Source organism: Cetorhinus maximus, chromosome 17 (genome assembly GCF_964194155.1).
Source record: "Cetorhinus maximus chromosome 17, sCetMax3.hap1.1, whole genome shotgun sequence".
NCBI lineage: Eukaryota > Metazoa > Chordata > Chondrichthyes > Lamniformes > Cetorhinidae > Cetorhinus > Cetorhinus maximus.
Window position 1 is genome coordinate 71020669 of NC_135895.1, and position 144179 is coordinate 71164847.

Sequence of the window (144179 nt, forward strand, 5' to 3'; positions counted from 1 at the left end):
AAATACCAGCTATGTTTTCTGATTGGCTCAAAATTCACAGGAATCAATCAAAAGAACACTTATAACCATCTGCTTACACCACTGCCTCATACCACAAATTTTCTAAACAATGGGAGATTGATTAATGTATTAAAACTATGTGCTGAAGGCCTGACTGTAGGTGTCATATCAGTCACATGTAACTAGACATTTTCACTGTTTAACCTTCAGAAGACCCGAAGTGTTGCTAACTAGCTCTAAGCAGCTTTCTCCCATCTGTCCTTGTTAAGTATTGTTTTCATTCTGCTTGCAGTCCTAAGACTGCCTTAACAAAATCACAAATTATATTTCTTGTAACTGAAATTGTGGTGCACAAACTTTCCTTGTCATCCATGACTTCCTTATGGTGTTCAACAAGGTTACCTTTCAATCATCCAGTGTTTCTCCTTTTCCACAGCTCACTGTGCTGTCTGACTACTTACTCATGGGATGAGCAGGAAGTTCCTTCAAATTAATATAAGTAAAACTGAATCTTCTCAGCAAAAACTCAACACCCTAACTCTGATTCCATTTTGCTTATTAGTTGTTAGTTCAGATTGAACCCAATGGTGCATGTGGTGTGTTTGACTCTGAGCTAAGCACCATCAAGCATGCACTTTCTATCTCCCCAACATTGGCTGCTTCTGCCTCTAACACATATAACACAGGAACACAAGAAATAGGAGCAGGAGTATACCATACATCTTGTCAAGCCTGTTCCGTCATTCAGTACTACCATGGCTAATCTTGGGCTTCAAATCCACTTCCCTGCACATTCCCTGAGAGACCAAAGACCTGACTATCCCAACCTTAAATGTCTTAAATGATGGAACAATCACAACCCTCTGGCAAAGAGAATTTCAAAAATTCACAACCCTTTCAGTCCCAGGACAACTCTCTCCTCTCAGGGAACAACCTATTGAACCTTTATTGTGCTACATCCAATGCCAGCATATCCTTCCTTAAGTTTTGAGACCCAAACTGCAGTTTTCCAGGTGTTGTCCCACCAAAGGTACAGTTGTATCAAGACTCCTTCAGTCCTGTACTCCAATCTCCTTGCAATAAAAGCCAACTTGGCATTTGCTTTCCTAATTGCTTGCTGTACCTGCAAGCTAACTTTCCAAGTTCCTTGTATGAGCATACCCAAATCTCTCTAAACATCAACATTTAGAAATTTCACACCTTTTAAAATTATTCTGCTTTTCTATTCTTACAAACAAAGTGGCTAACCTCACACTTGTCCACATTATACTGCATCTGCCATCTTGTTCCCCAATCACTTCACCTGTCTATATATCTTTGCAGTCTCTCTGTGTCCTCCTCACAACTTACATTTCCACCTTGATTTGTATCATCATCAAGCTACATTGCTTTCTGTCATTTTATCTAAGTCATTAACATTGATTGTAAATAGCTGAAGCCCCAGCGCTGTTTACTCCACTGTTTACAACTTGCCAACTTGAAAATTATGTATTTATGCTTACTCTTTGCTTCCTGTTCATTAACCAACTCTCCATTCATGCTAATATAATACTCCCAAATCCATGTGCCCTTATCTTGCCTACTAACCTTTTGTTTGGCACCTTATCGAATGCCTTTTGGAAATCCAGGTACACTACATCTGCTGGTTCCCATTTACCTATCCTATCATTTACAACCTCAAAAAATCTCTAATACATTTTTTAAATATGATTTCCCTTCTGTAATACCATGTCGACTTTGTTTGATCACACGATGATTTTCTAAGTGCATTTTAAGACTTCCTTACTCATAGATCCAAGCACTTCCCAATGTCAGATGTCAGGCTAACTGGTCTGTAGTTGCTTGTTTTTTTTCTCTCTCTCTCTCTCTTTTCTTGAATAGCTGTGTTACATTTGCCAACTTCCAATTTGCTGGGGCTGTTCCAGAATCTAGGGAATTTTTGGAAAATCATAAAAAGCACATCCACTATCTCTGCAGCTGTCTCTTTTAGAACCTTGGGTATAAGGCATCAGGTTCTGGGGATTTGTTGGATTTTAGTCCCTTACGTTTCTCCAGTGCTGTTCTCTCTGCTGATATTAATGTCCTCAGCACTGCTGGCACCATTATTTGAATGTCTCTTGTCTTTCCAAGCTCAAACACTCTCCTTGCTGACTTTCTAGGTTTTACATTACATTATCTTCAACTCTATCACCACATCTTATCCTGCATTTAGTCCTATTCTAACACTTCCTCCTTATCCTCACCAATTTTGATTTGTTCTCCATCCCCTGATAAGTTGAATTCAAAATCTTGTTCTCATCTACAAGTCCATCCATGCTGTTCCCATCTCTGTAACTTCCTCTATCTCTCTGTCAACATGTGCCCTCCTCTCCAACAACCTCGGTCTTCTTCAACTCCATCTTCATCTCATTAAAAATACTGTATTAAATATGGATTGTTGTCATTAATGCTCATTTGTGCTGTAGTAAGGCTCCATTGTTAATAAGTGCCATATAGGAAATCATCCTGTCAACCCTACACAATGTGCATCACCAGATAAGCACTGATGTATTTCCTTCTTAGATTATTATTCTTTTAACAAATTACAGCAGCACCCTGGGTATCTTTCAAATGACAGCCTGCTGTAGAAAATGTCATAATCATGCTTGTGTTTATTTCTTAGATTATTTCAGTATAGTTTATTTGTACCAGACGGCTGGTTGATGCTTTACAAAAGGGCCCAAAGGCTCTTTGTCTTTTGCTCGCAGGCCAGGAGGAGGAGCTTCTTTTGGTTCCACAAAAGTCCTGTAGCTTGCTGCTGGCCCGTGGCCCTCCCCAATCCTGGACCTGAACAAGAGCAGGCAGCAAGCAGTTGAAGGCTGAAGCCAAGCAAGTTTATTTTTCTCTACAGTTAACAGCATATTGTATTCAGGGCTGGAAACAATTGCCTGGTATCTTTGATCAGCAGCCATGTGACTCACAACCAGCCACCATGACTGCTGTTGCATGACTCAGCCTGATGCAACGGTTAACTTTCCTCCCCCATTTTTGGGCACAGGGCATTACTAAAGGGACTGCATGCAGCTGGATAACATCTGCCCTTTTACAATGGCCTTAAAAGAGGAATTTAGGTGGAATTTTAATGCTTGCCCTTCTAAGTTTCTGTTTTCAGTCACCCAAGAACGGCTGCCTGCTGAGCCACAGCAGCCCCAAGAGAAAGGGGGAGAGCAGTGATGAAGAAGCCCATTACTTGATTTGACACTCACAGCAACAGCTCAGACATTAGCACTGCACTTGAAGGCAAGTGGGATTGGCACATGGTGAGTCAGCGGGCACAATTGCACTTCAAGCAGACGAGGGGTGAAGGGTGGTTCATTTGCCAGATCATCAGAGGAGCATGCAGGAGAGTGTAGATGGACATGCACACCAAGCTGCTGGGTGCATTGGCTGGCCTGGCAGACAGTTTCATGTCACGGTCCAGGGGCATGGAGGATTCTGTCTCTAACTCAGCAGAAGGCATGGTGCAGTGCTTGCTCTCTCTGCAGCCTCTGCTCTGTCTCCCTATTGTGCTGAAGACCCAGAGGTGTTGGCACTGCTGCCCCAATAACTGTTGCAGCCTTTGCGAGGATAGGCCACCTGCTCCTTGTGAGGCTGCTGTAACACTTTCTGGTAAGTTCACCAAAACATCTCCAAAAACATTCCAGAGTACTTTCAGATACTTTCCGATAGAAAAGGTTCCAATAATTTAACTTACCTACAATTTGGATGCCTATTCATTTAAATAACCTGACTGTAGGGCCCAATTTGCTGTTTCACACTTCCTTTCTCAAGAGTGGATGATGCAGGCATTGCCAGGACATGTGTTGACCAAGTATGGAACCCTGGCATCATAGCATCAGGTTGTTCTGTGTCCCAAGAGGAATAGCACCAATTCAGTGTGTTTGGGCACACAGGGGACTCAGCTGCATGCACCCATAACAATGGAGCCACATGGGCTGTACAGTAGCACTGCTTGCCCCAGGAAAGCAATATAGGCCTGTGTAGTACTGACGTAAATTAATCTTGCTGCCTATAGATTCAGCAAATTCATGATTATATCTAAAGGCATAGAGCTAAAGTTTTCTTTAATCTACATGATATTTGATTTTATGTCGATGTTTAAAAAAGGGGGTGTAGTCAGTCCTTAAGTAAATTTCAATGGACTTTACCTTGAGCCTAGATTAAAAGAAAGATAGCCTTGCATTTAAATAGTACTTGTTGTCACCTCAGCACATCCCAAAGCACATTACAGTCAACGATATATTTGGAGTAAGACAGTGGCTGCAGCATGACAGATGGTGGCTGCTATCAGTGGAGAGACTTCAGATGGCTTTGCAGGATGATCTCGTTGTGGGCCTGGTTTCAGACTACACTGCCTCAGCATGGGTGGTACCACTCTGCACAGCCAGTGCTGAGAGGCAACGGCAAAGTCACTGGCAGAGTGACAGTGGTGGGAGCAAGAATGCTATCGCTCTGCAAGAGGACAGCAGGTTTATACAGAACCACTGTGATTCCCCGGGGCGCACCACAGCAATTTTAGGATTCCTTCTTCAGTGGTGTGCCCTTCCTTTGGGATTTCACCACTAGGCACCACTGGCAAGGCAGGTAGCAGTTATTGGGTATCTCCAAACATTAAATGCACAAGGTGGGATTGGGATAAGGGAAGTAGGTCTGGTGAGCAGAAAGCAAAAGGTAGATGGCTAGACAATCTGCAGTTTGAAAATCATCCTAGATTATGGGATGAGGTTGCAATAGGATTTGAGAAGTAAATAGGGCAGTAACATACATCTATCTTGGATAGCATTACAACATCACTGGCTATGGACTCAAAGATGGCCTTGCCAATAATGCTGAACACCATCCCCTTCTAGGGGTTGAGGATATGCAGCTGTGCCTGGATCCCACCAATTGTTTGCTGCCGCCTCCTGTTAGGTATCAACTTCTCCTGCAAAGGAGAGGACAGAGTGTCAGTCAGTGCATTGTAATGTGGATGATGTGCCTGATAGAGTTGAATAGCTGGAAATAGGCGGAAACTGTAAGCCATGGGTGTGAGGCTTGCAAGTATGGTTAAGTCTGTGAGGGTAAGGTGGAGCATATGAATGTTAGGCATGAGTCCTGATTGCTTGAGATTATTGATAGATGTGTGATAGGGGTGGAGTGCATTGAGCAGTGTGTGAGGTTGGTGGTGTAATTGCTCGGAGATGGTTTTTGAAGATGTATTCACAAACCTTGATTAATCATGTGAGGCCATTGAACTCCTGGACTTTATCTAGGCCCTTGGGGCCAGACTCCTAGCATTAACCTCTGCTTCTGTTGTGAGTGGTGGCTGAGTTGGTACTATTGATAGACTTGATCAGCAGACACTTCTTAGATGGAAACGTTAAGTTTATTTACAAAGATACTCAGCAGCAACTACATGTGTGCTTTCAACTCAAACACTATCTCTACACTACTAACTACTGACTATTCCGTGCTATTCTCCTATTGGATACTAAAGATAATCTTCCTTAACAAGCATCATTATTAAAGGTATGTTACGTACTAAATAAAACCATAATTACCACATCCCTCCCTCTTTACTCAGATATACATCTTATATTTACAAGTACAAATTTCTCAAGACAACAAAATATTTACGCTGGGTAGGAAATTTACAAATTCAGTCTTTCTGGTTATTTCCTGATGGGTATAGAATGTCTCAGCTCTACTACTTCAGATGCTTTGTCAGGAACCTCCTTTTCTGTAGGTGCCTAAACATCAGGTGCTTTGGTGGGCACTTGCAGTTCTGTATCCTCAACTCTTACAGGAACATCAGACATGTCTGTACTGGGCTGAGTATTCTCAACAGGAAACGCAGACCCAGGCATGAACACTGGTGGAACCAATTCTTGGTAATCTGTTTCTCTCTTCCTTAAATGATCCACATGTCTCCATGTGACTCGGCCTCCCACCTCCATGTGGTAAGATAGAAGTCCAGTCACTGCACTTATTTCACCCGATAACCATCTTGGTCCTTCTCCAAAGTTCTTCACGTATATTGTCTCTCCCACGGTAAATTTCCTCTCACGACTGTGCCAGTCATGTCTGGTTTTCTGGCTTCCCTCACTCCTTTCCACCTTCGCCTCTAAATTCGGCAATATTAAGCTCAATCTCGTCCTGAGATGGAGTTTCAACAATAATTCCACGGGTGTGACACCTGTTGTTGTGTGAGGGGTGGCACTATAATGGAAAAGAAAGTGTGCTAGTTTGGTTGCCAAGGAATCACCAGTTAGTTTCTTCATGCCTGCTTTGAATGTTTGAACTGCCCTTTCGGCCAGTCCGTTTGAGGAAGGGTGGTACGGTGAAGTTTTTACATGAGTGATACCGTTGAGGCTGATAAAATGTTGAAACTTAGCACTCGTAAATGCCGTGCTGTTATCGGAAACAACTACTTCTGATAGTCTGTTAATGGCAAAACTTTGACATAGCTTCTCAATTGTAACGGTGGACATTGGTGATTTCACCTCATATATGTCCATCCATTTTGAGTGCGCATCGACAATGAGCAGAAACATTGTTTCCATGAGAGGTGTCACATAGTCAATGTGTAACCTCACCCATGGTCTTCCTGGCCACTCCCAAGGGTGTGATGGAACTGTCAATGGTAACTTTTGCAGTTGCTGAAATTGCACCCAATTCTTCACTAAACTCTCTATTTCACCATTCATCCCAGGCCACCATAGGTAGCTGTGTGCTATGGTCTTCATTCAGGATATTCCTGGATGGGCACTGTCTAGTTCAATTAACAGTAGCTCCCTTCCCTTTGGACGTACAATCACTCGTGCTCCCCACAATAAGATGCCATCCTGGCTGATTATTTCATTTCTTCTGTTTAAAGTAGTTTCATTTTGTCAGATACGGGCTCTTATGACTAACCATGAAGCATTTGCATTTGTTCTCATACTTGAGATAGGACTGGGTCCCAACTTGTGCAGTCTCTGATCTGTCGAGCGCGACGAATCTAAGAAATTTAACAGTAAAACAAGTTCCTGTGGAACTGGGATGTGCTCATCATTTTCTTGTAAAGGCAAATGACCAAGTGCATCAGCGTTTATGATTTGATTGCCAGGCCTACATACGGAAGTGTACTCGTATGCTGCCAGAATTAAAATCCCGTTAGTTTTTCTGTGTCTTCTTTCTATGTGCCTTCTTCTTTCTAGCGTAGACTTTAATCTTGGTCTTCTTTTCGACTTCACCATTGACCAGACTTCTCTCAGATGCAAGCTCAATTTGTCTGAGCTCAGTGGTTGAGTCTCCCAAAATTTCTTCATATGCCTGCTTCTTAGAAAACTGCGGCTTTTGCCTCTAAAGCCTCTTTTGCTTCATGTAGCTGATTCTTCAGCTCTTCCATCTCTTTTTTGTATTTGTTTGCTGCCTCCTGGAAAATTGAGCATTGTTGTGTCTTCTCTGCCAACTCATTCTTCAGTTTGTTCAGAGAGGTGCTAAATTCTTTCTGCTTCTCTTCACACTTTTCCAGAGATACAAACCTGGACCTGAGGGAATCATGTAGTGTGTGAAGGTCTTTCAGCAGGTTTCTTTTTCCTTTCGGAGGTTGCTCGCCTTGTTTTGAACTCTGTCATCAAGCACGGTCTCTTTGAGTTCCTTCTGCTGTCTTACCATGTTTTGACTTAAAACAGCCTACATTTCTTCAGGTTGTTGAGTCCTTACACACTCCTTTTCCAAAACAGGAACACTTCTAGCTTCCTTTTTGAACCTGAGTGGCCAATCAATGTTAATTTCCCTTAGCCAGTTTTGCCCTAGAAGTCTTGGTGCTCTGCCTCTCAATACCAACACTGGTAGCTTTGCCGATTGGCTTCCATAATGGACAGTTACTCTACTTATGTCTTTGGCTTGAATGTCTTCACCCATGTAATTTATTAGTTTAGCATCTGTTTCTTCTAAATCTAATTGATATACCCCATTATTCAGATATCTGAAGGCATGTTCCCCAATTACTGTAGTGGAAGCTCCTGTCACCACTTCCATTCTAACAGGCCTGCCATTTACTTTCACTGTTACAAATATTGGTTCTGTCTTTCCAACTTTCAGCTTAAGCAATGAGTAAATGTCTTAATTTGTTGTTTCAGGCTTTTCTACATTGTAGATCTCACTGCGTTTTTTCTTTTGTTTACAAGCCTGCTTGAATCTTTCCATTCACTGTCATTAAAAGACTGCATGTTTCCACCTCTATTGAAATTATTCTTTGATTTCACTGCTAAGTCATTTTTCCTTACTTTTCGTCCAGCTGTTTCCCGCTTCTCGGCAGAGTCTTGCATTTCGCGCCCTTTTCGGCTGGGGTTTCCTGCCTGATGTGGAAGGCGGCACCATTTTGTGCAGCTGTATGGCTTTTGAATCTCTTACTGTGCTCTCCATGGCCAGTGCTATCTCTAGCACCTTTGTGAAATCTAAATTCACTTCAGAAAATAACCTCTTCTGAATCGTGTCTTCAAACATACCACACACTAAACGATCCCTGAGCATATCATTTAGAGATGTACCAAACTCATTAACTGCTTCAGATTTGCCACAAAGCATGCAATTGTCTCACCCGAGGCTCTATTTCTCAAATTAAACTTAAACCTTTGCATTGTTACTGAGGGCTTTGGTTGATAATGCCCCTTCATGAGGACCCTTCATGGGTGCCATCAAACTTTGAATCAAGCTGTAGATTTTATTCCAACATGTACTTAAGAGGATCCCTCGCCTCTTCTCTTCCCCCGTAATCTCATTTGCTTGTAAAGAGAACGTGAGGCGTTTAATGTAATGAGATCAATTGTCCGTGGCTAGATTGAAAGGAACAATTCTTCTGAATTGCGGCATTTTGAGAGGGAATTACTTCATCGATTCAAATGGAACTTCTACTTACAATTACTGGGCATGGTATGGTACCAATTTCTTTTCACTTGATTTCTTCTATTAAACTTGTTTTATCCTCATCGCCAGTTTGTTGTGAGTGGTGGCCAAGTTGGTACTATTAATAGACTGGATCAGCAGACACTTCTTAGGTGGAAACGTTAAGTTTATTTATAAAGGTACTCAGCAGCAACTACATGTGTGTTTTCAACTCAAACACTATGTCTACACTACTAACTACTGACTACTGGGCCAGGATTTTTCCCTTGCCAGGCAGGCTCAGCAGGGGCGGGCGGGAGTGATTGGGAAGCCGACCCCCTCCAGTGATCAGGGTCAGACCACGATTTCACGCTGGCGGGCCAATTAAGTCCCACCCAGCGTGAAACAATCGCGGCAGCGCTCAGCGCTGCCTGTGTGTGGGGGAGGAGGGCGAGTGCGCAAGTTTGTGCATCTGCATGGATGCACGCTGGAAAAGTTCCCTGAGGCACAGAGTCAGTCATCAGTAGTTAGTAGTGTAGAGATAGAGTTTGAGTTGAAAGCACACGTGAAGTTGCTGCTGAGTACCTTTGTAAACAAACGTAAAGTTTCCACCTTAGAAGTGTCAGCTCCACCTAAGAAGTGCCTGCTGATCAACACATCTCCCTCAGGGAGATGAACAGTTTTGAAAATAAAAAATAAACAATTTTAAATGGTTAAAAAACATGTCCCGTCTTGTGACTCTGTCACATGAGCAGGGACATGTTCTCAATTAAATGTTAAAATTTATATTTTATTTTTAATTGGTGTTAGAAACTTTGTCCCGCCCACGGATGAGGTTTCCTAAAAATTGCAAAGGCCGGTTGACCTTATCACCCTGCCCGCCAACCATAAGGTTGGACGGGTAATGAAAAATAACATTTAATTAAATCTTTAATGGCCTTAATAGGCCTTTTAATTGTTGGCAGGCACACCTCCAACTCCCACGTGCGTCTGCCGAGTGGAATGTCGCGTGTCATTTTACGCTTGAGTGGGTCGGGTGCAGGCTCACTCAGCAAAAAATCCTGCCCCTGAGGTAGCCTGCGCTACTCTCCTATTGGGTACTAAAGATCATGTGATCTTCCTTAGCATGCATTATTCTTAAAGGTATATTACACACTAAATAAAACCATAATTACCACAGTTTCCACTCCTTCATAGTGTTTGTCTGGATGGCTTCTTGGCTCCTGCAGAAACATGAGCTCTCTCTTCCTTTCCACCTCATGCACTGAGGCCTCCATCCCTGCATCTGAGAACCTGGGAGCACTCTTTTTTTTGCAAAAATATAGTTCATTCAGAAAATATCTGAAAGAACATTACAAAACATTTCAAAATGGCCATCACAAAAAGTACAATAATCTTCAAGTTTTCTACATAGATCATGTCACACCCTGAGGTGCTTCAGTAAAATCAAAAGAACATTACAGACATTTCATAATGACCATAACAGACAATCAGACAATGCAATGGTATTTACGTTGTCTACATCAATTATGTTGCACTCTGAGATGCTTCAATACAATTGTGATACATGTAATATTCACTGCATACTTTCAATGTGAATCATACAGCCTGAGGGGGTCTATGCAACTCCCAGCCCCTTGGTGCACTATGGTTGAAAGGTCTTGGACAGAGAGCTTTCCCCATTGCGCCTTTGCAGTGGCTGCCCCAAGCTTTAGTGCATCTCTCAGCACGTAGTCCTGGACCTTGGAATGTGCTGGTCTGCAACACTCAGTCAGGGACAACTCTTTGCGCTGGAAGACCAACAAATTTCGGGCAGAGCAGTCACCTTTCACCCAGTTGATGATCCTCCAGCTGGGGTTGATGTTTGTCTCGGTGTGTGTCCCTGGGAACAGCCTGTAGAGCACAAGAGTTCTGTGACACAGAACTGCCTCGGTATGAACCTTGACAAAAACCACAGCATCTCTCTCCGGACCTTCTTTGCAAAGGCACATTCCATAAGGAGGTGAACAACGGTCTCTTCTCCACCACAGCCACCTCTAGCGGGGTGAGACTCCTGGCATGTTGGAAGGATCTGACGAGGGGGGGCCTTTCTCACCCAGCCAAGCTGCATCTTGGTGCTTGTTGGAAAGTTCTGGCGATGAGGCATCCTGCCAAATTACTTTGACAGTCTGCTCGGGGAATCATCCGACAGGATCCACCATCTTCTTTTCCCTCAGGGCCTCTAGGACGTTACGTGCAGACCACTGCCTGATGGACTTGTGGTCAAAGTTGTTTCTCTGCATAAATTTTTCCACGAGGGACAGGTGGTATGGCACAGTCCAACTACTTGAAGCTTCGGAGCACTCTGATCTGCTGCTCCATTGCTTAAGTTCAGAGACTCTCCCCAGCCATTTCCAGCACCTGCTGCAGCTAGCCTCACCTTTAAGAGGTGCAGGCTAATTTTAAGAAGGGCTGGCTAGCTTTAATTGGTGCTAGCTTTGCATGAAGATAGGCACCCTGCTGAGCCTGCAGCCACATAGCAGTGTGTTTAGCAGTGTGGACTTTGAGCCAGAATCATGGAGATGAACAGGTAGCACAATATTTGCATGCTGCTTGCACCTCTTCAGTCAAGCACAGGGTAATCCTAAACCTTGATCCCTGTACCCACTAACTGGCTTATTTTAATTTTTAGCCCAATGTCTCCAATACATACACTGTAGTTTAGTCTGAAATATAGAATTTGTCAGTGTAGTGTTATTCCACTGATTGTGCAATCAGCAGAGCACTGTGTACATCCCAATTCTTTCTGGTGTAATTTGAGATAAGGGTCATTATGACTGCTGTTGCATTCTAACCCATTCAATCCACTCACAAGTTTTATAAGATTTGTATCATTAGCAGTCAGGGGTCTGCCCATGGACATTGCCTAAACTGAGGGGATTGCATCCATCTCTCAATTTACATTCCACCAATTTTCTTTTACATTGAGGTCAACTGAAGATCTAATCCCAAGAGTTTCCTGCTGGTGGGTTAGATTAAAATAATGTTCCATTCTTGGTATCTTGATCTAATAGTTTCACTTTAAAAGAAAATACCTGATAGGACAAAATGAACAATACATTTCTTTTGAAAAATACCATACAGCTAATGTTAATAATTATTAGGACTAGGGCCTAATTTTAAACAAAGTAGTGCAGTGTGCTAATGGAACAGGTCAAGAGTCAATAGCTATTTCCCATAAAGTATGTGTTCAGTTCATGTTTACAGATTAAATTCAGAGAGGAAGTGTGATTGCAGTGACAGTAATTTCATCAACATTGATGTAATATTAATCAATATAGAACATAGTCATAAAATCTTGCCAAATAGGCTTGTACAATGCAATTTCACTACTGCAAATGATGTACAGAATTTAACAGATGTATCCTGTGTGCTAAGGGACTGTATCATAATAGAAATAAATTAAACCTAGCAGATGCAACACAGATCTGGACAAATGGAGGATAGCATGTTCCTGTATTAAACACTGCACGGTGATGAGGGAGAATGGGCAAAGTACTATGATCAGTCACAGAGGATGTTTTTTGTGATACAACAGATTTAATAGGGCATGTACCTTTATGTGAAACTTCATACATTAACAATAATGGAGCCCACATTTAGCACCCTGAAAATGAGCTTTCAATCCTTAGATTTACTGCGTGGCACATCACAATGCACCTAAGAAATTGTGTGAATACTTAGTTCTTGTTGTGTCCTCTAGAATGTGAACTTTTTGCAGAGTACTGGGAGAGATGTCTGATGAGGATTGACTTCCATACATTATTGTTACCACTTTCTGTGAAATTGGGAGCAGTTTGCTTTGCGTTAAGTGAGTTCAGCTTCTCCCTCTCAAATTATTTTCATGTTGGATTATTGCAGTCAAGAGAAATAAGTGATCTTAATCACGTATGTCCAGAATGAATTGAGAGAAAAGGACATGGATTAACCCACTGCAGGGCTCATGCAATCGCTCTCCCTAAGCTGTTGCAAAATGCTTACAAATAACATAATATTGACGAAGAAGAGAGAGTTTCTGAGAACCTTAATAGGACAAAGGATATCCGTGACCACTTCCTTCTCCCCTGCCCATCCACTCCAAGCTTTCAAAAAACATCAGTAAAACATTGATCTTATCTGTACATGACTTGTTTATCAGCTGAATAAAAACATGACTGTACAATGCTAACATTATATAAAACATTCTGAGGCAAAGCGCATTCTGCACTGCATTTTAATCATTAATTTGAAAAGTGATATTCACTATTAGTGAAAGAAAATGTCTTTACAAGTTATTGAATTTAAGATTAAAGAGAAAATAGTTTTTAATCTGTGCTGTAAATGACTGTAATGCTATATAAGAAAAAGAATATGAAATTTTGAACAAAAATAATGGTGATTAGGAGCAATTTGGGGGTGGAACTAGGGTTGTGTTTTTAATGCAAGAGATGGAGACGCATGTGCAAACTGTTAGATTGGAATCTGTCATTCCAGTGTAATTTGGTGAACATCTGGCCTCCAACAGACTGTCTGCCTGAGAATTTTAGCTTCTTGGATGGGTTGGAGATATATGATAGAGAGTGTTGGTATCTGATGGCACTTCTGGATGTGCCCCAAAGTGACAGGTTTTGAAAAATCTGTGGATGGATTTTTTTATCCCAGGTCAATTATGTAGCAGGAAGTAGCACCTCCTCAGATTGGACCACATAGTGATAGACTCCTCTGCTCTTCCTAGACAGCAACAAATCTCTTCTTTCCACACATGCACAACCTGTGAATGAGAGTGGACATGGCCTGCAAAATTGGGCTCCATAATACTAGCAGTGATGGTGCCATGGGAGCCACTTCAAAATGAAGGGTCAATTCCTTGGCATTGTTCACTCCAAAATCAATGTTTTGAAGGACAAAGGAGTGGGCACCCGCAGTTCGCTCCTGTTATGTGCCACCTGGTCTTGCAAGAGTAGAGGGAAGAGTGTCAGTGAGTGTGTTGCATTGCATTTGGGTGATGTGTCTGGCAGATCTGAATAGCTGGAAGTATGTGGAAGCTGCAAGCTGTGAGGCTAACAGCAGTGGTAAGTGTGTGCGCATGAGATGAAGCAAATGAATGTTAGGCACAAGTCCTGCTTTCTGGAGATTGCTGATGGGTGAGCGATGTGGGTATGATTCACTGAGTCATGTGTGAGGCATTTGAAGATACATTCACTGATCTTGACAACTCAGGTCAGATCATTAAACTTTTTACGGTCCTGTATCCAGGCTCCTGACAACCTCTGTGGCTATCTGCTCCCACTGCCTTTGCTGTGTGTGTTTGGAGGGCTTTCTGCAGAAAGATGATGTCTCTTCTTTCCACCTTCTGCACAAAGGCCTCCAGATCTGCAAAAAGGAGCCCTTTCTCTGGTCTGCTGTTCCAATGCTCCAGTTTCTTTCTAGTCAGTGATTCTTTCCAGCTTCTGGCAGTACTTGCTGCAGCTGGAATGTACCTCCCCTCTAAGAGGTGCAGACTAGCTTGAAGACATGCACGCTAGCTTTAATTGATGCTAGCCTTGCACAGAGTTGGGCACTTTGCTGAGCCTGCAGCGACTGGGTTGCATGCCAATAAGCAGGCAGCATGAAGTTTGCATGTTACCCACATCACTTTCATTGGACGTGGAGTAATCATGCATCATCTTCCCACACCTGCTGATGGGCTTTACCAAACTTTTCTCACACAATGACTACAATGTGTATATTGTCCCATGCTGATTAGTTTCTGGTTTACGTTGTTGCCTTTTTACAAAAGTATGGGCGGAATCATCCCAGATTTACACTAAGTGCAGTAGCGGGCGTAAAAAAATGACATTTTTGCCAGCCACAATGATGGGTTTTCACGCCATATCATCCGCTTCCCACCTCATTAATTATGCAGCCACAGGAAACACACTGGCTTGCTGGCGGGCGGCCGCTGTGCTGATACCTCACCATTTCCTCATGCTGGGTGGCCTATATTCCGCCCTATAAGTGAGTCAAACTTGAATCATTCAGTAGCTCAACGAGTAAATTCCTGAAAAATGCAAATATGCAGTAAAGGTTAGAATTGAAACTTTGCAACCACGGGATGTATATGATTGGGTCCTGAGCAGATTGCACCATCCTACAGTTATTTGCATGTGGCCAGGAGAGAATTGTAGGGGGTGGTGATGTGTGTCAGCTTCACCTCTGACTTCTGAGCAGTCCGAATCGCTCCCACTCCCTGGGTTCTAGACCTTGGCCTTATTTGGGGGTCGTGACAAAGTGTAGCAGACAACTGGTTTTGGTGCAAGAAAAAAAAACTGGGTTTATTGAAGTCACAAATAAATTTATAACATTAGGATTACACTGAGATTATACAGACCTACAATGTACACTTAGTTAAGATTGGGGGACACAGGGCATAACGAGGGAAAATTACACTACTAATCCCCTTACCCTTGTCCCAGCCCCAAAACCTAACTAAATTGAACTAGGAGAGGTCAGGGATCATGCTCACCAACCAGGATTCCCTGACAGTTCGAAATCCAGCCAGGTAAGCTAGTTGCAGTTTTGGGGTACGCTCTTTATGTCCTCTGGGGCCTCCGTGGTCCTGGTCTGTGGAATCTGCGAAGGTTCTTCAGTTGGGTGGAGGGCGCGGTTGTGGGTGGTCGATCTTCGTGGAGGGCTGCGGTTGCGGCCTTGTTGTCTTCGGTTGAGCCTGCCACCCCATGCCCCTCGCTGTGATGTTGCCTGCGGGCCCTCAAACCTCCAGATCTCCTCCCTCCGCTTGGCTCAGCTACCCCTTGCTTAAACTCTGCTTCAACCGCTCCAAAACTGCTCACCCTCCTGCTTAAACTCTGCTTCATAACTGGTGGCCCAATTTTACTGTTTTTTTCGAATTTCTTATCTCAATCCAAATCAAGGTTAGTTCTTTGTCTGATTTTGGTGGGCTTCCCCAGGTGATTGTTGTCTCGTTATTTTTAATGGGCTCGCATGATATTTATCATTGTCTTCCTGTCCCTGTAACTAGTCTTGAATTGAAAGCCATTGTATATGTGGAGTATTGATAGGTTCGCATAATTGCATTGATTGCTGTCTTCTTGCCTTAGTAGTTAGTAGCAATTATTTTTGCAAGATTTTGATGGGCTTTAGTTTTGTGTAAGATGAAGTCTTTCTCTGGGTTGATTGTTTTAAAGGGAAGAATGTGTATTCTGTCTCCTCTCGTTATCTGGTTACGGGCAACAATTCACACTGCACTACAAGCCCGGGCATGTCCAGTCCCAGGCCTTCATGAGCCTAGCCTCCTGTCTGCAGGGTTCTACACTTAACTCAGCAGTTAGGTCCTCTGCCATAAAAGTCCAAAAGTCATATCCTTGTTGATGATATGAAAAATGTGGGAATTTTGAGAACCCTTCAGAATGCAGTGGCAAGGGAGTACACCATATCAGGAGTGGAAGACTGTCTCTCAGGCAGCATTTTAGGGTAAGAATCTGGCTCCATGAAAAATTAAGGACATTCTATGCTGATGTTAAGAACTGGGACTGCCTAAATGATGGGCCCTCTCTCTACCAGGATCTAATGCTGGCAGTCAAGCACTAAGGCATTACACAGCTGCAGATAAACTGGTTGGATATCATCTCACCATTTTCTCAGGGTCCCAATTACTTTTTCCTCCCTCTCAGGGGCTGCAGAATAGATATTGAGGTCTATTTGTGACAGGGTCACTTCACAAGAAAGAATAAACCTGGAGTAATCTGCAGTTAAGTTTATTGCTTGCCTCAGGGTCATCACTTCAATCCTGTCCTCCTTTGCCATTCACACACATGCATTTCCAGTGGGAATTATTGACTATTAGTCAGATGTGGGAACTCTGGCTGCTTTTTATTTGTCTCCCTCTCAAGCCTAGCAAAGATATTTGTAGCAATCCAACAACTGAAGAGACTGAAACTAATTAAGTCAGCAAAAGTCAGGAATTGAACATGGAATGTTCTTGGTCTAAATGCCTTTATATAGTATAGTTTATGCACTAATCCACCTATGTTCAAATTTATTAAGTTTGCAAATTATTTTACAAAGCATTGGTCAATAGATATTTTTGCTCACACACAACACAATCTGCATTTGAGAAGACATTGTTGCTGACAGCAAAACCTTGGTGAATTGGGGCAATATGATGTTGTCTGCTCTCTCTTCCCCTGCTTTTTTTTGGCCAGGATCATGAAAAAAACAACTTAGATAAGACATTGGGTAGAATTTTCCATTCCCGTTGGCAGCAGGTGTGTTTGGCAGTATGAGCGAACAATATGGCGAGAAGGCCAAAAATCAGTTTTACATTGTCATGAAACTAGTTTGCGATTGTCCGCTTCACCAGCCAATGGTGGGCCGTGTTTTCGCCGCTGCATGTTGGAAACCTAATTTCAATACTTTAGCCTCTCATTGTAAGCCCCACTCGTCGGAATCGTCCCTCCGCACTGGATCATCCAAGCATGATTGCATGCCGACGTTTTTCACAACTGTACATAAGTGACATGCACCTGGCGAGATGCACTTTGCTCAGGACTTCAAGGTTTGTTTGCCTGCTTTGCTTCGGGCAGCACTCGTAGTCATCAGCGCCAGGCTTCTCAGGCAGCACCACATCACACTCAGGGGAACTCATAGGCAGATCTCCACCTACCAGACCAGCTGTAAGGCGGGGGTGGCTTTTCAACAGCTGCAGAGCTAGGGCTTACTTGGGGAAGTGGGAGAAGTGGCCTCAGGCAAAGGAAGAATCTGCAGGGCGAAGGTTGTACTGGGGAAGGGGGGTATCCTAAGTTGTGTGAGGGGGCACAAGTTGATCTGCGTAAGTGGCCTTAAGATGGTAAGGGCTGAGGAGGCAGTCTCCAGAGGAGATGAGGCCAGATGGAGACATGAGAGATTGAGTGGTGGTGTCCCTTGAGCTGGGAGTGATTGAGATGCCAACGAATGTGTGATGGCCTTGTGAGTGTGTGAGTTTAGAGCAATAAGATGGTTTCTTACCCTGGAGGCAAGGATGTGATCATTCATCCTCTTTCTGCAGTGTATGTCCAACCTCTTCTGTGGAGCGTTGGCACTGACCACCACTGTCTCCCAAGCTGGATTGGTGAGATTGCTGGACTTCCTGCAGCCAGAGTGGGGGTGGAGGTACATCACAGCGGGCCTCCAAAAGGCATTTCAGTGATAAGTTACTGAACTCTTCTTGGCTTTTAGGGCCATGTTTTCACTGGAGCGCTCTTGGGCTGCAAGCATTGAGAACAGTGTGTGCGGCTGCAGTTTAAATATGGTATCCGGAGTGAGGATATCGTGAGGACATGGTGAGGTAAAGGCATGGTGGGCGACTCAGAGGCTGCCCACCAGTGAGATGGCATGTTTCTTGATGATGATGTTTCTTGTGGCTGCACAGATAATGAGGCGAGCAGTGGACGATATGGCGTGAAAACCTGCCATTGCGGCTGGTGATAAAATGTCATTTCTCACGCCCATTACTGCACTTAGTACAAATCTGGGATGATTCTGTCCATTTCCTTTGATGCGTAATAAAGGCAATCAACAATTCGTAGAAATGGAAACAGCTCTTTGAATATTCCACACTCTATTTGTATGCAGTCAACTCCAGTAAGCCTTGGGAATTCGTCACACAAGAAGCAGAAGTGAGCGAGTTCCTAATCAGCTCTTCAGGAAATGCGCACAGCAGTTTCTATTTAATGCTCTTGCTGCCATGCATGAAAGTTTGCTAACACCAACACTGAGAGCAGTTCCAAAGCATTAAGTTGAAGGATTCTCTCACACAGTAAAGATGGTGAGTGAAGTTTTCTGGCTCTTCTTACACGAGAGAGAAACGCATGCAACAATTGCCTAGTGCAGGGTAGTGCAGTTCTGCTGCGTTTAAAAGAGAGAGACTGAAGTGAAGAAAATAGTAAAAACACTGGTAGCTCATGAATTTGTTAAAGGAAATGAACTGTACCTGCTTAAACATTGATAAAACGTCAAAAACCAAAAACCCTAGCATCGGATGGTCTCAGTGCTACATTAATATTACATATGATATGGATGAACTATTTACCATATTATTAACTTTTTCCTTTTGAAAAGTTGTTGTACATTTGATAATGTAGCTGCATTAATTTGTCAATTGCAAAGGTATTTGGCTATCAATACCACTGATCGAAGTATTTACGTTATATTTGGATAATAGTTTTAGTGTAAGTCTGTGATCTGTATAAACTGTGATTAATGAGTAAGGTTCTTTAAAAAATCATATAAATATTTTTGAAAGCTGTTTATAGGCTGATTACCAGACAAAGTAGCAGTGAAGCATGTTGGACCAACAATAATTTGTGTTTGCGTAGATCATCACATTTCCATAGGGACGAAAGATGGAAACTAGAGTTTCCAGGAATGCAAAGATGTTAAAATAAAGGAAACAAAGGAAGTTTTATGACAAATTTCAGGTACAGATTGCAGTAAGCCAGGCAGAATACAAAGAGCGCAGTGATAGGGGAGGTGGGATTGAAAGAGTTTATAAGAAGGGCAGACAGAGAGAGAGAGTTTGAGGAAAGATTAACTGGTAACAAGAAGAAAATCCCAAAATCTTTTTTTAACATATATAAAGTCAAAGGATAGTTAAAGGAAAGGTAGGGTTAATTAGGGGGATAAAAAAGAAATCTTCTTGAGGAGATAGACAGCATGATTGGCATACTGAGTGATTACTTCACTGAAGAAAAGATAGTTAATGCTGCCTTCAAGGAGGGGGGAGTAGAAATATTGGATAGCACAAAATAGATAGAAAGTGCTAACTAGGTTTGCATCACTCGGTCCCGACGGGATGTATCCTAAGTTGCAGAAGTGAGAAAGCAGAAGTTCTGACTACAATATTTCAAAACTCTTTGGATATGGAGGTGGTGCCAGAGGACTGCAGAAATGCAAACGTTACAGCCCTGTTCACAAAAGGGAAGAGGGATAAACCTGGGGCAGAATTTTTCACTCGGCAGGTGGGCATGTGCCCATCCTGCTCAAGCATGAAATAACGTGCATTGATGTCGGCAGAGCGTGCCAACACCAATGTGCACTCTTGCGGTATTTCGCTCAGCGGGCGCACGAGGGAGGAGGAGATGTGCCCGCCATTAAATAAGAGGCCAGTTAAAGCCCTCAACACACCAATTGTCCCTGAATTTACGTAGCCCGTGCAAATCTTTGGCCATCGCACGGGCAAAACGGGCAGGGGGCAGGCCACAATTTGCAAAAGCTCATCCACAGGTGGGATAAGAAGGGTCAGCAGCATTTTCAATGTGAGTAGTGAGGAGTTTTGGAGATCGTGTGCTGCTGGTTGCTTTTGTGAACTGGACAGCTTCATCTCGGTTCAGAGCTGCATTCTGAGCATTTCTAGGCTTTATTCCAGGACGCATTGTTGTCTTCCAGGTGCCCTGAGGACTCTGACAGTGTGGGCCCTTCCAGGTATCAGACAGCCTTCCATGACCCTGGTAAAGGGGATAGTGGCCTCCCCTGGTGGCACCTCCTCCTCTGAGGAAGAGAGGGGCAGAAGGGAGAGGAGACCAGGTGTCCCAATGCAGCTTCCAGGGGACTGACCTGTGGGAGGACAGGCGCAGGCACAAGGGGCGCAGGGCCAGCTGGCAGTGGAAGGGGCCACAGAAGATGGCACTATCCCGCTGCCAGGTTTTACAGGTGGCGCTGCAACTACCTCAATATATCTGAGGTGCAATGCCGAAGGAAGCTCCATCTCTCAAGGGAGACAGTGATCTCCATTTGTCAAAGGATCGGGTCTGAGATCAGCTCCAACTGTATGGGTGGACACCCCATGCCAGTGGCTCTGAAGGTCACAGTGGCCCTCAACTTCTATACCTCTGGCTCTTTCCAGAGCTCAGGGGGGGAATCTGTGTGGAGTCTCCCAATCAGCAGTCCATAGTTGTGTCAAACTGGTGACTGAAGCTCTGTTCAGGTGTACATTGACTTTCATTCATTACCGTATGGATGAGGCCAGCCAGACACAGCGAGCCAGAGGCTTTGTAGCGATTGCTGGCTTCCCCCGCGTCCAGGGTGCAATAGGCTGCACACATGTGGCCATCAAGGCGCCAGCAGGTAAGCCCGGTGCCTTCGTCCACAGGAAGAGCTTCCACTCCATGAACGTGCAGATAGTGTGTGATCACAGGATGCTGATTCTACAAGTCTGTGCAAGGTACCCAGGCAGCTCCCACAATGCCTACATCCTCAGACACTCCCAGGTGACGGGGCTCTTCAGTGCTCCAGCCTGACTGGATGGATGGCTGCTGGGTGACAAGGGCTACCCCATGAAACGGTGGCTTATGACGCCTCTCTGCCACCCAAGAACAGAGGCCAAGCAGTGGTACAACAGGAGCCAAGCCTCCACAAGGGCGGTGATAGAGAGAACCATAGGTCTTCTCAAGATGCGCTTTTGATGCCTGGACCGTTCAGGGGTGCACTACAATACCCCCCAGAGCGGGTGTCACTGATAATGGGTGTATGCTGTGCTCTTCAAAATCTGGCACTGGCAAGGGGGGAGCCACTGGAGGAAGAGGATGTTGACGCAGCTGCGCAGGCAACAGACGATGAGTCCAGTAGTGAGTTTGAGGATGAGCATGGTCAGGAGAATGCTGAGAGCATAGACGCTGACCTGGGCAACCTCCAGGGAGGCAGGGACACCCGGGATGCTTTGATCCAACGCTCCTCCAGCTAGCCCACCAAATAAGAACCACCACCACATGCCAGGGCTGCAGGCTCCATACTTAATCTCAGAGTGGACCATTTCCTCGACCAGCAACATACACTCTGTGCCTTTGCAATAAAGTTTCATGAGACACGTGACCATCATGAAGCATTTAGAGGCCAATAGCACAAAATAAAATCTCACTTAATTGTGCATATGAAACGTAGCTGAAATAAGCATTAACCGGTGTTGTTTATCACACCATTAAAAAAGTTAAAGCAAAATGGGGAAACAAAATATCACCCGTGATAAGGCCGTCTTGTGCTTAAGGTGCTTTATGTTTACGTTTCCGGGTGCTACATCTAGGTGCTCCCCCCTCGCTGGCACAGGCATTGGAGATGGCCTGCCGACTCTGTTGTCTTGTTGGCCTTGATGACCTTGGCGGTAGTCCTCTGGCCCATGGAGCCTGGGAGGGAACAGCCAGTTCTATGGCTGGCATCATCAGGTGCCACGGTCACTGGCAGAGGGGCAGAGGAGCTACTGGTGTCATCCGGAGCGCCCTGAGAAGAGCCCAGAGACGACAAGCAGCTCCTGTGCCAACGTCAGGTCGCTTTGGACTTCCTTGCTCACCATTTATGGACGGGCATCTAGCTGGGATACTGGATGCCCAATGCCCAGATTGGGAAACTGACCAGCTGAGGTCATTGCCGGTGTGAGGGCTTGCAGGTCCGAGCGCATCCCTGGGGTCCCCTGATAGTGTCCCTGGAACAGCCTCTCCATGAGAGTCGCCACTCTCTCTATGGAGGAGGCATTGCGTTCAGCCATGAGGGTCAACGCAGTGCTTATGCTCTGCAGGGACTCCTCCCAAAAGGACATCATGGCAAGCATTCCCTCATGTATCTCCGCCAGATCCTTTCACCCATCTCACTGGACTTCCAGCATCTGCTGCCTCATGGATGAGTCCAGAGGCCCATCATCAGCCATTGACTGAGTATTGTCCTGGTCTCCAGCAGTCCTCCGACTGCCAGGACCCTGGGCAGTCTCTGCCCCCGCCTGCACCTCAAGCAAGTGTGAAGTGCCCTCACCAATGTGCACCAAGATACTAGACGGTGATCTTATTCCCACCGAGGTGCTGGTATCTGCGCTGGTGCCTGCTTGACAGAGAGGGTGTGACGCAGGTGCGTGCTGAGCATGGTGGTCCTCCAGGGTCAGGGGTGGGCCTTCAGGCTCCTCATAGTGACCGCCAGCTGGTGACCCTAAAAGGGACAAGAAGGACATGTCATTAGTTTAAGTCATGAAACTGTCACTGTGCATGCCAGGCACCCTGGTGAGACAACAGATATCTGCATCATGGTGCCCTCATCTTTCAATTATTAATCGGGACTCCAGTTTCAAGGCTCACATTAACATAGAGGCTACACTAGAATGGTTGCAATAACCGACATTCTCACGTCAGTACACTGCCCTCTTACCTTCCTCTGGAACCTCAACCTCACCGCGGCCGGTTGACCGAGGTACATGCTGCCTCTCGTGCTCCAGGGCTTCCTGCTCATAGCGTGTCAGGATTAGGAGGTGTGGGGGTCCCCCACCAGTCTGCGACCACTCAATATTGTTATGGGATGTCATCTCCTGAAAGAATAGAGGAGCATTGATTAGTCCACTCTCTACCTGCATCCCCATTGCAGCCTGGCCAACCCCAGCTGAGGAACACCCCGCAGGGCTCAGCCGATTCATGGCCCTGGTCAGTCCAAGCAGCCAGGGCTCACCCTCTTGGCCAGTTCCTACCTCATTGACATTTGGCACTCACACTCTAACACCCCTGAGGTCCATGGGGGGGATCGCCAGCTCTTAACTGTTCTGCACACTGACCCATGCCAACCCTTCCCAATTGCAGCAGATTGTTGAAGTGCTTCTGGCACTGAACCCATGTGCACCTCACCATGTCGTGGCTGCTGAGCCTGAATGCCACCTCCTCCCATGTCTTTTTGGTGAGGTGCGGGGGCCTCCTCCTCCCACCTCTGGGAGCAAGGGTTTCCCTCCTGGCTGCCACTTCCTCCAGGAGGGCAGCGAGGCTCTCATCGGAGAAACGCAGGGCCAATGGCCCCGCCAACCTGCCCTCCCGCCTGCCATGTCCAACCGCACTGGAACCCATCGAGACTTCAGCGTCCTTCCATGGCAGCCTTCCAGGGGCTGTCTGGGCCGCTTTTGAATCAGCCACCGGATCGCCATTGGACCCGGCGGACATCATGCCCCCTCCCCCATCCGCACTTTCTCGGAGCATGCCCAGTCACCTTTCCCGCTGGCAGGCCTTAATTGGCCCGCCAGCATGAAATTGTGGTCTGTTCCCGATTGTGGGTGGTGGTGGCCTTCCCTACCGCCCCACCCACTCCCACTGAGCCCGCCTGCCAAGGACAAAATTCTGCCCCTGATAACTGCAGCCAATCAGTCTAACATCAGTAATGGGTAAAATACCAGGGACATTGACAAAATTAATTCTCACTTGGAAAAGTTTGGATTAATGAGAACAGCAAGTGTGGTTTTTGTTAAAAGTAAATCATGTTGGTTCTTTGATGAAGTAACAGAGAGTGTTAATGAAGCTAGTGTCGTAAATGTGAACTTTCAAAAACATTTGATAAAGTACCTCATAATAGACTTGTTTACATAGTAGAAGCACATGGTATTAAAGAGACAGTGGTAACTTGGCTAAGAGATAGGAAGCAAAGTTAGTAATGAATGATTTTCTGAACGGAGAGGCATATACAGTGGGGACCCCAGCAGTTGGTATTAGGACCATTCCTCCTCTTGTCATATATAAATAACTTGGACTTGAATATAGGGAGTATAATTTTGAAGTTTATCAATATAACAAAACTTGGCAGCGTAGTAAATAGTGAGCCTGATTGTAGTGGATTTCAGAAGGACATATGCGAACTGGTGCATTTTGGCAACCATCGGCAACATAGAGGGACCCTATAATCAAAAGATACTATTTTGAGGAGTTGCAAGAACAGAGCGACCAGGGTGCAAATTGAAAAAATCTTGAAGTTTTCAAGGCTAGCTGATTAGAGGGTTAAGACATCATTTAGGACAATTGGCTTTGTAAATGGTGACATTGAATGCAAAAACAAGGAAGTCATGCTAAATCTTTACAAATCACTGGTTATGTCTGAGCCAGAGTATTGTCTACGGTTCTGGGTATCATATCCTGATACCTAATATTCTAATATTTTCCATCAGAAATGGCATTGCCACTAGATGCAAATTACAGGAAAGACATTGGAACTTTTCTGAGAAAAGCTAATTATAAAAGTCTCTAAGACCGTTTTCCACTCCCTGCAAAATATGTGCTGGGAATGGGTTAACAATGCACTACAAGTTGACAACATGCAATTTTACAAAGTCAGGTTACTTTGAATAATTCTCACAAGCTCTCAGCATATCTTTATCTTTAAGCTGTCAGTGAGTTTAATGGTACATGCAGAAAATCTCTAACAGTGCATGTTTAAAGAGATGTTCCCACTTAATGGTAAATGATTATAAATAAGGGAAAATCATGTTCCAACTTCTATATTGGCTCAAAATATATTTGAAATATTTGGCAATCTCTGTCCAGGCTGTGACCGGGAAGAGGTGTTCAACAAAAATAAATTAAGGTGGGGACCCCAAGAAGCACAGTCTGTATGCGATTGATGGAGCAGTGTACAACCTGACCACATGGTTGATAAGATAAAAACATTAGAGCATAAGAAACAGAAGCAGAAAGTGAGTAGTTTAACGTAGTCACTGGGGGCAGAAGATGGAATAATGGAGATGGAAATTAAGCAACGGACTAGTTCTGGTTGGAGTCATTGGAGGAATTGCAGTGGAGTATTATACGATAGAAAAATATTGCTGAAACTGAAAGGAAGAATCTGCAAGAGAGCAGTGAGACTGGTCTTGTTACATAGTGCAGAAATTTGGGCAACTCAAGGGAGGAACAGCAACTGGATACTAATGAGATGCAGATACTGAGATGGATGTGTGGAGTTACGAAAAGGACAAAATCAGGAACCAGCACATCAGGGCGTGAGTGAAGATTGTAGGAGCATTGAAGAAAGTAGCTGAGAAGAGATTGAAACAGCATTTTGGTCATCTTTTGCGGAGATAGAGAGGAAATGTGGTGAGGTGAGTGATAGAGATGGGACTGCCAGGAGAAGGAGAAGAGGAAGACCTGTGATCAGATGGAAAGATCCAGTGGTGAGAGACTTAAACACTGTGGAATTGGAAGAAGGATGGGTGACTAACAGGAGGAAATTAAGAAGGGTGGTCAACTAGCATTGTGGTGACTAAACAAAATGCAAGAAGGAAGGAAAAGGAGGAGAAGAAGAAAAAAAATAGGAGCAGAATTTTATATATTTCAATGAGATCGGCTCTCATTCTTTTCACAAAAACCCAAGACTTCCTTACTCTTATACTCCAACCTCCTTGCAATAGAGTCCCACGTACCATTTACTTTGCTAATTGCTAACTGTACCTACATGTTAACTTTCTGCAATTCATGTACAAGGATACCCAAATCCCTCCAAGTCTCAACAATGACTAAACTATCATGTTTTTCAAAAATATTCTGTTTTTTTAATTCTTCCTACCAAAGTGGATAATTTCACATTTCTCCATTATTCCATCTGTTACCTTCTTGCCAGTCACTTGACATATTTTCTTGGGGACCTCGAGTGAGAGTCCTCTATTCTGCCAAATGATACTTCCTTTCAATGGGCAAAATAATAAATGGCCCAAATCTTCTGTGGAGTTGCAATCAGAGTCAGATTACCATTCAGCTCCTAGTTACTTACCTGGAAATGAAGCCGCTCCTTTCTTGCCCGACTTTCCAATTTGAGCAGCTGAGAAAGGTACAGCGCAGTGGGTTCCCAAGACCTTCTGTCGAGTGTCGAAAGTAAGGAAGACATGCCCTCCTTTTTTATGGCACAAGCGAGGTTTAAAGGTCCAGGCACTTTGGGTAGCCAGGGAGAAAGGAAATGTGTAAGGTAAGTGGGCAGGATTGAAGGGTGGGGAAATTGAGTGGGTCGGGTGATCAGGGGGGTTGGGTGGTCAGTGGGTGGTGGAGGGGTCAGGTGGCCAGGGGGGTGGTCATTGGAAGGAGTGGTCAGTGGCAGAGGTCAGGTAGTCTGTGAGGGGTCAGGTAGTCTGTGAGGGGCCAGGTAGTCAGTAGGGGGGTGGTCAGTGGGGGGTCAGGTGGTCAGATGGGGGGTTGCTGGGAGGGGAAGGGTAGTCAGGGGCTTGTGTAGTCGAAGGGTGGGGAGGGTAGTCGGGGGGTGGGTGTATTTGGGGGTGGAGAGGGTAGTCAAGGAGTAAGGGTTGTCAGGGAGTGGGGGGGGCAGTTGAGGGGTGGGTGGGGTAATCAGGGGGGTGTAGTTGGGGGTGTAGGGTAGTTGGGGGAGTGTAGTTGGAGGGTGGGTAGGGTAGTTGGGGGATGTAGTCGGGGGTTGTAGTTGGGGGATGTGGAGTAGTCAGTGGGCTGAGTTGGTTGTCAGGGGCGGAGTGGGCAGTCGGGCATAGTCAGCAGGGTGTAGTCGGTGGTTGGTGGGTAATTGGGGGATGTAGTTGGGTGGGTAGTCAGGAGTTGGGGTGGGGTTGTTGGGGGATGGGGAGGGCAGTCGGGGTGTCCTGTGAGGGGTCAGAGGAGTAGTTGGGGGCATCTTGGGTGGGTCGTTGGGGATGTGGGGGGTTAGTCGGGAGGGTGGGAGGTCAGTGGGGCGGGGGGAGTGCCATTGCAGGTCTGAGGGGGTCAGCACTATAGTTACCCAGGAGTTAGAAGTGGTTTTAATTCTTCTAACTTCTTCTGGGTAACTATTGCTGTAAGACAGTCGGAACCATCTGAAGTTTGCGATTTATGTCTTAGTCTTAGATGGTTCCCATTTCAGGGTAATTGCCCAACGGAAGTTTGAACTTCCCAGGCAATTGCTGTGCAATCCTCGCGTTGGGACTTCCGGAAGTGTGGGGGCTTGGGGGTGGGGTGGGGAGCGGGGGTGGTGGGGGGAGGGCTGGGGGGAGCGTTCCCCATCACATCTTTGGAATACCCCCCTGGTTACGAACCCCCAGAGCTCGGAAGTTATGGGCCAATTTTCCTTTGCTAATGTTACAAATAGGAGAGAGACAGGCAAACTGTACTTCTTTCCTCTTACCAACTGTCCATACACAGAAGGTGTTTTGAATTATTTTAAAAGTATGCTGTGGCCTGTTTTCCCAAACTCTCGGTTTGGGTGATCTGATTTACTAATAACTCACAGCAAACTCAGGAGTAAGATTATGATTAACTCAAGTTTAGTTTATTTCACATTCAAAACCCAGGGAAGGAACGCTCAGAACTTCCCGCTCCACCACACAGAGAGACGCACAGACACGGACACAGACACAGACTCACACTCACTCAGCGGGGAATAGGAAAAAGAGTTTTAAAACTATGATAGTAACAGTACAAGAAGCTTAGAAATGAATATTAGTTCATGTAATTCCCAGAGTCCAGAGTCAGAGTCCAATGTGGAGTTCTTTTACATAGGAACTGAGTTCAGCTGGCTGAAATCCGGTGTTGTAGAGTTCTTTTTACCGCTGGTGCTGATACTGTGAGATGAAGTTGGTACACAGAGACTGGGTCAGTTCTGCAGGCGATTGAAGGGAATCTTCCAGCAGAGACAGGCTTCAAGGAGCAGGCTGTTGTTCATTCTGGACCTCTGCTTCTTTGATGTTAAACAGCAGATTGCCTTTGAGGCTTGGGTTTTGTGATATGGCCCATTAATGGGTTAATTACAGCTTAACAATCAGTTTCTGTGCTTCTGGCTAGAACCCATTGTTCCTGCTTAGAAGATAGATGAGGTGGTAATGAACATCTCTTCTGGTATAACGAGTTTCAATCTCTTTCTTATGTGAAAGTATAGGTTGGGAAGTCAGTATTTCCTCAACTTTCATTGATTGCACGGGGACTGTACAATGAGGTGTGAGATTCCAAAGGCTGAGCGACGAATTCTTTTATTCTTCCAACTGCTGTTGGTAGCTTCCAGAATGAAGGGCCAATCCTGTAGTCATGTGACTCGTAGCAGCCATTTTTTTGGTTCAGCAGAAAGTCAATTTTTAAAAAAATGACAAATGATTTATTTTCATGCCATAGGGACCCCAACACTAATAAGAGCTGCTACACAATGCACCTGTGAGCAGCTGACATGACTGGTGGCTTGGAAGGATCTGGCGACATAAACGTTTAATAGAACATATTAATAGAACAAGGAGTGTGCCTGAAATGCTTACTATATTTCTCAGTTAAAGGATTAACACCCTGGGGAGAATTATCCCCAGTCGGGCGGGCCGGTCGGGAGCAGGCGTGGGTGGGTGCGGACACAATCGCCGCCTGCAATCGGATCCGCGCCACCATTTTACGCAGGCAGGCCAATTAAGACCCGTCTAGTGTAGTTCACGACTCCCGTGCATAGTGGGAGTGGGCGGGCAGCAGTAGGCGCGCTCAGACTGCTGGGTCCAATGGCGACCTGGCGGCCTGTATAAATGAAGGTCTGGCAGCCTTGGAAAGGCTGCTGCAATGGCTGGGAGAAGGGCTCTACAGAGGGGCAATGTTGGTGACACAAGTCCGGAGGGTAGGTCATTGGGGCAGTGTGCCCCTTGTTTTTCAGACGAGTGCCTAGCTGCACTCCTGGAGGAGGTGGAAGCGCGATGGGAGGTCCTACTTCCGAGGGACGGGAGGCGGAGGCTCCCCCACCTGACCAAACGTACCAGAGGTGGCCGAGAGTGTGAGCTCCAATGATTTGGTGCGGCGCTCATGGCTCCAGTGCTGCAAAAGGTTCAATGATCTCCTGCACTCAGGAAGGGTGAGTACCATGTTGCCTCAAGTCATTTAATGCAGCCGTCACCCTTTCCCCCAACCCCCCCACCAACTCCCATCAACTCTGAGTATAGTAACGTCACTGAATCTCTCATGGCATGGATCCCTCGCTGGGTGTGACAGCAGATATTACCCATGCCCAGTTCACCCTGAGAGGGTTGAGCTAGGACGTGTTCTGCATCCGCAGCATGTGTGACACTGACACCCAGAGTATAGAATGGGGGGAGAAACTCAAGGATCTGCACTTAGGCAGAGTGCTGGAACTGGGAAGCATGTCGAAGTCAGGGTGTTAACATGCTGGGAGGGGAGCTTCCAATTGGCGGGGCACCAATCTGTCTTCTGGTGTTTGTGCTCCATATGCTTGTGTCTCCTTGCTTAGCAAAGTGACTCCTTGTGGTGCCACATGTGAAGGAGGCAGCATTTGGGCAATGGGGGGTGGGGGGGTCAGCCCTAGCTTGTTTGGGTGATTGTGTGGCAGCTGCTGGGTGATGAAGAACTGGAGTCCTGCAATGTCCCACTCTGGCTGGGTTGGCAGGGATGCGATGGGAATTCAGGTGCAGGCTGGACTAATCAATGCTCCTCTCTCCTTTTCAGGAAAAGACTGCACACAATGCCTCTGAACGAATGCGGACTGGCGGAGGGCAGGCCCAGTTGGCCATCCTAACGGCTTTCAAGCAGCAGGCCATGGATCTTGAGAGGCGCCATGTCCCCAGGTCCACCGGTGGTGGTGAGGCTGGGGTATCACGGGGAAGTATGTTTGGTGAGCACTCAGGTCACCATGTGTGTCACAGAAGCCATGGTACTGTTGAATGCTCAGCCATTGAAGTTTGCAACATGGGTTATTTTGGAAGGATGAGAGCATAATGATCTGGGGGACTGACATGCAAGTTGACATTGTCTGCACTGTAACTAATCAAATGTCTTTTCTCTTCCTTTCAGCATCATTGGAGCAGGGCCGGGAGGAGGAGACTGAGGGCCCACCTCTCACCCCTGAAGCCCCCGAGCAAATGCACTCACCAGCATCACACCATCTCAGCCAGGCAGGCACCAGCGCAGATACTAGCACCTCGGTGAGAATTAGATCTTCGGCTAGTGTCCCGGGGCACGGTGGTGAGGGCACTTCACACTCACTTGAGGTGCGGGCAGAGACAAAGAGTGCCCCGGGCTCCAGCATTCAGAGGACTGCTGGGGACCAGGTACTTACTCGGTCGGTGGCTGATGATGTGCCTCTGGAGTCGTCCGTGAGGCAGCGAACGCTGGAAGTGCAGCAGGCTGTGCGGGACGATCTGGCGGAGATACATGAGGCTATATGTGGCATGGTGCCCATGCTGGGGGAGTCCACGCGGAGCATCACCGATGTAATGAGCCTTATGGCTGAACACCATGCTTCCTCCATGGAGAGAGTGGCAAATCTCGTGGCGAGGCTCCTTCAGGAGAACAATCAGGTCCTCCTGGGGTTGCGCTTTGACCTGCAAGCCCTCACAGTGGGATTGACCACAGATGGTCAGTGCTAGTGTGGGAGATGGTCTGGGCTACAAGTATCCATGCTCGGTGCCCATCCATCAATAGTGAGCAGGGAGGTCCAAAGCGACCTCACGTCAGCACAGGAGCTGCCTGTCATCTCTGCGGGCTCCTCTCAGGGCACTCCGGATGAGGACAGCAGCTCCTCCACCCCTCTGCCAGTGACCGTGGCATCCATTGAGGCTGTGGCAACTGGGGAGATGCCAGCTGTGGAACTGGCTGCTTCCTCCCAGGCAGGGCCAGCAAATGCACTACTGGTCAGAGGACATCTGCCAAGGTCATCGAGGCCAACAGGACAACACAGTGAGAAGGCTGTCTCAGATGCCAGCGAGGGGACAGCACCTAGACGTGGCACCCGTAAGCATAATTTAAGGCACCTTAGGCACACCACCGGTTTCTCACTGTTGCTTTTATGTTGGCTCATAGTACTTAATCGAAGACTTGGTGTGATGTGTAACACTGTTTTTGTTTTGCTTTATGAATTTACTTTTGTTTACTCAATAAATTTTGACATGTTGCCATGCCTCAGGGTGATTCCTTACTTCTGCATGTGCACAGGAAGCTATTATGTTATGAATGAGTTGCTTGACATTGAGCTTTAATGACAAGGGCCTTAGTTAATGTTATTATCCAGGCTGATTTAGCTCTTAGGTATCGAGCGTGGGGCTTGCAGCGCTAGCGTATGTTGAAGGTCCATCTGTGGTGTACTAGCTGAAGGTTCTTTGGATTAAAGCCTCCCGGGTGTCCCTGCCTCCCTGGAGTATGCCCGGGTCAGCGTCTACCCCCTCAGTGTTCTCCTGTGCGTGCTCATTCTCTAACTCACTGCTGGACTCATCACATGCATCTGGAGCAACTGCGTCCACATCTTCCTCATCCACTGCGTCCCCCCTTTCCAGCGCCAGATTATGGAGAGTGCAACATGCAACCATTATCAGCAACACACGATCTGGGGGGTATTGTAGTGCGCCCCCTGAGCAGTTCAGGCAACGGAAGCTCATCTTGAGAAGACCGATGGTTCTCTCCACCTCAGCCCTTATGGAGGGGTGGCTCCTATTATACCGCTCATCAATCTCTGTTCTTGGATAGTGGAGAGGCGTCATGAGTCACCTTCTGAGGGGATAGTCCTTGACACCCAGCGGCCATCCATCCAGTCAGGTTGAAGCATTGAAGAGCCTCGGCATCTGGGAGTGTCTGAGGATGTAAGCGTCGTGGGAGCTGCCTGGGTACCTTGCACAGACTTGCAGAATCTGCACCCTGCGGTCACACACTATCTGCACGTTCATGGAGTGGAAGCCCTTCCTGTTGACGAAGGCACCGGCCTCCCATGCTGGCGCCATGAAGGTCACATGTGTGCAGTCTATTGCACCCTGGACACGGGGGAACCCAGCAATCACTGTGAAGCCTCTGGCTCACTGTGTCTGATTGGCATCGTCTCAGCGGAAGTGGATAAAAGTCAATGCACGCCCAAACAGAGCATCTGTCACCTGCTTGGCACAAGTGTGGACAGCTGATTGGGAGACTCTGCAGAGATCACTCACTGACCCCTGGAAAGAGCTGGAGGCATAGAAGTTGAGGGCAGCTGTGACCTTTTAGAACCACTGGCATGGGCTGCCCACCCATACAGTTTGCGGAGATCTCAGAGCCTATCATCTGACAGATGGAGGTGACTGTCTCCCTTAAGAGATGGAGTCTCCTTCGGCACTGCACCTCAGACATATTGAGGTAGCTGCTTAGCTGCCTGTATATCCTGGCAGCATGATATTGACATCTTCTGCAACCCCTTCCGCCTTGCACTTCCTGTTGGCTCTGTACCCCATGTGCCTGCGCCTCTCCTCCCAAAGGTGGCTCCCCTGGAGTCTGAATGTGGACTCCTGGCCTCTTCCCCCTTCTGGCCCTCACTTCCCCTTCAGAGGAGGTGCCTCCAGTGGAGAGCACAATTCCCATTCCCAAGGTAAGGGAAGGCTTCCTGAAAGCAGCAGGCCCCAGAAATGATTTCTACTGTAGAGTCCTGACCAAGGCTTTTACTCCTGTCCTAGCAGCTGGTATGAGTTTTGAAGTATTCCTGCTCACTCAGGCAAATATAAATTACTTTCACACTTAAATCCCTCAAACATCACATTCGTGACCCCACTCACCGTTCTTACCCTGCCCATGGATGAGTTTTATACAAATGTCTCCTACCTGACTGCCTGTTGCGCCCGTACAATGTCCTGAAGATCGCACGGGCTGTGAAGAATCGAGATCAGTTGCTGCCTCAAGGGCCTTAACTGGCCTATTAATTGATGGCAGGCACACATCTGAACTTATAGCGCCTTCCCAAATATCGAGATGGTGTGTGGTGACGTCAGGATGTTCGTGTGACATCACCACGCGTCATTTACACGCAGGCATGTGGGGCCCACTCCCGCATGCCAACGGGAAAATTTTGGCCCCTATTGCATTTGTTTAAGGTTTAAATTATAGGGGTAATTCCATAATCCAGTGTTCACAACAATGACCAGAGCTCACAGGAAGTGCATCTTGGGTAATTGTGCCCAAATAACATTCATAATGGGTGGTAAACTGAAAGATAACCGCATGTGATTTCCTGAGATGCACTGTTTGCCAGTGAAGGCTCTCACTGGAACTGTTGGATGACAGAATCTCTCCTTAAAATAAGGCAAAAATACCTCTAATTAAGAAATGCAAAGGAAACAAATTAAGTACATAATAGACTGAAGATTCCCAATTTGATATTTGAATTGTAGAAACTATAATAACGTATATTAAGCATTAAATTAATTAGAGGCATGTAAAGTAATAGTACAAAAATGTAAATATTAGGCAATTTGAATATTCATGAAGCAAGATGCTGTTCCTGATTTTCACATTTGCCAGTTGAAGTATGGATGCTGGATGATAACAGAGTCAAATTATGCTCTGAGAATCTCTACTTCCTTTCTCTCCTCCTCAGATAGTTTGCTAGGTCTCATCTAAGAGGAATGATGACTTGGGAATGGTGGTGACAGGCTGTTGACACATCAATACTCTGCTCTGGTATGAGCCTTTGATCATGGAGAGGAGAAAATAAGTGAAAAATGTGATAGAACATTAAATCACCAGCTAAACAATATCATGTTCACAATAACGAAGTATTCTTAAGGCCAACTGCTGGTCTATCTTACCTGTATAATTTTATTTAGCAACCTGGACACAACTATCATTAGTACTTTTGCAATAAAAGATCTTTTTCAATTGGTGCTATTTGATCTTTCCTGTCACATACAGGTATCTCATGGTGACATGATCTGCCCATGGCCACAAGTACAAGGCAACATATTCAGGTTTTTGGTGTTAGTCGGAGTGACCTATGGTGAGATTTCATTTCTATATCTTTTATTTGACTGTTTAGCTACTCTGTGATGCTGTGAGGAATATTTTCTACTCTAACAACATGATTTAAAATGAAAGCATTTCATTTTGATACAGAGTTCTGATTTTGTAAAGCCATCAGTTAGAGCTCCAGCACAAAGTTTTCTTTTCTTCTCTTTAATTTTGATCCCCCACCATTGTTTCTCAATTCCCACCCCTTAACAGGATCTTTTTCACTACTTCGACAGTTGCTCTTTTCCTGTCCCCCACATTAACAAGATCTCAACCTCTCCCTCACTTAACAAGGTCTCCTTCTCTTTCCTAAATAGTGTTGCTTTCTCTCTCTCTCTCTATCTCCTCACCCCAAATTTCCAAAGCAAATGTATTTCACGTGTTGGAAATGTAAATCTATACAATTCACCATTAGATTTTGAATTTGAAAGCAAAAGTTGATAATGAAACCGAATCCTACATTTTCACAAAATTTTATAAAGAAGCAAATTATATGATGTAAGTAGACCTATGTAACTTGAGCTCCCCTATGTCCATTTGCATGCATATTTTGGCTGCTGCTTCGGACCCGAGCTCATCAATCTATTTCCGCTTTTGTTCTTTTTAATTTCCTTTCTCTTTACCCGTCCTAGACTCTCTTCTACACTTCTTAAAACCTTCCTCTTTGACCAAACATTTGGTCATCTGACCTAATATCTCCTTGTATGCTCAGTGTCATAATGCTCCTGTGAAGCCTTGGGATGTTTCATCAAATTAAAGGTGCTACATAAATATAACCTGTTGTTGTTGAATATAATTCTGCAATTCAAATGAATTGGTACATTATAAATCACAGATTTTTTTTAACCATGAACGTGAAGCTATTTATTTTGATTGTTTCAGAACCTTGGATAAGGTCAATTAATTGGAACCAACTAGGACTACGGTTATTTTAGGTTTAGTATTGTGTAATGAAGCAGGGTTAATTCATAATTTCAGAATAAAAGACCTGATGAGAAACAGTGATCATAACACAACTGAATTCACATTAAGGGTAAGAGTGACATATTTGAGTCCCAAACAACAATCTTAAACTTAAACAAAGCCAATTATATGGGAGGCAACTGGCTAAGGTTGATTGGGTAAATAGATTAAAAAGTAATGGCGGCAAATACACAATGGGAAACATTTAAATAAACAGATGTTCAGCAAAAATACATTCCATGGCAAACAAAAATTCAATGGAAATGTTCATCGTGGCTTACTTTCGATTTAAGGATAGTATTACATTAAAAGAAGAGTCTTATAATCTGGCAAATGATAATAATAAGTCTGAGGAATGGAAGTGTTTTAGAAACCGGCAGAAGGCCACCAAAAATTTAATAAAAAGGGGAAAAAAAATAATAGATTACTAGCCAGGAGTATAAAAACAGATTGTAAGAGCTGTTGCAAGCTTATGAAAAGGAAGAGAGTAGCTAAAATAAATATTCACCCCTTAAATCCAGAGGAGGATTTAACATGGGGAATAAGGAAAAGGCAGGAATATTGAACAAATATTTTGATTCTGCCTTCACAGTAGAATACACCGTAGCATACCAGCAATAGAGGATAATCTAGGGGCTAAACAGAGCCAGGAAATTAAGGTAATTAAGATCAGCAGAGAAAATTTTGAGAAGCTTGAGTGACTAAAATCTGACAATTCCTCGAGACATGATAGCCTACATGCTAGGGATCTAAAAGAGATAGCTGCAGAGATAATGTTTACGCTGGTTATGATTTTCCGAAATTCTCTAGATTTTGGAACAATCCCAACATGTTGAAAATTAACAAATGTAACACTGCTTTTTGAGAAAGGAGAGGGAGAGAGCGAGAGAAAACAGGAAACTACAGGCCAATTAACTTGACATCAGTCATCGGGAAAGTGCTGGAATATCTTATTAAGCGAGTCTTAATGCACTTAGAAAATCATAGTATAATAAGCTAAAGGAAATTAGGTTTGACAAATTTATTAGAGGATTTTAAGGATGTAACTAGTTAAAGGGGAACCTGGATTTCCAAAAGACATTTGATAAGGTGCTACACAAAAGGTTAACATGCTCACGGAGTTGGGGGTAATACTGTAGAGGATTGGTTAACAGACAAAGACTAGGGATAAATGGGGCATTTTCAAATAAGCAGGCTGAGACAAGTGGAGTGTTGCAAGGGTCATTGCTGGGGCCTTTGCAATCTTTATTAATGACTTAGACAAAGGGACAAAGAGTAATGTTTTTGAGTTTGCTGATGATACAAAGCTAGGTGGAAAATGTAAGCTGTGAGGAGGGCTCAAAGAGACTGCAAAGAAATATAAGCAGGTTGAATATGTGGACAACAAGGTGGCAGATGGAGTGTAATATAGGGAACGGTGACTGTAAGAATGGAAAAGCAGATTTTTTTTTAAAGCTGTGAAACTTGTAAATGTTGAGGTTCAGAGGGACTTGGGTGTACTTGTACAAGGAACACATAAAGTTAGCATGCAGGTACAGCAAGCAATTAGGAAGGCAAATGGTATGTCAGCCTTTATTGCAAGGGGTTTGGAATACAAAAATAAAGAAGTATTTCTACAATTGTACAGTACTTTGGTGAGACCCAACCTGAAATATTGTGTGCAGCTTTGGTCTCTAAGAAAGGATATACTTGCATTGGAGGAGGTAGAGTGAAGGTTCACTAGATTGGTCCCTGGGATGAGAGGGTTGTCCTACGATGAAAGGTTGAGTAATTTGGGCTTATACCCTCTAGAGTTTAGAAGAATGAGAGGTGGTCTCATTGGAATATACAAGATTTTGAAGTGGCATGGATAGACACAGAGAGAATGTTTCCCCTAGCTGGGGAATCTAGGACACAGGGCACAGTCTCAGGATAATGCTGATCATTTAGGACTGTGATGAACAGAAATTCCTTCATTCAAGAGCTGTGAATCTTTGAAATTTTATAACCCAGAGAGCTGTAGATACTCCATCGTTGAATATATTTACGACTGAGATAGACAGACTTTTGGTGTCTCAGGGAATCAAGGGATATGATGAGCTGGTGGGAAAGTGGAGTTGAAGCCAAAGAGCAGCCATAATCGCATCAAATGGCTCGACAGGCCATAATGGTCTATTCCTGCCCCTGTTTCTTATATTCATATATTCTATATTGCTTTGCAAAAAAGAGTGCAAGGCACAGATTAGACTTATGACCATAGTTAGGTGACCCTGAGGGAGGCAATGTCAGGGACAGCAGGAATACCAAGTGAGCTGGTATCTTCACACATGGCCAGGTTCAGAATCGAAGACATGCCAGTTGAGCTGAGTGGAGCAAAGGAGTTGAGTGCAAGAAGGGCAGGACCTTAATGGTGGAGGTGATATGTATTGGGGCAAAGCATGGGAATTGAGGTGAACAGGTTTTAATTTAGTCTTTTACCATATATTTTGTTGGTGAATTTAATTGTGGAGAATTTGTTGAGGAGCATCTATTGAGATGGAGTCAAATTCAGCAGATTTATGGCTGACTGATTAATATTTTAAACATGAGCACAAGCCCAGAAACCAAGAGTCTTTCCTTTCATATCATTGTTTCTGCTGAGATATCTTACTGTGTGCAGGAACAAAGGAGACTGAATGGTAAGGCATGTGTTTATCAGAATTCTGCACCCCTTATTGTAATTGTTTGGCTGGGATAGTTTCTGTAGGGTTAAGTACTGTTATATTTGTGTAATGTGAATAAAGATTAAAACATGGTGTGCTGAGTCTCAAAGAACAAAGGCTATGATCCAGTTTGGGTGGTATGCAGTTGCAGGCCAAAACTTTGTTAGCACCATCCTTAATGGCCCGAGGCCCATCTGACATTGGATCTTGCACCTCATTATCACTGAATCGATGAGCTGATTCCATCATCTAATGGGTTTTCCCATATAGATTGCCAAAGAAGAGACCTTGGACATTGGGCTACAAATCAGTCGAGTATTTTTAACAAATTTCTCTTTTTTAGTGCTGATTTACAGCAGGCCTTTCAAGGACCTCTAGTTATGAAACATGTAGACCTGGTATTCTTGACAGCAAACCAAAATTGCACAATGGCCCTGATACCTCCATTAATTCCTTTATTTGAATATGCTAATATCTGTGCCGGTGCTTTTTTGTCTGTACAATTATGGCAAGTGATGTCCTCCAGCTAAGATTGGAGATGCAGGCATCCGATTAATGCTAGAAAATTGGATGCAGCACCATCCGGTTTCTAGGCCGAAGAGTTATAGTGGCCTAAATTTATGTTCCAAAGATCTCTTGCATTGGAGTCAATTCAAGATCTGTTGTTGGATTTACTTAATGCTGATCGGTCCCTGTTGTCCTCTGCAATGTGATTGATCCTTTAAGTAACACAAGCCATTCAAATTGCTTATAACAGCAATATTGGGGGATGGGGGTCCATTTTTACATTGTGGATTGATTAAAGAGGTATTCTCATTCCAGCAGAGAGAATCTCAAATGGCAAGAAAATCAGTAGAAGTCTGCCTCGTTCTTACTGCGGTGGTTGTTTCCAGCATCCCAATTCATAACTGCTGGTGCCTTGGGCTCAGTGGGGGAGGACACTAAGCTGCTGATCAAATTAAACCTTTATAAATTTTCTGACGGGGTGATTCATTTGTCCAATGCCTAATGTTGTGACTCCAATGGTAACCAACCCTTAAGGTTGGTGGGCAGGTGAAGAGCCCAAGCGGCCTTCACGTTTTTCAGGAAACTTCATCCACGGGCGGGGTGAGGTTTCCTGAAGGTTTTATAAAATTAATAAATAAATTTTCCTAAATTCACAAACATGTCCCAGCTCATATGACACTGTCACATGAGGGGACATGTTTAAATAATTTTTTACTTATAAAAAAGTTTTATTGTCAACTTAATCTCCTTGAGGCCTCAGGGAGATTGCTGCACTCTTGTGTGTGCATGTGCGAAAAAGTGCAGGCTGCGACTCTCCCTCCTCACCCCGCCCGCACAGGTAATGCTGAGCGCTACCAGCCGCGCATTACACTGGGCGGGCCTTAATTGGCCCACCTGCAAAAAATGGCGGCATGCAGCCGATCACGGGCGGCGATCGGCTCTGTGCCCGCTCCCGCCCACCATAGGAAAAATTCACCCCTGTGTTGTAATAGTGATTGCATTGTCTTGGCAACCCAGCATGGTGATGAAATCCAACTCTGACACCAAGCACTGAATATTTGCTTTCGGGGGCAAGCAACAGGAGCCCCTGGGGGAAACAGTCACTCATTGGAATTTTGACCTAGGCACCTCAATTTGCATGGAGATGGGTTCCCTGGAGTGGCGGTGGGATCTCAAAATTGGAGGGCCAGTCAGAGATCTTACAGCTTCAGAGCAGCACAAGGCTGCAATGATTGGTACGTAAATGAAAGCGCATAAAAACAAGAAGATGCTTTTTCAGCCACTTTTTTAAAGATTTAATTAAAAAATAGAGAAAGCAGCCAGGCTAGTACTGTGGGGTTTGAGGGGATGGTGGGGGGTGGAGGCTTGGGTGGAGGTGTGGAAATTCCTCTACAAGGTGGCTTTTGGCTGCACCCCCACCCAGTCAGGGAGGGAGGGTCTTCCAGGAATACTGCTGACACCCCAGCCTACCTTTGGGTACCTGCCTCCAACCAGTTGGCTACCCCCCATTGTGTCAGGAAACTGGAAGCTGACTGGAAAATCCCATTTGGCCTCCTTAAACTACCTTTGACAATGCTTTTAATGTGCCAAATTGGCTGTCCACCTCAGCGGGGCCCTAAAATCCTGCCCCAGATTTTTGTTTTTGTATTTCAGGCTCGTGTAAAGGTCACAGCAGACTCCTTGTTATAGAACCAGGTTCTCCAGACAAAAATGTCTGTGTTTTTCAAATTACCTAATATTGGTGATCTTACCAACATTTGTTCCATGCTGAGTTGTGAATAAGTAGGCAGACGAAGAGATGGCAAGTTCTCTCAGAGACTTTGACAATGGACAATTTGTGGCCATGTTTGGTTATTCAGAAAGACATTTCACACCTTGGTTTTGGAAACATTTTTAATAACAGTGAGGGGCTGAGAAAGAGGTTTTTAAATATTAAAACTGAACACAAAGAGCCAAAGGAGCACTAAAGGCTGAGAAGAAAGCAAAGCCTTTTCCTGGGTAGTAGAGCAGGGTACAGAGAACTTGTGCTTTCAAGTTATATCAGATGACCAAACAAAATGGGCTAGCACTCACACTTTCTTTATTACTGTAACCTGGATATCCTGCCATTTTTTTTTCATCCACTGGGTTTTAGTTTGCCTTTGGCTTAATGGTAAGGGGGCTTTCCCTTCACCCCAGACCACTTCATGAAATACATAAGATAATAAATAGCCACAAATCTGTGAATATTTATTGACATATAGGGCCAAATTTTTGCTACCAAGATGGAAATTTCCCAACTTGGTAGACCCACCTTGGTAGAAAGTGCCCCATCAGACCCAATTTTTGCTCTGGGGGGTTTTGGGGGGGCATTGAAGATAGAGTCGGGCCTGCCACCCCTGGAAGCAGATAAGAGGTGGCCATAGGGCAGCTGGGTGCCCAGGTAAGCTGTTTAAAAGGCCCAATTTGGTTCTCTGGAACTTTGTCCCAATTGGAGTCCAAAGAAAATTGACAGCGCAAGGAGATGCTTACTCACGCAATGGAGCCAGGCAGATCTGAAGTACAAGGTGTGGGATTACTACCCACACCATTATCTTGCACCATTGAAAATTGGGGGGTGCCAGGAATGGGGTTGGGAATCCTGGAATTGTGTCCTGCCTGCTATTTTTAAATGGTTCCGGAGTCCTTATGACTCCGTGAATATCTGGCCCATAAAATCACAGCCTTTCTTCTTTTACAGAATTTCTGATGTTAGAAGGAGTGCATGGCTGGATATACCATTATTCCAATGTAACCATGAAATGGAATGTGGCGAGGAGATACTGTAAAATGCATTACACTGACATGGTGGCGATACAGAATATGGAGGAAAACAAGTACCTCAATGAATACTTGCCAAAAGCAAGCACCCACGTATGGATTGGTTTGAGGAAGATACAAAATACCTGGACCTGGATTGGAACAAATCGGGTATTGGAAGATTTTGCTAAAAACTGGGCTCCTGGTGAACCCAACAATGGAAAGAACACTGAAGACTGTGTGGAGATGTATATAAAGAGAATTTCACATGCAGGACAATGGAATGATGAACCCTGCCGTAAAAAAAAAAGACCACTGTGTTATCAAGGTAACTTTAAAAATTATTAGGAGATAAGAAAGAACTTGCATTTATAGGTTTACCGGTAGGTCCACATCAATTTCTTAGGACATTCCAAAGGCATTTATTATCGATGGATTATTTTTGAATTGTAGATATTATTGCAGTATTTTTATACATATAAATTATATTACTAAGGAGCAAAAGGGCACGGTAGAAAAATGGGTATCTTACTGGACTAGTAATCCAGAAGCCTAGAATAATGGTCTGGAGCATTGGAGTTCAAATCCCACCATGGCAGCGGGGGCATTTAAATTTGGTTAATTAAATAAACCTGGAATTAAAAGCCTGTATCAGTAAGGGTGACCATGAAGCTACTAGGTTGTTGTTAAAAACCCACCTGGTTCACTCATACCAATGAGGGAAATCTGCTGTCCTTCCCCAGCCAATAAGTGACAGCAGACCCACAGCAATGTAGTTGACCTTTAACTTTGCTCTTCAGTTGTATCTAAAGGGCAGTTAGAGATGAGAAATAAATACTGACCCACATCCCACAAATGAATAAAAAAGTTGTTATGCAGGAAAATCATTTGCACACAGCAAAGTCCCATAACCAGCAAGTACATGAAGATTCAAGATGCCATCTTGGAGATTTGAAGGGAATGTTGGTTAAAGAGGAATGATTCCTAGAATGCCAGCCCACATCCCTGCTCTTCTTAATTAATGCCATGGGGTCTTTTGCATGCACCCAATTAGGTAGACAGGAGCTATTTCTGAAAAAGAGCCATTCTGGCACTGCAGCAGTCTTTCAGAACTGCACAAATGTTTTTGGCCTCGATTACATGCTCAGGCCTGCAGTGTGAGTTAACCTCATAACTTCAGACTCAGGGGCAACAGTGCTACCAATCCAGCCAAACTTGATGAGGTGGAAGGAAAAAGGATAAACTGAAAGTCTGAAATTAAAACGGAAACACTGCACAACAGGTCAGTTAATTTCTGAAAAAAGATAGGTGAAAGTGTAAGTGCAATGCTTTGTCAAAAATTGTAAAATAATAATTTATAACCAGCAATTGGATAATATGAGACCTTGGTTTTTCTTACTTGCATTTTGTAAGTTGAGTCATGTGAAAATCCAGCAGACATTGTCAGTTGACAGAAGCACTGGATATTCATGGTACTCTAACATACATAGGCCCTGTAAGACATTATTCACCTGATTAATTGTGCGAGTAGCTGGCTCTGTGACAACACTCACTGTTTGAATTTAAAACAAAAATATCCCTTCCTAATTAAATGTTCTATTGAGGGACCCCACCGCCTTCAAAATATTTTATGTCTTTCTTTAACTTGATGTGCATTTCCAAAATTTTTTCTAATTCCTGCACCATTTTCCTTTATTTTTATCTCTTAGTCATTAGCAATACTTCTTGTAGCAAAGATTTTATTATAAAGGAGTTATTTAAACATTGGAGGCAATGCAGAGAAAGCAAGAAGGCTGATCCCTGGTGTTAGTGATCCAAATGTGGGGGAAGAATGGAGAAATCTGGGCCTGGATTTTCCGTGCCCGTTGGTGTCGGGCATGTTCGGTGGCATGAGCGGACAATATGGCGCAATCGGTTTCACGGCAGCATGAAACCAGTTTGTGATCGTCCGCTCAGCCTGCCAATGGCAGATCACGTTTCCCGCCATCAGATGTCGGGAATCTCATTGTAATACATCTGCATATCATTATAAGGCTAGCCCACCGGAATCACCACCCCCTTCCCCGCCCCCGCGCTGAATCATCCACCCACATCGGTGGGAAGACACGCTGATGTGTTTCACAACAGTATATATAAGGCATGTACTTGGCAGGCTGCACTTTGCTCGGGACTTCAAGGTTTGTTTGCCTACCTTGCTTCAGTCAGCACTCGCAGTCATCAGCGCCAGGCTTTGCAACAGCACCACATCACTTTTAGGGGGGCTCACGGATAGGTCTCTACCTACCAGATCAGCCATATGTAGGTGGTTTGTCAATGGCTGTAGGACAAGGTCTTGCTTGGGGAAGGGGGAGAAGTGGCCTTAGGTAAGGGACGAGGCTGCAGGATGAGATCTGTACTGGGGAAGGAGGGTATCCCAGGGTGTGTGTGTGGGGGCACATGTTGATCTGTGCAAATGGCCTCAAGATGATGAGGGCTGAGGAGACAATCTCCAGAGGAGATGAGCCCAGGTGGACATGTGAGGGTGTTTGTGTGAGAATGGGTGCTGATGTCCCTTCAGCTGACAGTGAGTGAGATGCCAGTGAATGTGTGATGGGCTTGAGTGTGCGAGTTTAGAGCGATGAGATGGTTGCCATACCCTAGATGCATGGATGAGATTATTCATCCCCTCTCTGCATTGGATGGCCAACCTCTTCTGTGCAGCATTGGCACTGACCACCACTGCCATTGCCTACCAAGCCGGAGTGGTAATCTTACTGCCGCTCCTGTGGCTAGAGCTGGAGTAGAGGTCATCACAGCGGGCCTCCATGGCGTCCAAAAGGTGCTTGAGGGCTGCAGTCTTCTTGCCTTTTGGGGCCATTTCTTTGCTGCAGTCCTGGGCTGGAAGCACTGAACGCGGCTGTATTTTAAATGTGGTGGCTGGCATGATGAAGCGGTGACGGCATGGCAGGTGAATTGGAGCTCGTCCGGCATCGAAAGAACATGTATCCCGGGAATCCATAATTAATGCGGTGGGTTTGGGACAATACGGTGTGAAATGCCACCATTGCAGCCGACGGGTAAAACAGCGATTTTCCCACCCGCTACCACACTTAGTACAAATCTGGGACAATTCCATCCCTGGTCTTTTCATTCTAGAAAGGAGGCAGCTGAGATGATCTTATGGAGATATATGAGATGATGAATGGTATGATTAAGGTAAATTCAAAAATAAACTTAAAATTAATTTGCAAGAATACTACAAAGCAGGGACAAACATTAAAAGGCAAATTTAGAACTAATATCAGGTTGTTCTTTCTCACAAAGGATGATCAACACGTGGAATGGAATTTTGGATAGAGCAATGGGAACATAACCCCTGGAATCATTTAAGATTCAATTTAATGCTACAATGGGGGGAATTTAGGGTTATTTGGATGGATGAGCCCAGTTGGACAAATAGTCCTCCTCGACTGTGATTTTGTGATAAACTGAGCACAAGTCTTAACATTTAATAATGTTTATTGCATAAGGTAAATGTAAAAAATGTTTGTGTAATCTTTTGACAGCTTCATGCCATCCTGATTCTTGCAGCGGCCATGGAGAATGTGTGGAAACTATTGGTAATTATAAGTGTAGGTGCGATGAAGGATTCTATAGAGACAATTGTGAAAATGGTGAGCTCTTTGTGCAATGTTTAAGCATGTAAGGAGACATAAACTAGTTTTAAAAAATGAACATAAAACACACACAATCAGGCTAAGGACAGAATGTGCAAATGTAGAATTGCAATAACCTGAGATAATAGCACAGCTGATAGAAATTGAAAAATTAAACTGTTGAACATCAGTTGGGTTTGCATGTGATGCACAATGAAATGATCTGGATTTTTACGAAACTGGAAGCCCTCGCCAGATTGAGGTCAGATGCATGTAAATAAGCACATAATTACATAATAAAGTTATTGGTATGTTTTAGCATCATTCCACCACTTTAATGTTATTTCTTTTACCTGCCCTTATAAATTGAGGATTTAGGAGTGCCAATTTTGAGCTGCGTCACTTGAAAGAGATCAGTAATAGGGTTGTCAACTTGATTAGCCCTGGCTGAAGCTTTCCTCTTTGTCCCAATGGCTAGGACAGCTTTTGAAAAAAAAGGAAGACTTGCATTTACATGGTGGCATTCACAACCTCAGGATGCCCCAAAGCACTTTACATGAAATACAATGAAGAGCCTCTGTGCTTATTGCTGTGGTACATTCATAATGCCACAATGGCCTTTCCAATGGAGATTCTGTATATTCCATCCATTTGGCAGAAAAAGGGGGCTATCAAAGAAGCAATACCAGGCAGGTTAGGAAGCACAAGACATGATTTGTTTCTGTACAGTGCATGACATATGGGGCAGAATTTTACGAGTTTGCGAGCGGGGGCGGAGCCAGCTCGCCAACGCGTAAAATGACGCGCGGTGATGTCGGGGGGAACTCTCGACGACACCGCACCCGATTTAAATTTTCAGGAAGGTGGGGGCGCAGCAAAATCAGCTGCCCGCCCGCCGACCTGTCAATGGCCATTTGAGGCCATTGACAGGGTCAATTAAATAATTAAAGGACCGTAAGGTTGGCGGGCGGGCCAGGAGCCCCGGCGGGAACTAGAAAAAACATGAAACCTCATCCACAGACGGTTTTAAACAATTTTAATAAAGATTTTGTAAAAATTATGGACATGTCCCAACTCATGTGAGGAGACGTAAGGGAAATTTTATTTTTCTATTTTTAATAATTTTTACAGTAGAGACGATCTCCCTGAGGCTGCACTTAGCCTCAGGAAGATAAGTGCACTCTAATTGGCCCGCCCCCGTAAAATGGCACCGCAGCTCCAATCAGGGGCGTTGATCGGAAGCGCGCCTGCCCATTAACTTCCCCCCCGACGGGGGGAAATTCAGCCCATGAAGTGGGATTTTACCGCCTTCTGCTGGACATATTTTTGGCAGAGATGCATATAAAATATGATGGGTCAGTAGTCCATTACTTTCTTGCCCACCCCAACTCAGTCCCTATAATATAGGGAATTGTAAGGCACCCACTAGCCCACCTACCCTTAGGCTAATTGAGTCCTTTAAGCGGCCAATTAATACCACAGTTAAGGACCTGAATCCATCTCCACTGCCATAATATGCCGGGATATGGAAGGTGGATAAGAGTGGGAAGGCCGCTTAAAAAGCTGGAAGGGGGGCATACATCCTTTCGAGCTGTGCCTGTGCACCTCAGGGGCAGCCCTTCCCCCCGAACCCCACTAAGATCATACCTCACTTTGTGCCTCCCTACCTGGCCTCCAAAATCCCAACCTCCACTCCTTGAAGGCCGATCTCTCCCCGTCCAAGAAGCCCGGGATTACCTGCAGTCGGTCGCCAAGATCTTCTTTGTGGGAGTTTTGGCACTGCTGGGACAGCAAGAGCTGCCGGTCAACCAGATTGCCCGCAGCTTTCAAGGGCGAGAGTGGCTTCCACTGAGCAGCAGAAGTCCCACTCTCCTTGTTAAGGCCACCCCCAGTGTGTTATCGCTGTGGGCAGCTTTATTTAAAAGCGGTTGGTTTGCATGCGACTTTTCTAATGGGGGGGCAAGCAATATGGCCCCTCATAAAATTGAGCTCATGGTGCAAGTTTTGGATTACATATAGCTATAGGGACCATAGTGTTCTTTCCTTTTTTGTAGCTCCACCTTTTCTTTCTCTTTTGATTGATATATTTTGGGGATTGAAGTTATTTTTCCCATGAGTTATTTTTAATTCTGCAAACAATTTCCTGTACAAAAAAAAATTTAAAAATGTAGATGCTGGAAATCTGAAATAATAGCAAAACATATTGGAACTGTGCAGCAGGTCAGCCAGTATCTGTTAAGAGAAAATGCATTAATATTTCAGGTTTAAGAACACCCAAAATATTAAGCTGTCTTTTATCTTTTCAGATGTTGACTGTCCTGCTGTGTATTTCCAACATTTTCTGTTTTACTTTAATGCTAATTTAAGAGATGGCTGTATGAAATAGCTAGTCCATCTTTTAGAAGACAAATACATCTTTGGTGTACATTTAATATACATATTGCACTTCATAACTTTCTCTAATCCCTTCTTTCTCAAATAATGTTGATATTATTATTTTTAGTTATTAAGTGCCATGCACTGGTACCACCTGATCGAAGCCTTATGAACTGTTCCCATCCTTATGGAAATTTCAGTTACGACTCAGTGTGCGACTTTAGCTGTGTAGAAGGATATGAAATACGTAAAACAAAGAGGCTTCAATGTACAGCTTCAGCAGATTGGACTGCACTTCTTCCAGAGTGCAAAGGTACAATACACAGGTTCATGTTCCAAATATGGTTTACTCTGGGACAGTCTTTACTAAGCTGTAACATCATTAGACACTGCTGCCTTGAAATAGCAGATGGGCATGAAATATGCCAACACCGTAGCCCAGTCATTTTCTTCTTGGATTAATGTGGATTATTTTCTGTGTTAAAGCACACACAAAGCAGGGAGAAATTTGCCTCACAACAAAGCTGCGCTCACCTGGCCTGGGCATTCCTAATGCTGATTTGAAAACTTGGAAGTGTCCCATTCCCCACTATTGATATTTCTCGCTAGAAGCCTAAAGGGATCTCAATTCCTTCTTTAATAAGAACTCTTAGGCCTAAATTTTACCCTTGGTGGGCGCACGCGATCGGCAGGCCCAGGAGTGGCCGGGAAACGGACTGCCAACTGTGATCGACCCCCGACCGCAATTTCACATTGGCTGGCCAATTAACGGCCAACCAGCGTGAAACACGCACTGAAAACTCAGCGCTGCTGGGGTGGGGGGCAGAAAGAGGATGGGCGATGACGTCACCAATGGCGCGGGTGAGCACTGCGAGATTGCTCCCTGAAGATAGACAGCTGCCTCAGGGAGCTGCAGACCTTCAAATGATTAAAGAAAGGTTTAGAAAACTGCCAAAAAATGTCCATGCATCATAATCAAGCACCTGAAAATATACTTCATAAAAATGTTGTTCTCACATATTTCTTTTTTATTTTATTTCATAACAGAGATTTCATCCTGCCCTTGGATGAGGTTTGATGAAAAATGTAAAGGCCACGCCAATATGCCTGTTCGCCAACCATAAGGTTGAATGGGCCACGAAAAATCAGAGACAATTGTACTGTTGATGGGCTTAATTGCCTGCTTAATTGTTGGCGGGCACGCTTACGACTTTTGTGCCCGCCCGCTGAGCAAAATATCACACGAGTGTGCAATGACGTTGGGATGCTCGCCTGATGTCATCTCACGCAATTTTACGCCCAATCAGGTTGGGCACATGCCCGCCTGCGCAACATAAAATTCTGCCCTTAGAATAATAGCAAGTGCCTACATTCAATTGCTGGATTTTGTGTACCAACACCACTTGATATTTGCATATAACTTTCAGTCAAGAAATGCATATGGTTGGAGGTTCCTCGTAAGGATGTTATGACCTGCTCCCATCCACTTGGACATTTCGGTTATAACTCAACCTGCACATTTGGCTGTAGAGAAGGGTATGCACTGCATGGACCAGACAAAGTCCAGTGTCTTGCTTCTGGTCAATGGACAGAGAGGACTCCCACCTGCAAAGGTATCCCTTTATTTTTAAATACAGCCATTTTACTCTTCCTAAAATGGGAATTAATTGTTACTTTGTCATTTTTCAAGGAAAGATCTTCCTTAACATCTTTCACTTTTTGTTTTGCAGTCCAGGTATGTGAAACTTTGACAGTGCCTGACTATGGCAACATGAGTTGCTTGCACCCTATAGCAGAATTCCATTACAACTCAACGTGTGACTTTAGCTGTAACAAAGGATTTGCATTAAGTGGACTGAATAGGATCCAGTGTAAAGTTTCTGGTCAATGGACACCAGAAAAACCAACGTGTGAAGGTACTGTGTGAGTGGAACTGTTTTATCAATGTTCTGTCTGAAGTTTTGTACAGACAATGATAGATACCTATGAATGGTTACAAGACAGCAATCTAACTGAAGGACAATATGAAACGATGTTAATATTGGCAATCTGAAATAAAAAAAAAAGTAGAAGCGATGGAAATGCACAACATGTCTCCATTTTTGGTCTTTAATTTTCTCACCAGCAACATTCAGTTATCTTGCCCAAGTGATTGTTCTTCATGTTTTAACTCAGATATTGAGCATTGGCAAGGTGCTTCACTCCATGGGATTCAAAGCCCATTTCTGGTACTTATATCTGCCCGAGCCCTGAAATCACATCTTTTCCTAGTTCTCCAAGATCATCTCGTCTGTGAGATGTACTTCCTGCTTCCTTGAACCTATGCCCATTAATCTACTGACCACCCACCTTTCTTTCCTGCCTGCCATGTTAACAGTTCTCTCTCTTCAGGTACTGTCCTCTCTCCTTCAAATCTATTGTCATCAGCTCTCTCTCATGACTGTCTTTCCAAACGACCACTCCATCTCCAAATTCTTTTTCCTTTCCAAAGCCCTTAAGTGTGTTGTCACCTCACATATCCATGCTCACCTTTCCCAGTGCTTCATGTTTAAATCCCTCCAATCAGATTTCTGTTCCTGCCACAATATCGAAACTTCTCTAATCAAAGTCACAAATGACATCCTTTGTGACTGTGATGAAGATAAATTAACCCTTCTTGTCAATCATGACCTGTCTGCAGTCTTTGACATGGTTGACCACATCATCATCCTCCAACATTGACCAGCTGGGTAAACTGCAAACACTTGCTTTTTCATATTCGTTCATGGGATATGAGTGTTGCTGGCAAGGCCAACATTTGTTGCTTATCCCAAATTGCCCTTGAGAAAGTGGTGACGATTCACTTGCATGAGCTGCTGCAGTTCATGTGGTGTAAGTACTCACACAGTGCTGTTAATATGAAATTACGTACATATGAAATAGGAGCAGAATTAGGCCATTCGGCCACTCAAGACTGCTCCACCATTCAATGAGATCATGGCTAATCTGTTTGTGTTTCGAGTTCTACATTCCCACCTACCCCCGATAACCTTAGATTCTTGTTAGGCAAGGGAATCAATCTACTTCTGCCTTAAAAATATTCAGTGACACTGCTTCCACTGCCTTCTGAGGCAGAGATTTCCAAAGTCACACAACCTTCTGAGAGAAAAAATTTCTCCCCATCTCCGTCCTATAAGGGTGATCCCTAATTTTAAAACAGTGCCCCTTAGTTCTGGACTCACCCACAAGAGGAAACATCTTTTCCATTTCCACTTTGTCAAAGTCATTCAGGATCTTACATACTTCAATCAAGTCACCCCTCACTCTTCTAAACCCCAGTAGAAAGAGCTCAGTCTGTTCAACCAATTCTCATAAGACAACCCACTCATTCTAGGTATCAATCTAGTAAACTCCCTCTGAACTGCCTCCAACGCATTTACATCCTTCCTTAAATAAGGAGACCAAAACTGCACACAGTATTAGAGATGTGGTCTCACCAATGCCCTGTATAACTGAAGCATAGCATCCATACTTTTACTTTCAATTCCTTTCGTAATAAAGGATAACATTCCATTAGCCTTCTTGATTACATGCTGTACCTGCATACTAACTTTTTGTGACTCATGCATCAGAACACCTAGATCCCTCTGCAGTTGTTCTCCATTTGAATAATACTGTTTTTTTTATTCTTCCTGCCAAAGTGAACAACTTCACATTTTTCTGCATTATATTCCATCTGCCAGACTTTTGCCCACTCACGCAACTTATCTCTATATGTCTGCAAACTCCTTATATCTTCTTCACAACATACTTTCCTACCTATCTTTATGTCATCTGCAAATTTGGCTACCATGTCTTCACTCCCCTCATCTAAGTCATTGATGTACATTGTAAAAAGTTGAGGCCCCAACACAGATCCCTTGCAGGACCCCACTAGTCATATCCTGCCATTCAGGCAAAGACCCATTTATGCATACTCTCTGTTTTCTGCCAGCTAGCCAATCTTCTAACTAGGCTAATATGCTACCCCATAGACCATGAGCTTTTACTTTCTGAGAATTCCAGGTTTTTGACCCAGTGACAGTGAAGGAATGGCAATATAGTTCCAAGTCAGGATGGTGTGTGGCTTGGAGAGGAACTTGAAGGTGATAGTGTTCCCATGCGCTTGCTGCCCTTCTCCTTCTAGGTGGTAGAGGTTCATTAATTTGGAAGGTGCTGCCAAAGAATGCAGATGGGGTGTTGATCAAGTTGAATGATATAAAACTTCTTGAATAAAGTTAGAACTGGACTCAACCAGGCAAGTGGAGAGTATTCCACCACACTCCAAACTTGCGCCTTGTAGATGGTGTGCAGGCTTTGGGGATTCAGGAGGTGAGATACTCGCTGCAGAATACCCAGCCTCTGACATGTTCCTAAAGCAACAGTATTAATATAGCTAATCCAGTTAAATCCCTGGTTAGTGATAACCACCAGAATGTTGATGGTGGAGACTTGGTAATGGTATTGCTGTTGAATGTCAATGGGAAGATGGTTAGACTTCTCTTCCCTCCTTTCATAATCTATCCTGTCATAGCCAGAGCATCATTTGCAATGATTTCTCTTCCTGTTTCCTTGCTGTTAACACTAGTGTTTACCAAGGATCTGGTTCTTCTGTTTCTTATCTACACGCTGCCCCTTTATGACATCATCTGAAAACACAGCATCAGTTTTCACATGTACACTGATGATATCCATCTGGACCTCACCGCCATCTCTCTTGGCCCATTCCACTGTCTCTAACTTATCAGACTTCTTGCTGACATCCAGAATTGGGAGAGCAGAAATTTCCACCAACTAAATATTGGGAAAGCAGAAGCCATTGTTTCAGTCCCTGACACGAAATCCATTGCCAAGCCACTGATCCCTCCCATCCCCCAGCAATTACCTGAGGCTAAACCAAACAATTGCACCTTGTTGTCATATTTGAAGCTGAGATGAGCTTCTGACCAATTATCAGCACAGTCACTAAGACAGTCTATTTTTACCTCCATAATATTCCCTGACTTCGCCCCTGCCTCAGCTCATCTGTTGCTGAAACCCTCATGATGTCTTGTTACCTCTATAGACTTATTACAACACATACCCGGTCAGCCTCCCACCTTTCACCCTGTGTAAATGTGAGGTCATCTAAAACTCTGCTGCCTGTGTCTTACCTTGTACTAAGTCACATTCGCCCTTCACCCTGGCTACATTGACCTACTGACCTACATTGGCTCCCAGTTAAACAACGCCTTGATTTTAAAATTCTCATCCTTGTTTTCAAATCCCTTCATGGCCTTAGCCCTCCCTACTTTTGTAATCTCCTCCAGCCTTACAACCATCTAAGATATCTATGCTCCTTCAATTCTTGAGCATCCCCAAATTTGAACTTTCCACCATTGATGGCTGTGCCTTCAGCTGCCAAGGCCCTAATCTCTAACGTTCCATTCCTAAATCCCTCTTCCTCTCTACTTCTTTTGCATCCTTTAAGATGCCCCTACCACTATGACCAAGCTTTTGGGTATATGTCCTAATACCTCATTATGTGGATTAGTGATAAATCATTTCTTATAATGCTCACTTGAAGCACCCTGGGATACTTTACTACATTAAGCGTGCTATATAAATACAAATTGCTATTGTTGTTGATGATGACACCGAATGTTACCTCTCCACCATTTCTCTCAACCCTATGATCACTCTGTGTTATCTGGCTGCATTACATTAAGCTAAGAATGAGCTAGAATGTTTTTCAACCAAAAATCAGAAAGACTAAAGCCATCATTTTTGGACTCCACCATAAACTATGCTGTCTTGACATCGATTCTACCCCACTCCCCTGATTACTTTGTCATGTTAAAACAGAAAGTGGGAAACTTCAATATCCTGTTAAACCCAGATCAGCTTCAAACTCCATGTGCTATCCATTATCAACACCATTTACTATCATCTCTATAACATTAACCAGATCTGGCCTTCATCAATCCTACCACAAGGGAAAGCCTTATGTCAGCCCTAGACTCAATTTTCAAATGTCTACCTTACTGACCTACCACCCTTCACCCCCACCCCATCTCCAAAATTCAACCATTTGTATCCCATCCCTCACCAAGCTCTGCTCAGCCATACCCCCAGTTAATGACTAACCCATACAGTTTACCAGCACATTGAATTTAAATGGACTGAATGGCCTCCTTCTGTGGTGTAACCATTCTATGATTTTATGATCCTTGATTTCCAGTCTGTTAGAAAATTCTCTGCAATAACTTTTGAGAAATGTTTGACTTACTTACATGGCACATAATAATTCCTGAAAACTTCTCATTGCAGCTGTGAAATGCGGTGAACTGAAGATTCCTCACAGCCTCCTCATGAACTGTTCTGACCCCTTTAGGCCTTTTAGTTACAGCTCAAGATGTAATTTTGTCTGCAGGGCTGGGTTTGATTTACAGGGATCAGACAGCCTCCAGTGTGAAGCTTCTGGGCAGTGGACATCAAAGATACCCATTTGCAAAGGTACAGTGAATAACTGTATGGTTGTGTTTATTAGTTTGTCTTAAAAACAAAATAAGCCTCTTCTCCTAACCTAGATGTGGTGTTGCCAGAATTTGGAGAAAAAAATACCAAAAATATCTCGTTGATCAATAATTTTTTTTAAAAAATTCTATTCCTCAAATTATTGCTAATTAGTTCTCTACATTTATTATTGGGGACTATTCATGAAACTGAAAGCAGAATCACCATTGAACAGTCATTTCTTAACTTCATCACTTAAGTTAATTGTACATTTTCATATAACAATATCACAAAGTGCAAATGCACTACATTGTAGTTCAAGCTTTGGGGCCTGAATAGCGACAACTGGCAGGTACAGCTGCAGTGGAAGGACCACATGTTCTCTCCATAGACAAGGTTTAAAATAATAAGCTGATAAGTTATTGTAATGGAGCAATGATTCAGTCAAATATTCAAACATTCATTTTGACCTTTGGTTACAGCAGTTATGTGACAGGTCAGACCTGTTGTTAACTAGCATGGATTTGTATCTCTTAATGACTCTTCCCCCAGGTTGCTCCCCATCTCTTGCTGGGGTACAGTTCTATGGTGATGACAGCCTTCAGATATCACATTTGAATCTCCATGAATGAGGCTGCATAGCCAATGACAGCCAAATCTGACCCTGCCCTCTCCTGATATCCTCACAGATGTTCTTCACAGCTGATGTCACTGTTTAGGGAACAAGAGTGGGAATCCTAGCTGATTCTATTTTCCTTCCTAGTCCAGGGATGCTGACACCAATTGTAATGGTTCATATGGTGCTGCAGCTGAAATCAGCTAACTCAGCACACAATAGGAATTCAAACTGAAATCCTTCTGGTCTGTGCATTTCTGAACCACATGACAGACTGCATTTATCAGCTAAAGTCAGAAGTGGACCTAGCTTCTGATGTCTTTTGCTAAATGAGCTGAAGTACAAACAATTGTAATTACAGTAACTCCCAAAAATGTTTGATGTGCAATGGATTTTATTTATCAGTTTTACACATGTATGAATTCATATTTTAGCTGTTCAATGTAATTTACTGAAGATTCCGAAACGAGGTATCATGAACTGCAGAAGCCCCTTTGGAGACTTCAGTTACAACTCAAATTGTGTCTTCAGCTGCAATGAAGGGTTTGTACTTCAGGGATCAGGCAGCCTTCAGTGTCAAGCCTCAGGACAATGGACAGCACAGGTCCCCAGCTGTGAAGGTATCACAAAATCTAGAATCATTCTTTGCTATTAACAATAGTTGTTATATTGAAACATGAAGGCAGCCTTTCTTCCACTATTTTTTCTTTTTCTTGTAAAGGCATTAATTCATACTGGGATACTATTCCAAGGCTGTTGCTAGCCTTCTGGTATTAATTGTACATCAGTTGGTGGTTAATTGTATTCAGGTGTTAGGCATTAACTGGGGACTAACCTGTGCTCAGAAATATAGGAGCAGATTGAAAGTGTGTGGTTGTTTGGAGGTGCAGAACATACTGCGTTTATCTCTGACAACATCAAGTTGTGGTGCTGACGACTTGTGCTCCAGAATTAGTTGTGCTCCTAACCAAGCTGCTCATACAGCTACAACACTGGCATTTACCTGACAATGTGGAAAATTGTCCAGGTATGGCCTGTTCACAAAAAGCAGGACAAATCCAATAACACCCCATCAGCCTACTCTCAATCATTAGCAAAGTGTTGGAAAGTATTGTTGATAGCACAGTCAAGTGGCACTTCCTCAACAACAATCTGCTCACTAATGCTCAGGGATACTCAGCTCCAGACCTTGTTATAGCCTTGGTCAAATATGGAATAAAGAGCTGAACCCCAAAGCTGAGGTGAGAGTGACTGCCCTTGACATCAAGGCAGCATTTGACCAAGTGTGGCAAGAAGGAGCCCTAGCAAAACTGAAGTCAATGGAATCAGGGAGAAAACTTGTCACTGATTGGAGTCAAAAAACAAAGGAAGATGGTTGTGCTTGCCAGAGACCAATCACCTCAGCCCCAGGACATCTCTGCAGGAGTTCCTCAGGGTAGTGTTTTAGGCCCAACTATCTTCCGCTGCTTCATTACCAACCTTCCCTCCAACATAAGGTTATCAATGGGGATTTTCATTGATGATTGCACAATGTTCAGTATCATTCACAACTACTGAAATAGCCCCACAGCAAGCCCTGGACACCATTCAGGATTGGGCTGATAAGTGGCCAGTGACATTCACCCCACATAAGTGCCGGACAATGACTATCTTCAACAAGGGAGAACCTAACCATCTCCCCTTGCCCTTCAATAACATTACCATCACTGAATCCCATACCATCAACATCCTTGGGGTTACCATTGGCCAGAAACTCAATAGACCGGTCATATTAATACTATGGCCACAAAAACAGCTCAGAGGCTGGGAATTCTGCAGCAAGTAGCTCACCTCCTGACTCCCAACCAAGCCTGTTCACCATCTACAAGGCACAAGTCAGGAGTGTGATAGAATGCCTGGATGAGTGCAGCTCCAATAACACTCAAGAAGTTGGACATCATCTGGGACCAAGCAACCGGCTTGACTGGAATCCCAACCACTATCTTAATCCCTTCAACATCAATGTACGGTGCTAGCAATGTGTATCATATACAAGATGTACTACAGCAACTTGCCAAGCCGCTTTCAATAGCATCGTCCAATCCTGCAACCTCTACCACCTAGTACAACAAGGCCAACAGATGCATGGTAACGCCACCTGAAAGGACACCTCCAAGTCACACACCATCCTGACTTGGAACTATATCACTGTTCCTTCTGGGTAGCTGGATCAAAATTCTGGAACTCACTCCCTAACAGCCCTGTAGGTATACCTACCCTGCATGGACTGCAATGGTTCAAGAAGGCAGCTGATTACTTCTTCTCAAGGGCAATTAGGTACGGGCAATAAATGCTGACCTTGTTAGTGACATTCATATCCCAAGAATGAGTAAAAAAATGTCAGTCCCAAACTTTGACCAAGGGCTAGCCACAATCTCCTGCTGTAGTAATAGTTTCTTTACTTTGAGAACTATGATGAGCCAAGCAGATATCACACTTTGCAATGTATTATTTAAGCACTGTTGACATCCAGGGCCAACAGATGCTGTCCTGCACTCTAAGATACAACTTTCTATAATCAATGTGTGTTTAACGAGTTACTGACATTAATCCCTTATGCAATATAACTTGTATCATAAGTTATTGTCTCTTGAATATTGATTCTTCTTGGACAGTTAGTTCTTCTTGAAAGTAAAATTTGGGGTAGATCCTGTGGAATAAAGGGTTAACATCAGAAGCATACATGATGCTGATGTAATAATGATGTCAGATCACATGACTGAGAAGTAAGAGAGATCTGGAAGGAGGAGAAGCTCCTACCTCACGTAGAGATGTAAATGTGTAAATACTTGCTGTAAATAAAGAGTAATGGTTTTGGGAAACTACAGAATTGAGCTGCATACTTTGGGAGAATAGACAATCCCCAAACCCCCGTCTAGACCTTGAACACAAAATGAAACAGATCCTATGCCATCCTTACCAATGATAACCCGCCCTTGCATTTTGATCAATTCTTCTACTACAGCATAAGTAAATTATTGCTAGCATGAGTCTTAAATTCATGACTGACTATCAAAATTGCTGTATTATTGTTTCAGCTGCAAAATGCACAAGGCTGGAGAATCCTGAGAAAGGGATTATGAACTGCTCCCATCCCTTTGGACCTTTCAGTTACAATGCAACATGTGACTTCAGCTGTGAAGAGGGCTTTATAGTAAATGGATCAGACAGTGTTCAATGTGGAGCATCTGGACAATGGACAAAACAGATACCCTCCTGTGAAGGTACCATGCAGTTTTAAGGCCTATTTATGTTCCAGAACTACTTTGAGATTGCAGAATTGCCAAGGGTATTGTTACTGTACAGTAACTCCTATTTGCATTGCAACATGCACTGCAACATCAACAGCACTGCAACATGTGTTGTTGTTCATAAGTCATCATTTCTGATTTAATTATCTGGTCAAGTATACCTACATTAGCGAGCTGTCTTACCAGGCTGAATCACTCAGCCAGAAAAGATACCGACATTGGAGGTGGCGTTGGTAATGTAGTGACTGGTTTGCACCTCTTTAGATGGGTCTCATTAGTTTGCTGTCCTGCCATGGAAATTCAGGCTGCCATCAGTGGCAACAGTGTAAAATAAATCGAGTACAGACAGTTACTATTGTTCAACTATAATGGATGTAAGGTGTACATGTGCAGAAACGGCACTCAAATTTACAAGAAATGGAAGTAAAATGTAATAAATTTTACTAACACATACAAATATGAAAAATTATCTCTTATGTACCTATATATCTAGAAGCAGGGATTTTTTGTTTTATTTTTGCCAGCGGCTACTAGAGATTACTGCCTTAAGTAGTGAATATAAACTGCCGTAATTGTTATGTTCATTAAACACAGCGGTGGCTTTTGGACTGGAATATAGTTAAAAACATACGATCTCTAGATGAAAAAAGATCAAGATCCCCCTAGCTTGCCTTCTACCATCCTGCAATTGTATGACACAGCAATAATGTTGTTGCTGATTAATTATGGCAATTGATCTTTATCAATTAGTCTACAACAGACCAGGCGTAAGGTGAGGAAGAAATTCATGATGTAAAGCATTGGGACCCAAAGGTCCAAAGTCACCTGTTTCTCTCAAGCATACTCTGCTTACCATGGACTGGATTTTGCTATACTAATAATGGTGAGGCTGTTGTCACTGCTTGCTATTATTACAGGGTAAAACACCTTCTGGTATCAGCGTATGCGGAAACCCAGAGGTCATTATCAGTGGTACCCTGCTCCTTTGCATGATATGATATTGTTGCCTTCACCAATGGAATCTACACGGACATCATTATGATGATGTGAACTTAGGTTCCACTATTCTGACTCTAAAAGCAAATGAAAAGGTTAGGTCTTGTACTATCAGGAGTAATTGAGTTTTTAACAGCACAGTAATTGATAATTATTACTGAGCAACATCTTTGACCTGAAATTTTATTTTATAGATGTGGAGTCTCATTCCCTCAGAAGAAAATGAATGGTGCAATTTTTAAAAGAAGTTATATTTATTTAAAATAGCTTTTTCTGCTTTTCTCTTTTAATTTTCTCCCTTAATCCCATGTGTATTTTCCATTCTTTATTTAGCTTCCTGTCCAATGATTTAAATGTAATTTATATTTTCTATTTTTTATTTTCTGCTTCGTGATCCACATGGCTCAGTCAGGATTCTTCTATCTGATACATTAGAGAGCCTCCCTGCTGCTTGTGGATGCCACAGATCCCCTGCAAAGGGTGCCAAATTCAAGCATGGTTGGAAATCAAACCACTGACCAGCCATTAAAAGTTGGTAGGCAGGTGCACACAAGATAATGATGAGAGCTGTCTCTTTGATGTTCACAACGAAATCTGGGCCAATGTTACATCATTTCTCAAATTACTCATATACTATAATCCCAAAATATTATTTTCTGAAAGAAATCTAACTAATTTGCTTTGAATTAATCAACACTATCTGCTCCTACTGTCCCCAAGGGGCCATCTATTTCATCGATTTACCACATCCTCACTGAAATAATGAACCCAATTTTACTCTGTGCAAGTGAGTCAGTTTTGAATGAATTAAAATTTCACTCAGTGTTTCACAGATTCATTTAAATTTAGCCACCTTAAAGTGCACGCTGTGTTCTTTGATTCCACTATTCTGGACAAGGTGAAACGTGAAAAAGCTAACTTATTGAGATGCTTTAGACTCTTAAAAGCAGAAATCATATCACCTCTCAGCCTTTTTTTCTCGTGAAAATATGTTCAATTTACTTATTAGCCCCTTATAATCCAAATCCTTCATCCCCTCAATCATCAAGGATCACAAGTTATTATTTGAAAAAGATGATGAAGTATATACAAATAATACTTACACTTATATATACCTTTTCATGCTAAAACATCTGAGTGTCTTCATTTAATGCATTGTCTTTTTGACTGTTGTTACATATGCAAACCCAGAAGATTTGGCACAAGCAATATCCATAGCCACCAATTAATCTGTTGTTAGATAGTATGAATTGAGAGACAACACGTGTGTCCCTTTGACAAGGAACAGGAAAATTAGAAAAGAGCTCCAAAGAAAGTAGATTGAGGAGAATTAATGCTTTTGTGGATTTTTCCCAGAATGAAAAGACAGTAAAAATTGGGAAATAAGAATACTGGTCCGAACTGGTCTTGTATACCTTAAAATAGAACACCCATAAAAACTGGGAAATAAGAACACAGGTCTGAACTGGTTTTTTTTCCCATTGGGTTGCTTTGGATTGAAAATTAAAGCAAACTACCTTATTTCCCATCCCAGTATCTGTCCTATTTTCCACCTGCTCCCCATGCAAGTGACCAGCAACATGATGAGAATCTAAATCTGAGATTTTTTTTAACCCCAGTATAACCCAAATTAGCATCACGTTTTCCATGGAGCCATACTGTATTTCGGTAGAAAAAAAAGAGATTCTAAGTGAATGTACAACAATACTCAAAACTATTTTGAGAGAAGTTTAGAAATGTACGAACATATAAAATATATGAATTAGGAGCAGAAGTAGCCATTTGTCCCTCAAATCTGCTCCGCCATTTGTTAAAATGCAGATGCTGCCACAGATGTTGTTGGACCTGCTGAGTTTTTCCGGCATTTTCTGTTTTTATTTCAGATCTCCAGCATCCGCAATATTTTGCTTTTATGATAAGGTCATGGCTGATCTGAATGTGGCCATTTTCCTGTCTGCCCCCACATATCACTGGACCCCTTTGCTTCCCCAAAATTAATCTTACTCAGTATTGAATATATTCAATGATCCTGCCTCCACTGCTCTCTAAGGAAGCAAATTCCACAGATTAACGACCCTCTCAGGGAAAAAAATTCTCCTCATCTCCATCTTAAATGGGTGACCCCTTATTTTTACACTGTGTACACTAGTAGCCTTGCCCATAAGTGGATCCTCCCAGCACTGATGCTGTCAAGTTTCTTAAGGTTCTTATATATTTCACTAAGATCACCTCATTCTTCTAAACTCCAGTAGGTTTAGGTCCAATCTACTCAACCTTTCCTCATAAGACAACCCCTTATTCCCAGGAATCACAAGGGAACAGTCTGCAAAATACTGATTTTAAATAACATGCTGCAAACTTCTATTTCAGTGATAAAATGCGAGACACTGACACAGCCTGACCATGGGGCAATGAACTGTTCCCATCCCATTGGGAACTTTAGCTACACCACAACATGTGATTTTTGGTGCCCTGATGGATTTGTGTTATCTGGAACAAACTGGCTCGAATGTAATGTGTCTGGACAATGGACAACAAAGACCCCAACTTGCAAAGGTAATGTATAGGCACCCTAACAATCACTGACACTGGAGTTTTATCCCTATTCCCTGTGAGGAACTGTGAGTAGGTGGATCATATTTCTTTTCAGATGTAAAATGTGTGGAAAGAGCTCTATTTCTGTGCCCTAGGCCACTAAGCCTACTGGGTGGCTGGGTGGAATTTCCAGAGTAGCCCAGGAACTTCCCACACAAGACTCGAAAACTGACTGTGGATTTGGGTATGGGCAGTTGGACAGAAGGCTTGTCTGACCTTCACGGTGACCTTTACCCTGCACCCCACCAGAAGATCAGGATTTCAAATCGCAATTACCTCTCTTAGAAACTCAGAAAATCTGGGATCCAACATCTCTCTCCTTCCCGTTGGCAATCTTTCTGCTTTGTGCCCTTTCCCTCAACAGGAAATTTGGGCCCCAAGTGTTTATGTTGCTTCTCCAGTGTAATTGTGAAGGAGCATTGCATTGTTTGAGGTCATCTTTTAGATGATACGTTCAACAGAGGCCCTGACTACCTGACCTCAGATGAATCCCATACATTCAGCAGAGAACAGTAAGTTTTCCTGATAGCATGGATCCTCCTGTGTACAAATATGGTCGCCAATTTGCCAATATAACAGAATCACCACACTTTAAATTTAATTTACCCTAAATGAGATGTTTCTGAGAGATTTGATATGGTTCTATAAACAGGAAAATCATTTTTTTTAATATTCTAAATTTCTCCCTTCCTCTTCTAAATGCACTAACACTTGCTGAAACATGTATGCTGTCAGCACTCTAATGTAAATGGCCATTCTTAGTGTGTGAACCTAGATTGAGATTCTAGATATTTGACATTAGAGAACATCACATGACCCCCAATGTGCCTTCACCTATCACGAGCACACACATTTTCCTGCAGTGCCTGATCTTTAACTCTACCTAGCCCAGACCAGAAGTAACAAACCTTCTGCCACCGCAGATTAGATTAGCTAACACAGTACAGACGGATCAGGTCTGGGACATCCTAATCTTATACTCAGTACAATGGGGCTACCTCTTTTCCAACTAAAGTTCTTCATAGAATTCACTAATATTCCTGAGGAATAGACCAATTACTAATGGGATGTCTTCACCAAACTTCTGAATTTTATACAATTTTTTTTTATTTGTTCATGGGATGTGAGCATTGCTTGCAAGGCCAGCATTTATTGCCCATTTGTAATTGTCCTTGAGAAGGTGGTGGTGAGCCACTGCCTTAAACTGCTGCATTCCATGTGCCGTAGATAAAACCACAGGGCTATTTGAGAGGGAGCTCCGGATTTTTGCCCAGCGACAAGACAATGAAGGAATGGTAATATATTTCCAAGTCAGGATGATGTGTGACTTGGAGGGGAACTCACTGGTGATAGTGTTCCTATGCATTTGCTGCTCTTGCTCTACTAGGTAGTAGAGGTCGCAGGTTTGGAAGGTGCTATGAAGGTGACTTGGTGATTCGCTGCAATGCATCTTATAGATAGTCCACACTTCTGCCATGATGTGCCTGTGGTGGGGAGAGTTAATGTTTAAGATAGTGAGATGGGTCAACACTTCTTAAGTATTGTTGGAGTTGCACTCATCCTGGCAAGTGGAGAGTATTGCATCACATATGGGGAGGGCTAACAAGGCAAGGGAATACACTATGAAGGGTAAGACCCTTGAAAGTACTGAAGATCAGAGGGGCCTTGGTGTGCATATCCACAGACCCCTGAAGGTAGCAGGGCAGGTAGATAAGGTGGTTAAGAAGACACATGGGACACTTGTCTTTATGCCGAGGCATAGAATACAAGAGCAGGGAGGTTATGCTGGAACTGTATAAAACACTGGTTAGGCCATAACTGGAGTACTGCGTGAAATTCTGGTCACCACATTATAGGAAGGATGTGATTGCACTGGAGAGGGTGTAGAGGAGATTTACCAGGATGCTGCCTGGGCTGGAGGGTCTGAGCTATGAGGAAAGATTGGATAGGCGGGGTTGTTTTCCTCGGAGCAGCAAAGGTTGAGAGGGGACCTGATAGAGGTGTATAAGATTATGAGGGGCATAGACAGGGTAGATAGGAAGGTACTTTTTCCATTAGTAGAAGGATTAATAACCAGGGGGCATAGATTTCAGGTAAGAAGTAGAAGGCTAAGAGGGGGTTGAGGAGAAACCTTTTCACTCAGAGGGTGGTGGGAGTCTGGAACTCACTGTCTGAAAGGGTGATTGAGTCAGAAACTTTCGTAACATTTAAGAAGTATTCACTTCCATTGCCATAGCCTCCAGGGCTATGAGCCAAGCGCTGGAAAATGGGATTAGTGTAGTCAAACCGCTGTTGATCAGCGTGGACACAATGGGCCGAATGGCCTCCTTCTGTGCTATAAACGTCTATGAGCCTATGAGTTACATTCCTGACTTGTGTCTTGTAGGTGCTGGACAGTCTTTGTGGATTCAAGAGGTGAGTTATTCACTTCAGAATTCTCAGGCCTCTGATTCACTCTTGTAGCCACAGTTATTTAAGTGGTTGGTCCAATTAAATTTCTAGTCAATATTGACCCCCAGGATGCTGATGGTGGGAAATTTAGCGATGGGTAATATGAACATATGAATTAGGAGCAGGAGTAGGCCACTTGGCTCCTCGAGCCTGCTCTGCCATTCAATGAGATCATGGCTGATCTGATTTTAACCTCACATTCCTGCCCACCCCGATAACCGTATACTCCCAATGCTGTTGAATGTCAAAAGGAGGTGGTTGGATTCTTGCGATGATCATTGCCTGGCACTTAAGTGGTGCAAATGTTACTTGCCACTTATTAGCCCAATTCTTAAACTTGCCCAGGACTTGCTGCATGCAGGCATGTACTGCTTCATTGCCTGAAGAGTTGTGAATGGTACTGAACACTGTGCAATCATCAGCAAACATTCCCACTTCTGACTTTATGATGGAAGAAAGGCCATTGATTATGCAGCTGAAGCTGTTTGGGCCTAGGACACTACCCTGAGGAACTCCTGCAGCGATGTTCTGGGGCTGACAACCACCTTCCAATCTACTAGGTATGACTCCAACCAGTGGAGAGTTTTCCCCATGATACCCATTGACTTCAGTTTTGCAGGGCTCCTTGACACATTTGGTCAAAGGCTGCCTTGATGACGAGGGCAGTCACTCTCACCTCATCTCTGGAATTCATTCCTTTTGTCCATGTTTGGACCAAGGCTGTAATGAGCTCTGGAGCTGAGTGGTCCTGGAAGAATCCAAACTGAGCATCAGTGAACAGGATATTGGTGAGTAAGTGCCACTTGATAGCACTGCCAATGGCACCTTCTATTATATTGCTGATGATTGAGACTAGACTGATGGGGTGGTAATGGGCTGAGTTGGTTTTGTCCTTTTGAGGACAGGACATACTCTGGCAATTTTCCACTTTGTTGGGTAGATGCCAGTGTTGGCTGGGGATGCGGACAGTCCTGGAGCACAAGTCTTCAGCACAATGTCGGAGTGTTCTTTGCACTTTTGCCTTTGCTGTATCCAGTGTTCTCAGCTGTGTCTTGATATGACATGAAGTTAATTGAATTGGTTGTAGACTGGCACCTGTGATGCTGGGAAATATCAAGAGGAGGCTGAGATGGATCATCTATTTAGCTCTTCTGGCTGAAAATGGTTGCAAATAGTTCAGCCTTGTTTTTTTTGCATGTGCTAGGCTCCCTCATCATTGAGGATGGGGATATTTACGGAGACTCCCGAGGTGTTAGTTGTTTAATTGTCCACCTACAGTGATGACTGGATGTGGCAGGACTGTAGAGCTTTGATCTGATCCATTGGTTATGGGATCACTTAGCTTTGTCTATAGCTCACTGTTTCTGTTGATTAGCATACAGGTATTCCTGTGCTGTAGCTTCAGCAGATTGCCACTTCATTTTAAATATTGGTGCTGCTCCTAGCATGTTCCCCTACACTCCTTGTTGATAAGTGTCAGTCACATGGCTGTGAATCGGCCACTTTCACCATATAACTTTATTTTGTAACTTGGGGCAAATCAGAAAAGTCAGGCGACATCCTAGTTTCCAATTGACTATTTGTCTTTGCCGATTGTGTAAAATAGTGTGAATAGTGTCACTAAAATTTCAGCCATGAAGTGTGACGTGCTGTGGAGTCCAGCCAGAGGATCCTATAACTGCTCCCATCCCTTTGGAGACTTCAGTTACACCTCAACCTGTGAGTTTAACTGTGCTGAAGGGTTTGTACTGAACGGGTCAGGCAGACTTCAGTGTCAAACCAATGGACAATGGACAGTGCACACTCCCAGCTGTAAAGGTACTGAACATAATATATTTGCATAATATTCACTTCTAAATGATATGCAAAACCTTTAAGGAAAGCTGGTTTTACATCCACAATGTTTAACATTGAGAAAGTATTTAGTACATGCCTTATTTCAATACTCTCATTTTATGTGCTGATCTTGTATTTCAGTTGTAAACTGTCAGGCACTGACACAGCCTGAACAAGGTGCAATAAACTGCTCCCACCCCATTGAAGCGTTCAGTTACAACTCAATTTGTGATTTTAGCTGCGAGGAAGGATTTGTATTGCATGGGTCAGAAAGGATTCAGTGTCAAGCCAATAAACAATGGACAGCACTGACCCCTAACTGTAAAGGTACTGGAGAGCTTTCCGTGGATAGTCATTTTTAAATCATGTGGAAAGCCATTCTGTATTTGAAATTATTTAGGATTTAAAGAATATACGTTGTATATCTAAAAATACTCACCCTAAATTTGAGGGTCTTGTATCTCAGTCAAGCATGGATATTGAGGCCATCCACCCAGCTGCAAAGGTACTAAGGAAATTTAATTTAATCATTTATAATTGATATTCAAAACTTTCAATAAAGCTGATTTTACATCTATATTATTTTAATGTTGAGAAAATATATAGTTTATCCCATCTTTCAACATTCTAATTTTAAGTTCTAACCCTGTATTTCAGCTGTAACCTGTCAGACATTGACACAGCCTGAACAAGGGGCAATGAGCTGCTCCGATCCCAATGGAGACTTCAGTTACACCTCAACCTGTGATTTTAACTGTGATGAAGGGTTTGTACTGAATGGGTCAGGCAGACTTCAGTGTCAAACCAATGGAGAGTGGACAGCACATACTCCCAGCTGTAAAGGTACTGAAAAACATTAGGTGAACCATAAAGTATTAAAATTGTGCAGAAATTTCCACAAACCTGCCTACATGCCTATGAAACTTTGATTGCTGGGAAACCTGTTTAGCTTTCAAAACCTCCACATATCTTTTACTGACATTGAGAACTTGTATTTTAGCTGTAAACTGTTAGACACTGAAAGCAACCTGAAAACAGGGCTGCGAACTGTTTCTATCCCATTGGAGACTTCAATTACAGCTCAACATAAGACATTAGCGACAATGTAAGCTTTATTTTAAGGGAATTGGGTAAACTTCGCGAGTGGCAATGAACCAGTTCCATTCGTAAAGTTGTCATTCATTAAATGAATATCCATTTATAAGTTTGTTTTTAAACTCTTCAGTAAAAGATGGCTTCATCTTCACAGTTTTGTGGGTTATATATCCTTGCACACGCATATACGATGTCACATGTTTAAAAATAGGTTGAAATTCCATTCTCGTATTTCAGCTGTAACCTGTCAGACATTGACACAGCCTGAACAAGGGGCAATGAGCTGCTCCGATCCCATTGGAGACTTCAGTTACACCTCAACCTGTGATTTTAACTGTGATGAAGGGTTTGTACTGAATGGGCCAGGCAGACTTCAGTGTCAAACCAATGGAGAGTGGACAGCACATACTCCCAGCTGTAAAGGTACTGGACAACTTTGTATACTATTTATTTCTAACTGATATGCAAAACCTTTAAAGAAAGCTGGTTTTACATCCACAATGTTTAACATTGAGAAAGTATTTAGTACATGCCTTATTTCAATACTCTCATTTTACGTTCTGATCTTGTATTTCAGTTGTAAACTGTCAGGCACTGACACAGCTTGAACAAGGAGCAATAAACTGCTCCCACCCCATTGAAGAGTTCAGTTACAACTCAGTTTGTGACTTTAGCTGCGAGGAAGGATTTGTACTGCATGGGTCAGAAAGGATTCAGTGTCAAGCCAATAAACAATGGACAGCACTGACCCCTAACTGTAAAGGTACTGGAGAGCTTTTCGTGGATAGTCATTTTTAAATCATGTAGAAAGCCATTCTGTATTTGAAATTATTTAGGATTTAAAGGATGTACATTGTATATCTAAAAATACTCACCCTAAATTTGAGGGTCTTGTATCTCAGCCAAACATGGATAACGAGGTCATCCAGTTCTGCTGAAAGAGTTCTTACACCTGTCCTCATTCTGAATTGCTTGGCTAAGAGCCCAGACAGGGGTATTGTTTTGACAGCCTGATTGAACTGTTGATTTTACTTGATTGATATCTTTAAGTGGTTATAATAAATTGTTCTTTCTTTTGTCAATGTACCAGTGTTTATTTACAAAATATGAAGAGGTATGAAGCCTCTGAAGCCTTTATTGATACTTTATTGGTCTGGTTGATTGACACTTCTATAGGGTTGTAGGAGCAGTGTGTTTTTCGAAGGAGGTTTGAGATTGGGTCATTTTTTTTCAGAGCAGTTCCATACATGCCCATGTTACTACAGGGTTCTGTATATTGTGTATATTGGGTGAATTGTCATGGGGGCTATAAGGGGCCATGGGCTTGGGTGGGGGGAGGACAATGAGTTGGTATGGAGAGTATGAGGGGCCACAGTGGTGGGTGGGGGGCATGAGTTGGCGTGAATGGAGCATAGGGGGGCTTTTGTAAGACATTTCGAAGTTAACTTTCGAAAGGTTTCTGAATTCAGACTATGGTTCATGACTCCTCTGAGCTCCATGAACCATGAGCCATCCAGAAACTTGCCTGACTCCATGAAAATTGTGGGGCCTAGGAGATGCCTAACTCCACAATGGAGCTGGCCAGGTCAGGAGCGCAGGGTGCAGGCTCGCTACCCGCATCCTCTGCCAGCGAAAATTAAGGGCACCAGGAATGGGGGCAGGAATCCATGAATCAGGTCTCATCTGCCATTTTTAAATGGCTCCAGACTTAGAAACATAGAAACTAGGAGCAGGAGTAGGCCATTCGGCCCTTCGAGCCTGCTCCGTCATTCATTATGATCATGGCTGATCATCCAACTCAATAGCCTGCTCCCGCTTTCTCCCCATATCCTTTGATCCCTTTCGCCCCAAGAGCTATATCTAACTCCTCCTTGAAAACATACAATGTTTTGGTCTCAACTACTTTCTGTGGTAACAAATTCCACAGGCTCACCACTCTCTGGGTGAAGAAATTTCTCCTCATCTCAGTCCTAAATGGTCTATCCCATATCCTCAGACTATGACCATTGGTTCTGGGCTCCCCCACCATTGGGAACATCCTTCCTGCATCTACCCTGTCTAGTCCTGTTAGAATTTATAGGTTTCTGTGAGATCCCCCCTCATTCTTCTGAACTCCAGCGAATATAATCCTAATCGACTCAATCTCTCCTCAGATGTCAGTCCCACTATCCCAGGAATCTGTCGGGTAAACCTTCGCTGCATTCCCTCGATAGCTAGTACATCATTCCTCAGATAAGGAGACCAAAACTGCACACAATATTCCAGGTGTGGTCTCACCAAGGCCTTGTACAATTGCAGCAAGACATCCCTGTTCCTGTACTCGAATCCTCTGGCTATGAAGGCCAACATACCATTTGCCTTCTTTACCGCCTGCTGCACCTGCAGGCTTACCTTCAGCGACTAGTGTACAAGGACACCCAGGTCTCGTTGCACATTCCCCTCTCAATTTATAGCCATTCAGGTAATAATCTGCCTTCCTGTTTTTGCTACCAAAATGGATAACCTCACATTTATCCACATTATACTGTATCTGCCATGCATTTGCCCACTCACTCAGCTTGTCCAAATCACACTGAAGCATCTCTGCATCCTCCTCACAGCTCAACCTCACACCCAGATTTGTGTCATCTGCAAATTTGGAGATATTACATTTAAATCCCTCATCCAAATCATTAATATACATTGTGAATAACTGGGGTCCCAGTACCGATCCCTGCGGTACCCCACTAGTCACTGCCTGCCATTCGGAAAAAGACCCGTTTATTCCTACTCTTTGTTTCCTGTCTGCCAACTAGTTTTCTATCCATCTCAATACACTACCCCCAATCCCATGCGCTTTAATTTTACACGCCAATCTCTTATGTGGAACTTTGTCAAAAGCCTTCTTATTCCAGCTCCTTGAAAATCCAGACCTCAATCTCTATTGTTTGTATTCAGTTAGCTTTTTTCCGTTAATTGAGCTGTTGGGTGTGTTGCACTGTGTATCGGTGAAAACTCTAATGCTGGATGAAAGAAGAAAAGGAAACAGGGAAAAAGTTAATGGGAAAGTGCATGAAAATTATTATGTGATGATAGCTGAACCATTAGGTTAACTGGGGTCTGTTTGATTGTAGTTACTGCTATAATGTACTTAGCACTAAAGAAACTAATAAATTGCTGCCACTTTGTCCCAGAGGGTGCACCATGCCATGGTACACTTCCAACATCATTGAAACAGGTTAACTGGTCATTTATCTCACCAATGTTTGTGCAATCCATTTATGCAATTGACTGTGCAGTGTTTTCTTAACAACAGTGACTCAACCTCTAAAGTAAATCATCAGATATGAAGAGTTCATGACATTCTGAGAGTGTGAAAGATACTATATAAATGCAAAATCTTTCCATCTTTCTCCTTGATCAGTCATAAGGTGACATACAGGATATTGATAGTGCTGGGGAAGTTTGTGGTGAAGATCAATCCATCATCTCAACCGGCAGAATAGTTGCGGAGGTGGCTGTTGGGATCTCATTAAGTGGGAAAATTGCCAATAATATAACAGAGTTTACTTTTAACTCTATTATCCCACATTTTAAAAATAATTTTATTAAAGCACTTATCTTCAGTCAGGATACTATTGCCTTTGAGAAGGTATTGCAATGAGAGGCAAGATGATTAGGGTATCAGGAATTTAAGTTAAAAGGGAAAAGATAAAGAAATACAGCATGTTTACTTTGGAAAGTAAAGATTCAAAATGATCAAATGGAAATGTTTTAAATTATAGAGAGAATTCACAAAGGTGACCAGGAAAATTGTTCACCATAGAGATAAGTTCAAATACTAGGAAGCAGTAATTCAAAATGAGAAAACTCAGGAGGAACATTTTCATCCAAAGGTTGGGAGTTGTGGAGTAAACTAAATCGCTTAAGTGGACAATCTAAGTGGTTTCAAGTGAACATTAGATTTATTTCTGAAGAAATAAATAACTGAATGATATGGTGAGATCGTAGGTAGTTTAGAGGAATGTATAAGAATAGACAAGCTTCTTGGGTTTAATCTTTATCCAAAAACACTTGTGATGAAAATTGCTCTACAGAGAGCTGACATGCACTCCTCGGGCCGAATGGCCCTCTTCTGTGCTGGGTTGATGCTAAGAATCAAAGACAGCATTACTTCTCCAATAATTTTCATTTTAATGGTTCAGACTTATTATCTTTCTCCATAATGAAATGCATTAGATAGTCAGTGTGAACTCCTTTGGTTGGGTTTGGTATGTTAGCTCTGCAAGATCCTGTCATGGCAACATTATGGCACAGAGCTTCTCTAATAATGGCTAACATTTTCAACTGATGTAATTGAAGGAATGCAATGCACTCATAAGAGAAATCTCCATTGTTCCAGCTGTAAGATGCAACATACTGAAAAGTTTGAACCATGGCATCATGAGCTGCTCACAACCTGGTGGAGAGTTTAGTTACAGCACAGCGTGTGACCTTAGCTGTGTGAAGGGCTTCATTTTGAATGGAACAGACAAGCTTGAATGTACAGCTTTAGGGAAGTGGACACATGAGATGCCAGGTTGTGAAGGTACATGATTACTTCCAAAAAAATTATAATGTATTTGTTTATTTAGTTCTTTCATTTTTTTAATCTTTAAAATCTTCTCCATGTCCCTCTGTGTGCCAATGCCCAGTTGAGAGAATAGGTAACCAACTTGCTCCCAAGGTTTTGGTGTTAGAGCTACATGTGAATTCAAATGTGGCATTTCCCCAAAGAAGAGGGGCGAAATTTGAGAGCGTCTGTCCTTGCCTAATTGCCCTTATTAACTGCTGCCTGTCCCAAGAGTAGCATTGATAAAGGCTGAAGAGTGACTTACTTGCCAGTCTTTCATTGGGGAATTGCACAGGATAATTTCTCCCCTGAGAAAATGAGAAAGTAAATTAATTTGGACAAAATTGACTTGGGGCAGGATTTTTCAGATGGTATGGTTTCCTGCCCCACCTCCGAAGAATCCACAGGCAAGGCATCCACCAATCACAGTAGCCCCACAGTCATTTAATGCTCTGAGGAGCATTGGCTGGAGACGGGACTTCCTCTGCTCACTCGGTCCATCTGCTTGGCTGCCAGATCTGTAGACCCAGCAGCGCTAATGGCAGCAGTGGCTAGGATTGGGACTACAAGCAGTTCTCAGATTCTAAGTCCTAGAGTCCAGAAGTAGTTAAGTGCAGGGGGTCTCACGGCAGGAAGGGGAGCTGAGGTCTGCGGGCATGATGAGGAAAGGAGGCTGGCGGGGAGGGAGCTGCTGTGGAGGGAAGACCTTGGTGGGGGGGGGGATGCCTCTGTGTGAAAAGGGGGCCCTTGAGGGAAACACACCTCCCCTCCAGTTAATGAATGCCAAATACCCAGTACTTGAAAGTAATAAGGTGAACAGGTGCTGGGTGTCAATTTATTAATGATACAATTGTATATAAGGAAGGGTCAGCCCACCCGATGGGGAGGGAGGAATTCCCTGCTCCGCCATTAACCGGTCCAGGCAGTGGACAACTGAAGGGTCCCTCTGTCCCTCTATCCCTCCCTCCACCGCAGCTACGCCTGGAGAGGGAGCACGCGGCGTCCACCGGCACGATAGAGGCCCTCCGTGCTCGGTGGGCACCACGGGGACTGGGATGCTTTATAGACCCCTTTGATCACATTTTGATTTAATGTTGGTAAGTTTCCTTTAACATTTGCCTTTTTGTTTGCAATATACCTTTAAGGGGCTGTATCTTGTTTTGCCCCTCGCTTTTCCTAATTTCTTTTAATTAGTTTCATCAAAAGAAAAGCACTGGCTGTCTAGTGCTAGAGTGGAGAAGTCAGCTCTGTGGTGAGCAATAAGCACTCAGTGCAGAGGGGGGTGGGGAGGGAGGAGCCCCTGCTCCGCCATTAACAGGTCCAGGCAGCGGGCAACCGAGGGGGCTATCCGGCCCGACTGTCTGCCCCTCTACCGTGGCTAGATTCATGGCCTGGTGTCCCTGGAGAGGGAGCACATGGTGTCTACTAACACAATAGAGGCCTTCCGTACTTGGTGGGCACAGCGGGGACTGGGGTGTTTTATAGACCCCTTTGATCATATTTTTGTTTGATGTTTATAAGGTTCCTTTAACATTTGACATTTTGTTTGCAGTATACCTTTAAGGGGCTGTATCTTGTTTTGTCCCTCATGGGTAATAAGCAGTCTCTACCTAAACATCCTAATCCCTTGTATCCTTCACATCCAGGCTGGGGAGTTAGCCAACAACAGGGTGACTAGCCAAGCTTCCACTCTGCCCCTGAACTCCTCCTGCCAGCCTCAACAACTGTGGTCAACAACTGGCCACTTAAGGGCCTCAATTAGAGTAAGGGTGGGCGGGACCCTAGGCATCTCCCACCCCACATACAATTGCGGATGGGTCGGGGAGGCGGGGTGTGGGAAGGCTGCTCGGGGAGGCTTAAGGGCCTCCTCATCTGCAAACCTGCCAGCGGGGAACTGGAGTTTTTTCTTGCTGGTGGATTATTACCGATGTTTAACACTGTTACTAAATGGTCTGACTTCTACTACTGTCAAAAGTCACCAGAATGGAATATTTGAGTGAATCCTGAGCAAGTTAGTGGTAGTACTCGGGTCATAAATGTAGCCGTTGAGATGGGAAGTATAGTTAAGACAATAAGTGAAGCTGAGTTTCAACAAATGTATTTATTGAGTAACTCATTTTTTGAAAACTATTTTGACACATGACCTAAGTCTTGCTTTCCTTTGCCAAGTCCAAATACATGCAAGGGAAAGCTCTACATTTTTCCTGGTTTAAATATCACTAGTGTGCAGTAAAGGCTGACCTGAGTTGTCCTCATCTCTGTAGACATTTCAAAACTATTAAACTGGATGCTAGGTAGATTGATGATGCTTCATATATGAACCTAAATAGTGAATATCAGGAACTTAGTTGACATGAGGGTCGTAACAGCTCCTTTCAATCCAGTCATCACCATTAGTTGCACATGTGTGGTTTCTAGCTGGAACCACTGAATCGCAGTCATGACTCCTTTCCTTCTCCTTGTCAAACCACTGAGGCCAACTGTAGTTTCCACATGCTACTCTCACTGAAATCAACCAACTCGGTGCAGACAGCAATTCAAATCAGCTACCCCACTCTATGCTTTCTGTAGTAACTGAATAACACCAGCATCACAGGTAGTATTAGGTATTAATTATTTCAAGCCAACTGATAAAACTTTCTCAAAAATCAATTAGTGAATTTGTGTCGCTGAAATCTAACCCAAAGACCATTTAATAAAAAAATCTGAGTAAGTACCTTTTGAATATTGGGAAACACTGAAGTTAATATATTTTCTATTTATGAGGCAATAGAGTAAAATTGCCGTTTTAGCAGGAAGCCGTATTTGAAACAATTGCACTTTGGCAAATTGGCATTGGTTTTGTAGTCCTACCGCCAGCCATTTCTCCGTTCAAGTGCATCTGTGCTGTAAGCATTGAATTTACCCTGATGGCTGCCTTATTTTTTTTAAAAAAATGTGTGATACAAATACTGTATGTAAAGAAGTGATTTTTATTTTTGATGTTATTTACATTGACATAATTTCAGGTTACACAATTCTGTCAAAATCATTTTGTGAAATTTTAAATGTTCAAAAAACTTTAATTCTATCAATAATTATTGGCCAGTGATATAATGTAGTCATAATAATGTTGCTCTTTGAAATCCAACACAGTGGTGAAATGTGAGGAACTGAAAATTTATCACCCAGAGGTCATGAACTGCTCACATCATTTTGGGAACTTCAGCTACGGCTCAATATGTGACTTTGACTGTGTCGAAGGCTTCAAGTTGGAAGGATCTGTGAGACTACAGTGCAATGAATCTGGACAATGGACAGATAAGACTCCATCTTGTAACGGTACAATATAGAAAATCCAGTTGTACATAATGACTTACTGCCACGGTTCCTTTGAGAATTATCACAAGAATGCAAAATGTCATTCATGTAATGGTTGAAAATAAGTTTTATATGTTGAACTTGAAGAAAGAGAGAGAGTGGCTCTGTTAGTAAATGCACAGTACCGTGTTTTCCTGAGCTCAATATACCAGAAAAGTCCCAGGTTAGATCGCTGGTCTGTGCTCCGCTAATTCCAGATAGGGTTGGGGAAAGGTACTACAATTAGCCTCAGTCCCATTGGACTAAGGTTTCTACTCCTGCCAGTTTTCCAGAGTCCCCATTGAGAAAGTACAGGTCATGTGAGCATAGGGTTGGGTTTTATTGTGAGGTATTCCACAATTAAATAGTCTAACCACACTCACTGTAAAAGCTTTCTTATGGCCCTCATTTTGTGTTCCCAATAAATTAAGATAAGCTGACACCAGCTTAATGCTTCACCCAAATACCCTATCATGAGAATTAGATAATACAGTAACTAAAGGAAAGATTACACCAGTCGAAGGATGCTTGCTCTCCCCTTCCACAGCTTTGTCAGTCACACAGGGCCAGTATCATCAGGCTGGCTGTCCTTTAGAATCATAGAATGTTACAACACAGAAGGAAGGACATTCATTGTCACTGTGCCAGCTCTTTGAATGAAAGTGCTATCCAATTTAGTCCCACTCTTCAGCAATTTTCCCACAACCTTGCAGTTTAGTCCTCTTTAAGTATATGTCCAATTGCCTTTTGAAAGTTCCTAAGATCTACTTCTACTGCTCTTTCAGGTAATATGTCTCACGTCTTAACTCTATGACTGGAAGGCTGTTTCCAGTGGAGTTCCGCTGGGCTCAGTACTATGTTCATTGCTTTTTGTGGTATATACTTGGACTTGAAATTAGGGGGAAAGTTTGCAGATGATACAAAAATTGGCTGTGTGGTTGATAATGAAGAAGAAAGACATCAGTGGACTAGTCAAGTGAGTGGAACAGTGGCAAATGGAACTCATTCTAGAGAAGTGTGAGTGAATGCACCTGGGGATGGCTAACAAGGCAAAGAAATACACAATAAATGGTAGGAAGTGGAGAGGAACAGAGGGACTTGGCAGTGCATGTCCACATTTCCCTGAAGGTCGCTGGACAGAAAGATAAGATTGTCAAGAAGGCTTATGCGATGCATATCTTTATTAGCAGAGGGATAAAATATAAGACACAAAAACAGAAAATGATGGAAAAACTCAGCAGGTCTGATGGCATCTATGGAGAGAGAAACAGAGTTGACGTTTCGAGTCCGTATGACCCTTCTTCAGAGCTACAGAGAAGTAGAAATGTGACAAAATTTATGCTGTTTAAGGAGAGGGTGGAGCAGGTGAAGCTGGACAGAAGGCCAGTGACAGGTGGGGGCAAAGGAGAAATTGACAAAGATGTCATGAACAAAAGGACAAAGGGAGTGTTAATGGTAGTGGTAAGGGCTGAAAAAAGGTGCTGATAGTGGCATTAAGGTAAGAAAGCAGAATAAGATAGCAGGACAAGGGTAAGCACTCTAAGAAGAACAACATGAACAAGTACAGATGGCCCATGTTGGGGTGGGGTGGGGGGAGGGGGAGGAGTATTGCAATTCTGGTCAATGCACCATGGGGAAGATGTGATTGCACTAGAAGGGGTATGGAGAAGATTAATGAGTAAGATGTCTGGACTGGAGAATTTTAGCAATGGTAAAAGACTGGATAGGTGAGGGCTGTTTTCTTTGGAACAGAAGAGGCTGAAGGAAGACCTAACTGAAGAGTGGGGGGTAAAAAAGAACCGAAAATGAGATAAGAAGGGGGGATAAAAAAGGGATAAAATAATGAATAAATGAATGAAAATAAAAATGAATAAAAATAAGTGGATAAAAAATAAAAATGAACTTTGAAAAAACGGATTTAAAAAAGGGGTGTAAATAGTGGAGAGAGTTCATGGTCTGAAATTGTTGAACTCAATGTTGAGTCAGGAAGGCTGTAAAGTGCCTAATCGGAAGATGAGGTGCTGTTCCTCCAGTTTGTGTTGGGCTTCACTGGAACATTGCAGCAGGCCAAGGACGGACATGTGGGCATGAGAGCAGGATGGGGTGTTGAAATGACAAGCAACAGGAAGGTCTGGGTCATGCTTGTGGACAGATTGAAGGTGTTCCGCAAAGCAGTCACCCAGTCTGCATTTGGTCTCCCCAATGTAGAGGAGACTGCAATACAAGAGCTGGGAGGTTATGCTGGAACAATATAAAAACACTGCAGCCACAGCTGGAGTATTGCAATTCTGATCACTGCACCATGGGGAAGATGTGATTGCACTAGAAGGAGTATGGAGAAGATTAATGAGCAAGATGTCTGGACTGGAGAATTTTAGCAATGGGAAAAGACTGGATAGGTGAGGGCTGTTTTCTTTGGAATAGAAGAGGCTGAAGGAAGACCTAACTGAAGTGTATAAAATTGAGGGATCTAGATAGAGTGGATAGGAAGATCCTATTCGATTAGGTTGAGGGGTCCATAACCAGGGGGCATAGATTTAGGGGAAGAGGTTTAGAGGGGATTTGAGGGAAAATTCTTTCACCCTGAGGGTGGTGGGGATCTGGAACTCACTGGGCTGAATTTTCCACCCGTTGGGGGGGAAGTTGATGGGCGGGCGCATACAGGCACGCTTCCGATTGGCACCCCCAATTGGAGGCGTGGCGCCATTTTACGTGATTACTTAATTGGCCCACCTAGCGTGACGTCCGCAGGGAGCGCTATGCGGGCGGGAGGGGAACCCTAATGTCGAGAGTGCGCTCTTTCGCGCATGCGCACGAAAGAGCGCACTCATTTCCCTGAGGCTAAGTATAGCCTCAGGGAGATCGGCTGCACATGTAAAAAAAGACAAAAATAGAAAAATAAAATTTCCCTAACATGTCCCCTCATGTGACAAGTCCATAATTTTTACAAAATCTTTATTAAAATTTTTTAAAGCCTACATGAAACCTCATCCTGCTCGTGGATGAGGTTTCATGTTTTTTCTAGTTCCTGCCGGGGCTCCTGGCCTGCCCGCCAACCTTAAGGTTGGACAGGTAGGTCCTTTAATTACTTAATTGATCCTGTCAATGGCCTCAATTGGCCTTTGACAGGTCGGCGGGCACGCAGCTGATTTGGCTGCGGTCCCGCCTTCCTGAAAATTTAAATTGGGCACGGTGACGTCTGGAGTTCCCCCCGATGTCACCGCGCATCATTTTACGCATCAGTGAGCAGGCCCCGCTCCCGCTCGCCGACTCGTAAAATTCTGCCCACTGTCTAAAAGGGTGGTAGAGGCAGAAAACCTCATAACATTTAAAAAGTACTTGGATATGTACTTGAAGCACCTTAACACACAAGGCTATTGGCTAAGAGCCAGAAACCAGGTTAGGCTAGATAGTTCCTTGTCAGCCGGCACGGCATCATAGGCTGAATGGCCTCTTTCAGTTCTGTAAATTTCTACGATTCTCATTTCTGCTTTAGTTCTTCTGCCAATTATTTTAAATGTATAACCTTTTGTTACCAACCCATTTGCCAGATAAAACAGTTTCTCCATATTTACTCTATCAATACCATCCAATTCTGAATACCTCCATTAGGTTTCCCTTTCATCTCCTCTGCTGTAATAGCAGTCCTTACTTCTTCATATAACTTAAGTTACTCATCTCTGGCATCATTCTGGTAAAACCTCCTCTCTGCTTTTCAAGGCCCTGACATCCTTCCTAAAGTATGGTGCCGAGAATTGTACACAATACTCCAGCTGTGTCCTGGAGCAGTGATTTGCAGAGGTTTAGCGTGTCTTCTGTTCAATGCCCTTATTTACAAAGCAAAGTTTCCCATGCACTTTCTTAACTGCCTTTTCAACTTGCTTATCACCCTCAAGGATTTGTGAATTTGCAACCCCAGGTCTCTCTGCTCTTGCACCCACCCTTAACACTACCATATGGCCCAAACATCTCCCAATAATTTGCATACTGCTCATTTGCTTGTTTTCTTTTCTGGTCATCCTGTGAAGAGCTCTGTGTATGGAAGTCATGTGTCTTAATTTCAATGTACCTGACTGGCTCCATTGAATTGTAACATCAATGGGATAACATATTGTAGAACCTTCTGTAGCTGGTCTTTCAGAAAGTGCAACAAATTCAGTTACACTGGGACCACAGCTTGAGAATGCAGATATGCCTCACTGAGTACATTCATCTTGACATGTTCTGATGGTGCACGACTATTGTTCCCAGGTACAGGTACCAACATTGACTTTTGGCTATCTCACCACAGGGACCTCAATCCTCTGCTTTTGGCTTTTGCGAGGTAGCTAGCAGGGTGGGCAGTTGTAACTCTGCATTGATGAGACTGATGAAGGAAATCAACGTTTGTAAACCTCCCTCATCAGGGCTGAATAATGATATCTTTCCTAGTACCATTTTGTCAATGATGTGTTGTAGTTTCAAACTACTGATATTTATATCATGTGCTTGTGTGTTAATTTAATCCTTCATTTTACACTTCCAAGTTGCAGATAGTAGCCAAGATCTATGCACCATCAATTTTAGCTTTAGGGAGCACTGCGGTTTCTCTTCCCCCTCAGGTTCTGTTCCCCTCTCCTTCAAATCCACATTTATTAACCCTCTCCTCAAAAAACCAAGCTTTAACCACTCTGTCCTTGCAAACTACTGCCCAGCTCTGATCTTCCATTCTTCTCCAAAGTCTTTGCCTCCCAAATTTTTGCCCATCGTTCCAGGAACTCCATGTTTGAATCCTTCCAATCAGGTTTCTACCCTGACCAAAGTACTAAAACAACACTTATCAAAGTTACACTTGACATCCTACATGACTGTACCAAAAGTAAACTGTCTATTCTTTTCCTTCTCAACCTTTCTGCAGCCCTTGACACAATGATCACACCATTCTCCTCCAATGCCTCTCCACCATCGTCCAGCTGGTTCTTTTTTAAAATTCATTCATGAGGCACGGGCTTCGCTGGCAGGGCCAGCATTTATTGCCCTTGAGAAGACGGTTCAAGAAGCTGCCTTCTTGAACCGCTGCAGTCCAAATGGCGTAGGTACACCCACAGTGCTATTAGGGAAAGAGTTCCAGGATTTTGATCCAGCGACAGTGAAGGAATGGCGATATATTTCTAAGACAGGATGGTGAGTCGCTTGGAGGGAAGTTTCCAGGCAGTGGTGTTCCCATCTATCTGCTGCCCTTGTCTTTCTAGTTGGTAGTGGTCGTGGGTTTGGAAAGTACTGTCTAAGGAGCCTTGCTGATTTCCTGCAGTGCATCTTGTAGATGGTACATACTGCTGCTACTGTGTGTTGGTGGTGGAGGGAGTGAATGTTTGTGGATGTGGTGCCAATCAAGTGAGCTGCTTTGTCCTGGATGGTGTCAAACTTCTTGTGTGGTGGGAGTTGCACTCATCCAGGCAAGTGGGGAGTATTCCATTATACTGCTGACTTGTGCCTTGTAGATGGTGGATGGGCTTTGAGGAGTCAGGAGGTGAGTTACTTGTCGCACGATTCCTAGCCTCTGACCTGCGCTTGTAGCCACAGTATCTATATGGATAGTCCAGTTCAGTTTCTGGTCAATGGTAACCTCCAGGATGTTGATAGTGGGGGATTCAGTGATGGTAATGCCATTGAATATCAAGGAGTGATGGTTGGATTCTCTCTTGTTGGAGATCGTCATTACCTGACACTTGTGTGGCACGAATGTTACTTGCTACTTGGCCGCCCAAGCCTGGATTTTGTCCAGGTCTTGCTGCATTTGGACATGGACTGCCTCAGTATCTGCGGAGTCGCGAATGGTGCTGAACATTGTGCAATCATCAGCGAACATCCCCACTTCTGACCTTATGATGGAAGGAAGGTCATTGATGAAGCAGCTGAAGATGGTTGGGCCGAGGACACTACCCTGAGGAACTCCTGCAGTGATGTCCTGGAGCTGAGATGACTCCTCCAACAACCACAATCATCTCCCTTTGTGCTAGGTATGACTCCAACCAGCAGAGTTTTCACAGAATCACAGTGCAGAAGAAGTCCTTCGGCCCATCGAGTCTGCACCGACACGTGAGAAACACCTGACCTACCTACCTAATCCCATTTACCAGCACTTGGCCCATAGCCTTGAATGTTATGACATGCCAAGTGCTCACCCAAGTACTTTTAGAGGATGTGAGGCAACCCGCCTCCACCACCCTCCCAGGCAGCGCATTCCAGACCGTCACCACCCTCTGGGTAAAAAAGCTTTCCTCACATCCCCTCCTAAACCTCCTGCCCCTCACCTTGAACTTATGCCCCCTTGTGACTGACCCTTCAACTAAGAGGAACAGCTGCTCCCTATGCACCCTGTCCATGCCCCTTATAATCTTGTACACCTCGATCAGGTCACCCCTCAGTCTTCTCTGCTCCAACAAAAACAACCCAAGTCTATCCAACCTCTCTTCATAACTTAAATGTTTCATCCCAAGCAACATTCTGGTGAATCTCCTCTGCACCCCCTCCAGTGCAATCACATCCTTCCTATAATGTGGAGACTAGAACTGCACACAGTACTCCACTGTGGCCTCACCAAGGTTCTATACAACACCAACATGACCTTCCTACTTTTGTAATCTATGCCTTGATTGATAAAGGCAAGTGTTCCATATGCCCTTTTCACCACCCCACTAACATGCCCCTCAGAGATCTATGGACACACACGCCAAGGTCCCTTTGTTCCTCAGAACTTCCTAGTGTCATGCCGTTCATTGAATACTTCCTTGTCAAATTACTCCTTCCAAAGTGTATCACCTCACACTTTTCAGGGTTAAATTCCATCTGCCACTTATCTGCCCCTTTGACCATCCCATCTATATCTTCCTGTAGCCCAAGACACTCAACCTCACTGTTAACCACTCGGTCAATTTTTGTGTCATCCGCAAACTTACTAATCCTACTTACTAATCTCCCTGAGTCCCATTGACTCCAGTTTTGCTAGGGCTCCTTGATGCCACACTCGGTCAAATGCGACCTTCTTGTCAAGTGCAGTCACTCTAGCCTCACCTCGGAAGTTCTGCTCTTTTGTCCATGTTTGAACCAAGGCTGTAATGAGTGGCAAGGAGCTGATTGGCCCTGAGTGACCCATAATGTCAGTTTCTACATGTATGCCTACGAAACCCAGCTATACCTCACCAATACCTCTCGGCCCCTCCACAGTCTGTAAATTGTCATTCTGCTTGCCCTAGATAAACTACTGGATGAGCAGAAATTTCCTCCAATTAAATATTGAGATAACCAAAACCATTGTCTTGGGTCCCTGCTCCAAACTCCGTTCTCTAGCTACCAACTCCATCTCTCTCCCTGGCAACACTCTGAGGCTGAACCAGACTGTTCACAAATTTGGGGTCATATTTTACCCATATCTCAGCTGCATATCCTCAATCACTAAGACCGCCTATTTCTTTATCCGTAACATTATCCAAAACTCTGCCCTTGCCTCAGCTCATCCACTGCTGAAACCCTCATTTGATGCTTTTTCTGCCTCTAAGTTTGATTATTCCAATGCACTCCTGGTAGGTTCTCTCATTCTACCCTCCGTAAACATGAGGTCATCCAAAACTCTGCTGCCTTAACTCACACCAAATCCCATTCACCTATCATCCCTGTGCTGGCTGGCCTGCACTGGCTCCCATTTATGCAACACCTCAATTATAAAATTTTCATCCTTGTTTTCAAATCCCTTCAAACCTCACTCTTCCCTATCTTTGTAACCTCCTGCAGCCCTACAATGCTCCAAGTTACTTGTGCTCTGCTAATTCTAGCCTTTTGAGCACATTCAATTTTAATTACTGCCCCATTGGTGGCCATGCTTTCAGCTGCTTTTGTCCTAAACTCTGGAATACCCTTCCTAAAGCCCTCCACCTTACTTTCCTCTTTTAAAAATGCTCCATAAAACCGACCTCTTTGATCAAGTCTTTGGTCAACTGCCTTAATATTTCCTTATGTGGCTCAGTGCCACATTTTGTTTTATGATCTTCCTGTGAAGTGCTTCAGGACGTTTTATTATGTTAAAGATGCTATATAAATGCAGGCTGTCATTGTTGATGTAAAATTAATCAGTGTAGTATGAACAGGGAGCAAAAGCTCACAAATATTGCTGGTGTGCAGGCTATGATAACTACAGTAATGTGTAGATAATCAATCTGTGTATGTATTTACCAGTTACAACGTGTTGACAACCTTGTGGTATTTTTATTTTTAGTGCTTGGCCAGCCCCCTGTGGTGAGTCCTCTGATTTACGTGGGTGGAATTGCAGCGGCTGCAGCACTTGCTCTTTTCATTGGTATGACTGTGACCTTGCTTAGAAGGAAACTGAAAACAAAAGGTAAGTCACATTATCAGGAGTTCAAGAGTTAAAAATTACTTTTCCATGAATTGACTTTAAATACCAATTAGGGATGCACCATCTTTTATCCTTGTGAATTATCTGCCAAAATTTGATGTACTTTTATTTACCTACTGGAGTGCCAGACAGAAAGGTCACACACAGAAAGATTGATGCAGATCTTCCAATCTCAACAGCGACAAAGCTGAGCATTTTGGCACTATTGTCGGACGCAACTTGCGTTGGAACCCCAAACTTCTGGTTTGCCAGAAATGGCTCATTAGGAGCCCCTGCTGATGGTCCTGCTGGGACCTGTCAGCACGTAAATGTAAACTGTTTTCCCAGGTCTTGCCTACTTTTTTATCTGATTTATTAATGCTGTACTAGTAGGTGTCCAGCAGGACTTTCCAAATTGGGTTGTGACTTTCAGTGGGGTCGTGAGGCAAGATTTTAGGGTCTCAAGTTCAGAGGCAGCAATGGCTACTCTGGGAGCTCAGACTGAGAGCTAACAGTGATGAGGCTCTTTAAAAACGTCGTCTTTTTCTTCTAATGGCCAGAGTGACCTAATGGACAGATCTCTGAGGCCTGATTGCCGCTGCTGCAAAAAAGAAGCCTGTGAAAAGGTGTTTGTAGTTTTTTAAAAAAACACCTGCAGTTTAAACACTTCAACCTCACTGCCTCCCAACCCCCGGCTCAGCAGCTGAGGCCCACTTTCCCCCAATCCTTTCCTTGCTCAGCAAATGAAGGCCACCGCCCACCCCCCACCCCTCCCAACCACTCACACCCCCTATCCACCACTCCGCCCACCACTCACACCTCATCCCCACCACTCACCCCAACCCCCCACTACTCAGATCCCATCTCCACCACCCCCGTCATTCCCTGTCCACCGCTCCCTGGTCTCCCACTGCCGCTCCCCCACTCCACCCCCCCGCCGCTCCCCCATCTCCCCCACTCCATCCCTGCCACTCCGCAACTCTCGTATCCCCGAAATTTTCACTTCATTGTCGCACGAAGTCTGCAGCATTTAAATAGGGTAACACGGGAAAAGATTTGGGAAGCACTGGCATAGACCCTGCTAGGAAAGCAACCCTCTAAATACTGTGGAGTGCCTTCACACTGGTCACCCCTGGCTCCCCACCATCACCCACCCCTGCGTCTGACCCCTGTCTAACCACCCACCCCGAACCCCTCCGGCCTGTGTAACCCCACTCCTGCATCCATGGCTCATTCTTCCCCCTCAAGCTGTCCCCTCCCAGCTGCCCTCTTGTGCCCTCATGGCTACCCCAAACCCCCACTAACCCAACCTGGCTACCCCGCTCCTGCACCGCTCGCTCAGCCAAACCCATCCCCCCCACTTCCGCTCATGTGCATCCCACAGCCCACCCCTCACCCACACTCCTGGCTCACCCCTTCCCCTCCCCCGTCACTCCCTCCCCCCGCCCCTGTCACTCCCCTCCCCTCCACCCCGTCACTTCCTGCCCCCCCACCACGGCCCCATCATTCTCCTCTCCCCGCCCCATCTCTCCCCCCCGACCGCCCCCACCACTCCCATTCCCCCCCCCCACTGCCCCATCATTCCCAACTGCCCCCATCATTCCCTTCCCTCTCCCACCACCGACCCCATCACTCGCCTCCCCTGACCTTGCCTTCAGTTCCTGACAACAAATTGGCTTCTTTACAACTACGCTTCACTACTGGGCCTGACGGTCACATCAATGATGGATCCGCAGCCAAACCAGGACGAAGTCCCTGCTGCAGCCAATTGTAAAAGTAAAATTGTAATTCAAAATGCAGTCTGTGGTATAATCCACACTTCACTGCTGACAAAAAGATCAAGGCCAAAGATATTATAATTTAATAGCACCTTGCACAACCTGAGAATGTTTTAAAATATTTCATGGCCAATAAGTACTTTTGAGTAATGTAAGGGAGCAAAGTAGCCAATTTACACACAGTAATTTCAGGCATACAGCACTAAGATAAATATCCAGACAATCTGCCTAATCTTTCAATCTAGCAATAGTCTTTAGTAAATTAAACTTCACATTGTATATATTATGTTCCAGTTTCCTCTTCCTCTATTGAATATATAAACCCATGGGATACGATTTTCTCTTTGGGCTTCTGAACCTCACTAAGGTTTCAAATGGAGATCAAAAGCCTGCAATGTATGGAAATCACAGTCACTCATCTGTGATTTTTCCTGAATTGGTGAATTAGTGGCTAAAGGGTAGGCTCGCTGTCCAATTAAGAATGGTAGGTGGACTCTTGAAGCTGTAGGGCCAATAATATGCTATCCAGCTTGAAAGCGGCAGCAGGACATCATAGCAGGTACGTGAGACCATTTCAAAATGCAGGCGCCCTCTCTCCACTTTTTTCAACTTGTAAATAAGAAACAGCCTTTGCAGCTGGGCCATCATTGTTTTGGGGTGGGGATGGGGGAGGGAGGAGGGAGGAGTGCCTCTACAGGACAGCTTACAGCCACTGCTGAGCCCAGGCAGGCAAAGAGGATCTCTAAGGCTGCCTGGAGTGCTGACCTCCCCCCACCCCAGTCTGCCATTAGGAAACTGCCTCCAGGCAGTTAAACCACCCCCTGCCACCTGTGCGGACCTGGATGCTGACGGAAAATCAATAAGTCTTTAATAGCTTTAATTGGCTACCCACCACCTGTGGGCGAGTAGCCCTGCCACACCTCCATGGCTTGGAGGAGGGGTAAAAGTCCTCCCCACAATATATACTCCATGGATGCTGGTGTCCTCACTGCCTTGTCTTCACGTTTGAGGCTAAATAGTGGGTGTAACTGACTGTTTGACCAAGTATGGCATCACAACTATATTTAATGATGTTCTTCCTGCCTGACACCCACACATATACCTTCCAGCAGATGTCACGAGATACCAATTAAAATTGGGATCTCTGCTAACCTTTTACTTCTCCCTAGTGCAGAGGCATGAAGCCCATTATAGCCTTCCTTCTCCTGCCTTGGCTGAAATCATTTGTTGTGTTTTAATAGCTCATGTGTAAGTTTGAAAGTTTTTAAAGTTAAAAGTTTGAAGGTACGAGTTTTAATGTTCCATATGCTTTCAATTGTTTTCAGAATATGATACAACACAGCTAAACTCTGACAGGTAACTTCATCTTCTTTGTATTTTCTCCTAACTTAAAAATAAACGTTTGTGCTCATCGAAGTTGGAACTTTAGCCTGAGAAATTGAATGCTTTTTTTGTCTTGGGTTCGCAGTATCAGTGCCAAGCTCCCAGGATAAGTACTGTACAGTGGCTTCAATGTATAGCTCCTTTTACTGTCCTTAAAAGTGCTTTCTCCCTAGTTTTCGAAGAGCACCACATACTATACCAGTAATCCTTCGCCTATATAAACCATTCATGTAGCTTTTCTAAATAAAAATGTCATTTGGAATCATATTTGTTGATGTGATGTGATGACACCATGCCCTCTGCCAGTCAGGTTGAGGCTGCTCAAAAGCATTTCATGTATAACATGTATAGCCAGTAAAGAGGAGAATTTCATCCCGTCTCTCTGTACTATGGAAGTTTTACTGCAGCTGTACAGGTCCTTGGTGAGACCATATCTGGAATACTGTGTACAGTTTTGGTCGTCTTATTTGAAAAAGGATATAAATGCATCAGAGAAGGTTCACTCGACTCATTCCTGGGGTCTGCAAACAGGAACGCGGAGCTGAGACCACAATCAGATCAGCCACAATCTTATTGAATGGTGGAGCAGGCTCCAAGGCTGAATGGCCTACTGCTGCTTCTAAATCCTACGTTCCTATGACTGGATTCAAACACAGTCTTTGAAGTAAATAGACAGGGCTCTGAGCCACCATGCAATTCAGTCCCCAGTAAGTGTTTTTAACCCCTGTTTTAACTCTAGGCTGTTGTATTTATGCAGATGGCCCATTAACACCAGGCAAAGACAGAAGATGAAATAGTAAAGTCTGCCTTTGCAGCTTCATCAGAAATTTTTTTCAATCTCAGACAGGCTGTTAATTAGGAAAGATATGAAATGGAAGACGAGCAGCTTGATGAGATGGCCTTAAATGTGGGTAGGAGAGTATGTTGGGAAGAAGTGATTTGAAGCAGATGGCAAGGTTCTGAATTCAGAGCAGGCAGGGCAAGGGGAACTGAGTTCAGATCGAAACCACTGAGGATAATAGATTGCTCAATGCTGAGGCATGGGGAAGTAGCCCTGCACAATACTTGGGATAAAACAACACATCCTAGAACTGACCGTGAGCAATGCCGTTAGAGATCTGCTAGAATGTATACAAACATAGACTGGAATTTTATGTCTCGGGAAGTGGCGTGGCAGGCAGAAAGGATGTAAAATCTGATGGGATGGTGGGGGGTTGGAGAAGGGCATCAAGCCTATCACCTACCCACCTCCACTGGTATTTTACCAGTGGTAGGATAGGTGTTGGCCTCCTGATTGCCCCTCACTCCTTGCGGGGCTTGCCTGACTGATGAGTTAAGGTTGCTCCACTTACCTTCAAGTCCGGCTTCCAGTGATGTTCCTGCTCAGGGATTGATTGCAATCTGAGCTGTGTCCACCGCTCCAGGTGGTGCTGCTGGGACTGGAGAATTACTGGCCATTTGATTGGCTGGCAGCTCTTGGAAGTGGGACATCCTCTCGCATGAGGTCAGAAGCCATGACCTCAGGCAATGAATTTCCTTAGTCATGCAAGTTTGTGTTGTGGCTTCCAGGGCTGGTGGAGACCGACAGGCAGGCCATCACCTCCCATGTAAAATTCAGCCCATTGTATGCATTTTGTCCATCAAATGCAAGGTATCACCAATTCTGCGTCACATCTTAGAGAATACACCTAATAATGAAAATACATGACATTTGATCCATAAACACTTAAATTCTAAATTGAAGATGTGGAGATGACCAAGGTCTGAGCACTTGTTCAGAAACTGAGTCCAAGTTTGTTTGGAAATGTTGCATCCTGAGGCAGACTCAATTCTAATTTTATTTTTAAATTGTCTGTGAACAACACCATGCAAGGTCAATTACTATGGAATTAAACTGCTACATTCGTTCTTCCAGTACCGAAGGCACAGAAGGTACATTTGAGAACCCAGCTTATACTCCTACAGGTAAGGTTACAATTCTCACCAACATATTGTACTGTATGAGCAGAAACTACAGTTTGTAACCGATCTTAGCGGAACATTTCTGAAGGAGGATGAGTACTATTTTTGTTTTCAAAAAGATGTTGTGTGGTGTTGGAATACAGTTCTATGGGTGTTGACAGCTGTCTAGTACTTCTGTTGGGAGCCAGAGGTGCAAACAGGAGTCCTGCTGCATGCTCAAGAGGCCTTCTGGTTGGTGTCCTTTAGCAGCCATCAGGATACTCCACAGGTCAAAGATCCTGCTGGATGAAGATGAAAAATGATCAGGCTTATTACTCACTTATCCCAGAGTCCTTGCAGCTTTGAGGAATGTCCCAGCCTAAGTCCCACTGTCAGGTATTTTTTTTAAAGAGTGCCCTGGTGTTTGGGAATTTCATTGTTGGACTTGGAGCATTCTGTGTTGAGAGTGCCAGGAATGTCCATCCTGCATCATTTAGAGAGAGGAATACCAGCTCTTGTATCTCCTCACCAGAAACAGTTCTTACTTTTTATTATTTCATAGGATGTGGGCATTACTGGCATGGCCAGCATTTGTTGCCCAACCCTAATTGCTCTTGAACTGAGTGGCTTGCTAGGCTATTTCAGAGGCCAGTTAAGAGTCAACCACATCATTGTGGCTCTGGAGTCACAAGTATGCCAGACTGGGTAAGGATGGCAGAGTTCCACTAAGCCTCAGAAATTCAGGGGCAGTGTAATGGGAAAGGAGACCAGGAGCATGATTCATAGTGCAGTTGCAGATGGCACTATAGAAACCACACACCCTTCTAGTGTGGTGCCATGCATCTCCAGCCTTTCAAGTGACAGAAGCATTTGACCTGGTGCTGTTATTTTGTCAGTCAGCCCTACTGGCTGGGGTGATGCCCAACTTTAAATGTGAACCACACTCGATCAATGTACCCAGCATCTGTGCATGCCCATTAGCGCTCTCCTGTTTGCAGCACCATCAAGGTCCTCCTCTGGGTCCCCTGAAGCAAAACCCACCTGTGATCTCATCTTTCAGTGAACTGGCACACGAACCATCCTTTTCCCTAGGTGTGACTGAAGCCCACTTGTGCCTGGTGACTTATTATGTGCAGATTCCAATTCTATACTGATCTTTAAGGTATGCTCAGTGCCAGTATCTGAGCTGATGGTTGCGAATGTCAGATCAAGGGTCAGGGCTTCTTCATCAGTGATATGGCATTGCCCCTTCTCCTCCTCCTGGGGCTGCTGTGGTTAGGCAGCAGTTCCTGGGTGTCTAAAGGCAGAAAATCAAAAAAGGGAAGATTGGCTAAGGGGAGGATGGTGGATTGGAAAGCAAGCAGTCCATGGTCACACCATCAGCAGCTTGCTTATCATGCCAGAGGGAAGGATGAGGGTGAGCTGGGAGATGAAAAAGGACATGAGGCAGGAAGAATCCATCGTCCTAATGTTCTCAGTGATGAGGGCCACAAGCTCAATGCTACAATTGGGTAAGTGAGATGACAGTACCAAATTTAGGTGCTGCCTACCTCAGTCTCAACAGGCACAGGCAGGTCAGGAACCATGACACCCACACCAAAAAACTGCACAGACCAAATTCTAGCTCCTGATATCATCTCTCTCCGCCCTTTATTCCTTGCCACACCACTTAGGAATTGAGCACCCCCAGGCAATGTGATGAAGCAGATTGGCCTGCTACTAATACATTGAAAATAATTGTCCTGCCTTGGCTCCATGGAGGTCTGGAAAAAGAAAGACTTGCATTTATATAGCACCTATTTCAAAGTGCTTTACTGCCAATGAAGTACTTTTGAAGTGTAGTCACCGTAGTAATGTAGGAAACACACCAGCCAATTTGTGCACAGCTAGTTCCCATAAACAGCAATGTAGTAATGATTAGATAATCTGTTTTTGTGATGTTGATTGAAGGGTAAATATTGGTCACATCACTGGCGATAACTCCCTTGTTCTTCTTCAAAATAGTGCCATGGGATCCTTTCCATCCACCTAAGAGGGAAGGCAGGGCCTTAGTTTAATGTCTCATCCAAATGATGGCACCTCCAACAGTGCAGCATTCCCTCAGTACTGCACTGGAGTATCAGCCTTGAGTTTTGTGCTCAAGTTCTGGTGTGCAAGTTAAACCTACAATCTTCTGCTTTAGAGGTGAGAGTCCTACCAATTGAGCCACAGCTGATGCACACATTGGCTGTTCTTATTTACCATTCTGATTCCAGTAATCCATTGTCAGGATTGAGATATATTAGTTTTGCTCTTTTAAACCCAGATAATTAAAATGAAACCAAATAATTGTTGAGAGGGGTGGAGGATATGAATGTAATTTTAAAAGGGTCCTTTAGATATCTTGTATAACTCATGGAAAAATTATAGGTTTATTCATGTGTGAGCGGTCCAAGAGCTCCCTTAGGGTAGGGTAGGCCTTCAGCAAGTGTTTGATGGCTGTCAGATCTGAAACTCAGTAAAATGTACATGTGTGGACAGCTAATGTAGATAGCTAGTGATGATCGGCAATAGTTGAAAACCCTGCTAGCTCTCACTGTCTATACTCACAGCCACTCAACTGAAGTCACTCTTAAACAGGGTCATTGGATGGACCAGAAACATGAATCCTTTTGATTTCTCTCCTCTGTAATCCAGGGTTAATTGCAATGTTCGAACTGTATGGGAAAGTTGAGGACATCACTCAGTGTAAAGACATCCACTCCTATTTAAGTTAATACACCATAGTCAAAACTCTCTTACACTTGGTAGTAGAATGGCTCCTCAGTATAAGCAGGATTGACATCCTTTCTAGTCCTGGAAATCTCTATGATATTGGAAAGGGCTAAACAGATTAATTTCAACCATCACTGGTATCTCATATCATCCATGACAAATCAGTGATCTGATTCGCAGACAGTATCCTGGTGAAAATGAGTAGGATCTGTGACCAATGTTCTGCCCTTCTGAGTCCAACAGTTTGAGAGGCCAACTTAGGAAGAGTTCAAAGCCTATCCATCAACTAATGTACAGGTGTTGGGTGGGGAGATGTCACCATTTCTTCCGTTACAGGGTAATGGTCAGCTCAGCAGGTTTATGGCATATATTCTTGCATTGTATATAAAACGTGCTTTTCAGATTGTTTGAGAGCAATGGAATATGAATATCCTGACTTGTAGGTATATCTTGCTGTGGGCTAGACAGGGGTGAATCTCAGAGTACCAATCCCCAATGAGAGCAACAAATCATAGGATAATTCATGAGAAATCAAGTTCTTTAGGTTTCAAACCTAGAGTATAATTGTGGGAAATCTTTTTCTCTTAACAGGATCCTCATGAATAGGACAAGTGACGTCAGTACGAATGAAGAAAGGAAATAGGACATCTGGCAAATGAATGTTCCACATCGAGCATGTACTTCACAGCTATTCTCTGCCACCTTCATTTTCTCCAAGGATATTGCCACTTTCTCCAACATCGAGGCCTGAATGAGCCAACTTCCTCCTAAATGTCCTTCAGTTCTCAAAACACCCATGGATCACCAGCCTCTTTTCCATCAATTTTCCTAATTTAACTCTGAGGCTCTGCTTTCTCCCCTGCATCTGACTGCTTTCTTTCACTTTTGTGACACCTCTTGTGTCTCTCCATCATTCCTGCTGAAACCCTAATCTTCAGCACTAATTATTCCATAACCATCTTACTTTTATCCTCAATAAGCTACAATTCATCCATAACGATTTGCTCACATTAGCCCACATTCTTATTACTCCTATCTTTGTCACGATCCACTGATGCTTTGTGTCCCCGGGTGCCAACTTCATTGAATTTCTCCTCTGTGATTATGGCCCTCCTTACTTGCACTTATCTCCTCCAGCGATATGTCCCTCTGTCACTGACCTGTTTCTCATTGCCTGCTCCCTCTGCTTGAACAAGTGTCTGCTTCTGCTTCTGCTTCTTCAGCCACTATGTCTCTGTCCCCTGGAACTCTATCCTTCAGCATCTAAACTGTCACCTCTCCCTGCCCTCAAGAGGGAGTTACTAATGCTTCTGTTTGATCATGGTTTTGCATGCCCTTATCCCTCCTGCACATTGTTCATTTAATGTCCACAACTCTGTAAAGTGGTCTGAGATGTCTTTCTCTAAGCAAAGAGCATTTAAAAATATAATTTGTTACTGATTTCTATATGTTTGAATAGCTAACCAGGTGATTTGGGTATGGTGCTCAGAGTATTACTTCACTTGAGAGATTCTTCTCTTTTTAAAAAATTTTCTATTAAAATTTGAGACGTTAAACCATTGTAACAGAATCTATGGTTTCAGACTTCCCAAACAAAATGTGCACCATGATGTCTCCCATATATATAAAACTATGTTATTCTGTCGATCAATTAATGGTGCATTTGAGGAGCCATGTCATTCTAAATAACCAAACTTTTCCATTTTCATAGCTTATTCTATAAACGTTTTTCACATCACAGTAAGTAAACATTCCACTGCATAAACCCTATTTTGTTGAACAGTAGTTTTTTAAATGTATCATTACAACTTACCAAATCAACAGATGCATGCAAGGCAGTTACATTAATGATAGGCAGGATTCAGGTAATGCTTCAGCTATATGCTCAGTTACAACCAAAACCCTTCATTATCTCAACACCTAGAGTTCAGTGATATAGTTGTACTGGTGAACAATCCATGTCCTAAGCAAAATGCAGCTTTTCCTACATTACAGGAGTGAATACACTTCAAAAAAGTACTTCATTGGCTGTAAAATGCTTTGGCATGTCCTGAGCTCATAAAAAGCACTACATAATTGCAAGTCTTTCTTTTCTTCTATTGCTGAAGTGTAGAACTTTAAACCATCCCAGATATTCAGTCACAATTTGAGAGATACATCATAATGTTGAAGTGGGCAATTATTTCCATTCTGATTCAGCCAAACAAAGTGTTTTGGTTATTTGCGATGTACGCTGATGTGATGTACATCTTTGGCCCAGATGTACTCCCATGTTGGGCACTGGAGTCCATTGTACGTAATCAGCTCTTGTGTTATGGAAAAGCTCAGAGTATAAGCATCACTGTTGTAACAGACATTGGTCATTATGCCACCGGACAATGTGACAAAGGAGAGGCCAAATTTCTGTGGAGCAAGTTTATCATTGGTGTCATGCCAGAGAAAGAATAATAGACACCAGGGACTGATAAAAAACCAATGATTTAATGAGGGGCTTGTGATAGTTAATATGGAGTTGTCTCTACAAGGAAATTAAAAGGGAAGCATGCTAAACTGATGAGCAATTGAATAAAAAAGGATTGAGAGATGTACTGAGATGGGAGTGTGGGTAGGTAGGGCTGAGGTACTTTAAGAAATGGTGAGCTTATTAGGCATATTGGCCTTTCCTGTTTCTAAAACTCATTTTCTGATGCATCAAATTGTCCAGATGGCTTGTACATGGTAAGTGTTGGAGTGGGTTATGGGTGACAATCTAATTGATGGTTCAGAAGTTCAGTTATCTAAGGCTCAAGATTAGCCTCCAGCATGAATTCCTTTCCTGCTAATTTTCTAATTTATGTTACGTAGTGTCAGTTTTGTCTATGCAATTTAAGGGGTGATGCTCAATTTTAGGTGAATTCCTAAATCAGTCATGCTATGAGTGCAAACATCAAAACTATGATCCCAGTAAGAAACATTGTGCTTTACATCTGCAAGAAAATCAATTTCTAGTTTGTATTACAGGTGTCAAAATAACAAGTTAGTTATGGCTTTTGTTACGTGGAGTTATTTATGGTAGCACATTTACTTATGATTGAGTTTTCAATGAAAATATAAAGTATTGTGTTTTTTGCCCAAAAAACCATTCTACACACTGTCACTGGAGTGTCATACCTGTGAAAGTATGAATCTAATTTCTACTGCTCTTTTCTCCATAGAACTGCTTTTTAAATAAATGATAAATTACTGGAGTAGATAGTCTTCTCATCTCTTGCTCCACAGGCAGAAAGTAGAAGGGGTTTTCCTCTTTAAGATCCTAACAAGTGCAGCATGTGGGAAGTGCACTGTATCTGCAGAAGGATCAAATAATTTTCCTAATCTGGGCACACTGTTGACACTTCTGATCATCGACATTGGGGGCTTCTAGTTGCCCCAAGGTCCAGAGATCATCCCAGGGGAGGACGTTAACTTTAAAAATATTTCTTGATGGTTCCTCTTTGATCTTTGGGAAGCTCCTGGAATCCTCCACACTCTTCATCCCACAGAGGTCTTGGCACAAACCCTATCACCAGCTTTCTTCAGGGTTCCTTCTGCTAAGATGCCTAATATTTGCAGGATTAAATGTAGGAGGCTGTGAATGCTCCCTCCCAACTCATTTTTATGTTTACACGAGTACTGCATAAAAGCCCAGGGACAATGCAGTGGGGGCAGATAACCTGATGTATTGGGTTTCTACCCTTTTCCTTCCAAGTGTCTGGGAATTCAGTGTTCTCCATGCAAAATGAGGAAGAAAATCCACCCTACTGGACCAAATATAAAGTATTGTGTTCTTTTTCCCAGAAAAATCATTCTACACACTGTCACTGGAGTGTCATACTTGTGAAAGTATGATTCTAATTTCTACTAATCTTTGCTTCATGCAACTGCTTTTTAAATAAATTATAACATTACTGGAGTAGATAGTCTTCTCATTTCTTTCTCCACAGGCAGAAAGTAGACAGGATTTTCCTCTTTAAGATCCTAACAAGTGCAGGATTAGGGAAGTGCACTGTATCTGCAGAAGGATCAAATGATTTTTCTACCCTCAGCACACTGTTGATTTCACTCTAACACTAATTGGTAACTTGCTCACTGAGGCCCCAGGACCTAGTGTGGGAAATAGAAATGGTAAATATCTTATGCAGGAGAAGATGCTTTTCTGAGTTTGTGTTTGGGCCATTTAATGAGAAGGTTTACTCATAAGTTAACTGTGCTGTGCCTGACCTAGAAGCACTCAATGACGGTGGGTGTCTGAAATGGAATCTTTTCAGTTTTCTTGTGCTAGTATCTCTAAACTTTATTAAGCATCAGAAAAAGTCCCAATTTATATTATTTTTTCACTGGCCAGAACAATTTTGGAAGATACTTACTAACCACATTGTTTTAACAGCCATGAAGGGGTCAAGCTGTTCCGTGCATTATAAAGCAGACCCACTATTATTCTGTAGCCCCATCAGTCCTTTCAGAACAATTCCTTCTGCTTGAATCAGTTTGAATTTTGCAATTCCCTAAATTAATTATCTCCTCAATCTGATGTGACCTGAAAAAAAAAAGCAAATCATTCCAGTAAATCCAAAGATATAGCTGAAATTGAAATTGATGCATCCAAACTTCAGCAGTGAGAGGTGGTCTTCTACCTTGATCCTCAGCCCTCTGAGTCCATCTTGCTTGCTAACTGCTTCTCCGTTTTGGAACTGTTGAGAGTGATTGTTCCTCGGAGGAGTGCAATCAGAGCCAAGTCTGTGGCACCACGAGTGGCTCAGCTGCACAGAATGGGAGGAAAAAGAGTGGAAGAGCAATAGCAGTAGGGAATTTAATAGCTAGGGGAACAGACGGGTGTTTCTGTGGCTGTAGACATGACTCCAGGATGGTATGTTGCCACCCTGGTGCCAGGGTCAAGGATGTCACTGAGCAGCTGTAGAACATTCTCATGCGAGAGGGTGAACATCCAGAGGTCGTGGTCCACGTTGGTTCCAGTGACAAGGAGGATGGGTTACACCTTGGAGGGACTGGGAACAATATCATCGCAGGGAGATTTACTAGAGCTGTTTGGGAGTGTTTTAACTAGCTTAACAAGGGGGATGGGAACATGAGAGGGAATTCAGATAGGAGAGAAACAAAGCTGGTAATGGTAGGAAGAAAAGTAGTAAACGAAATTGGAAGGCAGTGGAAACAAAGGCCAACATCAAATAGAGACAAAGTACGGAAAATTGTTAGGCAAAATTAAAGGCACTCTGTCTGAACGTACACAGCATTCACAATAAGCTATGAATTGATGGCACAAGTAGAAGTAAACAGGTATAATCTAATTGCCATTCTGAAGGTGTGGCTGAAGGGTGACCAAGTCTAGGAACTGAATATTCAAGGGTATTCGATATTTAGGAAGGATAGGCAAAGGAAAAGAAGATGGGGGTAGTCCTGTTAATAAAGGATGAAATCAGTACATCAGTGAGAGAAGATCAAGATATAGAATCAGTTTGGGTGAAGCTAAGAAACATCAAGGGGCAGCAAACGTTGGTGGAAGTAATTTATTGGTCACCAAACAGCAGTGATAATGTAAGGCATGGTATAAATCAGGAAATTAGAGCGTAATACAGTAAACATGGGAGACTTCAATCTACATATAGACTGGGTAAACATAATTCGTATTAATGTTGTGGAAGACAAATTCCTGAAATGTATACAAGATGTTTTCTAGAACAGTATGTTGATGAATCGACTAGAGAGGGGGTTACATTAGATCTAGTATTGTGAAATGAGAAAGGAGCCTTTAGAGAAGTGTGTTCATAATATGGAGGACTTTTACATTATGTTTGAAAGAAATGTATTCAATTCAAAACTAGTGTCTTAAATCTAAACACAGGAAACTACGAAGGTATGAGGAACAAGTTGGCTGTTGTAGATTGTGAAACTACATTAAAAGATATGATGGTAGACAGACAATGGCTAGCATTTAAAGAATTAATACATGGTTTACAACAAATATATATTCCTTTGAGGCACAAAAACCCAACAGGAAAAGTGATCCAACCATGGCTAACAAGAGAAGTTAAAAATTGTATTAGATCAAAGGAAGAGGTTTTATACAGTTGCCAAATAGTAAACCTGAGGATTGGGAAAGTTTTAGAATTCAACAAAGGAGGACCAAGAAATGGGTAAAGAAAGGGAAAATAGCATTTAAAAGTAAACTGGCCAGAAACATAAAAATGGATTGCAAATGCTTCTGTAGATAAGTAAAAAGGAAAAGATTAGCAAAGACAAATGCTGGCTCTTGATAGGCAGAATTTATAACAATGAATAAGGAAATAGCAGAGAAATGAAACAAATACTTTGCACCTGTCTTCATGAAGGAAAATACAAAAAAACCTCCCAGAAATACTAGAGAACCAAGGTACTAGCGAGAATGAGGAACTGAAAGAAATTAGTATTAATTAAAAAGTAGTACTGGAGAAATTAATGGAACTGAAAATTGGTAAATCCCCTGGACCTAATGTTCCACATCCCAGAGTGTTGAAACAGGTGGCTGTAGAGATAGTGGATGCATTGGTGGCCATCTTCCAAAATTCTATAGATTCTGAATGGTGCCTGCAGATTCAAAGGTAGCGATGTAGCCCCACTATTTAAGAAAGGAGGGAGAGATAAAATGGGTAACTATAGACCTATTAGCCTGACATCAATAGTAGGGAAAATACTAGAAACTATTATCAAGGATGTGATAACTGGACACATAGAAAATAATAGGATTAGGCAGAGTCAACATGGATTTATAAAAGGGAAAGTGGGGGCTGTACCATTGGGAAGGCCCTGTTCCTGAACCCGTGCAGGAACCTGTGTCCTTGTGAGCCGCTTAACTAGGGAGGTAGAGAAGGCTTTAAACTAAACAAGGGGAGGGATCAAGATTGGGCATATGTTGCAAATCATGGGGTAGAGTCAAAGCAGGAGAGCAAAATAGTAATATGGGAAATGAAGGTCAGAGAATGGCAGGAAAGGAAAGAGAGAAAAAAACCTAAGAATGTACCAACTAGATGTTACAAAGATAACAAAAAGGCAAAACTAAAGGCTCTGTATCTGAATGCACATAGCATTCATAATAAAGTAAATGAAGTGATAGCGCACAATGAAGTAAATAAATATGATCTGATAGCCATTATGGAGATGTCGCTGCAGGATGAGAAGGATCGGGTCCTGAATATTGAGGGGTATATGACAATCTAGAAGAATAGGAAGCTAGGTAAAGGTGGAGGGGTAGCACTGTTAATCAAGGATGGCATTGGTGCAATGGAGATGACCTTGGTTCAGGAGGTCAGGATGTAGAATTAGTTTAGGTGGAGGAAAAGTAGGGGAAAAAAGTCACTAGTGGGAGCGGTCTCAGGCCCCCTAACAGTAATCACAGTGTAGGACAAAGTATTCAAGAGAAAATATTGTGCGCTTGCGATAAAGAGATGGCAATAATCATGGGTGATTTTAATCTACATATAAACTGGAAAAATCAGATTGGCAGTAGTAGCTTGGATGAGGAATTCATAGAATGTTTTCCAGACAATTTCTTAGAGCAGCACGTTCTTGAACCAACCAGAGAGTGTTATATTAGACTTGGTATTGTGCAATGTGACAAGATTAATTAATAACCCCAGAGTAAAGGCACCCCTAGGTAGCAGCAACTACAATATGATCTAATTTTACATCCAGTTTGAAAGAGAAAAGTGTGGGTCTAAGATTAGTATTTTAAACTTAAATAAGGGCAACGATGTAGGCACGTGAGCTGAGTTAGCTGAAGTGAACTAGGATACTAAGCTAGAGGATAGATCCATTGAGGAGCAGTGGAGGACATTTAAGGGGATATTTCAGAATATTCAGAATAAATATTCAGTATAAAGAAATATTCTAAGGGGAGGAGCCACCACAGGGAGGCAATGGGGTAGTGGTATTGTCGCTGGACTGGTAATCCAGAGACAAAAACAGAAAATGCTGGAAAAACTGAGCAGGTCTAACAGCACCTGTGGAGAGAAAAAAAAGTTAACGTTTTGAGTCCTTATGAGTCTTCTTCAGGTCAACTCTGAAGAAGTCATAAGGACTGGAAACATTAACTGTTTTGTTTCTCTCCACAGATGCTATTTGACCTGCACTTTTCCAGAATTTTCTGTTTTTGTTTCAGATTTCCAGCATCCGTACTATTTTGCTTTTATTTTAGTAATCCAGAGACCAAGGGTAATGCTCTGGGGATCTGGGTTTGAATCCTGCCACAGCAGAAGGTGGAATTTGAAATCAAAAAAATTTGGAATTAAAAGTCTGATGATGACCATGAAACCATTGTCGATTGTGGTAAAAACCCATCTGGTTCACTAATGTCCTGTAGGGAAGGAAATCTGTTGTCCTTACCTGTTCTGACCTACACGTGACTCGACCCTCTGAATGGCCCAGCAAGCCACTCAGTTGTAACAAACCGCTAGAAAGTCACAAAAAAGGAATGAAACAGGACAGACCACCCAGCATCGACCTAGGCACCGGAAATGACAATGACAATCTCAGCCCTGTCGACCCTGAAAAGTCCTCCTTGAGTGAGTAGGCAAAAATCTGGCAGATGGAATACAATGTGGGAAAATGTGAAGTTGTTCACCTTGGCAGGAAGAATAAAAAAGCAGAGTATCACTTAAGTAGCGAATGACTGCAGAATTCCGAGGTGCAGAGGGATCTAGGTGTTCTCATGCATGAGTCACAAAAAGTTACTATGCAGGTACAACAAGTAATTAAGAAGGCTAATGGAATGCTATGCTTCATTATGAGAGGAATTGAATATAAAAGGATGTTACGCTTCAGTTATATAGGGCATTGATGAGACCACATCTTGAATACTGTGTGCAGTTTTGGTCTCCTTATTTAACGAAGGATGTTAATGCATTAGAGGCAGTTCAGAAGAGGTTTACTAGATTGATATCTGGAATGAATGGGTTGTCTTATGAGGAAAGGTTAGACAGACTCAGTGTGTATTCACTGGACTTTAGAAGAGTGAGTGGTGACTTGATTGAAGTATATAAGCTCCTGAACGGTCTTGTCAAGATGGATGTATAAATGGCGTTTCCCCTTATGGGTTGGTTCAGAATTAGGGGGCACTATTTTAAAATTAGGGGGCGCCCTTTTAGGACAGGGATGAGAATTTTTTTCTCTCAGAGGGTTGTGCGACTTTGGAGTTCTCTGTCTCAGAAGGCGGAGGAGGCGGGGTCATTGAATATCTTTAAGATGGAGGTAGATAGATTCTTGTTAGGCAAGGGAATCAAAGGTTATGGGGGTAGATTGAAATGTGGAATTAGTAATACAAACAGATAAGCCATGATCTTATTGAATGGTGGAGCATGCTCGACAGACCCAATGGTCTACTTCTGCTCCTATTTTGTATGTTCGTATGGCAGATGGAATATTACGTGGAAAAATGTGAAGTTATCCACTTTGGTAGGAAAAACAGAAATGCAGAGTATTTAAATGGTGAGAGACTGGGAAGTTGATGTTCAAAGAACCCAGGTATCCTTGTTCTTAGTCACCGAACGCTAACATATAGGGGCTGCGAGGAATTAGGAAGGCAAATGATTTGTTGGCCTTTATTGCAAGAGGATTTGAGTACAGGAGTAAGGATGTCTTGCTGTAATTGTATGGAGCCTTGGTGAAAGCACACCTGGAGTATTGTATACAGTTTTTGTCTCCTTAACTAAAGAAGGATATACTTGCCATAGAGGGAGTGGCAACAAAGGTTAACCAGACTGATTCCTGGGATGGCGGGATTGTCCTATGAGGAGAGAGTGATCTCACTGAAACATACAACATTCTCATAGAGCTCAACAGGGTAGATGCAGGAAGGATGTTTCCACTGGCTGGGAGTGGGAAGGGCGAGTGGTGCTAGAACCAGGGCACACATCTCAAAATAAGGGGTATGCCATTTCTGAGGTCAGGAAGGATTTCTTCATTCAGAGGGTGGTGAATCTTTGGAATTCTACACCCCAGAGGGTTGTGCAGGCTCAGTCATTGAGTATATCCAAGACAGTGATTGATGGATTTCTAGATAATAAAGACATCAAGGGATATGGGCATAGTGCAGGAAAATGGTGTTGAGGTAGAAGATCAGCCATGATCTAGTTTAATGACACAGCAGGCTCAAGGGCTGAATAGCCTATTCCTGATCCTATTTACTATGTTCCACATGTCTCCTCTCCCAATCCATCTATACCCCCATTCATCTATCCTGTAGTATAAGGGTGTTTGGGCTAGTAAGGGTTAATGGAGGACTGGAAAAACAGTACCACCCACAGTATGGTGTGGAGAGACACAAGACAGAAGACAGGAGACAGAATGGTGCAGGGAAAGCCTGAGAGAAATCAGCATGATGATAGTACTTAGTCAGGGCTAAACCCTGGAGATATGTAGATAGTTATGGTTTAACAATAAATGGTTTATGTTCAACCACGCAAGCATCCAGACCTCTTAGTGAGACACCAAATAACTTTACAACATGGTGGCAGCAAGGGAAGGACCCCAAAATCCCAAGGCAACTCATGAATCAACCCATAACCTCAAAGAAGCTGGAGAAGGAAACCAGAATCTCAAGGCACGAGAAACTAAAGTAACTGAAGCCTGACCTGAACGAATGCGCACTTTATTTGAAGACACAGCTGGACATCACCTAAAAAAGCATCTCTGCCAGACCTGATCAAACGTAGAGCCAAAGGACCTAGCCAGTTCACAAAAAGGCAGAGCAAAATTCTAAAAAGAAAAGGCTGAAGGGTAGGAGAATCCACCGTGCAAATGAAAAGCCAAACCTGATCAAACACAATCAAAGGACCTAGCCAGATCACAAAAGGGTATACAAAATTCAGAAAAAGCTTGAACTTACCTTTTAAAAATAACCAGGACACTAACCAGGCAGAGCAAACGGTTTGTTTTGAATATTTCTTGCAGAATTGATTAGTTAGGGAATTGGGCCAGCAATCGCAGCAGGATCCCACCGAAATACAACAATTGCAGGGGAAGGAGAGAACGGTTGCTGCAATGCCTTTTGAAAGAAAAATATTTATAGCTGTACTGCCCTGTTCTTAAAAACAGCCATGGATTGTAAATTAAATCTACCAGACCAATTTGAGCTCATGCAAGTGGCAAACCAAATGCCAAATTGGGTGTCATGGAGAAGAAAGTATTTAGATTACAAGGGTATATCAGGATTAAGTAGAAAATTGAGGATGTGCAAGTTAATACATTCTTGTACTTACTTGGCGAATTTGACAACAATGTAATCATAAGACAAGGTATAGATAAATCCTCAACCACATTTGATGTTTTTTTAAAAGCATTTGACAAGTATTTTAAACTCCAAGCTGTGGAGAGCGCAGACCTTAAAAAAGGATTAAAACACCCCAATAAAGCACCTAAAGGTCAAGGAGGCTCAAGGGCAAGGGCAAGAATACTCAGGCAAAACACAAGATGGTCACAAAACATGTCAGCACAATGAAGTGCACGAGCCAAAGAGTTTAGTGCAGAGGAAAGAGGCTGAAGAGCAGCTGAAAAGCTTATTGAAAATGCTAACACATTACCCAAATTGCAACAGCAGGTGGCAGTGAGGATTGAGCAGATGGTTGTGATTGAAGGAAAGTTATCTGATGCAACACAAAGGCAGCAAAACTTGCAAAAAGGAAATGAAGCTATTAAACAGGAAATTGTTTGTATCAAAGCTGAGTTGGAAGAGCTCAACCTGAAGTACAACCAGGTGCAACAGAAGGTAGAAAAGGTACTCAAATAAGTCACTGCCCTTAAAGACTCTTTGAAGAACCAATATGTGGCCCTGGAAAAACATGAGGAGTTAGAAAAGATGTTGAACACTACTTCAGAAAAAGCTGCTTTGGAACTATCAGTAGCAACAAAGCAATGTACTGAAGCACAGTGTGAGTTGGCAAGAGGTCAACAAAAAAATAAACAGTTGAAAGAACAGTAAATCGTCCTTCAAGATCAAATGCAAAAAAAGTACATAATCCTTCAATAGCATGAAGAAATGAAGATTGTCTTAAATTCAGAACGGAAGAACGGCATAAAAAATGTTGAATGACAAGAAAACTCAGGACGAAACAATTGAGCTTCACAAAGAAAAAGAAAACCTGTCGAAGGAACTTTGCTATAAAGATCCCTCAGGTCAAAGTTTGTTTCTCTGGAAGACTATGATAGAAGCAAAATGAATTTAATGATGCTTTGAAAGAACTGAAGCACCAGTTGGCAGAGAAGACTCAGAAATATTCAATATTCCAGAAGGAAGCCAAGAGGTTCAAAAAAGGGACTGAAGAGCCAGTTCAATGGAAAAGAGGAGGCACTGAAAGGAAAAGCCGTAGAGCTTTCCAAGCTGTGAGTTGATACTGAAGTCACAAATAGCACGATTACAAAACTGAAACAAGTTAAGGCTTCGCTGGAGACAGACCTGGCCAACAATTAAATCAAAACGAAGGCCAAGGACAAAGTTCTGCCGCAGGTGGACAAAGAAAAGACAGAAATAAAATCGGAAAATTAGCCATGATCGAGCTGAATGATGGAGCAGGCTCAGGGAGCTGAATAATGGAGCAGGCTCAAGGGGCTGAATGATGGAGCAGGCTCAAGGGGCTGAATGGCATACTCCTGATTCTGTTTCTTCCGTTTCTATATTTCACCTGCCCCCCCATCCCCATCCACAACCACAAATCCCTGCACCCCCTCCCCATCCAACTATCGCCTCTCCCATGCCCCTATTTCACCAACCCTGCTATATCCACATGGCCCCATCTCCCTACATCCCCATCCCCCTGTATCCCTATAGACCCATTACCCTACATCCCCATTCCCCTGTATCCCTACATCCCCAACCCTCGACATCCCCATGGCCCCAACCCCCTACATCCCCATCCCCTGTATCCCTATAGACCCATTACCCTACATCCCCATCTTTCTATATCCCCACCCCCTGTTTCTCCATCCCCCTATATCCCCATCGCTCCTTTCCTCCCTCCCGGTATCCCCATTTCCCCATCCCCCTACAACCAATGGCTCCATTTCCCCATCCCCTACATCCAATGGCTCCATTTCCCCATCCACATATCCCCATCCCCCTACATCCAATGGCTCCATTTCCCCATCCCGCTACATCCAATGGCTCCATTTCCCCATCCCCATCCCCGTACATCCAATGGCCCCATTTCCCCATCCCCCTACATCCAATGGCCCCATTTGCCCATCCCCCTACATCCAATGCTCCATTTCCCCATCCCCATGGCCCCATTTCCCCATCCCCCTACATCCAATGGCTCAATTTCCCTATCCCCCTACATCCAATGGCTCCATTTCCCCATCCCCATACATCCAATGGCTCCATTTCCCCATCACACTACATCCAATGGCTCCATTTCCCCATCCCCATACATCCAATGGCCCCATTTCCCCATCCCCCTACATCCAATGGCCCCATTTCCCCATCCCCCTACATCCAATGGCCCCATTTCCCCATCCCCCTACATCCAATGGCTCCAATTCCCCATCCCCATGGCCCCGTTTCCCCATCCGCATGGCCCCGTTTCCCCATCACCATGGCTCAGTTTCCCAATCACCATGGCTCCGTTTCCCCATCCCCATGGCCCCATTTCCCCATCCCCATGGCCCCATTTCCCCATCCTCACGGCTGCATTGCCTCATCCCCACGGCTCCATTTCCCCATCCCCATGGCTGCGTTTCCCCATCCCCACGGTTCCATTTCCCCATCCCCATGGCAGCATTTCCCCATCCCCAAGGCTCCGTTACCCCATCCCCATGGCTCTGTTTCCCCATCCCCATGGCCCCATTTCCCCATCCCCATGGCCCCGTTTCCCCATTCCCATGGCCCCATTTCCCCATCCCCATGGCTCCATTTCCCCATCCCCATGGCTGCATTTCCCATTCCCCATCCCTATGGCTGCATTTCCCCATCCCCATGGGGGTATTTCCCCATCCCCATTGCTCCATTTCCACATCCCCATTGCTCCATTTCCCCATCCCCATGGCTGCATTTCCCCATCCCCATGGCTGCATTTCCCCATCTCCATGGCTGCATTTCCCCATCCCAATGGCTGCATTTCCCCATCCCCATGGCTGCATTTCCCCATCCCCATCCCCATGGCCCCATTTCCCCATCCCCATGGTCCCATTTCCCCATCCCCATGGCTGCATTTCCCCATCCCCATGGCCCCAAATCCCCATCCCCATGGCCCCATTTCCCCATCTCCATGGCCCCATTTCCCCATCTCCATGGCCCCATTTCCCCATCTCCATGGCCCCGTTTCCCCATCTCCATGGCCCCATTTCCCCATCTCCATGGCCCCGTTTCCCCATCCCCATGGCCCCATTTCCCCATCTCCATGGCCCCGTTTCCCCATCCCCATGGCCCCATTTCCCCTCTCCTCTCTGCGTGAAGCTCGCGCTTCTCTCACCGGTGTACGTCACTGTGCGTATGACGTATTGCCGTCAGTCCTCCCCGCCGCCATGATCCCAGTGCGGAGCGGCCTCTACATCGGAACCGCTGCCGATTTGGCTGAAGCCGAGAGCCTGTCGGAGTCTGCTATCTCCCATGTGCTCACCGTGGACTCGCAGGAACCCCCGCCTCTAGGGAACCGTCAAACGATGTTTGTACGGGCGCTGGATGAGCCGTGCACTGACCTGCTGAGTTTTCTGGATGAATGCGTGCAGTTTGTGCAGGAGGCGCTGTCTACAGCCAGTGCTGTTGTGCTGGTGAATTGGTACAGTCATTGCTTTGGTACAGCCATTGGTACAGTCATTGCTTTGGTACAGCCACTGCTTTGGTACAGTCATTGCTTTGGTACAGCCATTGGTACAGTCATTGCTTTGGTACAGCCATTGGTACAGTCACTGCTTTGGTACAGCCATTGGTACAGTCACTGCTTTGGTACAGCCATTGGTACAGTCATTGCTTTGGTACAGCCATTGGTACAGTCATTGCTTTGGTACAGCCACTGCTTTGGTACAGTCATTGCTTTGGTACAGCCATTGGTACAGTCATTGCTTTGGTACAGCCACTGCTTTGGTACAGTCATTGCTTTGGTACAGCCATTGGTACAGTCACTGCTTTGGTACAGCCATTGGTACAGTCATTGCTTTGGTACAGCCATTGGTACAGTCATTGCTTTGGTACAGCCATTGGTACAGTCACTGCTTTGGTACAGCCATTGGTACAGTCACTGCTTTGGTACAGCCATTGGTACAGTCATTGCTTTGGTACAGTCATTGGTACAGTCACTGCTTTGGTACAGTCATTGGTACAGTCACTGCTTTGGTACAGCCCTTGGTACAGTCACTGCTTTGGTAGAGCCATTGATTGGTACAGTCACTGCTTTGGTACAGCCCTTGGTACAGTCACTGCTTTGGTACAGCCATTGATTGGTACAGTCACTGCTTTGGTACAGCCCTTGGTACAGTCACTGCTTTGGTACAGCCCTTGGTACAGTCACTGCTTTGGTACAGTCACTGCTTTGGTACAGCCATTGATTGGTACAGTCACTGCTTTGGTACAGCCATTGATTGGTACAGTCACTGCTTTGGTACAGCCCTTGGTACAGTCACTACTTTGGTACAGCCATTGGTACAGTCATTGCTTTGGTACAGCCCTTGGTACAGTCACTGCTTTGGTACAGCCCTTGGTACAGTCACTGCTTTGGTACAGCCATTGATTGGTACAGTCACTGCTTTGGTACAGCCCTTGGTACAGTCACTGCTTTCGTACAGCCATTGGTACAGTCATTGCTTTGGTACAGTCATTGGTACAGTCATTGGTACAGTCACCGCTTTGGTACAGCCATTGGTACAGTCACTGCTTTGGTACAGCCATTGGTACAGTCACTGCTTTGGTACAGTTATTGGTACAGTCACTGCTTTGGTACAGCCATTGGTACAGTCACTGCTTTGGTACAGCCATTGGTACAGTCACTGCTTTGGTACAGTCGCTGCTTTGGTACAGCCACTGCTTTGGTACAGCCATTGGTACAGTCACTGCTTTGGTACAGCCCTTGGTACAGATATTGCTTTGGTACAGCCCTTGGTACAGTCACTGCTTTGGTACAGCCCTTGGTACAGTCACTGCTTTGGTACAGCCCTTGGTACAGTCACTGCTTTGGTACAGCCCTTGGTACAGTCACTGCTTTGGTACAGCCATTGGTACAGTCACTGCTTTGGTACAGTTATTGGTACAGTCACTGCTTTGGTACAGCCATTGGTACAGTCACTGCTTTGGTACAGCCATTGGTACAGTCACTGCTTTGGTACAGCCACTGCTTTGGTACAGCCATTGGTACAGTCACTGCTTTGGTACAGCCATTGGTACAGTCACTGCTTTGGTACAGCCACTGCTTTGGTACAGCCATTGGTACAGCCACTGCTTTGGTACAGCCATTGGTACAGTCACTGCTTTGGTACAGCCATTGGTACAGTCACTGCTTTGGTACAGCCACTGCTTTGGTACAGCCATTGGTACAGCCACTGCTTTGGTACAGCCATTGGTACAGTCACTGCTTTGGTACAGCCCTTGGTACAGTCATTGCTTTGGTACAGCCCTTGGTACAGTCACTGCTTTGGTACAGCCATTGGTACAGTCACTGCTTTCTACTGACACAATAACTCAGATCTTACTGTCTTCGGACAGTTGGAAACCAGAAGATTCGCTCCTGGACCCCTCAGAAGTCCCAACACAAGGACTCCATGGGAATTACCTGGGAAGTTTTAACACCTGAGGGGCTATTCTCCTGCTCCCTGGGACCCTCCAAAAAAGGTCTGGGACTCTGACTTAAAGTTGCAGGCTTTGGATGGTTCCGATTTAGCTGGATAGTTACCCACGGAATATTAGAGAAAAACTTAGTCTAATTCTTGGGTAACTATACATCTGACCCACCACATTCCCAAATCCTCACTGACTCTCTCCCCGCCCCCCTCATTACTCCCCCAACCCTCTGACTCCTCCTGAACTACCGACCCATAAGACGTAGGAGCAGAAGTAGGCCATTTGGCCCATTGAGTCAGCTCCACCATTCAATGAGATCATGGCTGACCTGATAATCCTCAACTCCACTTCCCTGCCTTTTCCCTATAACCCTTGATTCTCTTACTGATTAAAAAGCTGTCTACCTCAGCGTTGAATATACTTAACACCCAGCCTCTACAGCTGTCTGTGGTAAAGAATTCCACAGATACACTACCCTCTGAGAGAAGAAATTCCTCCTCATCTCTTTCTAAAATGGGGAACCACTTACTCTGAGATTGTGCCCTCTGGTCCTAGACTCTCCCACAAGGGGAAAGGGCGTGGGGTGAAGAGTCCAGGGTGGGGGGAAAGATTCCGAGGGCCGGGAGAGGCGGGGGGAAAAGAGTCCGGGTGCCGGGGGAAGGAGGGAAGGGGAAGGAGGCCGGGGGAGGGGGAAAGAGTCCGAGGGCCAGGGGTGGGGAGAAGAGCCTGAGGGCTGGGGGAGAGGGGTAAATGTCCTAGGGTCGGGGGGGTGGAAAAGAGGGGGAAGGAGTCTGAGGGTTGGGGGGAAAGGACCCATCCTCAATCCCCAACCCCCACTTCAATCCCCAACCCCCACCCCTCCTTGACCCCGATACTCGACCTCCAACCTTCCAACTTTCCCCCCCTTCCTGGAACCAAACCCTCAACCCTCAAATTCTTCCCCCGCAGACCCTCGGACTCTTTTCCCCTCCGCCTCGACCCTCAGACTCTTTTTCCCCCCGCCCCGACCCTCGGACTCTTCACTCCCCCCCATGACCCTCGGACTCCTCACTCCCCCCCATGACCCTTGGACCCCTCTCCCCCCCATGACCTTCGGACTCTTCACTCCCCCTTTTCTTTTATCTATTGTATCTTCGTAGTAACACGACACATTGTTTCTTTTGATATTGATATTAGTATTGCACTTGGCTCCCATGCATATGAGACCTCATTGTTGAACTCTGAAATGTCTGCCAATTGTCATTAAACACAAGGGGAAGAGAACAATGTGTTTTATTGTATATCAGTTGAAACTAGAGTTCAGTGATGCAAAGTAGTTACTCTAGTAGATTAAGGAACCTTGTGCAGGAAGCTGTTGAGGCTGCTCAACACAAAGCAAAATACTGCAGATGCTGGAAATCCGAAATAAAAACAGAAAATGTTGGAATTACTGAGCAGGTCTGGCAGTATCCATGGCGAGAGAAATAGAGTTAACGTTTTAAGACAATGATCTTTTCATCAGTTCCGAAATATTAACCCTGTTTCTCCATAGATGCTGCATGACCTGCTAAGTATTTCCAGCATTTTCTGTTTCTATTGGGCTGCTCCCAGTTTGACCTTATCTTGTTTTAATCAAATGCAGCAACTTAAGAGTAGAATCAAACCTTTGCACATTTTATAGTTTTTGTTGGAAGAAATTTGTATTAAAGATGCTATTTCATTTATTGTAAAATGTATGTTTTTTTCTCCAATATCAGTCATGCAGGAGTCAGTAGAAGTGCTGCTGTAGTAACTGCTTTTATCATGAAAACTGATGATCTTACTTTTGAAGAGGCATATAATAAACTCCAGGCTGTTAAACCTGATGTCAAGTAAGTTTTTATTTAGTTTCCTCTGATTCTATGCCACTATTTAAACTAGTTATTAGTATTGTAATGGGAAAGCTTTTAAAATGTTTCTGTTATCTATTATAGGATAAATGATGAGTTTTTGAAGCAGCTGAAGTTGTATGAAGTGATGGGTTGCAAAGTGGATTTGACAAGTGCTGATTATAAACAATATCGATTGCAGAAAGTCATCGACAAGTACCCTGGTAATCTGCTGCTACTACTGGCTGGATGCTGGCAAGAGCAAGAAAAAGTCATTCATATCATTCCCATAATTTGGATGTGTCACATCGCCTATTTTATACCTCTCCCTTACCCAAAACCAGTCTTGCTGTAGTTGCTGGATGAGGAACTGTTCTTTTGCTCTTTTTGAATGTTTCAACTGTCAGCATTCATTTCACTAAGTTGTAGCAGTCTACAGCCAACAGTCCTTAACCAGACTACTACTTAATATACATTTAGCTCATTGCTTTCTTAGTTATGTCCATAATTTTTCACAATGTATATATGCACATCTACTTTATTCATTCCTTTAATAAAGCCATAACATTTTGAAATCTCACACATAGTTATAAATGCTTGTTCCCTGAACCGTCTGAAGTTCTGAATGTCTTATTCTTAGAAAAAAATTCCAAATAAATTCTCAAGATTTAGTTCCCCCTCGTGGCTTACCTATATTTTTCTCTCCAACCCATTATATATCACATAGTATCAACAGTATTTAAAAAGAGAAAGGTATGAAAGCAGGCATTTCAGGCTCTTTTTGCTCTACAAAGCAGAAAGGTACTAGAACCCTACTACTCTAATCATCGTTACCAAATTGCAATTAAGATCTTGAGTGAAATTGGACTGTTTTATAAATATATGTACTACTATAAGGATACCATGCTTCTCATCATTCAAATTCTAATTTAGTATTGTCTGCTATCGCTGCTGTGAGGTCCATGAGTTTTTAAACCAACTTACTACCTATTAATATCTTAACTATAATTTGCTTACAAGTTCTCTGTTTCCTTTATTCAGAGCTGCAGAATTTACCTCGGGAATTATTTGCATTGGATCCCATGAGTCTAGGGAAAACAGATGAAATTCTCTACCGGTGCAGGAAGTGTAGGTGAGCAGAATTTTTTTAATGGGCAACATGTTCTGTTTATTCTATATGTGAAACAGAGCACCCAACTTATGCCTGAATTGAGAAGGCCATTCCTCACAATTCTAAAATGCCATTGCATATGGTAGCTGTACAATGCTGTGTGAAGAATTTAAGTGTTTGTTTTGGTGGGATTTATTGTAATTATTTTCATACCCCATTTATTTTATATGAGCTCAACTTTATACTGCCAAACTACAAGGCAACAGAAACAGCAGCTTAATGGGCCACAGCTACAAAAACACTGCTGGTTTGTCAATATGATGGATAATATACTTAGTGTCAAATATGGGTACGTGTTGTTTCAAAATGATTTTCAAATAGTGCAGGCAAAAATATTTCTGTGGGGTCATGGTGTAGTGAGCATCCATTCGTGTTGGATGTACTGGTTCCTTGAATCCCTTGTAACTCCAGCTGCTGTGGATTTGTTGTTAAACTTGCTGGTCTCACTGTTTTTGATCTGTGTTAATTTTGAGCAACTTCTCATACTGTCACAAGTTAATTACAGGTGAGGAAGACTATTTGGCCCATCTTAGTTCATCTATCCAGAAAGAACCCAGTTTCCATCATTACAGCATCTAATTGTTTTTTAAATTATTCCAAGGGTGTTGAGTCATATTCTTCCTTTTAATTCACAGGAGCGGGGCCATATTTCTATTTTTAAAAATGATCACAAAACTCAAAATTAAGGGATAAAAGATGTACAGTGTATGTTAGATTAATATCTTACAAATGTGCCTGAAAACAATAGTGACTTCTTAGTACTATTTGGCAATGATCAAAACTAGAGGAACCGATTGCCCTTGTGGTTTCTCACATAATGTGCTATTCAGTTGTGTCAGTTTGATTACTAGCTGCTCACGTACCACCTCAAGGATTAGCTGACTAGGCAAAACCATTTAGAACGTTATTCAAGGCACTGAGGAAAGCATTTTTTTAAATTTACAATGAATGGTAACTTTGAGTGTTTAGTATTTCTTGTTCCCTGCCCCATCTTGTTCCGTTAGCTTCCCACAACTTCCTGGTCTCAGCAACGGCTATTTAATTATTGCTGAAAAAAGTGACGTCTAAACTTTTTGTCTTGCACTCGTGTCTCTTTTTTCAGCAATACTCAAGTTCTGTCCTATCAAACGACTGTTTGGCTATTTAATTGTTGTGCTTTTATGTAGGTTAAAAAATAGAATAATAAAGATGTTGAATTATATAGGAATTCCTTAAATCACAGCCCAGGAACAAGCCATTTGGCCCAAATGGTCAATATGCATTTATGCTGTACACAAGCCTCCTGCTCCCTCTTCATCTAACATTACCAGTACAAATGTTATTGTTTCAACGGAGATCAATACCTCAAGCTACAGTCTTATAGTTCATATCCTCCTGTGAACTCCTCGTTTGTGTAACTATTCTATAACTTGTTTGTGGTTGTGTGTGTGTGTGTGTGTTAGTGTGTGTCTGTGAGAACGCTAAGATGCAGACATTCCCATTAAGATTTTTTTTAAAAAAAAATAATTTCAGACGTTCTGTATTTCGTGGCTCAAGTATTTTGAATCATGCACCTGGAACAGGACCAGTTGCCTTCACTCACAAGAGGATGACACAAATCCGAAGAGAGGACCAAACCAAATGTACATCATATTTTATTGAGCCAGTGCAATGGATGGAACCTGCACTACTTGGTGTTTTGAATGGACAGGTAAATGACTCTAGTAAGGAGACTACTATATCTGTTTGCTCTGACAGGTTCAGGTGAGATTGTTGACTTCTAAAGGCTCACAGTGTTGGCAGTCAAAAGACATACAACATAATGTTTATTTCCTGTATAAAATGGCAGCATAAAACTCAATATAATTTGGGTTGATCCATACACAGTGCAGATTATTTTCTATCCCCTCTGAAACTGCCCAGTAAATCTTTTTCATCTAGCCATTAATAAGCTGACAATGCAGATCAGTTAGTTATAAGGCAGGGATTGGTTTTGTTGCAAAAAAAATCCAAGTGGATGAATAACAAATAAATATACATTTGTGAAATACCAAAATTTATCAGCTTTTAAGAACTATTTTCCTACACACAAGCTAGGCAAATATAGACATGAAGTAAAGTAATAAAAACGGTGTGATTGCTTGTGCTAATTAACAATAATAATAACAGAAATTTGTATTTATATAGTGCCTTTAATATAATAAAACATCCCAAAACATATTTCACGGAGTGTTATAAAGCAGAATTTGACACCAACTACATAGAGACATTGAGGAAGATTACCTAAAGCTTTGTCAAAGAGGAACGTCCTGAAGGAAGAAAGAGAGGTTTAGGGAGGGGATTCCAGAGCTTAGGTTTTTGGCACCTGAAGGCTTGACCACCAATGGTGGAGCAATTAAAAATTAATGATGTACAAGAAGCCAGAATTAGAGAAGCAAAGATATCTTGGAGGATTGTGAGCTGGAGGATATTACAAAGATAAGGAGTGTGAGGCCACAGAGGGATTTGAAAACGAGGATGAGAATTTTAAAACCGAGGTGTTCCTCAATCAGTTTAAGCCACTGTAAGCCAGTGAGTTCAGGGGCAATGGTGGAAAAACATACAGGACTTGGTGGAAAAACATACTCATTAACTTTACTGTTTTGATTTAATAATTACCCCAAACAACCAATAGCCACTAGGAAGCAGGTGACAATTTATTTGTTTTGCTTTTGTCTTATTACACCTCTGTAAAGTATCTTGAAACATTTTCTATGTTAGAATAACCTTTAGCATTTTTTAGGGTGTTGGATCAGTTTCACATCTTCCATGACCTCCTGCTGACCTTAGCACCTTTTTTTCTATCATGCACCTCAATCCCCCTTCCAATCTGTACATTCCTGGCCTTTACTTTCAATCTGTCACAAAGCTGTGCCTACTTTTTTCTCCATGACCGCTGAGTAGGTGGTGTGGAGAGAGAGCAGTCCTGGCACTGGAGCTTCTACTTTCATTGACGCAGAGAAATCTGGAATAATTGCAGCTAAATCGTTTCCTGTCTCACCAAAAAAGGGAGGAAAGAGCGGCAGTGGAGGAAAGGAATGGGAGGGAGAATTCAAAGCTGACAGATTGGGCTAAGGTTTGAGAGGTAAACATGTTTGAAGAGGGGTCATTGTGGTATGAGACTGAAAGGAGGAAATAGCCAAAATTGAATCCAGATCACTTTAAAAATTGTTTAAAAATGGTTCATCTGTCAGAAATGTTATTCTCTGTCTTTATTAAGTAAATTATTATTACTGGAACACTAATGGTGACAAATATGACACCCTTGCAGTGAAATTCTGTTCATTTTGTCAGAAAGAGAGAAATAAATCTTCTTATAGGTGTTGAACATTGCATGTTTCTTTCAGTTTGATATGATGGATAAAATATACATTATTTATTTTCTGCATTTCTTTTTAATGCTTAATTTGTTCTTTTTCAGTTGCTTTGCCCAAAGTGCAGATCTAAGTTGGGATCTTTTAACTGGTACGGTGATCAGTGTTCCTGTGGTCGTTGGGTCACTCCTGCCTTCCAGATTCACAAGAATCGTGTTGATGAAGTGAAATATTTAAATATTTCCAGTGTGAGAAATGTTAGTAGTTGAATAACACACTCATGTGAGTGTTGTCAAAAGTGAAAAACCTGGACTATCTGAGTAACTAGTAAAGCAGAGAGAACTTTTACCATCACTCCTTCAGCTAAGCTGTATTGCATGATATATGAAGGGTAGATGGTAGCATTTATTTGGACTGGTTAATACATTTTGTGCATGTGTTATTTCAAAAATTGTCTAAGTGGGTACCATTGTACTATGAACCAGTGAATCAAATTGATCCAAAATGATTAAAAGCAGAAATCCTTAAAGCAGCTTTAGTTTGATACAGCTCCTGACAAATGTTTAATGGTCAAGTTTTACAGCTCGTGAAAAAATGGACTTTTTCATGTTTCACAATTGTACTGCGTAGAGCAATGATAGCCCAGATTTTGCAACAAAAATGACAGAGGCCGTCCGGAGTACACAGTTAATTGCAGAAATCTAGAAGCTGTTGTCTGAATTGCCCTGCTCTTCTACAAGCTGTATTGCACCTGTACTTTTCCAAGAGACTCATCATTGAAATCCATGAAAGGGCAGTAAAGTTGCTTTACTTATCCAGTAAATATTCCAGAAAAAGTTGGGCCTGGTGCATACAGGTGAAAGTGAATTTTTAATGGTGTGATAAGTCTGAAGTGCTACCAAACAACTTCTCTGACATTGAACATTTTAATTTTACAAATGTAAAGTCTCATTCCTTCAGCCTTCAGGATTTAATTATTGCCAGAAATTTAAAATATATATATTTTTTACTTTTTCTTCTGTCTCTTTTATCTCTCTCTCCTAATCCCAACTTTCCATCACTATTTTTCTTTCTGCACTAAATTCCAATGAATTAAATATTATCATGTATACTTTATGATTTAGACTCTGCGTGTCTCAGTGAGGATTCTTCAGTCTGGTTGAAGAGCCATGCTGTTGCTTTCCCTCATCTCACATACCACAGGTCCCCTGTTGATTGCGCTGCACTGGAAAGGACCTTTAAATAATGTAAATTGCCACTTGAAAGCCCATGAAAAGTCTGTGGACAGTTGTCAGTTTATGATGGAAATAAGAGAAAGAGCTTGGGTTCATATAATGCCTTTCCCAACCTCAGGTTGTTTCAAAGGCCTTGAAGCACTTTAAAGTGTCAACACTGTTGCAGGGAAACACAACAGCCAATTTGCCAAGTTTCCAATGAAATAATGACCAGTTAATCTGTTTTAATGATGTTGGTTGAGGGATATAGGGCCAGAACACCTAGAAGAACTCCCCTGCTCTTTTTCAAATAGTGCCTTGAGATCACTTACATCCACTTGAGAGAGCAGACAGGCATCTGAAAGATGGCACCCCCTGCAGTGCAACAGTCCTTCCATTGCACTGTGCTAAAGAGGCCCTTGAATCCACAACCTTCTGACCCAGAAGCAAAATTGCTACCACCAATGCTTGACACTTGATACCGAGTTGTCTCCGTAGAAAGTGCATTTCACATGGCAAAATATGTCCCACAGGGACATGTATGAATTGGTTATAATTCTTCTAATGGTTTGGAAATCACAGAACTTACTTTATAGCAGCAGGTAGGGTGTGTTAGTGTGCTGTATTCTGATTTACAGTAAATACACTAATGCAATACTTGTATTCAGCAAAGTGTGATATTTCATTGAACAAATAATGAAAATCAAAATGATCTTTCACAGCGATGGTGTATTATAGGAATGATGCATGTTGAAGAATTTAATAAGAGAAATTACTATAACATGCAATATTTTTGTTTTAGTATTTGCATTTGGTACCATGTGATTACCAGAGTTATGTGAAATCTCAGCTGTTTTGTCCTGGATCAGCATTACAGCATGTGATAACAGATATGGAAAAACAGCTAGTTGAAATCTGGAGGATTTACAGTGATCATAATGAGTGCTATATTTAAAGAGCAATCTTTTTTTTAAAAGAATATATCCTATTATTTCCATCACATTCCTGATTATTTCATTAAAATGCTCTGAACATTTTATGGAACTCGAGAAATTATCACTCAAGATCAGGGCCCCTACAATTTCTGCACCAATAAATGGTTTAGTTTTAAAGATTGGCATGTATATGTTCTTGCAACTGGTTCAATAAATTCCTTCTAATACAGTTTTATACAGTACATGATTATGCCAACCAAGTTTTACTGACATTATATGTTAATGAGGAAGACTTGTAAATTATTCCCAAGATGGTTATTGATTGACATTTCTTCTGTGATATGTTACTATATAGCTTATCAGTCTCGCTGTTGTTTATTTTTACTTTCTTGTGTGTTTCCTTAGTTTTAAAGGGATGCTAAACTTCAGTATTATAACATGAGCTTTTATATAATTTATTTCTCTACTAGAATTTACTTATCTATTTCTAGCAGATAGAATTGAAAAATAGGGAAATTATGTTAAACCTGTATCAAACCTTGATTAGGCCACACTTAGACTACTGCATGCAGTTCTGGTTGTCATATTATAAAAAGGATATAGAAGCACTGGAGAGTTGGCAGAGAAGATTTACAAGGATGACACCAGAAGTGCATGGGTTTACATAACAGGAAAGGGTTGACAGGCTGCGTCCCTTTTCTCTTGAAAAAAGACTGAGGGGAACCTAATAGAGGACTTAAAAATTATAAAAGGTTTTGATAGAGTAGATACAAAGAGAATGTTTTGTGGGAAGAGTATAATTCGAGCCTATTATAAGATGGCAAGAAATCTGAATGAGAATTCAGAAGAAACTCATGTAGCCAAAGAGTGGTGAGGATGTGGAGCTCACTACCACAGGAAGTGGTTGAAGTGAATAGTACAGATGCATTTAAGGGGAAGCTAGACAAACATATGAGGAAGAATGGAATAAAGGTTACGATGATAGTTTTAGATTAGGAAAGATTGGAGAAGGCTCATGTGGAACAGAGAAATATTGACATGAACTGGTTGGGCCTGTTTCTGTACTGTATATTCTATGTAATCAGCTAATATATTCCTACAGGGGTGGGTGTATATAAGTTGTGGAAAATGACTGAGCAGTTAAGTAGAGCGCACTGACTAATCTAATTTGTTACAGATTATGTAATCTTATACTATTTCAAATAAAACTAGAATTTTAGTTACATATAAAGTGAATTCAAATATCATTGCTTTGCACAATTATTTTTTCATATCTTTTAGGACCATTCGCTGAACAGCTTAGAAATAAACTTGATATTCTTCATCCTGCTTTTATTTAGTGTCTAAAATATTTATGAAAAGTGTAAATGTTACTACTTATAGCTATAGATTATTGAACTTTTCATTTTATGCAAGTTATTCATTATTTAATTATAATTGTCTCTGCCAATACACAATCTTATACACTGTGCATTTTGATATAACACATTACAAGCTTGTTTGTATCATAGAAGCCCATGGGATTGAAGGAGCAGCACAAACATATATATGAAGTAGCAGCATAGATTGCAAAATTGATCAAGGAAATAAAAACAAGAGAGTTGTGTTGAACGACTGTGCTTTGGATTGGGGAGAGGTATATAGTGGCATTCCCCAGATATCAGTACTGGGACCACTGCTGTTTTTGATATACATTAAATGACTTGGACTTGGGGCTACAGAACACTATTTTAAAATTGCAGATCTCTTTCTCAACCTCTTTGCAACCTATGGCATGATTGAACACTCCATCATCCTCCAGCGCTTCTCCATTGTTGTCCAGCTGGGTGGGATTGCACACGTCTGATTCCATTCGTAACTCTCTAATCATAGTGTATTACCAGCAATGGTTTTTCCTCCTGATTTCACACTTTTACCTCTGATGTGTCCCAACCCAAGGATCATTTGTCCCCTCCTACTTATATACAGGCTGTGTCCTAGCAACATCATCCGAAAGCACAGTGTTAATTTTCACATGTACACTGACAACACCTAGCTCCATCTCACCACTACCTCTCTCAACTCCTCCACTGTCGCTGAATTATCAGACTGCTTGTCCAACATACAGTACGAGATGAGCAGAAATTTCCTCCAGTTAACTATTACGAAGACCAAAGCCATTGTCTTCAGTCCTTGCTACAAACTCTGTCCCCACCTACCGACTCCATCCTGCTTCCCAGGAACTGAGGCTGAATCAGATGTTCACAACCTTGATTTCATATTTGACCCCAACCTGGCCCATATTCGTGCCATCACCAAGACTGCCCAATTCCAGTTCTGTAGCATCACCTGGCTCCGCCTCTGCTTCAGTTCATCTGCTGCTGAAATCCTCATCCATGCCTTTGTTACCTCTGGTCTTGATTACTCCAACAACTTCTGGCAGGCCTCCCGCATTCTACCTTCAGTAAAATTGAAGCTTTCAAAACTCTACTACCCATGTCCTATTTGTATCCCATTCAACCTGTGCTCACTGATCTACACTAGCTGCTGGTTAAGTAAAGTCTCTTTTAACATTCCCATCCTTGTATTCAAATCTCTACATGGCCTCACCCTTCCCTACCAGTATAATCTCCTCCAGCCTCTCAACCCTCCGAGACATCTGCACTCTTCTAATTCTGACCTCCTGAGCATCCCAATTTTAATTGCTCCACCATTGCTGGCTATGCTTTCAGCTGCCCAGACTAAGTTGTGGAATTCCTTCCCTAAACCTTCCAATCTCCTTTCTCTTTTAAGATGCTCGTTAGTACCTACCACTTTGACCAGGCATTTTACCATCTGTCCTAACTATTGCTTTATGTGGCTCGGTGACAAATTTTGATTTATAATGCTCCTGTGAGGTGCCTTGGGATGTTTTATTACATTAAAGGCACTATAAAAATACAATCTGTGTAATACAAAACTAAGAAGTGTCACAAATATTGAGGAAGATAGTAATGGACTTCAGGAGGATATAGGCTGGTGGAATGGATGAACACGTACAAATGCCAATCAATGCAGAAAAGTGAGAGGTGATACATTTTGGTAGGAAGAATAAGGAGAATGGTACAGTTTTAAAGGGTGCAAAGAACATAGAGATCTATGTTTATTTGTGCACCAATCTTTGAAGGTGGCAGGGTAAGTTAATATGGGATCCTGGGATGTATAAATACAGCCATAGGAAATTGGTCTGCACCATTTTTGAGCGCGGCCGGGTCACAATTTGTGAACCACATGCTCGTCTATTGAGGCAGTCAGCACACAAACTTCATACTGCCTCCTCATTTCCACGACTTCTGCATCCTGGCGAGCTGCAGGCTGGGTACATGCACAACAGGGAGCCTAACAGCGTGCGAGGCTAGAACATGTTGCAGCTAGCCTCCAGCCCTTAAAGGCAATCTATTCCTCTTAAAGGGAAGCTACATTCAATCACAGGAGGCTGCAATTCTATGTCGGGGAAATGGATCACCAGGGCACAGAGAGGGCTCCATGGTTCACCAATGCAGTGCTGGAGGTCTTAACCATGCAGGTAGTCAAGAGGAAGGAAAAATTGTTTCTACCATGAGCCTCAATGCAGTCACCTGGAGTTTGCCCCTGAGGATTGAGTAGCAGTGCCACAAGAAGTTTAATGACAAAGTCAGTGAATGCATCTTCACTTGATAACTTAAACCCAACATACCATGGTGTCTCACACTGCTCAATGCACCAAAACCCCATCACTCACCAAGCAGAACTCGCTAGCACTCAGGATTCATACCTTAACATTCACATGCGCCACCTCACTCTCATACACCTTTCAGCCTCACAACCGCCTCTCATTGCCTACACATACCGACAATTATTCATCTGTGGCGGGCACATCACCTGAACGCAGTGCAACATAATTACTGACATTTTTCCCTCGCTGTTGCGGACAAAGTAGTCCACAGTAGAAGGGAACAGCGGGGACCTTGGCAAGGTTAGGTACATCTTCATCCACTGAGCCTGACTGAGGAGATGGTGTTCCATATCATGGGGCCAGCTGCAGCCAAGCTCGTAGGATCTGTCATTGCCAGGACCATTCATAATGATGGTATGTTACTGCCTTAAAGCTCTTTTCAACTCCCTTCAAACTCTCAACCTGCAACTTGGCACAATGTGCAAGCTGCAGATGGTGTGGCTCTTGCTCTCCTTCCCACCCCCAGCCCCCCTCACGTCAACCCTTCCCTCTGGTTTTATGCTTTCAGATGCCCAAGAATTGCCTTCTGGTTTTCCACAGCATAGCCAGAAGGAAGAGAAGGAGCCACCCCAAAGCAGGGATGAGGAAGCACCATCACTTGATTTGACACTCGCATTCACCAGCTCAGAAACTGGCACTGCACGAACTTTAGAGGGTGGCATAGAGAGTCAGGATCTGTACATGGTGAGAAAATGGATGCAAGTGGATCTGCCTGAATGGCTGTGCAATATCACAATAATGTCTCCTGACATTTTTGGAACATGCATGGCACGCCCATGCTCGTGCCCTTCCTAATGTGAGTGCCACACGGGCCATTGGGGCTTCCATAGGGCCAGCAGCAGTGATGCAGCGGAGCCCAATTTCAGGCCCCAGTGTTCAAAAGCCAGGAAGTTATGCTAAACCTTTATAAAACATTAATAAGTCAGCCCCAACCTCGAGTATCGTGACCAATTCTGACCACCAGACTTTAGGAGGGATGTGAAATCTTTGAAAAGAGTACAGAAGAGATTTGGATGAGGTGTTACAGTTACATAGGCTGGGGAGGCTGAGGTTGTTCTTCTTAGAGCAGAGAAGGTGAAGGGGAAATTTGATAGAGGTGTTTGAAATCATGAACAGTTTAGATAGAGTAAATAAAGAGAAATAAAGATAGAGTAAATAAAGAGAAATTAGCAAAAGAACCACTGTTCTCTCTTGGCTGCACAATTGCTTGCAAGCCATAGGCCATTTGCAAGTCGGCTCCTTTGTGTGTGGTGGCACAAAAATTTAAAGGGCTTGCACTCTCCAAAAAGATATTGGTGGTGACATGGAGAAAAATCTTTTTTACACAAAATGTAATTATGGAGTTGGAAATGAGCTCAATAGTAGCTTTCTAAAGGAAATTGGATAAATACATAACGGAGAAAAAAATAGCAGGGATATTAGAAAAGAGCAATGGAGTGAAATTAAATTGGCCAGCATAAACCATTAAAGCATCCTGGCGTTAGTTAGTTAAACATAACCTACTCTAACAGCATCATTGGGATTAAAAAAAAACCTAGCGTCAGGAATTCTCAGCAGGTGAATCCAAGAATTACATATAGTTAAGTAATCTCTCAAACTCATTATTCACAAAAGCCGACTTTTCATCTGGCTCCCTGAAGAGCTGGTATAATTGTAGTTTTTCACTGTTCATTACATTTGCTATCTCTGTCCTTAATCCAATATGATGATGATGATTATCGAATATCAATGAAATTCACCTACACTTGGATTTGTCTTTGAAGGATTAATGTATTAAGCAAGCTGTACCTGCATAGCTGGGTACTGCTGAATGTGTTGACAGATAATGTGTTCTAAAACACAAGCGTATTTCTAACCTCCACTCAAGAAAGAGCATGCATTTGAGCCAAGCTGAGAAATATGGAGTTGGCATCACCTGACACATTTGGCTCAAAAGAGTGAAATATTCTTTGTGATGTGACACGGAGCCAAGGATTCATGTATCTAAAGCTGATATATATAATAAAGATTTTTTTTTAAAATGCAAATATTCCTTTCCAAATATACAAGAAAAACAATTCTTGAATTTTCGGATCTTTGGATCAGTACTACTATTGAGAAATCCTTAGCTGCTTCCTCCATCCTGAGATTATATATATATTTTTTAATTTTTCAATATTTGCAAGCAGGAATGAACCTTCTGGAGCAACCCTCTACATCTCCGTTGTACCAGTGTGACAATTTCTACAGCCTTATTAGAGTTAATCAGGGATGGGGTTTTACAGGTTGCCTCTCAGAGTCTCTGCAGAGTTGGGTCTTTCTCGTTAGAAAGTTGCTTTTGTCACAATTCACATCGCACCAGTCCCAGAAGTCACTGAAATGTTGTTAGAAGTTACTAAATTTTCATTTTACCTATGTGATCAATTCAACACTGGTTGCAATTGCATGGTTAAACTGCAGTTGTTTCCATGTTTTCTTCATTTCTGTAAGGAAACAAAATATTTGAAGCTTTAACTGCTGGTGCTGAGTGTATGTGTAAAATGAATATCATGATGTCGCTCAATAAGTGAAGAGCTTTCACAGAACATCATATTTATGAACATATGACTCCTATTAGTTAGGTTGTAGCCTTGAACTTAGTGTTTTCTATCTAATTTATATAATATACACTGGAAGCTTTTGTTTATGTCACTTTTTAAAATATTTGTTCATAGAATGTGTGCTGGCATTTATTGCCCAATCCTAATTGCCATTGAGAAGGAAGTAGTAACTGCTGCCTTGAACCTCTGCAGTTCGTGTGGTGTAGGTGTACCTGCTGTGCTGTCAGGGATGGGGTTCCAGGATTTTGTGACAGAGTGGCGATATAGTTCCAAGTTAGGATGGTGTGTCACTTGAAGGGGAACTTGCAAGTGGGTGATGTTCCCATGCATCTGGCACCTTTATCCTTCTAGATATTAAAGATTGTGGTTTGGAAGGTTTTGTTGAAGGAGCCTTGGCAAGTAGCTGCAGTGCATCTTGTGGAATGTACACATTACTGCCTTATACACTGGTGGTGGAGGGCATGAATGTTTAAAATGGTGGATAGGATGATGATCAAGTAAGCTGCTTTGTCCTAGATGGTGTCGAGCTTGAGTGTTGCTAGCCTTGTCACTTGTTGTCCTCATTATTTATACTTTCATTGTTTTATCAATAGAAATAATATTTCACTTACTGTGGAGAATGGATGAAATTCTCCAGTTCATTTGTGCAAATATTTATTTAACATTTGCTGATTCTTCAATGATTTCTTCAACATACTTGCTGTGTAATTATCCTGAATAAAATTTCTGACTTCATAACAGTTATGAAGTTCCTTTTATAGCTTTAAAATACAAAAACAAAATTCTGGAACTCTCTTCCTAACAGCACTGTGGGTCTACCTACACCAAAGGCTGAGAGGTGACATGATTGAGGTGTACAAAATTATGAGGGGAATAGATAGAGTGGACAGGATAAAATTGTTTCCCTTGATGGAGAGTTCTAGAACCAGGGGACATAGATTCAAGATAAGTGGCAGAAGGTGTAGTGGGGACATGAGGAAGAATTTTTTAACGCAAAGGGTAGTGGGTGTCTGGCATTCGCTGCCCAAGTTGGTGGTAGAGGCAGAAACTTTAAACTCTCTTAAAAAGTACCTGGATCTGCACCTAAAGTGCTGTAAGCTGCAGGGCAATGGGCTGGGTGCAGGAAGGTGGAATTAGAATGGGCACCTGGGTGTCCTCGGGCTGGCATGGACAAGATGGGCTGAATGGCCTCCTTCTGTGCTGTAACTTTTCTATGGTTCTATATGGACTGCAATGGTTCAAGAAGGCAGCTCACCACTACCTCCTCGAGGGAAATTAGGGATGGGCAATAGATGCTGGCCTAGCCAGTGATGCCCACACCCTGTAAGTGAATTTTAAAAACTGTCCTTCTGTTAAAGGGTAAGGTGGCATAGTGGCTATGCTACTGGGCTGGTAGTCCAGAGGCCTAGACCAAATAATCTGGAAATTTGAGTTCAAATCTCACCAATGCAGTTTGTGGATTTGAATTTGGTTAATTAAATAAATCTGGAATTAAGAGGTTAGTTTCAGCAATGGTGAATGTGAAATTATTGGATTATCATAAAAACCCATTTGGTTCACTAATGCCCCTTTGGGGAAGGAATCCGCCATCCTCACTTGGTCTGGCCCATGTATCACTTGTGTCACACATCAACAAATTTTCCCCTTAATTATCCTTGAAATGGCCTAGCAAGCAAATTAGTTGTCACCACCACCTCTCGAGGACAGTTAGAGATATGCTTTGCGATGATATCCATATCCCATGAATGAATGAGTAAATAAAAATGATAAACTCATTGTTTTATTTAAAGTAGCCAGCTACGTAGTCTGAAGGTATAATTAAAGGCATCAAAACTCTTTATCTGAGGTATTTATCATTTAACATTTCTGTTTTCAGTGATTATGTTTCATTCTGCAGTTTCTTCACTATGCTGAGCTGAAATTAGCCATGTTTTCCAGAATTTCCCTGACATTGTGAATGCATAATTCTCCAAAGTGCAAAGCAAATTTGAATGAAATTATTTGTTTTAATTTTGGAAAGGTAAATGGCTTAAGTCCCATTCTGCAAGTCATTGGCAAGATTGAAAGTAGGAAGCAAGGAAATAGGGTAAGTAAAGAAGTGCTAAGACTACACAAAGTCTGGGTCCTATTAATCATAGGATGAGATTGAAGGAAACGACGTTCCACGGTTTTGATATCCCAGGAAAAATCAATGAAGTGGTGGACAGCTGTGGGAGTACGAAAGCCAAACAGCACAAATTGGAAACATTAGACAAAAGCTCAGAACTGTAAGTGGAGTGGAAGCAGGTGACTTTCTACAGTGATTAGTCAAAGAATAGATGAGGATGAAAGAAAAGATCAACCAAAAACTTGGCATCCATTTTGGAAAATCCCTATAAAATTAAGCTAGCTTTCAGAAGGATTCTTTCAGAAGAATATCTTTGAATCCTGAATATGACATCCCACCCCCAATTCCAGTTATTGAAGCAAAGACCTCTGAACTTCTCATCTAGTATTCCCAATGTAGGTTGGTTGATGTCTTAACAGCCATGACTCAGTGTTATCACCCTCACCTTGAAGCCAGAAGGGTGTAAGCTATAAGCTAAATCCCACTACAGAGACTTGAATACAAAATCTATGCTGATATTGCAGTGTAGTATTGAGGGGATGCTGCACTGATGAAAGTGCTATCTTTTGGATGCAATGTTAAACCGAGAACCCATCTGCCCTCTAAGGTGGGAGTAAAAGATCCCATAGCATTTTGAACAACAGTTAAGGGGTTCTCCCCAGTGTCCTGGCCAATATTTATTTCTCAATTGACATCACTAAAACATATCTGATTGGCGTTTGTGGGACCCTGATGTGCATCATATGGCTGCTGTGTTTCCTACATTACAATAGTGACAACACTTCAAAACTATTTAATTTGCTGTAAACTGCTTTGGGATATCTTGAGGTTGTGAAAGGTGTTATAAAAATGCAAGTCTTTCTTTTGTAAGAGAATACAATTTCATACTCTCCAGTTTCCTTATAATCCTGTAAACGTAAACTATAAGAGATTAATTCACTAGGTTTTGTTGCTGGGAAAAGAGCAGTGACTGTCTTTCCTATAGTAGAATACGTGGGACATTCCTGCACATACTACCCACAAATTTTTCCTATCATTAATGGCTAGAAAATCATAGGCACTGCACACCCTAATTTCTGGTATGCCAGTGGACAAGGTGTCTATCAATAGCACAGATTTTTAAATTATCCATGTAATGAGTGCAGAATATTACCTTGCAATAGGAGGTTTTTCTTGTTTTGCTATAAAAGAAAATGAATATGATTGTTAATGTAGTTAACATTACTTTTAAAAAACATACATAATTCCTTTTTCTCCTCCCCACTTCAGTCCCCTATTGTGTTGCACCACATTCTGCATTCACAGCTGTAAGCAGGCTAGAACTCTGTCATTGTTACTCTTGAGCAACCCGACTGGATGTGTACGAGAGTAGCACATACTGATGTTCAGTTCCTTGTTCTGAGATCATACTTCAGGCAGATTATCCTAGTTCTGTGTTCAGACAAACTGGATCGACTGAACCAATGAATATTAGAAAGTTCGGCATGTCAGAGTGCAATCCTACAAAGGAACCCACTCCATTTTTCTTCTATTAACTGAAATGGAAGGAAAATAGTGCGTGTTCCTTTGCACACATGCTCTTATTAATCTGATTTTCTGAAATTTGCTCACCCTAGCATAGACCCAGGAAAATCTTAAGTCTAAGAAAATCCCTATAGTCTTTGTTAGCAGTTTCTCCTTGTGACAGACTCATGCCTTGTCACTCCAAAGATCCCATGGCACAATTTTGAAGAGAATTCTCTGTGTCTTGGCAAACTTCCATCCTTCCATCACCACTATCAAAACAGATTAACTAGTCATTTATCTCATCACCCCCCCACCCCCCCCCACCACCCCCAGCCCCCCACCTTAAACCAGCTTATATTTCACCCCTCTCCTAACTATACTCAGTTCTGTTGAAGGGTCATGAGGACTCGAAACGTCGACTCTTTTCTTCTCCGCCGATGCTGCCAGACCTGCTGAGTTTTTCCAGGTAATTCTGTTTTTGTTTTTTCATTTATCTCATTTGCTGTTTTGTGGTGTGAAAATTGGTCTGCTATCTTTGTCTGTATAACAACAGTGACTTCAGTTCACTGGTTGTGAAGCATTTCATAATGTCCTGATGATGTGCTGGCACCATATGAATCCAAGTTTGTTTGTTGGTTCCTTTATTTCCTAATGTCACTTAAACCACCAAGAGAAAGGAAAGAATAAAACTTTAAACCACTGTCCCTCATCTCCTACGGTTGAGCCATACAGCAGCATTTCCAGAGGCCTATTAGCAAGCTCACCTGTCCACGCTTACAAGAAAGAGCAACTTAAGGCCTACAGCCATCTAAACAACAAGGAAAATCATATTTTACAAATTAATAAAAATTATGACAAGATCTTACCTTTTCTATGATGACGAATAATAGCCCAAACTATAAGTGACAGAAGGAAAAAGGCTAATAATATTCCAGTCGTTGCTCCTGTAAATAGATATCGTTCCCACATCCAGTCTGAAATGTGAACTGCACCAAAGCAAAGTTTAAAAACTAGAAAATAAGTTAAAAATGTAGGAAAAGGCGGTGGCATAGTAACACCACTGTTAATCTGACATTGATAGACAACAAGGAGTCAACAATTTACTCTGGAAAAAATGTTGCTAACACTGTGATTTTACAAAAGGTTTTAAGCTGCAGTTTCACCTCAGACCCCTAAAGACAGAATGGAGTAAAGCATTGGGATCATTATTATGTTTCCTTCACTGAGCTTATAACTTGACTGTAGGTTTCTACCACATGATGGACTAATTGACGTCACAATTCCACTAATATTTGATGTCATTACCATGGTCCTGATCCCAAAATTCCAGTGTGACTCACTGTAAGTAGCATTTAAATCGTTTGTGAAACAGACTTGCTAAGATGTTAAGCACCAATTTCATCAGTGACCTTCATAATGTGCTGTGACCTTGATGCAACTATTTTCTAAATCACTGGCTAAACCCCAGTTTCCTGTCTTGAACTGATCATGATTTTAACTGCAATAGAATCATAAGCTCAGTCCAGTGTAAGTCACATTGCTTCATTCCATTGATTGAATCTCAAACTTCATACATGGAATGAACTCTGGGTCTTACCACTAAAGCATATATTTTGGAATTCAATGCATATTTACAGACATAAACGACTGACTAATGTAAAATCATAGTTGATCTTTGTTCTCACTTATATTCCAATATTGTGTGTACCTTCACAGGTGGGGGGCTGCGCTGTCCAATTTCCAGAAGCTGCACACTCCAACGTATCGGATCCATAAAGCTCGAACCTTTCAGTGCAGCTAAAGTGACATGTCGAGTTGTAGTTGAATTCTCCAAGGGGATGTGTGCAATTCATCAATTCTTGTCCAAGAATCTGCAGGCTTCCAAACTGTACAACTGAAGAATATGTTTCAAGTAAGCATTCATTAAATTAAGCTAATCGGGTTGGACATCTTCCACCTATCTTTATCTTTTCCAGTGTTACTTTAACTAATTGTACATTCACAGTTAGGTTTCTGCCCTATCCATCGTCCAGAAGCTCCACATTGAAATCTGACTGATCCACGAAGCTCAAATCCTTTTTCACAGCTAAATTCACATGAAGAGTTGTAACTAAAAGGCCTGAAGGGATGCATGCAGCTCATGAATCCATTTCCAGGAGTTTCCAGATTCGCACATTTTATAGCTGAAGCATAAACATTAAGAAATTTGATGTAAACAAATGCAAAAGTTACTAATTTACTTGATTAAGTTGACATTTTAAAATCTGCTTCAGAATTTTCTCTTTCTTTTAATGGGTACTGTTTGAGACGATACCTTCACAGCTGGGTGTCTTTGCTGTCCATATTCCTGTCGCATTGCACCAGATACTCTGTGACCCCTGCAGTGTAAACCCTGCTGCACACTGGAAGTCACATGTGGAGTCGAAGCTGAAGTTTCCATTAGGATGGATGCAGTTCATAGTCGCTTGGTCAGGAACATTGAGAGTGGAACACTGTTGAACTGGATAGGAGGTATTGGAATAATTCATGAGTTATTATGTAATTATTATAATAGTTAGATATCTAAGGTCAAATACTTGCTTGTGTTGAAACCATTGAGAAGTTAATCTTGAGTGTAACAGATTAGAGATCCGTCCTGTAACTATTATTTTATATTTCTTCATGTATTGGTGTTGTTTCAAAGGGTAGAGCCATCTTTGACTATTCTGCTTAACAAGTGGTAATTGCAATAGCTACATAGATGACAAGAACATTTAACATTGATTATCAGGCCATGAGATGGTAACAGAACTTTAGTTGAGACGAAATCAAACAATGTACAACTTAAACGCTTCCAATCCCATGTGCTCTCTGTCACTAAGACTGCCTACTTTCAACTTTGTAACATTGTCCACTTCAGCCCATCTGCCCTTGAAATCCTGATGATTGATATTATCACCTTTACTCTTGGCTACTCCAGTGGTCTCCTGGCCAGCCTCCTATTCTCATTTAATTAACTTCAGTTCACCCAAAATTCTTCTGCCTGTATCCCACCCTTCAACAAATCCTACTCATCCATCACCACTGTCATGCTGACCTAAATAGTTTGCTAAAACATAACATTTAATATTTTCGTTCTTGTGTTTAATCAGCCCATGGCCTCATCGCTCCCTGTCTTTAAGATTCACTAACCTGATAACCCTCCTCTGGACCTTCTCTCACTCGGATTACATCAGTCTTGATGGTATAGCTTTCCAGAGTTCCTTTTCAACAGATCAACCAACAACACCAGGTTTATGATCTGATCCTCTGATACCAAATCTCAGCTCTTTCACATGCCTGAGCTATTTGCACCACTTTTTAGAATTCAGTCGCTTTTAACTCACTTGTACGTCACTTCCCCAAGAGTTGCTGGAATTCTATTTTTCTTCTTGCTGCCAGACAGAAAACTGACCCTTTCATAGAGCTTTGCTGACTTCTCCTTACACGAGTTCTGTTTTCCACTTTCTGTGTCTGTCTGTCTTTTCTTTATGTCTGCATCTGTGTGCTGATCGCTTTCACCCTCCCCCTCTCCTGCTTGTAGTTCTCCTTTGTGTCTGGCCACATGGCTTCTTTGTATCTTAATTTCCTTCTTGTTGCTACTGCTACCAGGTGAAGGACCACCAGGTCACATGGACCAGTATTTCTAATTTTTCAAGAAAATTATAATTGATCCTTTTATAATTTATGCAAGCTCTTTATGTTATGTTCAAAACAATTAAAAACTTCTTGAGAACAATTAGAGAATCCACCTGCATTTTAAAGAAATTATAAATTTTCCTTACTGTACTGCTTCAGGGTCCAAGGTCAACACAATATTAACTTTCCATTATAGAACTGACTCTGGATAAATTATTTAGTCAGTTATGTAAATGTCTTGTGTGAGTTATACTAATCATTTTCTGAAGTGATGTGGATACACAGTAACCAATTCAGAGACCATAAACAAGTCCTGAACAAATAGACACTCGATCCCACGTTATATTCTTGCTGAGTCCAGGGCATGCATGGGCTTACTTACAGAATAATCTGACTTTTGTGGGGCATCAGATGAAAGTATCTGCAGGAGCCCATTTCATCCACGAATTTGTAGGCCATGAGTTCCTCATTTCATGAACAGATTCAAGGGATGGCACTAGTTGAAGACTGGTTAGTTTCCCTCGAGTAAGAGGGGAGTATCAGTGACTCTTATGACCTCAACCAATTTCAAATTATTTAGCTGAAGGAGTCATTTATAATGAGAGTGTGTCCATTGTAACAGTCTAATTTAATCCTTTGCTCTTGGTTTCAGGGTATCACAGAACATGACTCTTACCAAATTCACACTCTGACCCATAGAATTCTTCATTGCACCGACAGGTGTAATTTCCAATAGTTTCCACACATTCTCCACGTCCACTGCATGAAGTAGACTTGCATGATGCTATTAAAGAAAGTAACACAAAACCAGAAACGTGTATATGTTCAGGAAAATATGCTTATAAGCAATGTGATATAAAGCATTGAGAGCAGTGAGCCCTGATGCAAACAATTCCAGATTCAAACCCCCTGCATATATTAACCTTGGAATGACAAATAATGCTTGTTATATGGCAACAAATTAAAAGTTTTAAAACCTTTCAAAATGGCTGAGTGGGGTCATCCTGCTGTGATTTGGTGTCACGGATGGGTTGGGGGTCCTGGTGGGCAAGAGGAAATGGTGGGGAAAAATCAGTTGCGACTAGTGTAACAATTTGCAGATCACGTCAAGAAATCATACTCTCACATTTGTCTTGGCAGTGTTTCCTTTATCATTTAGCATCTCTATTTCTCTTAGTTCTGTTCTTCCTCCTTTCTGGCATAGTTTGTAGAACAAGCAGCACTGTTGTGTAGGTGATGTGCAGTAGGTTTAGAAATATTTTAAGAAAGAGGTTATTATGAAAAGTGAAATCATAACTCCAAATTTAAGAATTTGTTGCTCATAGCAGACAGAGGAACTGTCACCATGGTTGTAAATTGTATATGGCAGAATGGGGTAGTTTTCAGTGGGAATCCGGCTCGTATTCTATCATTACATGGTTTGAGCTGTTGGTTTGCTGTGATAAATCTCTTCTCTCACTATTATAGTGTCCAGCACATCACATGAACTCCCTGGTGAAATGAATAGGAAAGCTGCCTATGATAGCAGCTTTAATCAGCAAAGTGATGGAAGGTGTTGTCGACAGTGCTACCAAGTGCACTTACTCAACAATAACCCGATCATTGACAATCAGTTTGGGTTTTGCCAGGGCCACTCACCATCTGATCTCATTACAGTCTTAGTCCAAACATGGGCAAAAGAGATGAACTCAAGAGGCGAGGTGAGAGTAACTGCCCTTGACATCAAAGCAGCATTTGACTGAGTGTGGCATCAAGAAGCCCAATGAAAACTGGAGTCACTGAGAAACAGAGGTAAAACTCTTCACTGGTTGGAGTCATACCTAGCGCAAAGGAAGATGGTTATGATTGTTGGAGGTCAATCATCTCAGTCCCAGATTGTCACTGCAGAAGTCCCTCAGGGTAGTATCCTAGGCCCAACCATCTTCAGATGCTTCATCAAAGACCTCCCCTCCATCATAAAATTATAAGTTCACTGATGATTATACAATGTTCAGCACCTTTGCGACTGCTCAGATACTGAAGCAGTCCATGTCCATATGCAGCAAGACCTAGACAACATTCAGGTTTGATTTGATAACTGGCAAGTAACATTGTGTCACACTGGTGCCAGGCAATGACCATCTTCCTTTGGCATTCAATGGCATGACCGTCACTGAATCTCCCACTATCAGCAACCTGGGGGCTACCACTGACCCGAAACTGATCTGGACCAGCCATATAAATACTGTGGCTACAACAGCCAATCAAAGGCTGGGAATTCTGCAGAGAATAACTCAACTCTTGACTCCCCAAAGTCTGTCTACCATCTACAAGGCACAAGTTAGGATGGAATATTCTTCACTTGCTTGGATAAGTGCATCTCCAACAATACTCAAGAAGCTCAACACCATCCAGCCCATCATAGCCCACTTGTTTGGCACACCATCCACCACCTTCAATATTCACTCCCTCCACCACTGACACACCAATGGCAGCAGTGTGTACCATCTACAAGATGCACTGCAGCAACTCACCAAGGCTCCTGCGGCAGCACCTTCCAAACTCAGGACCACTAACATCCAGAAGGACAAGGGTAGCAGATGAATGGGAATGCCACCACCTGCAAGTTCCCTTCCAAGCCACACACCATCCTGACTTGGAATTATATCGCCATTCCTTCACTGTCGCTTGTCAAAATACTGGAACTCCTTCCCTAACAGCAATGTGGTTGTACCTATATCACATAGACTGCAGCGGTTCAAGAAGGCGTCTCACAACCATCTTCTCAAGGGCAATTAGAATTGGGCAATAAATGACAGCCTCTAGCCAGCAGCGCCCACATCCTGTGACTGAATTTAAAAAAAACTTGAGAGCACAGAATAGTGAACCAGAGACTTCAGCTAGATATGACTAATTATGCCAATTAAAGATCATAATGGGACAGATTTCCCTGCTGCTGCACTTGGGCATATGGGATCCCTTGGGCACAGTGTACAGAGGAAAATCAAGCAGTGAGAGGTATTGACTTATAAGGGGCTTGCATTGATTTTTCATCCATTTAAATTAATGACAGAAATTGGTTGGCTCTGCTATCGGTAGGCACTTCTCCATGCCTTACTTTCATCTATTCATTATGTTCCAATGATCCATCATGTCCTAGTCCAGAAATAGGAAAATGTTGTGCTCAGCAGGAAAGGGACTGTGCTTGCCACTGACCCAAGACAGAGCTGCCCACAAAGTGGGCACTAGGATGTACATTCCCTAATTTGCAACATCAGTTTCAATTTAGCACCATTCGCAGAGGATCTGTGGCTTCCAGCATCAGGTCATACAGCAGGCAGGCTCATCTGCCAATCAGATTAAATAATCCTCCAAGACAGCAAAGCAGATAGTAAAAAGTGGTTTATATAAATCACATTTAAATCATTGTACAGAAAAGAAAACAAAAATTGGGACATATAAGTGGGCTTAAGGGAGAAATGTAAACATCAGAACAAAAACTTCAAAAAGATATATTTTAGCAAAAATCTTATTTTTATAAATATGCTGAGGGAATGAGGCTCCACACTTTTAAAATGAGGTTTTCAGGACTAGAGAGGTTGCTCAGCAGTAAGTATGACTTAGTACATTGTTAAAAGTTAGTTACTTCTGATTAGCAAGGATTCACATTTCCATTATTTTTTACACTGAGAATAATGTGTAAATAGTTTAAGTTTACAAATCAGTGATTTGCATTGATTCATTCTGTGAAGACTGCAACAATGCAACCTGTGGAGGAGCAGGATATAACTGACACCTACTTCTGGATTTCTGCCAACTACACATGTGCAGATGCCAGAAGTTGCTGTCAGTTTTACTCAGTACTAATAATGAGTGCTGACAGCCTTACTATTATTACGACTGCAAATTCTGTAACTTTGTTTATCTAAAGACACATAAAGAAGGCAACAGAATTATCGATTTGATGTTTTGATCTTTAAAAATTATGAAACTTATTTCAATGTAAAATCACGTGGTTTCAGACCAAAATCTGTAGATAATACTAAAACCTAAAGGTAATTCGCAAGTAGTAGCCATGTCACACCTAGATGGTCCAGTAGATTATAGAAGGGAGGAAAATGAAGCATGAAGTGCAGAAATTGCAAGACTTTGATACTAGCATTGCACCTTATTATAGACAAGCAGACAAAGAAGGCACAGAGAAAATAATCAGGGCCATAACATCTCTTTCGCTGCCATGACTTTATTTGTTGATAATGTTGCATGTGACGCAAGTATCTTGAAACCTTTAAAGTACAGAAGGAGGCCATTCAGACAATAAAGCCTGCACTACCCTCTGAAAGAGCATTCTACCTAGTCCCACTCCCCTGCCTTATCCCCATAACCTTGCATATTCTTTCTTTTCAGATAGCAATCCAATTCCCTTTTGAATAGCTCGATCAAACCTGCCTCCACCACTCTTTCAGGGAGTTCGTACCAGACTCTAACCACCCTCTGGGTGAAAAATATCTTCCTCACATTACTTTTAGTCCTTTTGCCAATTATTTTGAATCTGTGCCCTCAAAGTCTTGATGCTGTATTGAGTGGGAACAGTTTCTCACTATTTACCCTGGTTTATTCCTGATCCTCAACTGCAGCTAGTGAAGATTCACATGGGCAGTGAAGCTATGTAGTTCCTGTTCGAAGAAGTTCCCCAACTTGAGAAAGAGTGAGTTAGGACATTGTGTGCCATATGTCTTGTTTTCAACATGGTCCTGGCACAGTATATTTATGGCTTCATGAGAACAGGATTGTTCTGAGGAGCACTGACCTTAACATTATTGATAAATAAAACTGAGTCAGAGAGAGAGGTCGCTTGGAGATTAGAGCTGAAAAATGGATCGTCTATGAGACAATGGATTAGAAATTCCATCGCCTCTCACTGATTTTCAGAGTTAATTCAGTCTTGGAATCACCAAGCTCTGATAAATGCATAAGGTTTTGATCTTACCTAAATAACATATTGCTCGTTTCATTCTTGCACAGGGATCGTTATTCCACATTCCTGAATCTTTGTCTCTCTTTATATAAATTTCCACGCAATCTTCTGCCCCAAGAGTTGGCTCACCTTTAGCCCAGTTTTCTGCCTCTTTAGTCAGTGTTTTGTTCGTTCCAACCCAGGTCCAAACGTTATGAATCTTTCTTATTCCAATCCAGTAATAATTTGGATTTCTTGGTAACACCATATTCAGATAATTATTTTCTTCATTGTTCTGAATTGCAACGAGATCAGTGAAGGACTTTTGGCAATAGTTTCTGGCATCTGGCCAAGCCATATTTGTTGTTGAATGGCTGTAGTTCCAGCTGTAGACTCCTTCCCAAACTGCTAGTTCTGTGAAGATAATACACTTCCCTGTAAAGCCTGAACTTCTTGTAACATAAACAAATCACAGTTTATGTGTTCGCACAAGATTGTTGCCTGCTCAAGCAGAACTTTATGAATTTGACTCCAAGTCTAGACAGCCACTGGTACTCACTAATGCTCATTGGCTAAGCATTGAAATTCTCAACAAGAATGGTTGAGTACCAAGCCTGATGAAAAAAGTGGGAGAGACAAAGCTGGCTGGGCCAGCCCACCTTCTCCTGTTGAAACATTAAGTTGTAATTGACAGAAGTCTATAGCCCATGAGTTATCTCCAATCTAGTAGAAAGAAAGGAGATTCACTGCCTTAAAAGGCAGTATAAAAAAATGGCTAATAGGTATTAATTATCAATGAAAATGCTTGAGATCAGATTAAAAATCAGAATTTGAAATCAGATAATAAACACACTTGATTCAGAACCCTAGATTTTCAGACAGATGGTATTTTAATGCCAGTGTTACCCCATAAGCCCTTTAATGTGTTAAAACGCAGTTGGGTTAGAAAATTTCAACTGTTGTTCCTAAATCACCAGGGAGCACAGACTCCATCCGCAACCACAAGCTGCAGTGAAGTAAAACTTAGTTCATCACCCATTACATTACCAAAGAACTCAACTGCAAAGCCTCTTCCCACATACATGCTAGCTTAGAAAACCAGCAATGTGCAGTAAGGTAGGAAGCACTATTGCATCAATTCCTCATCATCTCCACACCATTTGCAAGTTCTGCCTTGTCCTTTGACCCATTTCCAATGTCATTTTATCCCATGTACTGGTGTACATGCAGTACTAACAATTAAAATACCAGCCCCTGCATGTTCATGTGAAATTCCTCTGCTCACTCTTTTAACTGAAGCATTAATCCATTTAAAATAAATACATTGAGCCAGATCTTCCAATCAGCAGCGATGCTGGCCACTTGCCTGCTGCCTGCAGACATCATTGCGTCCTTACTGCTTTATGCACTTTCAGTCAGGACACCTGATCCCAGCTGGAAAAATGAAGCCTCAGAGCAGCCATCCACTGGCAAAGAGGAGCAGTGCAGAGGATATGCCCCCTTTTTACAAAATCAGCAGCCATGTTCAGATAAATCTTTAAAGGTCTCAAGTCTTTTTAGGGTCAGTAAGTGGGTGGGTGGGAGAGTGGCTGAGTGGGTGGGTCCATAGGTGATACATGAGTGAGTGAGTATGTGCTTCGGTGAATGCCAACATGTTTGTTTTTTGGAAGGGGTTGGGTGTGGCAAGGGGTACATATGATTTGTGCACAAGAGCTGGCAGATGTTATTTTCTTTATTCTTTCATGGCATGTGGGCCAGCATTTTTTGCCCATCCCTAATTGCCCTTGAACTCAGTGGCTTCTTAGGCCACTTCAGAGGGTAGCTAAGGGTCAGCTACATTGCTGTGGTTCTGGAATCACATGTAGGCCAGACCAGGTAAGGACAACAGATTTTCTTCCCTAAAGGGAAGGGCATTATGAACCAGATGGGTTTTTAGGACAATCACATACTTTCATGGTCATTATTACTGAGACTGACTTTATATTCCAGATTTATTGCTGCGGTAGGATTTGAACCCATATCCCCAAAGCATTAGAAACAAAAACAGAATTACTTGGAAAAACTCAGCAGGTCTGGCAGCATCGGTGGAGAAGAAAAGAGTTGACGTTTTGAGTCCTCATGACCCTTCAACAGAACTGAGTAATATTAGGAGAGGGGTGAAAGACCCTCCACCCCTGCCTGTCCCTCCGTCCCCACCCCATCTTCCAATCCCAGCGCCGGCCGTGTATTCACTATACCCCCTGACCTTCCCCTCTCTGACGCTCAACTTTCAGTGCTCAGAAAAGGACTTAGTTTCATACCCTTACGCCCTCATCTCAATGAATTTCGGACTCGGCACGATGCTGAACTCTTCTTCCGCCGTCTTCGTCTCCATGCTCACTTCTTTGGGCAGGAGTCCTCTCCCCGTTCAACGGATCCTTTTACCCACCTCCAATATTCTCCCTCCACCTGGACCCCTCCCTCTGGATTCTTACCTTCTCTTGATCTTTTCATTGAGAACTGTCGGCGTGACATTAGTTGTCTCAATTTCTCTGCTCCTCTCACCCATTCTAATCTGTCTCTCTCTGAACTTACTGCACTCCGTTCTCTCAGGTCCAACCCCAACATTGTCATCAAACCCGCTGACAAGGGTGGTGCTGTTGTTGTCTGGCGCACTGACCTCTACCTCGCGGAAGCTGAGCGTCAACTCACAGACACTTCCTCCTACCTCTCCCTGGACCATGACCCCACCACTGAACATCAAGCCATTGTTTCCAGGACTGTCACTGACCTCATCTCCTCTGGCGATCTTCCTCCCACAGCTTCCAATCTGATAGTCGCCCAACCTTGGACGGCCCGCTTCTACCTCCTACCCAAAATCCACAAACAGAACTGTCCTGGCAGACCAATCATGTCAGCCTGTTCCTGCCCCACAGAACTCATTTCTCGTTATCTTGACTCCCTTCTCACTCCCCTTGTCCAGTCCCTTCCCACCTACATCCGTGATTCCTCTGACACCTTACGCCACATCAACAATTTCCAGTTCCCTGGCCCCAACCGCTTCCTCTTCACCATGGTCGTCCAATCCCTCTACACCTCCATCCCCCACCAGGATGGTCTGTGGGCCCTTAGCTTCTTCCTTGAACAGAGGCCCAAACAATCCCCATCCACCACTACTCTCCTCCGTCTGGCTGAACTTGTTCTCACACTGAACAATTTCTCCTTTAACTCCTCTCACTTCCTCCAAATAAAAGGTGTGGCTATGGGTACCCGCATGGGCCCCAGCTACACCTGTCTCTTTATGGGGTATGTGGAACATTCCTTGTTCCAGTCCTACTCCGGCCCCCTCCCACAACTCTTTCTCCGGTACACCGATGATTACTTTGGTGCTGCTTCATGCTCTCGTCGGGACCTGGAAAAATTTATTAATTTTGCTTCAAATCTCCACCCCTCCATCATTTTCACATGGTCCATCTCTGACACTTCCCTTCCCTTCCTTGACCTCTCTGTCTCAATTTCTGGTGATAGACTGTCCACCAATATCCATTACAAGCCTACCGACTCCCACAGCTACCTCGTCTACAGCTCCTCACACCGCGTTTCCTGTAAGGACTCCATCCCATTCTCTCAGTTCCTTCGCCTCCGTCACATCTGTTCTGATGATGCTACCTTCAAAAACAGTTCCTCTGACATGTCCTCTTTCTTCCTTAACCAAGGTTTTCCACTCACTGTGGTTGACAGGGCCCTCAACCGTGTCCGGCCCATCTCCCGTGCATCCACCCTCACGCCTTCTCCTCCCTCCCAGAAACATGATAGGGTCCCCCTTGTCCTCACTTATCACCCCACCAGCCTCCGCATTCAAAGGATCATCCTCCGCCATTTCCGCCAACTCCAGCATGATGCCATCACCAAACACATCTTCCCTTCACCCCCCCTGGTGGCATTCCATAGAGATCGTTCACTCCGGGACACCCTGGTCCACTCCTCCATCACCCCCTACTCCTCAACCCCCACCTATGGAACCTTCCCATGCCCACGCAAAAGATGCAACACCTGCCCCTTCATTTCCTCTCTCCTCACCGTCCAAGGGCCCAAACACTCCTTTCAAGTGAAGCAGCATTTCACTTGCATTTCCCCTAACTTAGTCTACTGCATTCGTTGCTCCCAATGCAGTCTCCTCTACATTGGAGGGACCAAACGTAAACTGGGCGACTGCTTTGCAGAACACCTGCGATCTGTCCGCAAGAAAGACCCAAACCTCCCTGTCGCTTGCCATTTTAATACTCCACCCTGCTCTCTTGCCCACATGTCTGTCCTTGGCTTGCTGCATTGTTCCAGTGAAGCCCAACGCAAACTGGTGGAACAGCACCTCATCTTCCGGCTAGGCACTTTACAGCCTTCCGGACTGAATATTGAATTCAATAACTTTAAATCTTGAACACCCTCCTCCATCCCCACTCCCTTTCCATTTCTTACCCTTTCCTTTTGTTTTTTCCAATAATTTATATAGATTTTTCTTTCCCCACCTATTTCCATTATTTTTAAATCTATACCTTTAATGCCCTGTTAGTCTTTCCACCCCACCCCCACTAGAGCTGTACCTTGAGTGTCCTGCCATCCATTCTTAATTAGCACATTCGTTTAGATAATATCACCACCTCCAACACCTCTTTGATCTTTTGTCTGTGACATCTTTTGATTATCTGCTCCTATCACTGCTTGCTTGTCCCTACAACCACCCCCCGCCCCCCCCCATCACTTCTCTCCCCCCGCCCCCCCCACCTTAAACCAGCTTATATTTCACCCCTCTCCTAATATTACTCAGTTCTGTTGAAGGGTCATGAGGACTCGAAACGTCAACTCTTTTCTTCTCCGCCGATGCTGCCAGACCTGCTGAGTTTTTCCAGGTAATTCTGTTTTTGTTATGGATTTCCAGCATCCGCAGTTTTTTGTTTTTATCCCCAAAGCATTAGCCTAGGTCTCTAGTCCAGTGACATTACCACTATGCCAACATCTCTTTGTAATTTTGTTAATTTTGTGAGCTGCCATTAACATGACTTAAAGTGTAAATGATGAATAAGTTTCCTGAACTCCTCTCTGATTATTGTGCTGCTTGTTGGCACCCTTTAACCTTTCTTCCCACCCTGTTCTCTCCAGTAGCTCAGCACTGAAAGGAAACAGAATTAAAATAAATTGAATAGTGTTCCCAGCATAACCAAAAAGGATTTACAAATATATGCCATCACTAAGATCACTGCTTGGCTTTAGCATAAGAATAAAGCCTTACCGTAGATGGCGACTAAAAGCCATAAGTGAGGCTGACTGTGCTTTTGCTTTCCATGGGTTTCCATGCAAGATGCCTATTGAAGAGAAACCCGTCAATATATTATTATTTCAAGGAAATAAAACTAGAATGCAACATTTAAAAAAATCATTCCCCTGCATATATTTTGAAATAAAACTTTATTTTATAAATGTTAATACTTGTAACTCCTGGTGTAACGTTTTCACATGTATCACAGGCCACAACACCTTGTTTCAAAGACTGGAAACATTTTACCCAATTTTGACAGGCTTTCTTTTTGGAAAATTAGAAAAAAATGACTCCAATGAAAAAACAATGAAATATTAGCTGAGAAATTAGTCTTGGTGATATTAGTGGAAAAACAATACGCTGTGACTTTTCACTGCTTTGACTGAGGCATTAGCTCATTTTATTTAAAAGGACTAACACCTATATTAAAATACTGGAGCGTGGAATCATTCAAAAGTGTTAAGCTTTTGAGTGCTAATAAGCCAGCAGTAATTTCTAGACATTAAAATTAACAAAACTAGAAGGAGAAGATACAGTAATAATGTTACAGTGAAAATTCTGGAAACCCATTCCATTTGACCCAGTGATAAAAACAAAAAGCTAAAAGCTACTGCGGATGCTGGAAATCCAAAACAAAAACAGAATTACCTGGAAAAACTCAGCAGGTCTGGCAGCATCAGTGGAGAAGAAAAGAGTTGACGTTTCGAGTCCTCATGACCCTTCGGCAGAACTGAAGTATAGTTAGGAGAGAGGTGAAATATAAGCTGGTCTAAGGTGGGGGGCGGGGGGAGAGAGAGAAGTTGAGGGTGGGGTGGTTGTGGGGACAAGCAAGCAGTGATAGGAGCAGATAATCAAAAGATGTCACAGACAAAGGGATCAAAGAGGTGTTGAAGGTGGTGATATTATCTAAGAAAAGTGCTAATTAAGAATGGATGGCAGGATACTCAAGGTACAGCTCTAGTGGGGGTGGGGTGGAAAGACTGGGCGACCGCTTTGCAGAACACCTGCGGTCTGTCCGCAAGAAAGACCCAAACCTCCCTGTCGCTTGCCATTTTAACACTCCACCCTGCTCTCTTGCCCACATGTCTGTCCTTGGCTTGCTGCATTGTTCCAGTGAAGCCCGACGCAAACTGGAGGAACAGCACCTCATCTTCCGACTAGGCACTTTACAGCCTTCCGGGCTGAATATTGAATTCAACAACTTTAGATCTTAAACTCCCCCTCCCCCAATCCCCACCCCGTTTCTTCCCCCTCCCCCTTTTTTTTCAATAATTTATATAGATTCTTCTTTTCCCACCTATTTCCATTATTTTTAAATCTACAACTAATACCTTGTTAGTCTTTCCACCCCACCCCCACTAGAGCTGTACCTTGAGTATCCTGCCTTCCATTCTTAATTAGCACTTTTCTTAGATAATATCACCACCTTCAACACCTCTTTGATCCCTTTGTGACATCTTTTGATTATCTGCTCCTATCATTGCTTGCTTGTCCCTACAACCACCCCACCCTCAACTTCTCTCTCTCCCCCCGCCCCCCACCTTAGACCAGCTTATATTTCACCTCTCTCCTAACTATACTTCAGTTCTGCCGAAGGGTCATGAGGACTCGAAACGTCAACTCTTTTCTTCTCCACTGATGCTGCCAGACCTGCTGAGTTTTTCCAGGTAATTCTGTTTTTGTTTTTCATTTGATCCAGTGCTTTGCCTGCTGATAAATGTCAGTGTTGTCTTCTACTGGTTCTGGTTCATGCAGCTACTGCAGAAAAGATGTGGCGTATCCCTCTCATTTTTAAACATTTTACTCAGTAAAATGCACTCTAGTGACAAACTCCAGCATAATGTACATGTTAATACATACTTAGTGTCAGCAGTGGCTCAGTTGGTAGCACTCTTGCTTTTAAGTTACAAGGTTGTGGTTTAAGTCCCACTCCAGGCCAGGAGCACAAAAATCAACACTGATGCTCCAGTGTAGTACCCAGGGAATACTGCATTGTCAGAGGTGCCATCTTTCAGATAAAATGTTAAACTGGGGCTCCATCTGCCATACTGGGTGGATGTAGAAGATCCACGGCACTATTTTGAAGAAGGGCAGGGTCACTATCGTCAGTATCCTGGCCAATATTTATCCCTCAATCAGCATCACAAAAAACAGATTATCTGGCCATTATCACATTGTTGTTAGTAGGAGTTTGCTGTGTGCAAATTGGCTGCCGCATTTCCTACGTTTCAAGAGTGACTATACTTCGAAAGTACTTCATTGGCTGTAAAGTGCTTTGAGACATCCAGTGGTCATGCAAAGCATTATAAAAATACAAATCTTTCTTTAAAACATTATCCACAATCTCATCAAGGAAGTTGAAATAAAATTCAGATCATATTTGCACAATACTGTTTTTCTTTACCATTTTATATATATTTATTTCATATTTCACTATATATGTAAGCGCAGATTTTAAAATGTTTTGTCATACGCTTTCTGCTCTATGGATCAACAGAATCCTTCCCAAAAACAAATGTACCATACCATTTCTTCTGTGCACACAATCCTGTCTTCACCTCTCCAAGTCTTCATGCAGGTATTCAGTTGGTGAAGAAAGCTGTGGAATTTATTTTTGGTGCTTCGATTTTGTGGTTCTGCACAGACTGTTCCCTTATAGACTAAACCTTTCCATGTTATTCTCGGTCTTATATCCTCTGACACTAACCCTCTGATGACGTTGAATAATCAACATGAAATAATTGCGTGCTCCTGCTTAAACACCCAAAGCCACCAAAAAAAAACAGATGTTATCTGCCACCAGCATCCTATTCACATTAAAAGTTATCTCCAAGTGAACGGAGTACTTAATTTCATATGCAGGAGAGGATGCAGAGAAGTGTTGTATAAGTGGCTAAATAATCTTACAAAATTTACCAAACAAGACACAAAGTTAGAATTAACTTCTTAATTAAAACAGTTTATGTACTTTTAAAGTAAGCTGTTTAGTGTTTATTTTTCAGTGTGCCAACTTGGCAGCACTTTTACCTCTGGGTCACATTAAGTTTCACATTGATCTTGAGTGCATGGTACTCCTATGCAGTACTGAAGGAGCTCTGCATTGCCAGATGCCTTTCTTTAGGTGTGCTGCTGAACTGAAATCTAGTCTATTTAGGAGAATGATTTTTTTTTGTTTATCCTATCATAGAATGTGGATGTCACTGACAACACCAGCATTTGTTGCCCATACCTAATTGCCCTTAAACTGAGTGATTTGCTAATCCATTTCAGAGGGCAATTAAGAGTCAACAACATTGCTGTGTGCCTGGAGTCCTACATATTTGGCTCAGGCTAGGTAAGGACATTAGTAAACTAGATAGCTTTTACAACAATTGATTGTTATGTCATGGTCACCATTACTAAGACTAGCTTTCAATTCCAGGTTTCTTTTATCATTAATTGAATTTACATTCCACTGGCTGCCAAGGTGAGATTTGAACCCATGTCTCCAGAGCATTAGCGTAGGCCTTGGGATTACAAGTCTAGTGACATTAGCCTTACACCACCATCTCCCCCAGTTATGATGTCAGTATATTAGTTGGAAGAAAGTGTTGGGTATTCTGGGTGCATGAAATCAAATGGGCTAAAAGGCCTTCTTCATACAATGGCATGGTAGCACAGAACATCAAAGCATTAACATGTAATACTCTGTAGTTGGTCTTTCTTCCAACTCTCCTGACTTTCTGATCCCTATTCCCCATAAAGAGGTAAGAGGAGAATATTGCAAGAACCGTAGTCTGATTGCTGTCCTAGACCTTCTGGGGTCTGACTTAAGAGTAGCATTAGTGCTTACCTTTGAGAAAAATGGCACCATATGGCTCAACAGTTGTAAGATGAGGAAGGGAAGAGCATCCTCAAAGAGACATTGTAGTGTGTAAAACTTGTTATACTTAATTGATATTGAAACAAGAAGCCAACTTTTATTTTATAATGTTTCACTCACTAAAGGAACAAAAGCCTTATTAAACTTTTGGACTGTGTTAGAAAGGAAATGGTTTGACTGCGATATTAGTCTGAATACAATTTTTGGAGCCTTTAATTGGCTGTTGAAAAATGCCAGTACAAAAGGTTCATTTACTGCTAATGTTTCCTGCATATTCTCAAATGAAATCATATTTTCACTTTCTGGGTGAGAGAATATGATTAATTGGCAGAAGAAAGACATCTGAATTTTACTCACACTTACTTCACCCTCTTCCTAGTTTTTCACTC

General features: G+C 43.0%; 3 protein-coding genes across 11 annotated transcripts; 2 read left to right on the forward strand and 1 right to left on the reverse strand.

The window, feature by feature from the left end:
• Positions 1–18526: 18526 nt before the first annotated feature.
• On the forward strand, positions 18527–94781 carry selp (selectin P). Of its 7 annotated transcripts, XM_078561430.1 has the most exons (21): positions 18527–18709; positions 34266–34350; positions 41232–41618; positions 44836–44943; positions 47429–47614; positions 48729–48914; positions 49032–49217; positions 53629–53814; positions 54865–55050; positions 57508–57693; positions 65740–65925; positions 66256–66441; positions 66931–67116; positions 67271–67456; positions 71075–71260; positions 74420–74605; positions 82875–82997; positions 86098–86128; positions 88071–88120; positions 91442–91466; positions 94113–94781. In XM_078561430.1, exons 1-20 carry the CDS (start codon positions 18707–18709, stop codon positions 91450–91452), a joined length of 3030 nt encoding a protein of 1009 aa, XP_078417556.1. In that variant the 5' UTR covers positions 18527–18706; the 3' UTR covers positions 91453–91466; positions 94113–94781. The 7 variants fall into 7 exon arrangements, with proteins under 7 accessions (XP_078417556.1, XP_078417557.1, XP_078417560.1 ...); XM_078561431.1 differs by lacking the exon at positions 91442–91466 and having other exon boundaries at positions 88071–88087; positions 94109–94781; XM_078561434.1 differs by lacking the exon at positions 66931–67116 and having other exon boundaries at positions 18528–18709; positions 91442–94781.
• A 10575-nt stretch (positions 94782–105356) lies between these two features.
• Positions 105357–117348, forward strand: dusp12 (dual specificity phosphatase 12). Of its 3 annotated transcripts, XR_013579330.1 has the most exons (7): positions 105357–105627; positions 109355–109468; positions 109571–109689; positions 110507–110597; positions 112149–112326; positions 114076–115215; positions 115985–117348. XR_013579330.1 is itself a non-coding variant. In XM_078561437.1 (6 exons), the coding sequence occupies exons 1-6, from the start codon at positions 105374–105376 to the stop codon at positions 114235–114237; spliced, it is 918 nt and encodes a 305-aa protein (XP_078417563.1). In that variant the 5' UTR covers positions 105357–105373; the 3' UTR covers positions 114238–117348. The 3 variants fall into 3 exon arrangements, 2 of the variants coding, with proteins under 2 accessions (XP_078417563.1, XP_078417564.1); XM_078561437.1 differs by having other exon boundaries at positions 114076–117348; XM_078561438.1 differs by having other exon boundaries at positions 105357–105513; positions 114076–117348.
• A 4893-nt stretch (positions 117349–122241) lies between these two features.
• On the reverse strand, positions 122242–139965 carry LOC144692681 (P-selectin-like). Its single transcript, XM_078561775.1, has 7 exons — positions 139902–139965; positions 134669–135049; positions 130376–130483; positions 128357–128542; positions 128040–128225; positions 127751–127936; positions 122242–122312 (listed from the first exon to the last, which is right to left on the reverse strand). Exons 1-7 carry the CDS (start codon positions 139963–139965, stop codon positions 122242–122244), a joined length of 1182 nt encoding a protein of 393 aa, XP_078417901.1.
• Between the last annotated feature and the right edge of the window lie 4214 nt (positions 139966–144179).

Coding starts and splice junctions, on each gene's coding strand:
- selp (XM_078561430.1), top strand. Junction 41,619..44,835: donor AAGACCACTGTGTTATCAAG/GTAACTTTAAAA, acceptor ATCTTTTGACAG/CTTCATGCCATCCTGATTCT. Junction 44,944..47,428: donor TAGAGACAATTGTGAAAATG/GTGAGCTCTTTG, acceptor TATTATTTTTAG/TTATTAAGTGCCATGCACTG.
- dusp12 (XM_078561437.1), top strand. CDS start 105,374: ATGATCCCAGTGCGGAGCGGCCTCTACATCGGAACCGCTGCCGATTTG. Junction 109,469..109,570: donor GCTGTTAAACCTGATGTCAA/GTAAGTTTTTAT, acceptor TATCTATTATAG/GATAAATGATGAGTTTTTGA. Junction 109,690..110,506: donor AGTCATCGACAAGTACCCTG/GTAATCTGCTGC, acceptor TCCTTTATTCAG/AGCTGCAGAATTTACCTCGG.
- LOC144692681 (XM_078561775.1), bottom strand. CDS start 139,965: ATGGAAACCCATGGAAAGCAAAAGCACAGTCAGCCTCACTTATGGCTT. Junction 135,050..139,901: donor GCTTTTAGTCGCCATCTACG/GTAAGGCTTTAT, acceptor TTATCTTCACAG/AACTAGCAGTTTGGGAAGGA. Junction 122,313..127,750: donor GCAGCCCCCCACCTGTGAAG/GTACACACAATA, acceptor GTTTCCTTACAG/AAATGAAGAAAACATGGAAA.